General features: G+C 41.0%; 2 protein-coding genes across 2 annotated transcripts; both read left to right on the top strand.

Moving 5' to 3' along the window:
- Nucleotides 1-46,162: 46,162 nt before the first annotated feature.
- LOC117498605 lies at nucleotides 46,163-59,754 on the top strand. The gene is made up of 6 exons (XM_034150799.1): nucleotides 46,163-46,553; nucleotides 49,258-49,422; nucleotides 58,514-58,606; nucleotides 58,806-59,195; nucleotides 59,419-59,520; nucleotides 59,693-59,754. The coding sequence occupies exons 1-6, from the start codon at nucleotides 46,163-46,165 to the stop codon at nucleotides 59,752-59,754; spliced, it is 1,203 nt and encodes a 400-aa protein (XP_034006690.1).
- A 25,882-nt stretch (nucleotides 59,755-85,636) lies between these two features.
- Nucleotides 85,637-135,874, top strand: ptchd4 (patched domain containing 4). Its single transcript, XM_034150418.1, has 3 exons — nucleotides 85,637-86,352; nucleotides 100,451-100,946; nucleotides 134,199-135,874. The coding sequence occupies exons 1-3, from the start codon at nucleotides 85,927-85,929 to the stop codon at nucleotides 135,872-135,874; spliced, it is 2,598 nt and encodes an 865-aa protein (XP_034006309.1). The 5' UTR covers nucleotides 85,637-85,926.
- Nucleotides 135,875-144,179: the final 8,305 nt, after the last annotated feature.

Here is a 144,179-nt window from a genome sequence, read left to right as displayed (position 1 = left end):
ATCTGTGACGTTTCGCTCTCTCAAAAGTTGGGCCATTTTATCATCATGCGCGAATGAGCAACTCTCATAGGAATTAATGAGGCCCCGCCTCCCACGCTGTATCCAGTTCTTATTATACATCCATGGTCAATACCCATGATGCTATGATTTGATATATTTACCAAATAAAAGGAATCAAAAACGTGATAAACTACTACAAATTAACATAATTTTTGTTTAAAAACTGTATTAATAATATCGGAGAACAAGTTACTATCATAAAATAAAAAGAATTAAAAAAAATAAAAATGTAAACCGCGACTCTACAAGATTGGTCTCGACATGGGTATCCTGACGTTTCTAACCGAGAATCACCGCGGCTTGACTGAGCTTCACCTTAGGGTAAGTTCTCTCTGCTTAAAAACGATGCCAGTAATCAACAGTGTATTATTGGTATTGTTCTTTTAACGTGTTGTTCTGTGGCGCCAAATTCCCGGTTCCCTCAGTCGTACCTCGGTTTACCATGGCTGGTGAGGTGAGCTTCGGTTTTTTCGATGGAGTGGTGCTCTGGCACGGCTGGTATTGATTAGACCTGGTTCCCTCAGCAAGTTGGGACGATGTTTGCACTGGTGCGGTTTACCCCTCGGTCGGACCTCGGTTTACCATGGCTGGTGAGGTGAGCTTCGGTTTTTTCGATGGGGCGGTGCTCTGGCACGGCTGGTATTGATTAGACCTGGTTCCCCCAGCATGTTGGGACGATGTCTGTACTGGTGCGGTTTATCCCTGGTTCTCCCAGTGAGGCAGTGCGAGTCACTGCTGGCACTGGGAAGCCTATTCTTGGAGAAGATCACCCTTCTTCTTCAGATCTAACTGACTTAAAACTGGGGGAAGCCAGAAATGGTGCAAACGATTGGTTTTAAGTGGGTTGGATGGTAACTATGCGGCCCCCTTGTGTTCCACTCGGAACAACGCACGCAAGGTGGGTGGTCCAGGCAATCAGGACATTAAACGTAGCCAAGTCTTCTATGGGTTTAGACCAGTGGTTCTCAAACTTTTTCTGTCATTCCCCACTTTGAACAGGTGGGCCTTTTCAAGCCCCACCTGTTCCTCATCGCTCCAATAAAATGGTAGGCCAAGCTTAAAATTGTCAAATGTATCGTTCTATAACAGGGGTCTCCAACCTTTTTTAGGATGAGAGCTACTAAAAAATAAAACAAATCGTGGGCTACTTTTTTTGCAGTTTATATATTTAGCACATTTTAACATTATTATATGCTTACCTTTAACCTTTGTGTGCTGTTTGGGTCTGTGGGACCCGTTTTCAGTGTTTACTAAAATAAAATGTAATCAATTTAATTATTTTAACCTGCTTTATTTGGGGGTGGACCTCACATCCTCTAGGGGGGTCCGGGGGCATGCACCCCTGGGAAGATTTTCTTTTAAATGTTGAAGTGAAATGCATCAATCTGGTGCACTTTGAGCACAAAATGAATTGATGGATACAGCTCTCAACACTCATATGAAAGGGAGCTGTATACTTTTCAATAATCCAAACATCTTTAGAATATGATCACAACCAATAACAAATCATTTAAACTTGTTTATTCTTATCTTATGTTACCTAGTTAGCATTCTTTCTTTTTATTTATGCATACTTTACTAATCACTCCCCTTTTAAACTGGTTTTCTTTTTTTTTACTGTCCTATAGTACACATTGGAATGATTTCTTACTTTATTTTTTACAACTAGGCTATATTAAATAGATAAAGGTGTGCTCTCTCTCGCTCGCTGACAGAGGCTGTGTGCTCCTCCGTGGCGATGACGGCTTGCGTTAAAAAATAAACATGAAGTGGTGAGATGCCGCTGCACATTGCTTTTCTTCCCGACTGCAACGCTGTTGTGTGTGTGTGTGAGAGCGTTTCACATGTGTGTATGAATGATTTTTACATATGTCTGTAAATTATTTTGGTTTCAGTTGTGTGTGTGTGTCAGCAGGCTCGGATTGGCCATCGGGAGATTCTGGACTTTTCCCGGTGGGCCGCTGCCGTTGGTGGGCTGCTGCCTTCGGTGGGCCGCTGGCTCTGGCATAGGTGGGCCGTGGACTTTCACAGCGCCGTACCGCACCCGCCGCCGGAAACACCCGCCGTTGCGAGGCTCCGGCGCAGCAGCGCTGTGAAAGTCCACCGCCGTTGCGAGTCTCCGGCTGTAACAGTCCACTACCGCCCGGGAGGACCCAGGTTCGATTCCGGCCTGAGGCCCAAAAAATGTATTGAAAAAAAAATAAAAAATAAAAATAAATCTCCCGTTCATCGCGTCCATTTGCGACCCACCTATCACATCTCTGCGCCCCACCAGTGGGGCGTGCCCCACACTTTGAGAAACGCTGGTTTAGACCCCCATTGCAACAGCCCACTTTACACCACATACGTTTAGTTTTATTCCTTTTTTCCTAAATAACCAAAATGTCCCTTTTTAGATCCAATTTTATGTAGAACATCGTCCACTGGTCCATTTTAGGGACTAGCCGTGGATGCATCGGGACCTCGCACATTTGATTTTGCTAATGACACATCCTCTGGTCCAGGGGTTCCCAACCTTTTTTCCCAAGAGCCCCCCCAAATGACTTCTGCCCTTCTTCCTTAATTCTATTGATACTTAAACAAATAATAATTACATCAATTCATAGTAATAACACATTTTACAAAGGTAATACAATTAATAATAATAATAATTAATATAAAACCAACAATTAAAATAAGTTTATTAAATTCCTAAAAATGTTCAACAAAAAATCAAGAATTTGATTAATTAATACAACTCATAGTATTCATAAAAACAATAATTATTAAAATAATGATACCATTCTATATACTTTCTCTTAGTTAATTCCTATACTTCTAAAAGTCAGAACAACTAATGGATACAACAACCAAGCTTTTCTTCCACTGGATCCACTTGGGTCATGGTCATTCGATTCTGGTCTGTTGACCCAGTCTTTTCCCTACCTTCAAGTTCACTGACTACTTGACTAACCTACCAGTCCTTTTTACTCCCCTAGTTGGGATCAATTGGAAAGATAATAACACACTACCGGGGACTTGATCAACCTCGGCGGGGCCACCCTGGGGTGAGGGTGTCTGGTGATAATGGCCGAAACACCCGATAATCTCTGGGTCCACTACTGATGATGTGTTCCAAACAAAAATCATAAAGGACTTTTGTTCCCCAAATACCTCTATTTGGAGCACAAACAAGGCCTGACTACCTTTCACTATGGGAATTTGACCTTTTGCTCCACATATCATACCTCTTCTGCTTTTATGCAGACTGCCAATTCTCACCACTATGGAAACTAGATCTTTCATGTAATCCCAATTCTCTGATCATTTATATCAAAAAAACTGATCACTTAATCTAAACCACTCTGGCTCTCTTACCTTATCCTAAAATATCAGATTCATCAATACGTCTACCACTTGGCCTTTGTTCTCACCACTAAACCTAACCATTTTAGTTCTTTCACTTAACCTTAGATCTTATATTTAAAACTAAGGTTATTACTACTTCTCATTCTTCTAAATCTATTCTCTCTCTACTTCTCATACTCTCTACTTCTGTAATCTATTTATTCTATAAAGTCTAAAAAGTGTTTTATCTTTGTGCTGACGCCTTTCAAGCACAGTTCAGGCAGATCCACACCAGATTCTCCTTCTCAGGGTGTTTCTGTTTCAGAGGATGAGTCCTGCAGCTGAAGTTACGGGCTGCATGAGACCTCTTGTTCCACAGAGAAGCTCCTCTTCATCTTACTGGTTGTTGCGTATCACAGGAATGAAATGACCAGCCAGCCAAACTACACATATTTGAAGCTTGGGCTTTGCAGCCAGGTGTTTTTATTTACTTGAAGGAGTGTATGTATGGCTGTGTATGTCTGTTTGCTAAAGAGACATTATCAAAGAACTTTGAAGTTCCAAACAATTCAAAACATCAAGGTCAAGCTAGGTCAAGATCATACATCTGTTTACCTCAAAGACACATGAAACAGCACAAATGCAAAACAAAACGCCATGAGAGCACACTTAGTCCTGTCTCATTCTCACACACAATCACTCACACACATACAAGGTATAAGGAGGTTTAATATGTACGAGTGTGTATGAGTTTGGGAATGAGGGAGTGAGAGAAAAAGAGAGAGAGAGAGATATGAGGCGAAAACTGCGACTTGCTGTAAACCAAATCTACTGTATATTGTTGTCTCTGTACACACACACTGTACATCCAGACACACACACACATTTCTCAATTGATACCACTCTTCCACATCCATACCAACACACCTACATCATATTCGTTGCATACATGTATTCCAATGGCTGTCAGGGCCCCATTATACAACAGGCCCAGAAACCAAGAAATGACAAGCATGTAATTTAATGGTAAAATGTCACATCTGGTGATATACAGTAAAAAGGACGAATTGAACTATTTTCCTCCAATATAAAACCCTGACATTACAAAATGCATGATTATATACCGGTATGGCGGAGAGATCAAAAGATGTGGTTATAATGGGAGTGGATGGGACATTTTTGTCCGCGAGTGGCTAATGTGTGAGTTTTTTTTTTAAATCTGATTCTGTGCAAAAACTAATAATCCACCAAAATAAATGTTGTTGCTAATCTTTGACATTTCCAAGACTGTGATAAGAAGAAAAAAGCCGACCCTCCCCAACATTTATTATATAGAAAATAACTGCCTTTTTGTGCATGTTTTTCATAGAAAACGCAAATTCATGTTTTCAAACTGGCAGTTAAAGGGTTAAAAATCCTGAACATAATTTAACATTTGGTATTTTTGATCAGGACTGAAGTTGATTGAAAGATTTAACCCCAAAAAGTTTTAAAAAATATTAATCTGTTGTCATTTTAGAGCAGTTTTTGGAAGTGGACATTTTTGTCCCGAATGACTAATGTGTTTTGAGTTTTTTGTTTAATCTGATTTCAATTTTGTTGCTTATCTTTGACATATCAAGACTGTTATAAAAAAAAAGAGCCAGTCCCCAGATATGTATTTTATGGAAAATAACTAATTTTCTCTGTTTTCATCATGAAAAAAACCAACGGTTTCATGTATTCAAAATGGCATTTAAAGGGTTAAAATCCTGAAAATGATTACATTCTTGGTATTTTCTATTAGGTCGGAAGTTGCTTTAAAGAATGAACCCAAACAAGTTGTGAAAAAAACCTTTTAATATAATGTTTTTATCAAAGTGTTTTGCAGTGGACATTTTTGTCTCGAATGGTCAATAAGCGTAGTCGATTTGTTACACAGTGAATTAAAGACCGATTTGAAAAATTGAAATTGGAATTCCAAAATAGATCGAGAAAATAGCCTTGTTACAAAAAAATCAGGCCATTTGCACCAACATAACCAAAGTTATTGCAAAATGAAAAGTGAATAATGACCCATATGGACAAAAATGTCCACAGTGATACCGGAGGGTTAACACAGCAAGTAATAGTGTCTTGGAATAGGGATTGTGTTTTGAACAGGGTATTTCCTCAAGGCTCCTTCCCTTCTGCTCACCGTCTCCCTGTGTGCCTGACTGAAAGAGAAATGTCGTCCTCATCTTATTTGTTTGCATATATGATATATAATACTTGGAGTTCTCTTTAGTTGTTTGCACATAGAACGTTCCACAAGATTTTGGGCATATTCATCATTTATTGCAGGAGTACAATATACAGGGTGCGTACGGGTGCTGGAAATCCTTGAAAATGCTTGAAATTGTACGAGGTGTTTTCAAGGTTTGAAAAGTGCTTGAATTTAGGGAATGGTGCTTGAATTTGGGATAAAGTGCTTGAAATTGTAAATGCTTTACCTCGCTTTTTAGATTAAAAGAAAATAAAGAAGTCGGAGCGCGCTTAATTGCTTCGCTTTTACATAAAACAGCTCCGCTCCGGCCTTCCCGCGCAATGCGCGTGACCGGCAAGTGTTTTTGTTACGTGTGTGACCTGGGCATTCTGATGAGAGTGATAGATGACAGTATGCCAGGAGGTTGCCGTTTCAACGAGCGTTGGCTAGCAGAAGACAAATAAAAGCCATGGCTAAGACGAGGGTCAAGCGAAGCCCAAGAGTAGCCTCCTGCAAAGTGTGCAACAATAACGATGCGAGAGTCTGCGCTGACGAGCCACACACCACACGAAAGGTACGCCGTAGAGCATTTTAGATTAGGCTATCGTTGCATGTAAAATACATGACACTTTTCTCTGTGCGCGGCAAAACAAGCTCGCCAAAATGGCTTCACTAGTCTGGCAGTATTTTAAGTGTCCGAAAATGACAATAAAATAGCGGTATGCAACGTGTGTGAAGCAGAAATCCTGCAGCTCCACCCGCTGTGATGGACCGGTGAGCGGAGCAGAACACACATTAAGAGTTAGACCTAACACACTTAGCTATTTGATCTACCTCTGGAACAAGCTAAACTAGTTATAAATATATGTATTCTTCACTGTCGGGTCGCTCATTACTGGATCAGTGAGCTGCAGGAGATACTGACGGGCTGTCAGGAGAGAGAGGAAAAGAGAGCGATATCGGTATCGGCCGATACTGATTCCGGCGATCGGCTCCAAAATTGGCGATCGGAGCATCCCTAATAATTGTATATGATATGTTTTATAATGATTGATCATGAAAGTGTTATCAAAGCTGGTAAAGTTGCAGCTAGTTTGAATGACTTTGTATACTACAGAGTAGCTTGTGAATTTACTCCAGGTGGAACTAAAGTCTAATTTAACACTTGATTATATTTCACATCATTCATCCACATCTGTAAAGTAACTAAAGGTATTAAATACATGTAGTGGAGTCAAAGTACACCATTTACCTCTGACTTGTGTTTACTGCCAACCTAAAAGTACCTCAAAAATAGTAATCAATAATATATTGAAAAGTTATTTGGCTGATTGTTTTATATTGGCTCAGCCAGGTTATATGGGATGCCCAGTCTACGTACAGATAGGTCACACATTTTGAAATATTAAACTTAGTTTTCTTTTCTAACATTTTTAATTTTTCATCCTCATGTAGAATGCTATTATGAAACACACATTTGGTTGTTTATAGCATAAAAAACATCTGATTTAATGTGAGGTAGGGAAATAATCATTTGAGTATAAGTATGTGTATATAAATATGTAATTTACAACAGCTGTAAGATGCTTGAAAAGCTTGAAAATGCACCTTGAAAATGCTTGAAAAGTGCTTGAATTTGACTTTGGAAAAGGTGTAAGAACCCTGAATATAATTGACCTTCCATTGCTCCTATCCATATGACCAAGTCAATTCTCCTAAAATCTTTAAAGGTTTTATCTGATAAAACCCATTTTGTATGATGTTTACGGTTAGCACCAGCCATTAGCACTCTATTACTTCCCTGTCACCATATTACTTTTCATATGAAAAAATATATGCAGGTACTAGAGATAATGTAGATCACAAAACAGAGGGACTTCTGTGTAATCGTGCTGCAAATATCTTCCAAGTATTCTTAATTAAACAACTCCTTTTAGTTCACAGTTTGTTCACTGAAAAAGACAACTGTGGTGGCAAAGTGGAGTGATACATTTCTACTTACCTGAATTCATAAATTATAAGACCTATACCTACTTATAATTACTACTGCATGCTTTCATCTGCGTTTATCAAAGCAATGACATCATGTTTTCTAGTTCAAATTGGGATTCTGAAAGTTGTTTAACTGTTTTGGATAGTCATTGTTAGCTAGGCTGCTAGCGATAGCCAGCTGTGTTGCTAACGTTATATGAACAACCCAAGCCCCCATGAAGTCAACGGACACTGAGGCAAATATTCATAGTTGCCAAATGGCAGTATACTACAACTTCCATGTCAGTCTGTGACATTACTGGGCCCAAAAATACTTTTCCCATTGACTAACATTGGGAAGGAGATGGTATTTTTAAATCAGCGGATAATTTTTTTAACTAAATAAACTACCCAGTATTAACACTTGTATAGCCCTTATTTGAATCATTAGGTTTTAAAAGTTGTAAAATGCGCTAAAAGCCAAATCCAGAATTATTTTCTCTCTCCATTCATTCTACTGAGCCTGGAACCCACTAAAAACTTCTGCTCTCGACAGCCAGGCATGGTGGGTAATTTGTGACGTTTTGCGTTTTGTGAGCGTCAGGCCATTTTGTCTTCATGCGCCAATAAGCAGCTTTCATATGAATGAACGAGGCCCCGTCTGTATCAAGTTCTCTTTATACATCGATGGAACAACCAAACTTGTTCATATGAAAATCCATGGACAGAAAATATTATTTATTAACAAAACCGGCCATTTCCTTACTGTGAAGTTGCAGGCAAACAGTGGAGAATCCAGAAAGCTAAGCTAACGAGCGGCCGTTAATAGCCACACGTTAACTGGATACATATTATAATGGGGTGGATCTAGCTCAAAGCAATAAATGAAATAAGAGGATTTTCCTTGAATGTCAAACTACTAATTGAAAAAAAATTGACAACAAGCTGAATAATCAATATAGCTTCTTGTATGATGCATTACTTACAGTTTTTTTTATTTCCCTATGATAATTGTTCTGCCTTTATCTTCACCTCGTATCTATATAATTAAGATATATAACAACAACTTGCTGTTTTTGTATTATTTCATTATATTTTTAGCACACCCTGCAATGTTTCAGCAGCCCTTAGGTAGTAGTATCCTCCCCTCTGTATCTTTAAAAAGTATGTTTTATACTCAAATTCCGATGTTGTATGTTTGGTGATTACAACTGGACTTCAGTTGTAATGTATCATAAAGAGTCTGTTTCCTGCCGCGATTTTGCCAGGGGCCATTTGTTACGCACCACCTGTTCTGGCATAAATAAAACATTCTGCCATTTCAGCCTCTGCCTCTTATAGTTTATTCTGAAAAACAGATGCGGTCAATTCACAACACGTTGTATGAAGGAGATTGACAAATTGAAAGTGTTCTATTGGTAATCTGTCATCCTCTCAGCCTGGGTGGAAAAAGACAAGACAAGAGTTCTTTGATTCAGAGGAAAAGCAGAATATTCATCTTGTTCAATGTGAAGACAAAGGCAATGGTTTGCATTATAATGTTCTATTTTACCATTCCGAACACTGTAGATGGAGGTATTTCCTCCAATTATACCCCTTTTCCACTTTAATGAATTATGTTGTAGATCCGTACTGATGCTTTCCATCGCCCAGTGCCAAAATGATAACATGTTATCACGGTACATTGTTGACTTTCTCAACATACGTGAATATCGCTCACAACAACAACAATGGTGGAGTGTGTTGGAGATGTGCTCATTTAGATATCAAACTTGCAAAGCCAGATTGAATTGAAGAACAATTTCTCCAACTATATAGTCTTCATTCTTAGTCTTCTTTAATTGTTTGCCATTATTCAGCAGCATCTGCCGACCGCTAGAGCGAAAAATACATATTATGTCACACGTATGCCCGGTTAATCTTGTGCGACGTTTATATACTGTATGTATGTGGTCACGTTCAAGTATTTAGGATCTTTGCAATCTCAGTGCAACTGTTTCTGTAACAACTTTCTACTCTTCACCGTACTCGCCACAAACTGTTATAGTTCAGGTAAATATAGCAAATGTTAGCCTCTTGCCGTATGTGGTTCTTAATTCCAACTGGCAAAGGGTCCCAGAGCAAGCACCACTGCAGTGAAAAAAATAAAATTGGTTCGCTCTAAACTGGCCTTGGAGCTGCTTCGGCGGAAAATGGGAATTATGAGCCCTTGGTATGTTTTCTAAACTCCAGCTGCAGGGACTGTGTTTGGGCTACATGGCATCTGGTGTGGTCCGGTTTTGGCAGCCATTTATCATATCATAGTACTGCCTGATATTATTTCCATTATCATTTCATCACACTCTGAGACCCAACACTGGAGTTGTGAGTCCTCATTAGCGATAATAATATCCAGCTGGCCCCTCTCGATGCGTACCAATGAGCCGGAGGCGTATCAGCAAGTATAAAAAAGGTGCTGCTGCTTTTGACTTGGTGCCAGACAGAGGAGGCGGGTGGGGGGTGTACATACCAATCGGATTTAATAAATATTATAAATGTGGATGTGGTATACTCAAAATATTTCCAATCACCAGTGATCTGTGATCTAGCATGGACAATGGACGTTTCTCACATAATTGTGTATTTATATGTATTGTGTTACAAACTTTTAAAGAGGAAGGAAGTCAAATCTAAAACAGTCCACAAATCCAATACACTATATCTATAACATTTTCCATAATGGCTTTTTCCACAGTCAGTGCATCACCTATGGCACCACACAGCACCAGCGTCGACTCTTCCCTGATGAATATTCATGTTTCATGGTTGTCTGTGCAATTTTGCTGATGAAAGCATTTCCATTTGGGTCTCTTGTGATGTCAAGGTTGTTGGCATTGTGCTGCCAGATGTTCAGACACATACACTGAATATTAGTCAGAGTTACCAGGTCTTTGGCAGGAGAGCAGGAGATAATGGACATGACAAGAAAGATTCCTGAGCATACTGAAAACCTTTATGCACTACTAGCACTGATGGCTTTTTTTAGGGAATTCTTAATGGAATTGCAATAATGATACATTTTTCGGATGTATATAATTATACAATATGCTGTTCTTTCCATTTATCTTTTATAATTGCAATATTTCTCCAAACTTTTTGAGTTACAGTTAATATATAATCATTAGTATTTCTTTCTATTAAATGTAAAAAAATAAGACAATTAATTTTTGAACAGCTGCTACATTCTCAAATCAAATCTGATGAAGTAACAGATTTTTTAAAATATTTATATATAAAAACACATGTAAGATTCTGTATATATCTGTCATTAACTAGTTCCCCTGACCTTTTCAAGTAACATTATGTGGCGGCACGTGGGAGTGTTTGTTTGAAATCCTATTTAACCAAAAGCCAGACAACGCCACCTTGGTGGGAGGGACTAGTCGCAGGGAAACGACGCAAGTGAGGGACGCAAGGAATCCATTTAACCTAAGTGAAACACACTCTCAGTCAGGCAGGCAAGACACTCGTAGAGGTAAAGCATTCGTGGATGTAACACAGACGTTGAGGCAAAACAGCAGTCTTTCTTTATCCGGCTTCCAGCGCAGAGCCCAGCAGACATTTAAGGTGACGATACGATAATAATACTAAATTAAGATTATTCAGGAAGGATGAGACAAGCAAAAGTTGTACCCACTGATCAGGCCAAGTTCAGACACACACACAGCAGGAAAGCTTCATTCACAGCGGCAGCAGACATCGGCTGCAGGATCCCTCCAAGGGTCTACAACGAGCCATACATTTAGTATTTATGCTACTTGTCATGCTAAGTGTACAACAAACGCCACTGCAAACTCACCGGTGCCAGCGGAGAAAGCACGTAAGCGGAACCCGGAAGTGGCCTTTGGGCCAAAGAGCAAGAGGGAGCAAGAGCGACACTGACCCCTCTTTATAAAGGTTGCCCCGTGTGGTGATAGGGCTGAACAGTTTATCCTGCTACAATTACATTCTGCTTTATGCTTATGGGGACACTGTATAAAGGTTTCTTATCACTATGAAGAAAGACATTTCAACATTTTTGAAACATGATTTAAAACCTGGAAGGAAATATGCACCTTGTTTATAAATATTTGAATTATCATTGGAGATATCACTGGGGTAATGGATTTGGATTATGCTCAAGACCTACGTAATAACTTGTATTAATTAAATGATAAAAACATGGTATCCTGGCAGGTTTTTACATATGATAGGCATAGAGACGCAGATGGCAGATAAAGAGAGAGTTCAATGGGATGTTAATTAAAAGTATGATGAGCTCATGTCTCCATCTAACTGTTGCTGTTAAACATGAATTGGGAGCATTTCAGTTGAGATAAAGCCAACAAATCGCTTCCTGAAATCATGACTTCCTGGCTGCATTTATGAAGAAAAAATTAAAAGAACCTTTCATGACTTGACTTTTGTTTGCCAGGATGTTGTTTACTACTAAAGAAAGCTGCTAATACTTCATAACCTTATTTTCCAGTCACTGATTCACTCACGACTTCAAAGGTGAAAAAGTAAATGAAAAGAAGAAAAATTCTGGCAAGGAAATGTTTCTTCCATTAATGTGAATGCATGTTAACTCAAAGATGTAATGACACAACAAGCTAATGACTGACATTCATGGACCAGAACTCTCTTTGTGTCAGTTTACCATTTGAACTACCATCTGGTTAGTTTGTATTTTTAATTCTAATCTTCTGAAAAATATATTTGACTGAAATGTCAAAGTACCTGGAGGAGGCCATGCTACTCACCACTCTTCTGCTATGAGTTTCTTTAGCATAAGCAACCTGTTCATACACTTTCCTTCAAATGAAAAGCCTACCAGGGATATTTTTGTGAAAAGTCTGAAGGCAAGTTGCATTCATGGTTGCTTCGTTCATTTTGGTCAGAAGAAGACTTTGACATTTTAGCCTTTGCAGACCATTTACAAGCACAAAAACATATTTCACACACTACAGGAAAGGGAAACCCCTAAAAATCATAATAGGGCCTCTTTAAGTAAATGTACAACATAAGACAGTACTGTTAAAACATAGCTAATCTTTCATGGTTTTTATTGTATAACCAGGGTTGGGAGGGTTACTTTGTAAATGTAATCAGTTACTGATTACTGAATACATGGCTCTGAAAGTAATCCGAATACAGTAATCAGATTACTTTTAGATTACTTTTGGATTACTTTCTTTTTCCATCACAGATGGGTATGTTTTGGTGTACAAGAGACACAAAAAGCAAAAGGAAACTGAACGTGTTTTTACTGTTTTAATAGCTTATCAAGAGCACAACTGAAACATAACATCTGAAACGATGTAACAACATAATAAACCTTTTGGGGATGCAGCTTGGGATGTGAGGAGTGAGGGACAGGGCTTTTAGAACGGGCGTGTCGCCTTCTGTCCTGCCAGTGAAATCTCTGCAGCACCAGGAGGCAGCGGGAGGGTTAACTCAGCCTCTGAGAAGAGGAGCGCGCAGTGCCATTCACGCACCGCCATTCATGCACCGCCTTCACTGTGTTTACCTTCAGAATCATTAGAAAGGCTAAAGAGCGACCACAGGCTGATGTGTTTTAACCACACACACCTCTACACACACACACACACACACACACACACACACACACACACACACACACACACACACACACACACACACACACACACACACACACACACACACACACACACACACACACACACACACACACACACACACACACACACACACGATTTAAACGCAGACTTTTGTTCCTCCATGTTTCGTTGTTATTGTTTCACTGAGCGGACCCGCAAATTCTTTTCAAACGCTCCCTTTTTTGGTCCATCTGCGGCGGTAATAGCTTTTGTGCGCTGTGATGATTCGGCTGTACCTTTAGTAATGAATATTAAATGTTGTGAGGAAATCTTTCCACCAATAATTCCAATAAGTAATCCAAAATGTATTCACTTCAGGTTTACTAAAGTAACTGTAATCAGATTACTCGTTTTTCAAATGTAACGCGAGCTGAATACAGTTACTTGATTTTTGTATTCTGATTACGTAACGCCGTTACATGTATTCTGTTGGTAACACTTTACAATAAGGTACACAAAATGTGCTTAGTTACTGCTTAGTTACTGAGGAACTACTAGATAGTTAATGGTTAGTTAATGAGTAGTTCCTCAGTGACTGCGATTGAGGAACTGATGGTTAGTTACTGGTAAACAGACTGGGGGTTACTGCATTAACGAATCATTAGTTAATGGTTACTTAATGAGTAGTTCCTCAGTGACTGCGATGGATGGTTAGTTACTGGTAAACAGACTGGGGGTACTGTATTAATGAATAATTCGTTAATGGTTACTTAATGAGGAGTTCCTGAGTTAACTAATGGTTAGTTACTGGTAAACAGACTGGGGGTTACTGTATTAATGAATCATTCGTTAATGGTTACTTAATGAGGAGTTCCTGAGTTAACTAATGGTTAGTTACTGGTAAACAGACTGGGAGGTACTGTATTAATGAATCATTCGTTAATGGTTACTTAATGAGGAGTTCCTGGGAGACTTTGAAGCAATGGTCCGCTGCAGCAGGGCACTTTTAAACCTGCCATCTTCGGCTGGCTTGGGTCCCACACTGGATCAACTGGTGGAGGTGGATCCGACTCACGTTTTACTGCTTAAGTCATCATTATTTACCTTACCATTACTGAGGCCGTTTGGGTACGGTAAACTCAAGGAACGCAAACAAAAACAGTAGTTACCCATTACCTAATGATTACCTTACCGTTACTAAAACAGTAGTTACCCATTACCTAATGCTTACTTTACCATTCCTTAAGCAGTATGTGTCCCCTCAAGTAAAGTAATGCATCAAAAACAGTAGTTACCCATTACCTAATGCTTACTTTACCATTCATTAAGCAGTGTGTGTCCCCTCAAGTAAAGTAATGCATCAAAAACAGTAGTTACCCATTACCTAATGCTTACTTTACCATTACTAAAACAGTAGTTACCCATTAACTAATGATTACTTTACCATTACTAAAACAGTAGTTACCCATTAACTAATGATTACCTCACCATTATTTAAGCAGTTTTCAAACAAACAAACCCTGTGCACTCAAGTTTACATTTTTATTTAAACAACAATCCAAAGGACACTAATAACAAAAACGAGGTTGCTTTCAGAACTTGTGAAAGTGGCGTATGTCATGCAGCAATCTGCCTAAGGGACCATCTTTGTGTTCATTTGCCAGCCAATGTGTCCACTCGATCAAAGCAAGATGACTCTTCAGAGTCTTCACTGTGCGGTTTCCTCGCAGTCTCCAGACCTGTGACTTGTAAGTTGACCAAGCCCGCTCAATGTTTTGGGTGTGGGCTCCTGTGTCTGGGTTCACAAATGAACGGCTGTGGTTCACAGAGAAATGGACAAAGCCACTTTCTGCGATTGCAGTGATGTATGACCTCCACATGTCCGTTATCACCGTGGTCCCTTGGCGAACGTATTTTGTGACCAGAGGAATTAAGTGGCGCCTTGATCTTTGTTTCACCAGCCTCAGCATAGGTCTTCTCCTTGTTCCTCTGATGCCCAGCATACCAAAGACCCATTTTCTCCTCCTCCACGTAGGACCGAATCTTCCCCTACCATACTGTAATAAAGCAGTGAAAAAGGACAACACAATTATATAAAAATAATCATCAGGAATTTCAATTGATAAACAAAGTGAAATGTGTTTGTTGTTCTTTTACAATTTATAAATATTCACTTCCTTTCTCAAAAAAGAAGAGAAAAATATTAAAATGTAGTGGTACAAACAGAAAAGGCTGTTTAATTTTATTAAGTTAAAGTTTGCTTATTTTGCTGCAAGAAACATGAAAAGGTAAGATAGATATTGGAATTAGATGATATATAAATAGATTATGCACTTTTAAAATGTTAGTAATAAAAAGTAAGAATATGGATTTATTTCCTTATTGATTAATGATCTGATTGGATGAGATACTTCTTAGCTTCTAAATTCTTTTTTTCTGTTATTTGACTGTGTATACACTGTGGAGCTGGCTCTCTCTAATGTATACTCTGTCTTGGAAGCCTAAGCACGCCAGTCATAAGGGTGTGAATGACACAATTATAAAATTACATTACTTTGCTCAGTCATTTGTTAATCTCTGACCTTAAAAGATATGTTATTATTTCACCTTGAAAAACAACGTTTTTAGTTTTAGTGAGGCCAAAGGCTAAGGCTCTGTAGTTTATACACACCTTCCTTTTGTGGTAGAAGTTGCTTTCGTCCAGCATGACAAATTCGTTTGGTCCTCCAAGTCTCTGCTTTCCCCTCCTTTCTCTCCTCTTGATTGCACGCTTGCAGACCTTCCTCAACTTCTGGCTAATTTTTGACAGCGTGCGACTGCTTCCTGCCACGCCATCCTGCAGCATGTCAATTTGCCTTAGCTGCATTCCCTGGGAAAATCTGTTAAAGATCAATATAAAATTACTAAATATGAACAAAAACATATGAAGACAAACGCATTCAGCACCAGTGGCTAATGTATTAATTATATAATTCACATTAGACATTTGTTATTACTCAAAATGAAACAGAATATTTTAATGTTGCTAATTAATTTTATCTATCAAGTTTCCCTATATCAGAGCATCTACGCATGTATTTTTAAGCTATTCGAATAATCACACATTGAAACATTCTGAACCCATTTTTTTTTGTTGAGGAACATTTTGAATGCAGGAATTTTACTGTAACAGAGTATTCGTACACTCTGGTACTTCTACTTTTACTCTAGTACAAGATCTGAGTACTTCTACTTTTAATCAAGTACAATATCTATACTTATACCACCTCTGTTTATAGCCTATGAAAAAAACTATTAGAAAATGAAGGCTAAAGCTAATGTTAGCAGATAGTGACAATGTATGCTAGTTAGCTAGCTCAACGATTCCTTAAATAATATTGCGACAGACATTTTTTTTTGTTCACATCACGCTCTGCCGCTCCAACAGGGAGCTCTGCTCTGAACACCCGAACGGTAAGGCGATATGGGTCCGTTCTTATTGTGCATCCATGGGTAAAGGTAAAACCTTTATATATACAGTCTATGGGTAAAACGCATGTAGTACTGAACACGTAACATGAACGTGCCGGGCGGCGCGGTCCCGTGGGTTAGATGCGCGTTCATAATGCCGAGGGAAATAGCTCTCGAATATTGTCATCAGAGTCCGGCACAGTTTGTTTGTAGCCTTTATTTAACCAGGTGAAAAATCCCATTGAGATCAACTATCTCTTTTTCAAGGGATACCTGCAGTTCCTCGGGGCTTGGTGTGAAAGCGACGCCAATGTGCCCCGCCACACCTCCAAGCAGCCTGCGTTGTGAATTGCCAAATAACTAGCATTTAGTCCGCTAGCTCAATGCTAACATATAATGGATAACGGAATTGACGCGCTAACTGAAATTAGCATTTAGATATTGGCAATGTTAAACAGTCAACATGCTTAAAATAAACGTAATACTTACAGGCATGCATTTGCTGTGCTCTGAGGAAATGACTGATATTATTGATGAATTAATATTACCTGTAAATGTATTTCATCCAGCTGAACAAGGATAATTTGCTCCTCTCAAACAGGGACAAACACCTCACTGACTTCTTCGTCGTTTTCCCTCGGTGTTTTTTACGTCGGCACTTCCTACAAAAGACAAATCGTAAATTCCTAGTCCTTTTTTCCTGATAAAGAACTTATCTTTGTAACATTACATATCAGTAAACAGAGGAAGTCATCGTTAAAAGCCGTGCTAAAAATGTAAGACTTACCACTGCAGTCCGTCGACGTTTGAGTGTTTCTCCAGTTTCATCCTCTTTTTGCAGAGTTTGCATTTCATTTTTCCTTGAAGCAATTCCTTTTTCATTAGCCATTCAATTAATTTTTTCTTTTTTTTAAAAGTCTGTCTTCTGTCAATAAGACTGAGTACTTTGGTGTGCAGTGTCATGATAACCTAAAACCATAGACTACTGCGGCGTTACCACTGCGTTACTGCGGCCCGTCCACAAACCCTAACACCCAGTGTAGTTCAAGATGTGCTGCCGCTGGGCCAGACCGGAAGTTGAAGCACAGCGAACTCCGCCGCGGAGCGCACTAGCGCCCTAGCACCCTGATCCTCATTTCTTGTTCACACGATTCAAACCAATAGTTTTTATGTTTTGAATCAGGTATTTCATCTTCCTTGTTAAATTGACAAAGCACAGCTTCTGTATCTTCACTGATATACAATTAAAATATTAAAACCGTAATAAAGTGTTAATGCGCTGCAAATCGGGATCCGGCTGGAGCACTACGCAAGACACGCCCCTTCATAGCATTAAAGTGCTACGATTGGCCATGAGCCTGTCACGTGCATCTCGGCTAGTGACAAGACGTGAGTTCAACCCCCCATAGACTGTATATATAAAACCCAACCTCTACACCTTATATATACAGTCTATGCTCTATACGTATAACTGAAAATGGACTCGAGGAGAAGCAAGCGAAGGAAGATGGGGCCCCGCAAGCGTTTAGTGTCTGAATGTAAGTATGAATTTAAATGTATTTTTTATTTGAAAAATTAGTAACACTGCTTCGCGAAATCATCTCAATTGACACATGTATTACACTTTTTGTTCTGTGCTATCTGATTTGAGGTTGCTAGCTAAACCACGAGGACCCACCGTGACACACCGTGTTACATAATAATAATAATAATAGAAATGGGTCTGGGTTCTTATGGGTTAAATTAGTTAAATTGTCAAATTAACTCTGAAATATCTCAATTACGAAGGTTTAACCTTTTATCTTAACTCTTAAATAAGTAAATGACATTAGGGCACTAGAAACGAGAGTATTTTATTTTAACACAGCATTGGGCGATATGTAATGAAAATATAGTTAAACAGTACATTCATGAAAATTGAAATGATGGTTTACAACCATTAAATCTACATCTGTGGATAAATTGTTTGGAAATTGTTGTTGCAATTTATCATTAAGTCTCATTTAATCATAAGTATTACTGTAACTTAATAATCTGTTTATTTCCCACTGATTTAATTCACATCTAGCCTCTAATTGCATCTTCCTTAGAACAAACCAAAGTCTGTCTCTACAACCATTGCTTTGTAATTAACATGTATGTAAAGTTTCAACCGTCTGGTCAACACTTCTTGTAATGTAAATTGGCCGTTATTTCGGACAAAGGGAGAATTATGCTGGGAATCTATGGATGTAGGTTTCTACAAAATGTTCTCAGACAGAAGGGTGTCGCCCTGACCATTGTCAGTCAATTATCATATGGATGTTAGGGTTGTAATTAACAAACTGTGCCCCTTCTGTCTGCCCCCCACCCTTCTTGGGACTGTAATGTGGATTGCCTTCCTTCCTATGTCTCATCTGTATAAATGACATTGCTTTTCGGTGGAACGGGGTCAGATCCTGGTGCTCTCTACGAGTGCAGGACCTGTCCTTTCCAGCTGGAAATATGATTGATTCTGTTAAATGCTATAACTCTTTATTAAATAACACAACTTTGGTTTAAGCTTGTATATTTGTTTTTTTCTTATCAGAAGGTGATTAAGTGTGGAATTTCCACAACAACTCAGATAGTTATACATAATTTCCATTTTTTTGTCCTGAATAAGAGTTCAAAATGTAATTATTATATTCTAACATGCATGCAAGAGTGGCTTTTCAGATATCCAATTTTGAAATAGTTCCCATGAAGTTATAATATAGCTGCAAAAAAAACAAAACATACTTCCATATAGTAATGCTCTCTACATCAACAACTCTTTCTGTGCTCCATAATGTTACAGCGGCTAAAGATTTGGCTGGTCAGCCTGAGGAAGAGCCATGCAGCTCCCACACTGTGGCAAAGGAAACGGTTAAGTGTTTGCTTTCAAATGTTAAGCATACTTTAAGGATCCACTCAGTCTCAGATGGTGTACCATTTACAAAGAAGTAGTTGCTTAGCAGATAGCAGTAAAAAAAACAATATGTAAACGTATAGTGGATTAAAGATGTCGCATGCAAGTGAAGCCCCTTGTTATCTCCTGTGTTGAGGAGATTCTTCCACTGTGCTTTCTTGCCATACCTTTGTTGGTGGTAGAGGTCAGGGTGGGCAGATAGTGGTTTTGACGACAGGCATGTTTTTTTGGTCTAATTTGGCATTTTGGACCTTTACACAATTTCAAATATTCCCTATCGATATATGTACCATTTTGTCAACACTATTTCTAATTTATGAACTTTCTGTCTCCCCTCTTAAAGCTGTAGTGTACTGCAGTGATGGGTCTGACTCGGATTCATTCACAGGACAGCAGTCTACTGTGAAAGCATCAAGTAAAGGTTAGGTTGTGTTGTGAAATTGCATTACATTTACATTTTATCTACGGTTACTGTTTTTTGATTGTGTTATTTTTATATATATATAATATTGCACAATACACTAGAACAAGAAAATATTACATAACGAAAATGTAAACGCTTGTGCAAATGTACTAGAGCCGATTTTACTTCTGTGTGGTTGAGTGCATATTAAAAGTTGAAGTTATTTTTTGCGATTACTTGTGAAGCCCCTGTCAGAAACAATTATCTTACAGTTGCCTTGAAGTGAATATAGTACTATTTTGTAATGCATTATCATAGGTTTTGCAGTGTTTAAATGCAGTTGCAAGTCCCAATATAGAATTCAACAGTCTCTATTAAATGTGATCAATGACATGTCTGCAACTTCACGACAATACAGGCGGTCGTAGATCTCTAATTTTGACATTTTATTGTACATTTTTTGAAAACACTAAACAAAGGCATGGAACCACAATCTGCTTATACATACTATTTGTGTAATAACTACAGAAAAGATAATGTTATTTTTTTGCCGTTTTTGTCATTACAGATTTTTCTGCAGCTCCCACAGCCATAGTAGCTCTGAAGCGCAGAAACCTTGATAACAATGCCTTAAAAATAAGGCTAGATGCTTCAAAGGACAAATTATTAACTGTTGAAAGCGAAAGGGACTATCTGAGGATACAGCTGGCTGAGGGTAAGCAAATCAATAATGATTAAATAATTATTTATTGGCATCTGATAGCTTTTGAGAAAGAAAAAAAAAAACAGGCACATACACCAAGCCCTACAACATTTGTCATCACAGTCCATGAGGCCATACATGCTTGCAGATGACTAGTTGCATCAGCAATTCAGTCATTTCACTGCAAACATATCATGACAAGCATATAGGACGGACACCACCAAATGGTGGGGTGGAGCTTGACAGATCAGGCTCCAGCTCACTTCTCTCACTTATCAACCGACAGTAGAGGGTTGGATTGAGAGGGGAAAGAACAGCCACTTGTTAAAATATGTTGAGTCCGTTTGTTCGGGGGAAACTTGGAACAGGCATATCACATGCCCCGTTTGAACTAGAGTCATGAAAATGATCTCACATATTCCATAAATCCTAAAGAACAAATTGTTTCAGTTACCTAACATTTCAGGTCACGATATTTTTCACTATTTCAAATTTAGTGAAAAACACTATATGAATTTTCACCGATCTGCGTGAAACTCTGAACACAATATAAGGTTTAAAGATTATTGTAAATGTTCTGACCCTTAGTGGTAACTATAGTTATGTTCTAATCCTCTTGTTTGTTTCAGCTTTGGCCCTTCTAAAAATGGCATCAGTTAAGGCGCCAGTTACTTCTGAAGGTGACCAAATAGGGGCAGGCAACTCCTCTTCATCCTCCACCTCCTTGTCCTCCTCCAATTCCTCCAGTTCCTCCTGCTCCTCATCCTCTTAGTCAGACAGAGGGAAGAAGAGGAAGAGGAAGAGTAAGAAGAAGAAGAACAAGAAAAACAAAGACGGCAAGAAAAAAAGAGGAAAAAAAGCGAAGAAGACAAAAGGAAAGACTGCAAAGAGAGGTACGTTGGCCACCTACACAGTGTCTGACTTGGGAAGTAAGGAGGTAGGACTAAAGTTAATTATGTGACAGACTGACCATTGCTCAGTGTAGAAGGAACAGCTAGTGAACAGGGCTAACCTGCATTAGCAGGTGCTGTCAGATTGTTTGTGTTCATACTGAAAACACTAAACTGAAACGGATTTGCACATGCACTTAAAGTACATTAAACTTAATTAGTGGGGGAGTGTCGCTACATGCCTTAGCGTGTTATCATCAAGGGGATCATTAAGGGAACAAATGCAGTCTGGTGTTGAAGTACAGTCGTACAATGTATTTTACAGCTCAATAAATACTTTTAGTATGCATTAAGTCTTTAATTTCAACAAATATTCAAGTTACAATTGGGCGATGTGTACCCAACTGGACATTGACGATATCCTCTGCGGCAGTGCTTGATCAGCTCCAGGTCCACGACTCAAACTAAACTCTGCGCTTCATTTACCAATGCTTTTTTGTTTATTTCTGCTTTAATACGTGTTACAATAAAGGAGTCAGCTGTTTAACTATTATACATCGACCTGAGCTTATCCTCCCACTTTATGGCTGTTTAAAGTAATGTGAGTACCGCAGTTAACTGTTCCGAAACGGAAACTCTACCCGATCTTGTGGGGCAGGGAGGGGAGGGCGCCTTATTAACTCATGATGTGATGATGGTCAGGTATCCAACGGCGATGGCTGTCATACATGGCTGATGCACGATGTCATTGTCCATCAGCCCAACCATAACTAGAGTAAAGTTTAGCCAGCCCTGCATCATCTTCTGGTTGTTTTTGTGTTTTTAAGTGGTTGGATTCAATAAAAGAGCTGAGCGCCCAAAAAATATGGTGGACACAAGAAAGACATGTTGCTGGATTCTTAAGGTAACCACTTATCTTGGTTGGTTATGAAGAAGGAGCATATTAATATATAAATATACACAGATATTTGTTTTGAAATTCAGTTCTGTTGTTAACCTGGTTCTTGTAAAATATGTCCATAGCTACCGCAAGAATTGCTGCAGAACATTCTTTTGGAGGTAGTTCTTGACGCTGGAGACATGGCATATTTGATGCTTTCTCTGGTTTGTTGTAAAAAATACCGTAAGCCAGGACACTTTCCGGAAAAAGGCGCACACTTTTTGTGGATATTGAGTAAGAAATATTGTATTTTACAAATTCAATTTAAATAAGCTTGCTAAATTAAACCTTAGGCTTATTGTTTTATACTTTCTTATTACAGGTGTGGACACAAATTGGTTTGAGCATTCCGAGTCCTATCGCGAGGAAATGTCCACCATGTTTTGCATTTCGTCTTGTCAGTTTTGCAGAACGCAATTCAAAGATTGTTCAGGTTGGCATACAATGACATAGATAAATAAGTTCTGTATTTCTGCTTCAGATGCTTTCAGTGCTTACATAGATTGTTAGATAGATTATATTTCCTCAAAAATGTATCAGTGCACGTCACTCACAGTTAGCTTTAGACAATTAAGTGCTGTCACCATTTGTTTTTTCAAAGTAACCTAAACTATAGATGGCTGCCACCTGTAATTGGTTCGATCTAGAGAAAGTCCAGATTTTACTGAAGAAAAAGGAAATATGTATTATAATTTTGTATTCTCAAATTTAGCTGAAAAATAATAATTGCAGCTTCTTGCAATTTGGATATTGCACTTTCAACTAAAAATACCAGGATGTCCCACTACATCATGTAAGCAGGAATATATGTGTAAAATTGACTTTTGACTCACATTAATGTATTAAAGCAGCTTCCAAACAGACAATTATATAGTGCTCAATGTGAGTATCAGTAGTCTCACACAGTTAAAGAGAAACTCTAAATTAATATATTTATAATTGTAATGTAATTGTGTGGTGGTTGCCGCCATTTAATGCAACAGTTGCACTCCATGGCCAGCTGCTGTTGTCACAGTAGTCTGCCGTTTATCCGAAGCTAAATATGTTGCCCTGTTGACACTTTTTTGGTCTGTCTGCTAAGTTTGGCTGAGCTGAAGTCCCAGTTATTGTCACAGTATGCCACTGATCAAGTTAGCAACCACCTTTTTTAAATGAGATGTAAAAGTTATATAATTAAACATTTTGTTATTCACTGACATTTAATCATTATAGAACAAAATGTAAAAATTATCTCTTTTTTAAACTAAAACTTTAAGGACTTTAAGAAGAAGGACTAAGATGTGTGAAAAAAATCAACAGATTTAGGGATTTTAGGAGTCATGCCTATTGAGGTTTGTAGGCTATTGTAATATCTGCAGGGCTGGTGGAATAAAATCCAGGTAACTGTAAAGCTGATAAGGGAAGTGGCTTGCCAGGCTTTTCACAATTCCAAAATATGGTGACAGCCTGTATATAGATTTTTTTAAGTTTAATTTAAATATCACTTAACCCTAGTATTGAAGATAGCAGATCATTCATAACATTATACATACAAATGATCAAAATCAAATGTATTATTACATTTACAGCCTTCTATAGATCAGATCTTTCACTTTTGTCTTGTGCAGGATATGTAGGAAAAGGGAAAAGAGGTGTCATTCGGGCTATGTACTCTGAGCGTCCTCACCCTGGGTTCTGCAGCCATTTTTGATCAACGGACGCTGGGATTTTTGAGTAGGAGGTACCTGGTGTTAAGGCCCCGATATTCAAAACACAGCATTGTTTTTTGCGTTCAAAATTAAAAACAGGCTAACCTTTTAACGCTGATTTGGGTGACTTGTGTAATTCGTGGAGAACCGAAGAGTTTTAGTTTTGGTATACAGGTATAAAATACTTTGACAGTAACAAAAACGTTTTTTAAAATAACAAGAATACAGTTTAAAAGGAGAGTGATTTGTAAAATATCCATAAAGAAAAAGAGAAATCTGCTTACAGGTCTTGTTTCATATGGGTGTTGGGAGATGTGTCCATAGATCTCTTCATTTTGCTCTCAAAGTGCACCAGATTGATGCATTTAACTTCAACATTTAAAAACAAATTTGCACACATCTTGTGTCCATATCTTTCTGTTTTGGTGGTCATGCCACAACCATGTATTAGGGCTGTGCATCTTCACTGGTCTCACGATTCGATTACGATTATTCTTTCAACGATTCGATTAAATTCGATATCACGATGCATCACGATGTATCACGATGCATCACGATTCATACCAATGCGTTGCATCCTCAATTTTCTATATTACTGCACATGGCTTATTTTTCATCAATGCATACATGCAGTAAATACATATGAACTCTCTTTTTATTATTTAGAAAGTGCTTCAGAAATCAATAACATAAATGTCTTGACATTCATTTATAAACCAAAATAAATAAATTGTATAGGTCTAGCCTCCCTATGTGTGAAGTTGTTCCATCCTCAAAAACAAAAAACTAATGCTTCTGCAGTCTAGCTGCAGCTTCTAGCAACGGTCTTCTGTTAAAAAAGGACACTGAATGTCCTGAATGTGGCATCACACACAGGACTTGAGTCTGAACACAGCAGACAACAGGAGTATCTACAACAGCATATAAAAACAAAAATACTGCATGTGGGTGCACACTTACATTCTCTGTCTTACTGTTACATAAATCCCATGAATGTATGAGATTAAGTTAGCTTCATCATATCTCAATCAGTGATTAAGTGAATAATAAAGTTTCTATCGGGTCACGATCAGCCTGTCACTCATTATTTTCAGGGAGGGGGCGGGGTTTGGAGGAACGGAGAGGAGACGGTGATCGCGGAAGCTTTTTTCCTCCTGCCTTCACAAACTTTACACACGTATATATCGTCTGAAAATTGCTAGAGGACATTCATACTCTGCAATCCAAGACTTAACTAAATCCACCAAAAACCTGACATGATTGTAACGTGATTCTTTTTGAAAAACATAAATCCTTGTGTCTCTGCGCCGCAGCGACACGGAGTGATTCAAAGCGGGTCCTTTGCTGTTGGTTCTGGACTGGTGTTCTTGTGTTGGTGAATAAAGTAGACTGCTCCGTGTTTGGTGTTGCTGTGCCGCTGTGCCGCTGTCACGTCTGTTCCCTGATCTCTGCGTCACCGACCGATTTGATATTAAAGTGACAGAAAAAAAAACGTTATAGTAAAGCCGCGGCCGGAAAATCAGGAAGCAACGTTACTACGCTATAATCGATTATCTTCCGTCACTGCAACGATACCGAATCGTCCACGTCCGCATCGCAATGCATCGTAGAAACGATTATTTTCAACACCCCTACCGTGTATGCGTGCATGCGCGAGTCATGGTCAAATATATGGATTAAGAGGTTGCTTTTTCTTTGCACAGCATGAAAGAAAGGCGAAATGAATGGGCTGTGATATTAGTTTTTTTAAGCAGAAATTGAGTTCAATAATTTGTACGGCCCTTGGAGAAAATTGAAATGGCCCTTGAGAGAAAAAGGTTCCCCACCCCTGATCTAAATAATAATAAAAACCCTTGATTTGTAACTTAACATCTCTGTCTCCTATTGATCAGAGTATATTATAAAGAATAGCCAGTTAATTGAAGCATTATAGCACAGGCCTTTGTCAGATGGTATATTACGCTGTTTTTTCTGTTTCGAATAGTTCTCTCTTTTTTCACCATACGTGTGTTTGCTCCCTGAATATAAGTAGGCCTATAATGTTAAACAGAACATGCTGTGATGTCGCTCTGTTCAGAGTGACACCAGTGTTTCCAAACAACTCCATCTCTGTTGGTCTCTGCACGCTTACATTAACCTGCAGTGTCAGATTTTTCAAAAAAAACAGGGAGAGCAGCTTCTCCGAACTGTTCCATTTAAAGGCTGCTGAGACATGAGGATGCCAGGCTAAAACTTGGCAATATTGATGCGTTATAAATTAGAAACGGAGCAATCTCGATATAGCGTTAAATCCACATTGTGGATCGTCTTATCAGTTATCTCTATTAAACATGATTGGATAAAAGTAGAGCTGATTGCACAAACCTAACTTCTGTATATAAAGGTACACACCCCAAACACAATAACTAACATTTAAACATTACTTTGAGCAAAGCTACACGACTAGTAATACCTTTACACTACACCAATTCATTACACAATTTTGTATGTAAGGATTACACTACCACTATATAACACTAGTACAAGAATATTATCAATACTAATAAACCCATATCCAAACTGATTTCTGCACTACAGACATCATTAGGATAGGCAACAACAAAGTACTGTTGTTAAATAGTTAAATATTTGTCTTTTTTTCTGTTTCAGTCCTGACCCCAGAAGACACCATAACCCGCTACAAGCGTGTTCTTGAGGCGGTGAACAAGGGCAACAATAAAACGGCGGCTTACAGAGCGGTAGGAGTGGACCGCAAAACCATTGCCGACACTGCAGGAATTGCAGAACTGCATGCTGTGAACCCGGGCATCTTCCAAGATATCCGGGGAACACTGAAGAAGGAGGAAACCCTTCTCTGTTTCTCGGAGATGTGCAAGTCTGCCATAAAGGACCAACATTTAGAGGGGAAGGTCCAGGACTTAACCTGTTAAGCACCAAGCCTGTTTTTCATGTTTCAGGCTCGAAAATGACATGCCCAAAACAAATGACTACAACTTAACTTCTAAAAGGGTTATATGAATAATTTCTTTTATCAAAGCAAGGTTACATCTGTGAGTTTGATGTAGAAGTGTCAGAATCAATATAAATGTTTTTTATTTTAAAGAAAATTCAGATTTTACATAAATCTGACTAAATTGGAGCGGGCCATAATCAGCAGCAATTGCCTTGGATCACTGAGGGAAAAAGCCTTACCCTGCCACTGGATAAGTAGGTGATGATGGCTTTTCTATTGCCATTTGATCTACCTATGATTGAGTGGAGAGCGCCATTAATTCATTCCCCAACTGCCAGTGTCCTTGAAAACATCTGTCAGCGCTGCCAGGGATGGATTGAGTCCCAGAAAAAAACACGCTGCTGAGTGATGAGGTCCACAGTGAATTCGGGGGAAATTACAGTCACTAAAAAGTAAAGAGGAGTTGTGACATGTAGTTGGGCATTTGCCACCTGAATTCTATTTGTTGGAAAGGTGAATCAAGGCTTTTCTTTTCTGTTGTGTGACTTTAAATGTGCCCTGGAGCATGGCAATTAGCCTCCAACTGCTCCAATGGACTCACTAACCCCTAGATTCCGCCGCGTTACGGCCGCGCCGCCTCGTTCGCAAAGATCGCCGCCACTCTAGTCAATGGGTGCTATTCCACCAGACGCGCCGCGTTACGGCTCAGAAGCGTCCCAGAAGCGTCTCGGCGCTGGGCTCCGCTCAAAATAGGTTGCAAGTCTATTTTCGACGCGACGCGAGGCGTTGCAGAGGCGCCGGGGAGGAAGTGGACCGGTCAGAGCATCCGGCCCATCCCCAAAATAAACTAATTTTGCAGACCATATCCCTCCGTAGTCTTTCAAGTAGGAGGAGAAATGCCAGCGTTCTCCTCCGGTTTACAGGCACTGTGTAAATTATATATATAATAATTATGATGATGAATGCATTTTTTTACCACTAAAATACAGCAACACATCTTTGTTTATAACTGGAATATTACAATTATTATTAACTTTGTATGTACAAAGTAGCCTGTCCAGGAAATATGCCCAAATCAACAAAAACTGCGAGCCGGCAGGCAAGACGCTCCACTTCTAAAATGCTTCTGAAACGCGCCCAGTAGGGTATGACGCCGGAGGAGGCCGGACCAAAACCGCGGCGCAGCCGTGACGCGACACAGACGGACCCGTTGGAATCGAGGGGTAAGGCAAGGATGGTGTCAGCTTGACCAAAGGCTTTAAAAAAAGGGAGTTTGGTTTGGTAAATAAATATATTTATTTGAAAAGTATATTTAGAATTGTACCTAATATATTTGTTGGAGATCAAGTTCAAATATTGTAGTAGACTTTTATGTCTTGTCCAGTTTATGAATGCTAATGTGTATATTCCCGAAAAAAGGTCAATGTTTAAGTCTTTACGATTTTCCTTCAAACTAATCTAGGTCTAGGAAGGATTTAAAAGATTGTTTTCATTTTGTAGATCTTAAGTCTATACAGTTGTCACATCGTATAAAAGGCAGTAGGACCTAAAAGCAAAACAGAATGGAGGCAGGTGTAAGTAAAGAAAAGCAAGCTTAAATAAACAAACAGTAAAACTAAAGGAAGAACCACTGGATGGCCCAGATACACGAACAGGAGAACCACAACAGGTGAAACAACTAAGGGTACAATGATCGCAAACTGGAGAGAACACTGCGAAATATAGGCATATATACTAACAGAACTAATCAACAAGAACAAGACACAGCTGGAGAGATGTGGGAAGATTACACACAGGTGGAGAGATTCAGAGCGGGGCACATAATCACAAATGAGAAAAAAACATAACGAAAACAGAGCGAAGACTTTTAAAAATAAAACAGGAAACACAGAAATGCCAACACCAAGCTCATGACAACAGAATACATTTTGCAGCTTCTAGTTCGCTCCAGAATTCCATTGGATCTGTTATGGATATCAGCATAATTGGGGTCAAAATGTAACTTTTTAGCAAACCCTGGTGAGAAAGGAGCTTCCCCAGAAAATACAGATGTGTTGTACATCATGTACAACATTGCGCCAATAGCAATGACTCTAATTGTTGTTGACGTACTTAGTTTCAAACAAATGAAGGCCAACATGCCTGGAGTTGCTTTGGTGGATCCCAAAAGTCATTACTATTCTTTGTGAACCATGAGTGTCTGCATCAAATTCAGAAGAAATCTTGTAAACAAACTTAGAAATGACTCTTTAGTATTTACTCAAGAGCCTTTTCAATGTCAGTGTTTAAGTTGCTTTTGTAAAAAGAAAGAAGGTTATTCACCAATTAAAGAGTACCATAATACGATTTTTGTTCTACATTTCAAGTATCTTCAACATTCAATTGTTAAAATTACATGAATTAGTATTAATTAACAGATTCAATTTGGTCCAAACATGGTACATATACATTTGGTACCAAGTGCTATGCCAACTAGTAAATCTGTCAATATTTCACTGAGTTGTGGAAACAATTGACCCACTGGTAGTAGTGCTAGATTCAAGTCAGGGGATCACTTAAGTCATTCATTCATCGTCCAGGGAACATGAGCTTTGTTAAAGCTAAATTACCTAATATTGAATTTTCCGGAACTTTCTGAACAGATCGGTAAACTGACCAAAATTGCCTTTCCATAGCTAAAATAGCTATGATTAGAAAGTACAGTGTCATATAATGTCTATGTAACTACACTGGCCACTGTCTATCCATGTTCATATATTCCAGCAGCATCATACATATATTCAATCAAGGTTGGTATGCCTCAGCATTTCTACACATGACACTCCAAAATGTTTTATTTAGTTTACTTTTGGCAGGCTTTAATAAAGTAATAAATCATAATTTCTGTCAAGGCAGTGAATCTGACAGTGCCATCTATCAACATACATAGTCCAGCCATTAAACAAGGTGTGCGTATGTGTGTGTAAGGCAGTTATCTCTCATCTATGGATTGCAGACCATATTGTGAGGCAGCTGTACTGTGAGTACACTGATAGATTGGAATGTGTGTTAATTTGGTTCTTCAACAGGAGAACCTGTAAAAAAGCTGAAAAAAACTACATATCAGAGCAAACACTCATGATAATATATATAAAGACTCTTTCATTTTTAGTGCAGCTTTAATAATCCTCCTTGTTATCACTGATGTTTTCTCTGAGCTCCAGATCCTTTTACATTCCTTTTGTGCCTCTTTCCCTTTATTTATTTTCTCTCCAGTATGCCAATTATGAAAATATAAATCAAAAGCTCGCTCTGACTCTCCTCCTACACAATTCTTCTTCTCCAGGCAGTAAAACTCACATTACAGGTGCTCGACGACCACCCTGTAGCTTTCCAAGCCAGCTATAGGCATCAACTAATTCCATATTTTCATTCAACATAATAACCTGTTCCCTGAAGAGTTCTCTGTAAATCTGTGTAGATGGAATGAATTGTCTTTGTCAACAGCAGCTTAGAGAATAGTGTTATGGACATTGCAGTCCACAGCCACATAGTCACAGACAGAGACTGAACACATAGCTACAATGATGTGATTGTTAGCATGTACAAATAAAAGATGATCACAATTTAGACTCACAGAAGGACTCACCCTATCATAATTGTAATGGCCCAGCCCATAGATTTGGATATATAAAATATATTAGCTCCATCTCAACCAGTAAAATGCTGCTTACACATTGAGTGGTGCAGTGATGACGTATTTTTCTAGGGCAGCTCTGAAGTTAGCATTACAAGGGCTACCTCGGCCAAAAGTCAGAGGGATGTAAAAAGAAGAACTTTGTCAAACACGTTGATGATACTTACACGGTTTGTTCAGAAGGATATTCTCCAGATATTAACCCAACTTTATGCTTCTAAAGTGTAAATGCAATCTCCAAAAGTACAAAGCTAACGTAAGGGTATAAACAAACTAAATCACAGTCGTGTGACTTCCCCACTGCTAAGCTTTAGCTGACTAATGTTGGCATGATGACATTTAGTAGTCTAATTTAGTCACTTGTTAGCAACCAACATTTTTAAGACACATGCTTTGGACCTAGATTGAGGTATTTAGCATCATATTTTATGTTGTAGAAAAGGACCCAAAATCTCTTCAGCTTGTAAGGAAGCACATTCAAAAGGTCAAAAGGGTCTGGCTATCTGTGTTGTCCAAAATCATGATGACATTTTCACATTAACATTACTTTACATGAACACTCAAAAAAGCAGAAAGCCCCATGTCGAAGCAGCACCATATTCTCAACCCAGTCTCACGGCATTTCGTGTTATAGTCACGACATTTAATCTATTGATTCGTGTTCACCAACACGATTTCCCCCTTTTTTTCGAGTCACACAACGATTTTAAAAGCAATGTATTTCTATTGGAGTTTCGTGTCTGCACCACGTCTTTTTGTCCGGTCGGGTCTTGGAAGACTGTGGGGTTCAGTGTTTCCCCTAGGATGGAGTCATAGCAGCGGTGCTAAGGCACGTGGGCCCAGCATAATGTGAGCGCGGAGCGCGTGGAATCTTTTAGTGTGTGCGCGGGCGAAGTGCGCCCCGCCAATTTGTTTCTATATGTCTGCCAGCACAAGAAAGGCTCTTGAGGCCTAGTACCAGGGCCGGTTCTAGCCAATTTGCTGCCCTAGGCAAGATTTTAGGCAAGATTTTAAATATAAAGAATAAATGAAAAATCTCTACAAAAGACAAATACACTACAAAAACAGAAACTTATTGACATAGGTAATAGACGTCAAAATGGCTTCAAATGTATTCAGTATTGTATGAACATGTTTTAATTGGGGGGTGGACATCACCTCCTCTAGAGCCACATTCACACCAACGCAACTCCGGTTCAAGCTCCGTGCTAGAGCTTTTCAGGTTCAGAACCGGTACTTCGGTTTAGCTCCGGCTCTTTTCACACCGCTCAGAGCCCGACTGGTGCTGCCGCTGCTGCGTCATGACGTCACAGTTTACGTCGCTGATTTTCCCCAACGGAGCTCACCTCACAACAACAACGGGCCGGGGACTGCGTTGCTTTTAATCATACGAAGCCAGATTAAATTAAATAACGACTTCTCCAACCTTATACTTTTCTCCAGAGTGCCGTGGTTCATTGTTTATTAATGTGTTTCAGCGGCATTTACCGACCGCTGCAGTGCTGCTGCTCTTCCACGAGTGTATTCTCCCGTTAGCTCCGGGTTAGCTCACACGGCTCTAAAGTATTCACTGTCTGACTGTCACACAAGCAGCTGATACATATCCCCAGTTCCCTTTAAGTGAATGTGTGTCAGTCTGAATTGACGCTGTTTGGCATCACAACGCTGTTATGAAAGTTTCTCTGGTATAACATGGGTGATGTTAGCATAGCAACCGAAGCTAAACTGACTACTTGCTAAGCCGTTTTCTCCAGGCACTTTTTACCGACGTATTTTTCATTATGATTCTACTTGTGATAGTCGGACATGACAACCTGTGCAGCCCATGTATTGATTCCATCCGATAGCTGCTATAATAACAAACAAAACGTCTGCCTGCTCTCCACAATGATCAATAACAGCGAACGGATGGTCAAAGTAAGGTACAAATAAACAGAATCACACGAAGCCTGGTTAGTGTTGCCTGACTTTATAAAGTGTGTTTTTTTTATAACAAGTGTGTGGTTGCGTTCTAGTCACTTTGCTCAGCACTACTGCTTGTTACAACTTTTATTTGCCGTACTCGCCTTAACTGTTAGCTCAGGTTAATCTCGCCCCCCTCCGACGTAAGCGTGACGTATGCGGTTCTTGCTTCTACACGGACAACTTTTTGGTGCTCGAAACGAACCGGATTCCGGAGCTTAGAGGCTGCTCCGCTGCGGTGTGAACAGGAAAACCCGGTGCTTTTCAAGCACCAGCACCGAACCGGCCCCGAAACACCGTTGGTGTGAATGGGGTATAGGGGGGTCCGGGGGTATGTCCCCCCGGGAAGATTTCTTTGAACATTTTAAAGTAAAATGCATCAATCTGGTGCACTTTGAGCACACAATTACTAGAGTCCTGATCTAGGGGGTACAACTCTAAACACCCATCTGAAAAAGATCGGTTTACATTTTAATAATCAATAAGTATGTGAACATAACAAATAAATGTAACTTATTTTATTTTTGTTGTTCATTTATATCTTATTTTACCTAGTTAACATTTATTTATTTATGCATTTTTGTATCTCTCCAACTTTAAACAATATTTTTGGTTTACTGTCCTATAGTATACATTGGAATGATTTCAAATCTGTTTTTATTTATCCTAATAATTATAGAGTGGCTTTGAAATATGTGTTTACATAATTTGTAAACACATATTTGTTTGAGACCCACTGAGATAACTTAAACTAAAATTAACTATCTAAACAGTTCTTTACCTCACTGAGCCTCTCAGTCTGACAGGAGAGCTCTCCTCCACCCTGGTTGTAGAAAAAGATCTACTTCTTATATCCGTTAGCGCAGCTAGCACCAGATTCTAATAACAACAGCGCCGGTACCGGTGCGCCCTCTCTCTCGCTCCCTCGCTCGCTCTCTCTCTCTCTCGCTCCCACGCTCGCAACTTTGGCTGTGAGCTGCGGGCGCCTGATAAGCCAACATCCCCCACTTTCATCACTTACAGCGCCCATCGTACAGGGCAAATGAAAAGTCTAACCGGGGTGAAAAGGGTGTTACATTTACTTAATTATGAATGTTGTTACATCAAGGCCCCCCAGATCTGGCGCCCCTATGCCAAAAATCGGCCCTGAGAGTACGTACAGTGGCAATGTCTCAAGATTTAGCAAAAATACACCTTTATTGAACATACAGTAACACAAATACTACAAATCCACATAACAAACAATAAAAAATGAAAAAGGGTCGCCACTTATTATTATTTTAATAAAAAAAAAAAAGAACATTTAATTTTCTTTGGGTACCTGGCTGGCGCCCCCTAGCAGCGGCGCACATATTTCAGCAGCGGCGCTGCGCCACCACTATTTGTATAGGGGAAACACTGGGGTTCATAAAAACATGTTCTTACTCAATATCAAGCCATGATTATTGTTTTTATATTAAATCGTATAATGTCGGACTTTTTTTGCCGTCCGTGAGGAAAATAAATGGGGCTCAGAGCCTCAGAATACTGAAATCTGTATTTTTAAAATCTTTTTTTCCTTCTAATTTGTTATTCTTTTCTAAATAACACACTGTTATTTACTCAACAATAACACACAATTATCCTTGTTTTTATTTATTTGTTTAATTCTATAATCTCAGGCTTTTTTGCCATCCGTCAGGAAGTGAATTTCAAAATAAATACCTGTATGGGACATTTCGAGCATCATTGCAATACACACCCACTGAACTGATTACCCAAGATCCTCAGCTATGGTTTAAGCTCTGATTGGATGTTTTAGCCGCAATGCACGTTGGGATATGGTGTTAATGCGATATGAAATCCGAAAAACATTTTGGAGTTCAGGATGGCCGAAGACACTACACTACCCATAATCCTCAGCTATCGTTTGGGACTACAGTCCCTTTGCTTGACAAACCCAGTGATTCATCTTCAAGCTCTGGGATTGGATGTTGGAGTGGCAGTGCGCCAAGGTTACGCCGAGCGTCAAACAGCACTTTGAAATGGAACGAAACCACGGCAGACTATCCAAAACTGGACTCGAACGGGACCAGCCCCCAGCCCTCCCAGAACTACACATGCTGGCTATTGTGTTTCGCAAAATGTTCTATGGGACGTCTCTACTGGGAACGTTTTTGTTTTTCCCACAATTAGAAGTTGCCAGTATTGTTTGTTTCATTAGGTCTGTGTGCATTTAGGTTCTGCTTATTCTGTTAGTCTTTGTGAGATCCTTGTTTGTTGTTGACTGTGTGTAAGTCACAAAGACTAACAGAAAAAGCAGAACCTAAATGCACACAGGACTAATGAAACAAACAAGACACAGGTGAGGAGGGAGGAGAAAACACAGGGGCACAAGGTGAACACAATCAGGTGAACAGGTAGGAGGGAACACACAGACAGGAAGCAACAGGCAAGACGGGGGGTGAACACTTTTCAAAAATAAAACAGGAAACCAAAGACAGATCTAGACAAGACAAAACACAACACAGACAGATCGTGACACCCACATGACAGCTCATTGTTACTTTGTAATTCTACTCCACTACAATTCAGAGGTTAACCTGGTATTTTTACTCCAGTATACATTTATTTTAGTTACTTTGCAGATTCTGATTAATGATGTGAAATATAAACAACCCTTAAATCAGTCTTTAGTTACACCTGAGTAAAATTCAGGGAAGGTGATTGTCAAGTGCCAACAATCAGGCGAGATATTTGATAGTTGGTGCTTGAGAAGACTAAACATTTAGCTGCAGATCCCTATAAAGTATATTCATTACTCGTTATTCTGTACTAATAATTAATTAAAGACTGTATATAATGGCTATTTTGCACATCCCTTTCAAGATGTTCAAAGGTTTATTGACATATCATATACACAACTACGTTGAAGTTATGCAATGAATGAAAAACTTGGGTCGCAGGTTCCTCAACAGTGCATTACAAGACATCTATCAATATGTGTGTATACCTCCACCATTAAACTGTCATTCTGTACATTTATTATACTATCTACATACATAAATTCATATGTATAATATCAGTTAAAATAAGTGCTTCAACATAGTTAACATTGCAGGAAAGCAATATATTAGACGTTAAGTACTTTGTCAGGCTTAATATTTATCTGTAGATACCCCCAAAGCTTTTTTCTTATTTAAAAGAAGACCTTAACCTAAAGTATTCTTTAATGTTTAAATAAATGTTAATTCGTTTTTCTGTTTTGCACATCCTCCTATTAATCTGTTAAGCCCTGAGCCTGTTTTTCAGGTCTCAGGCTCGAAAATGACATTCCCAGAACAAATGACCATATCTTCCCTTCTAAAAGGGTTAAATTAATAATCTTTTTTCTCAAAGTAATGATAAACCTGTGAGTTGGATGTAGAAAAGTCAGAATCAATATAGATGTTTTTTATTTTAAAGAAAATTCAGATTTTACAGTAAAAAACTGTAAATTATAGTGTCCGTCCAAAGATTCTTTTTTACTTATAGTGAAAACCACCCTTGGATGATGGGTTAGTAGACTAAAAGCTTTAGGAATCCAAAGTACAACATATAATAAGTACCCTGTATCAAGATTGTATGTCCTCAGTTGTTAAATATATATATATATATATATATATTCTGTATATTCTGTACTCAAGCTCACAAAGGGATGTCAAAGGGATGTCATGTTATTATTGTACTACTGTGAGGCAATAGGTGTTGTTATTCTAAGTTAGCTCGGCTGAGCGAAAGGATGCACCTGCAGTGCAGAGTAAAATAAACCATGCCTAAGGGCTTAACAGTTCATCGTCTCTGTCTCAACTATTTCTCTCCGAGTGCAACGTATGAAGAAGCTGCCATCCTTAACCTCTTTGTGGGGGTCTAACATTGATTGTTAACATTGATTGATATGACTGCGATTAAATCAGCATATACTTCTGCCACCCCTCAAAATCTCCTGCCACCCTCTTGCCACCCCATGAATATTTTTCTAGATCCGCCCCTGTACTGTATATCAGACAGAACTAGGAGATTAAAGTTTCTAATAGTGGTAAATAGATGTTTGTTTGAGTAGAGTTGTAGTCCATCATCCCTCACTTAGGAAGTTTAGGCAATTGACATTACTTTACTTATATTTTTGGTGTGGCTGATGTCTGCAACATTCAGTTTTTTTAAAAGTGAAAAATAGATGAGAAATAACCCCCTGGAAAATGCAATTAAAATCACTGGCCTAATTTCTGTATTACTAGAGAATGTAATTTCTGCCCTACCCGGTTTTCCTTCCCCTTCCTTCTTCCTTTAGTATTATACATTCCCAGGCTATATGCCCTACTTACATTTGCTGGTGAAGAGCCTCATTAGCTAAATTAGACATGATGTGTTCCCCAACCAGGCTTTTCATCAAAGCAGCATTCCCTCAATTTGGTCAAATTTCCCCTCTTCTCCACATACGGTTTTGGACATTTTCCACATCTGTGCTCTGAGCACTAGTATGCAATCATGAGTGCCTCCTCTGCACTGACAGAACAGGAAGAGGCGGAAAACAGAAACAAAAACCCAAACAGAGAAACTTGGACGAAACAGGAAAACAGACGCTGATTTCTGCAGCATTTGAAAAGCTCTGATGAAAGGTTGCTGACATGCGAGTCTCTGGGAATGTCATTGATTTCACATCTGGTCTCAGAACCCAGGAAAATAGAACAGCTTCTTGAAGCAATAAGGTAGTCATGAAAAGTTGCACAACAAACTGCTGAGGCAAACACGAACAAGAGTATCAGGGAAATATTGCTTAAAGGACACCTATCATGCTATATTTAAATGATATAGGTATGGCCCTACAATATATCAAGGTATATTTATACGTTTCTGTTTTCAAAATACCAAACAGATCATGCATTTTAGCCATGCCTCATTTCGCTCTATTTGCTGTTCTCCAGCCCTGTTTTTGCAGGGGGCTGATTCTGTGAGCTGCAGCTGACCACGCCCCTCTGCAGGAGAGGGGAGCGTGCTCTGATCAAGTCAGAAGAGGGGGAGAAAAATAGATCTCCGTCCTCCGTGTTTTATTATATTATTATATAGAGTCGTTATTCATTTGTTTTAAAGCTCAATAAATAACAAAGAAGACCTTTGACCGGCACTTTTCTAATTTTGTCCGGAAGATTGAAACTTTAACGGACATCTTGACCGGCGAAAGAAAACCTAACTGAAACTCTGCCGCACGGTCCCCTCGTTCCTTGGAAGAGGCGGAGAGGTGGGTGTTTGTCATCTGCTGGTCGACTAACCGGAGAGAATTACAGTGCTTGCCTCGACGGGGAGGGATTGCATTGAATTACAGCAGCGGGAGCAAACGCTTGCCTCGGGGAGGGAGAAAAAAAGCCACAGCGGAGAATAAACAGAAGGGGAACCATGGCAACCAAGTCTTCTTCGCTGCTTTTGTGACAGACTACAGCGCCACTTACAGGCCTGGCATATGTACTTCAGCGTCTCCAGCGCTTTCGAGCGGCCGTGGCCCAACCGCACATTCCCCTGATAGGTGGAGAGTTGGCCGTAGCGCCACCGTCCTGACGTCAGGACAGTGTTCAAATCTGGATCAGTTTTTATCAAATCCGTTGCAGCCCCTTTTTTTAGAGATTTGGGTATGGAGGAAAATAGAGAGGGTTGTGTTTTCTGACACTTGGTGAGTTCCCTGGAACACCGGGGACACATATTCATGTATAAAAGACGTACAAAAGTGCATTTTGCATGATAGGTCCCCTTTAAAATACAAATTAAACCTAGAACAAAACTCAATCTCAAATCCTCTAACAGAGGCCTGGGAGTCTGAAGTATCTTAGCTGGCTGCGCTCATCTGGACAGAGATCTGGGATGTTGTTCCTGGGATTTACTGGAGCCACTTTCCAGTTTGAGGCTTACTGCCCTGAGTGCTCCGATCACCACTGGAACCACTGTTGCCTTCACCTTCTACATTTGCTCTAGCTCTTCTCTGAGCCCTTGGTATTTCCCAAGCTTCTCGTGTTGCTTCTTCCTCGTGTTGCTATCGATGGGATTGTCTATCACAACTGACTTCTTCTTCTGTTTGTCGACCACCACAATGTGGGGTTGGTTAGCCATCTGCAGTCTATTGGTCTGTATATGGACGTCCCATAGGACCTGAGCTTTGTCATTCTCAGCCACCTTTGGAGGTGCCCCTGATTTTGACCTTGGGACTTCCAGCTCTCTGTTCTGCATAGGTCTGAACCTCCTCAGCCATGATCATAAATTAAAGTGGAGTGACCATTAACCTCCCCTACATGGATTACATCAAGCTGTATGGCAGGAATGCACGTGACATTGACTCACTGATTCACATCACAAGGGTCTACAGAAACATGAATCTGGTTCAGGTTCAGGTTCTTTATTTGTACCCGTAGGTAAGGCAAGGCAAGGCAAGTTTATTTATATAGCACCTTTCAACACAAGGTAATTCAAAGTGCTTTACAAAAATGGAAGACATTTTAAAAAAGGCATTTAAAATCAGTCATTAAAAAGGAAAGATAATAAAATAAACATTAAAAGAAAAAATACATGGATAAAAGTTAAAAGTTACAGTGCAGTTTAAGATGTGAATAGTTCAATTAAAAGCAGCGGCAAAAAGAAAAGTCTTCAGCCTGGATTTAAAAGTAGTAAGAGTTGCAGCGGACCTGCAGGTTTCTGGGAGTTTGTTCCAGATATTCGGAGCATAATAACTGAATGCTGCTTTACCATGTTTAGTTCTGACTCTGGGGACAGAAAGTTGACCAGTCCCTGAAGACCTGAGGGTTCTGGATGGTTCATAATTTAGCAGTAGGTCAGACATGTATTTTGGGCCTAAACCATTCAAAGCTTTATAAACCAGCAACAATATTTTGAAATCTATTCTTTGACACACAGGAAGCCAGTGTAAAGACTTCAGAACAGGAGTGATGTGATCCACTTTCTTAGTGTTAGTGAGGACTCGAGCAGCGGCGTTCTGAATTAGCTGCAGCTTTCTAATAGATTTTTTAGTGAGGCCTGTAAAGACACCATTGCAGTAGTCGAGTCTACTGAAGATAAAAGCATGGACAAGTTTTTCCAAATCCTGCTGTGACATTAGTCCTTTAATCCTAGATATGTTCTTTAGGTGATAGTAGGCTGATTTAGTAACTGTTTTAATGTGACTGTTGAAACTCAGGTCAGAGTCCATGACTACACCTAGATTTCTGGCTTTATCTGTTGTTTTGAACATTGCAGACTGAAGCTCAGCGCTAACTTTTATACGTTCTGCCTTGGCTCCAAAAACCATTACCTCAGTTTTATCTTTGTTTAATTGGAGAAAGTTCTGACACATCCAGTCATTGATTTGTTCAATGCACTTACTCAGTGTTTGAATTGGAGCATAATCTCCTGGTGAAATTGTTACGTAAATTTGTGTGTCATCCGCATAGCTATGGTAACTTATTTTGTTGTTTTTCATTATCTGAGCCAGTGGTAGCATGTAGATGTTAAAGAGAAGAGGCCCCAAGATGGAGCCTTGAGGTACCCCACATGTCATATTTGTCAACTCAGATGTGTATTTACCTATAGAAATAAAGTTTTTTCTGCAGAGAAAAAAGACAGGGGATCCATCCTGACACACTTTAAAAACAAACACAAACAACAGAAACATCTCTAATAAAAGGACTAATAAAAAGTACAAGTACACCCTGATCCGTCAAATCTCAAAATATTTCAAAAACATTTAAGAAGAAAAACACTGGTACAAACACTAGTACAAACATGGACATTCAAAATTCATAATTAAATAAATAAATAGGCAATAACATTGGTGTTATTAGATAAGTGTGGCAAGTACCTACCATATTTTCCGGACTATAAGTGTCACAAACGAGCTGAGAACCAAAATGCAACACACGGGAAACCAGGGATAGTCGGCAACCAGCTTTATTATAGGCAAAGGGCTGGTCGGGGAAAAACCGGCAGACAGTAGGCAAAGGGCTGGTCGGGGACAGGCGAGGGTTCCAGGAGTGAGCAAGACGGGAGATGCAGTTACAGGCAGGGTCAGGGAGCAGACAAGGCAGAATAATCCAGGGACAGGCAGGGTCAGGAAACAGGCGAGGCAGGCTGGTCAGGGGCAGACAAGGTCGAAACCGGGAGAGCAATCTGGAAGGTAATGTGGGAAAGACTGGCATGCTGCAAAGTACAATCTGGCACTGAGGTGAGCGTGAAGTGGGCCTATATACTAATGGAGCTGATGGGTGTAACAGAGTGAGCAAGAGGGTGGCAGGAGATTTTGAGGGGTGGCATCCCCTGGTAGAAGTATATGCTGATTTAATCGCAGTCTTTTCAATAAATGTTAACTTGGAAAGCCATACTATTAATATTTTAACTCAATAACATCAGGATACATTATTGTGGCACATCAGTAAAGCCTTACATATAAATATATAAGGTGGCAGACATAATTAAATGAATTTTAACTGAACAATAACTGAATGAGTTTGTTTCACTCTTAGACCAGCAGGGGTACCAAATGTATGCAGACTGCTGCAATAAGTACATTAATTAACTGTCTCATCGATGTTTGTCTGTATGAATATGATACTATTAACAATCATATTATTCCTATCAGCTGTCAATCACTGTTATGATTCACATATTCATTTATTATTGAATAAACTATATTTGGAGGAGTTAATGATGAATGCTTGCTCAAGATGCTTGCTCACCCTCCTTCAAATTTGAAAGACAATTAATTATACCATGTATCAAAATTCTAAAGATTCAAAAGAACAGTTCAGCGCCCCACAACTTTACTGCAAACGGTTACAACCTTGACTTTACATCAGAAAGAACAAACATTAAAGAAGTGACTAACTGCATCAGTTAGGGTTAAAAAACGTGTATTCAGCAAAAATATATACATCGCTGCAGTTATTATCCAGTGGAAAGTCCTTACCTACTGGCCTAGTTAAAGGTGACCTATCATGCAAAATGCACTTTTGTACGTCTTTTATACATGAATATGTATCCCCGGTGTTCCAGGGAACTCACCAAGTGTCAGAAAACACAACCCTCTCTATTTTCCTCCATACCCAAATCTCTAAAAAAGGGGCTGCAACGGATCTGATAAAAACGGATCCAGATTTGAACACTTTACTGACGTCAGGAAAGTGGCGCTACGGCTATTGGGCCAACTCTCCACCTATCAGGGGAATGTGGGGTTGGGCCACGGCCGGCCATTGCCGCTCGAAAGCGCTGGAGACGCTGAAGTACATATGCCAGGCCTGTAAATGGCGCTGTAGTCTGCCACAAAAGCAGCGAAGAAGACTTGGTTACCATGGTTACCCTTCTGTTTATTCTCCACTGTGGCTTTCTTTCTCCCTCCCCGAGGCAAGCGTTTGCTCCTTCTGCTGCTTTAATTCAATGCAATCCCTCCCCGTCGAGGCAAGCACTGTAATTCTCTCCGGTTAGTCCACCAGCAGATGACAAACACCCACCTCTCCGCCTCTTCCAAGGAACGAGGGGACCGTGCGGCAGAGTTTCAGTTTCAGTTTCTTTCGCCGGTCAAGATGTCCGTTAAAGTTTAAATCTTCCGGACAAAATTAGAAAAGTGCCGGTCAAAGGTCTTCTTTGTTATTTATTGAGCTTTAAAACAAATGAATAACGACTCTATATAGGCTATAATAAAACACGGAGGACGGAGATCTCTTTTTCTCCCCCTCTTCTGACAGCCCAGCAGCTGATCAGAACGGCTCCCCTCTCCTGCAGGGGGGCGTGGTCAGCTGCAGCTCACAAAATCAGACCCGTAGACAGCAAACAGCACATAGAGCGAAATGAGGCATGGCTAAAATGCATGATCTGTTTGGTATTTCGAAAACAGAAACGTATACATATACCTTATATAGGTATGGCCCTACAATATATCATTTAAATATAGCATGATAGGTTTCCTTTAAATCAAAGTGTACTTTTTTTTGGCTGGGCAGTTTTACACATCGTCTTATTTGACTTTCTCAGGACTTAAAACTGTTTTTTGGGGGCAGACCCCCACAAAGAAAAAAAAGATATACACACATACAAGGTCATCATCTTAACAGTTGTTTATGCTCATCCGTGAGCAGAGCATCAAGTTGGCATGCCTATAACAGCTGAATGCGGCGATTACCATCTTGTTCAGCAAGACGCCTCACAAACTTATTAAGATCCAAAGCTGTGCGTTTTGATTCAATGCTGAGTACAGCCAAACTTGACAGTCTCTTCTCTGTCATTGTAGACCGCAAATACCTCATTCCTTCCGTCTACTTGGGTTCGAATGCTTCTCGTTTTGCGCCGTCCCGTTCAAATGAAATCGCCGCCAATCATATTTCCAAGCTCGCGCCAGGGCCGGGGGAGGGGTTACAAGGCTCGCGTCTTGTGCTGCATTCACTTGCACTCGGACATTAGAGATTTTCTCTCATAAATGTCCGATGAGCCACAACTTTTCTTTCAAAACAAAGATGCCAACTGGGGTGGCAAGGCCTATTTTTAGGGTGGCAGTTGCCACCCCATGCAGTTGCCACCCCATGCCACCCCGGTAGATCCGCCCCTGCTCCCTCCCTCCCTCCACATCTCCTGCACAGCGGTGCGGACATCGGCAGTCACTTCAGATAAACAGGTAGCAGCACCTCCCACTTTACTGTCCCATGTTATGCCGGCTTTACTTGGCTTATTTTGAAGGTGACTGGTGATGAGCAAATTACTAAACTGCCAGTGCCTCGAGATTACAGCTAATTAGCTAAAAGACAATAACAAATATAATTAACTAAGGTAGGCTACTAGCTAATGGATAAGTTAGCTCAAGGTTTAGCTAAGGCAATGTATCATGGGCATACAGGCTAATGTACTGTACTTAAGGAGAGACACTTAAAGTGAATACAGTCAAATGTGTATCTAATAACATCATCACAATCGCCACATTGATATGCAAATTAGGCGTTAACTAGGCCTAATTAAAATGCGCTAATTTGCATGCAGTTACCAAGGCAAAAAACACATCACCTCACAACTTCCCCAGATAGTTACTTAACTTACGTCAATTCATGTGTATTATTGGTACACAAACATTATATTGCAGTTTTAGTGTCGCCAACTCCGTTTCTAATATGCAAAAAGACTGCAAAATGCGTAATTTTTTGTATTTTCGATCTCTCTCCCCCGCCTGCTTGCGAGGGGGCGGGGCAGTTTACACACACGCTCTGCTACATGCAGCAACACACACACAGAGGAGATGGCGGAGAGGTGTGGTTAAACTTTACCCGTCTCGAGGTGGACAATGTTCGTTGCAATTTGTCTGAACATTTAGCAAAAGTGCACCACATCCAGACGGAGAAAATGCACCGTTTTCGACTGTCTTTCTAGTAGCTCTGTAGCCGCCTCCACGAGTAACGTTTCCACGTCAGGTGTTATGTATGCTAGCAGTAACACACAGAGTTAACTCAATTATACAAACATGGGTTAATGATTAGAGGTAACTGAGTTATTTAGTTTGTTAAAGATTCAGCTATTCTGTTTACAGTTCTGTCATCAGATTATTTAATACGATGTGTTAAAACGTTGTTGTTGTTATTATGTATTTAATTTAAATCAAAAGCAATGTTAGTTTTGTTCACAATTTGTTTATTTTCATTTAATCGTTTATTTGAATAGGGACAATGCACATTAATGAACACTTTAGACAAATAATGCTTCAAGTGTAAATATGCCGGATTTTATCTTTGAGCTAATTTCCATTCGTAGCAGTGTTAATTTTGGCAGCTGTTTTTGATTTAGTCTTAGTCTTTAGGCGAAAATGGTTATTAGTTTTAGTCACATTTTAGTCATTCCTATCCTTCGTAGTTTTAGTCTAGTTTTAGTCGACGAAAACTCAAAACGTTTTAGTCAACTTTTAGTCGATGAAAAATTACATTTTAGTCAACTTTTAGTCAAAATGGAAGTCTTTTACTTTAGTTACTTCACAGATTTGGATTAATGATGTGAAATATAAACAAGTCTTAAATCAGACTTTATTTCCACCTGGAGTAAATTCACAAGCTACCCTGCAGTATACAAAGTCATTCAAACTAGCTGCACCTTTACTAGCTTTGAGAACACTTTGATGATCAATAATTATAAAATATATCATATATATTATTCTGGAATGGACCAATCTGCACAATGACTACTTTTACTGTCGCTACTTTTATACTTTTACTTGAGGAACATTTTGAATGCAGGACTTTTACTGTAACAGAGTATTCATACACTATGGTATTTTTACTTAACTACAAGATCTGAGTACTTCTCCCACCTCTGCGCACCTGATGTGATAACGTTACTCGTAATTGGCGCAACAGAGCTACGAGTTAAGGAAGTCGGAAATTGTGCATTTCTCCTACTGAATATGACGCCTTTTGGCCGGCTGTTTGGACAGACTACTCTACTCGTGTCAACGCGCTTACGCCATAACACTAATGGCAAACGAGCTTTTTCCACATCGAGCCTTGTAGAGTGTCTCTATACTCTCTGAACGCTCCGTCCCCGGCAGATCTCTGTGTCCGCTGCAGCGTGTCTGTTAGGCCCCGCCTCCCGCACACACAGAGACACAGGGAGATCGCTCTTCTGGAGTGAAGAGAGCGGAAATAATGATATTGCAAGTTAGAAACGTAAAATGCATTTTGACAGACAAGACGGACAATTGGGGGAAAATATGCTGCATTTTGAATGTCCGATAGTCCACCATTAACACCTTAGTTCCGTCTCGTCAACGAAAACTAAATATACATTTCGTCATAGTTTTCGTTATCAAGAATCGATTTTTAGCTCGTTATCGTCTCGTCTTAGTCATGTAAAAAAGGTCGTTGACGAACATTTTTCGTCATAGTTTTCGTTGACGAAATTAACACTGATTCGTAGTCCCTGACATACAACATATAGTTAATTTACCTCGTTTTTTCTCTCCAAAAGAACCGATAAAAGTACCGTTAAAAGACCGGACCGATAAGCGGTATCGATAAAAGTAGTAGTCCCGTTAAAACCTTAACGATACCCATCCCTACTGTTCTGTACAGATGAAACTTTGTCATAGATTTATATATGTGTGCCTGTGATTATTTTACCATCCTGTACAGATGAGACTTTGTTATCAGATGTATGTAGATGTGTGTCTGTGATTTTATACTGAATGTAAAGTAACTGGAAATACCTGTGTGTGTGTGTGTGTGAGAGAGAGAGAAACTCCTGTCCAACCTCCCAAACTTTCTTTTTATGTGTGCATTGTTATTTGTGCTTGAGCAACATTTTACTTGAACTTTATTTCAATGAAATTAGTTGTAATTATTGTCCTACATTTTAATTTGTTTTACAGAGATGTTTCACAGTTGCCTGGGCCTAGTGGCCCACAGGCGGCGTTTATCCAGCAGCCAGAACATCCATCCCCCAGGTCAAGATCTACCGTGGCTCAAGGGCCTTCACCAGAGCCATCACCACAAAGGACCAGAGGACCAGCATCACTACAGTTGCCTCCACCTCCATCTGTGGCTGCCACTAGGTCAAGATACACGTCAGCACAAAGGCTCCACCACAGCCATCACCATCAACCCAGCCAGCAAGGAGGTCTCGTGGAGGTCTCGTATAGCACTTGTACCCCCCACCTACACAGTAGCCCATGCACCATCACCCCCACCTACACAGCAGCCAGACCCACTGTCTTGGAAGACGGACAAAGACCTTGACACTGTCTTGACATTTATAATGAATAGTTGGTTGAAAGTTCTGATGTTCAATATTGTAAATAGTGAGATTTTCCAGTTTCTTATATTTATATTGAAAAAAAAACATATTTATAATAAATTGTTGGTTGAAAAAAAAAGTTTGAATGCTCAATTTGTATTTGTACACATCACATGAACCTTGGTATGTAATATGAAGTCATTATTCAGTCCTAACGTATCTCAGTCCCTGCTGTGGTGAAATAAATAAACACCTATTTGACTCAAAATTCGAATTTAATTTGTTTAATTTTAGACATGAATTACACATTTATATACAGTGTAATTCAAATATTTCACTACTTTTGTGATCCTAAGACTTTGGTAACCAAATCTAAAACACCCAAAAAATTGGATGAAATTAGTAAATTTGTGTTTTCACAAGAGTTTTGAAGATTTTCCGAAAATCGGATGTCAAATGTTAAGCTTTAGAGCTACTTATCTCATCACACAGTGATCTAAGGTGAGTCATTTGCATTTATAGCAAGACCAGAGATTGTCCTAAACATTTTGATATGTAACACATGGGGTGCCATGTATAACACATACATTTAAAAGGTGATTTAAGGAAACATCTAAAAATCGAGAAAATACCCTTAGACTCCAGAGGGTTAAGGGTCAGCCGAATAGAAAGAAAAAGATCAGAGCCATCAACACTGCAATGCCGGTTATCAGATACTCTACCTGCTGGTAATATTTATAATAACCAATCGCTCAACATCGCTGGCCACTTCTCGCACTCAACGATTGCAATCTTAAGGATAACGTTATCGTCACATCAATGAGGGCTCTGCAGGTATGTGCAATTTACCAACACACGGTCAAAATTCACACACTGTAAGTGATCACAGTGTATTACATGCAGTGTTCTAAGGGAAGTGTCTGAGTAGAGCGTGTTCTTCTAGGTGTGTAGCAAAAGCCTTGTTGCGCAAGTTTGGATGTTTTGCTAATATATTCAGTTGAATTGTGCTTAATTAACAGTTTTTGAAACATTCAAATTTGAGTTATGCATGGAAGTATTCACCCACTCAGTCTGGTAGTCATCGGAGAGAAACCGAGTGCCATCGAGTGTGTGACAAACAATTTCCATTTATAAATGCAAATCACATCCCGACTCCTATTTTCTCTCTTATCTTGGTATTTTCCTTCCCCGAGAGCAGGGATGGGCAACTTTGATGGTGGTGGGTGCCACATAATTGATGTACTGGCCACCAGGGGGCCGCAGATTCACTTGGAACACACACACACACAAATTCCATGTGTTGTATGTAAATATTAACAAATATACTAAGTCTGACATCTTCATTGACATTTTACAATCTTTCAGGGAACATCCTCTCATAAGCTCACTAAACAAATATGAGTTCACAGAAATTGTATTTCATTTTTACAAGTGGCATGTTTGTATTGAACAGGTTATTTAACCATGGAATAAAACTATTTTAAACTATTGGAAAGCACGGAAAATGTGTGTGCATTGAGATGACATAAACATGAAGTCATGAACAATACCCAGACATTAGTTGTCTAACTTGAACCTAAGACACTTGTAGCCTGTCTCTGCATTTCCCTTATTCCACAATAAGGGGAATGTCAACACAGACACCTGTCAACCCGCACTCTGCTGTTCCTCAGCGTTGCTCCCCCTCCCTCCCGCTGAAATGATGAATGAAAAGCGTATAGTAATCATAGATAACACAGCAGGGTCCGTGACAGTTTGTTTTCATCTGATTTCAAATAAACAAAGTCTTGGTTTTTAGAATATTAAACTTGTTTCGCCAAATTCAGATGACCGCCATTTGCCCATCCCTGCCCTAGAGTGTGGGTGTGTGCATGTTCACATTAGTGAATTCAATTTTATGAATGTAGGACACAAATACATTCTATAAGCAGACCATGACTGTATTGTATTTCAAAATGCAAAGTGCATATAGAGCCCCAACACACACACACACACACACACACAAAAACGCACAGTGTCAACCCCCACATTGCTCCCCTTAGGAGTAGTGACTCTTCATACAAGGATGGCTTAAACGAAGATTAAACATCTTATTATGAGGCTTTGCTTAGGATGTGTTTGTAAATCGTAACTGAGCGACTGAACCCAATGTAGCATGAACTGGACCGTTCGTAAATCCAGCGCTGTTGGAATGTGGTTTTCGGATATTCAGAGCAGCTCAATCTCTGCACCAAGTGCAAAAGGTGTGACAATTTATTTATTTAATAATGTGAACAAAACATTTAGCTAACTAACTAACATGTTCTTGAACTCTTCACACTAGCTTTAGCCTACAGACTATCATGCTGCCTCATAATCATACATTATTGGTTTTGGCTTTTAGCATTGTCAATGTAGCATTTGCGTACTTTCAAATTCTAGCGCACTCAAGCTGGTTTCTCCATTCTTACCTACCCTACCTTTAATACTTGATAAAGATGATTCAAAATCCTCCATTTCCAAGCTGAAAGCATCCTGAAATTAGTAGATAGATTTGGATTAGCTTCTTTTGTTCAGTTGCATTAATAGGATTCTGGAGAATACCTCTGAACTTGAAGCCACGATAAATCTAGATTGTGTAAGAAGTGTTACAGCATGCTAGCTCATATATTTTCCAATTAATCTCTTCCTCAGGAAACCCCTCCAGAAGAGGGACAATATATCCTTCATTAAGTGTCTCCCCCCTTACTAAGCTATGGATTTATGCTGCTGTGAGCCGGTGAAGGTTATCAACTCTGCAATCGCTCAGTCCTCCTTCTCCTTCCATAGCCCCTTCAGTGGACAACCCCCCCTCCGAGAAAATCCAATGACCTTCACCCAGACAGATTTTTTCAGCGACATGATCAACACTAGCCACGGTGAGTCACCCTCATCAGAGTGACGAAGGAAGGGAAAGGGGCGGGGCCTTGTTTAATGACACGGGGAGGAAGGGACTGCAAAAACAGAGGGGAAAGGCAAGTGTGAGGGATAGGATTATAGGAAGACGGGTATATGGGAGGGAAGGAACAGTAAACATGCTATGCTGCTGCATAATTCACATCATGAGTCAGAGGGAAAATCCCAGTCAATTAATTAGCAACTTCCCACAAGTGGAAGATGGAGGTGTAAGGAAGGAGGTAAGGTGTAATTGAAAGGTTGGTTAGGCTGCTGGGAGCATGAAGGGAAGCTAGTGTAAAAATAAAGGGAGGATAAGGGAAAGAAGAGGAAAACTAAAAGAATGGAAAAAGATGATGAGGCATAATCTCGAGGGAAATGTTCATGTTTGCACCTTCTTTTGGCTATAGTTTTTTTTTCTTTTGGCCCTTTAGTGTTTACTTCCTGTATTTCTTCTACTTTTCATCTACTGCCATTTTTTGTCAGGCTCGAACAACCAATCGCTACTGTACATTAAGTCCTTGGGCGGGGTTTAGGGAACTTCGGTATGCAGACACAGGAAGTGATATAGGGTAAAGGATCCTGGGAAATTGAGACCCTTGGCTCATTCACCATAATGTGGCCCAACCCCACATTCCCCTGATAGGTGGAGAGTTGGCCCAATAGCCATAGCGCCACTTCTGTGACGTCATAGAAGTGTTCAAATCTGGATCAGTCTGTATCAGATCCGTTGCAGCCCCTTTTTTAGAGATTTGGGTATGGAGGAAAATAGAGAGGGTTGTGTTTTCTGACACTTGGTGAGTTCCCTGGAACACCGGGGACACATATTCATGTATAAAAGACATACAAAAGTGCATTTTGCATGATAGGTCCCCTTTAAGGGATGGAGAAAGGAAGCTTAATCTGCAACTAAAAGTACTGGGTAGAGTTTAAAAAATAACAATCAGCAAATGGGGGGGAAACTGATGGAAGACATGGATGGAAGATGGAGGAGGGTTGCACAGAGAAACCCCCTTTAGCATGGAGGACTATATATTTCCAGAAAAGCCATGTCAGCATGTCGGCGTATCGGCTGCAACAAGTGCCAGTGATTAATGAGATTGGGAATGAGTGCTCGGCCGTCCTTTAACGAGTGGCTATATTTTTGGAGTAAGACCGCTTTGCAGTGTGTTCCAGAGGCGGTTAGGCATAGGACCGTGCATCTCCGACTTACACAATCACCCCTACCATCAGTGTTATTTATGTACTTCATGGAGGAGAAATATTTCATGACAATCTGTGTCGTAGATCAAGGGTTCTGTATACAGGCGTGCAGTGTCAGATAGAAGGCTCAAATCCTCTGGGCTTGGTGTTCTTTCTCTACATATTCAATTATTTTTTATTAGGTGCATCTGAATATATTCTCAATGCCAAAACATTTTGTCTCCAATGGCCACTCAATGTATTTGCATTCTGTGCCTGGATCTCTTTGGTCAATTTTATTGTTTGTGGTGAAGTCAGTCATTCGGACTCACGTTCAAACGGCTTCCTAATGCACAAGGGATTAACACACAATGAAGGTTTCTCATTTCTCTAATTTCCCCTCCTCGACTCCTCGGTAGTGACCCGGAAATGGATTTCAGCGCGCCATGTTGAAGGACATCTAATTTCTCTAAATGCACATCGAGGATCGAGCATCAAGGAGGCTCTCTGGAGGAGCTATAACCGAGGTGTGTGTGTGTGTGTGTGTGTGTGTGTGTGTGTGTGTGTGTGTGTGTGTGTGTGTGTGTGTGTGTGTGTGTGTGTGTGTGTGTGTGTGTGTGTGTGTGTGTGTGTGTGTGTGTGTGTGTGTGTGTGTGTGTGTGTGTGTGTGTGTGTGTGTGTGTGTGTGTGTGTGTGTGTGTGTGGCGGACAGACAGGTCTCAGTTGGTTTGGTGTCCTATGCTTACTTTTAAAACTTGTAACCAAGTATCAGAGACAGTAGTGTTATGTTATTATGAGAGTGCTCTCATACTTGTGTGTATATGTCTGCATCTGTAGCCTGTTGTCTCATTATACCGCACTGTCAATTAATTAAATTAAATATATAAGTCATCATGAACACATCTGTCCATCAGACAGAATGCTGCTGTGCCTCCTGTCATCATTAACGGAGGTCTCTTTAAAATGACCGCTCAGAGGAGAGGAGTTCTCATTTCTCTAACCGCCTGCTGCTTCCACTCCTCTCTTCTCGGTTCCCCTCCTCGACTCCTCCGCTCGCATCTCCTGTGGGCGGGACTAAGACATGAGGATAGGAGTCGAGGATAGGAGTCGAGGAGGGGAATTAGAGAAATGAGAAACCGTCAATGTGTTTCAGTGGGGAGTAATGAAGCAAGAAGGAGCAGTGAGATTTAGACAACTCATGGAATAATGGGTAGAAGGATGCATTGAAAGCAAACACACCAGCTGCTCTTCTGTTTTATTTCTGTCGATGTTGATTAACATCAAATGAAAAATATTATTTGAGTGGATAAAGTATTTTTATTTCAGCCAATTTCGGGTCCAATTTAAGTATTATCAGCATCTTCCATAAAGATGACCAATGCTCTTTCAGAACGAACCCGACAGTGTTTTCATTGATTGAGTCTTTGTAATTACTGTCAAACTCTGCATTTGCCACTTCGCTTGATTAACATTTCCTGGTAGAAAAGGAAAAAGGTTTCAAGGCTTTTATTGAGCTATGTGTGCATAGCTACAGTGTAGTTATGACAATGAAAATCGATGAAAACCGTCCTGGTAATGTGCTGTGCAGTTTTCACCACCCTCTGTAAAGTCTTACGATTGAGAGCGGTGCAGCTGCTGTACCAGGCTGTGATGCAGCCAGTCAGGATTCTCTCTATGGTGCACCTTTAGAAGGTCAGGATGCTCTCTATGGTGCACCTGTAGAAGGTCAGGATACTCTCTATGGTGCACCTTTAGAAGGTCAGGATGCTCTCTATGGTGCACCTGTAGAAGGTCAGGATCCTCTCTATGGTGCACCTGTAGAAGGTCAGGATCCTCTCTATGGTGCACCTGTAGAAGGTCAGGATGCTCTCTATGGTGCACCTTTAGAAGGTCAGGATCCTCTCTATGGTGCACCTGTAGAAGGTCAGGATCCTCTCTATGGTGCACCTGTAGAAGGTCAGGATGCTCTCTATGGTGCACCTGTAGAAGGTCAGGATCCTCTCTATGGTGCACCTGTAGAAGGTCAGGATCCTCTCTATGGTGCACCTGTAGAAGGTCAGGATGCTCTCTATGGTGCACCTGTAGAAGGTCAGGATCCTCTCTATGGTGCACCTGTAGAAGGTCAGGATCCTCTCTATGGTGCACCTGTAGAAGGTCAGGATCCTCTCTATGGTGCACCTGTAGAAGGTCAGAATCCTCTCTATGGTGCACCTGTAGAAGGTCAGGATCCTCTCTATGGTGCACCTGTAGAAGGTCAGGATCCTCTCTATGGTGCACCTGTAAGGTCAGGATCCTCTATATGGTGCACCTGTAGAAGTTGCAGAGTATCCTGGAGTCCATGTTGAACCTCAGCTTGCGGAGGAAGAAGAGCCGCTGTCGAGCTTTTTTGGTGATGGTGTTAGTGTGATGAGTCCATGTCAGGTCCTCAGTGATGTGGACACCGAGGAACCTGAAGCTGCTGACTCTCTCCACCGTAGTCCCATTGATGGCGATGGGGGCGTGTCCCTCTCTGCTGCTTCCGGTAATCCACAATCAGCTCCTTGGTTTTGCTGACGTTGAGATGGAGGTTGTTATCCTGGCACCAGGGTTTCGACCTCCTCTCTGTACGCCGTACTTCTTCTTATGTAAATATTTGTATTCTATTTGATTTCTTTTCTAAAAAGGAGCAGCTGATGTAAAACCCAATTTCCCCAAGGATAAATAAAGTATTCTGATTCTGATTGACATTGATATGATGATGATTAATAAGGGCCTCAAACATGAAAGTAAACTAAGACATTTTGAGGGGACAGATTTGGAGATGTCGCATATGTAAAGGTTCAGGCTTGTGAAAGCAATCAGCACCATGTTGAGCGGCAAGCCTCGAATGACTTCAGCCCCAAAGACAGGAGCAGTTTTAGGTTTGACTGCAGAGTTGGAAAATAGAAGAAGAGCAAAGAATTTATAAGAAATTCATTTTCTTAGAAAAACGGCTGATGCGGGAAAGTGGTGAGTTGTGCAGAAACTAATAACAAAGCTACTGGGCAGGTTCCAGTCACGAATGACTCAGAGGGAACACCAAGTAGCCCATTGCCGTGTCTATGTCAGGGATAATTTGCAGTGAGCCAGTCATTATAGCGAAAGGAACCCCAACAGGGTGATCAGGACTGTGAAGCGAAGCATAGAGGTTTTGAACGATAGTACTAGTAAAAACTAAACTAGATAGTTTAGTTTAGTGTTTCTTCATCCATGTTTTCTTCTGCTTCCCTTCAGCATTTACTTGTTTGTCTTCATCTGCTGTTCCCTTTATGGTTCACTTCTTGTATGTTTTATTATGCTTTTCCCTTTAGTGTTTACTACCTGTATGTCTTCTTCTGCTTTTCCCTTTAGTGTTTACTTCCTGTCTGTCTTCTTCTGCTGTTCCCTTAAAGGTGGAGTATGTAATTTTGGAGAAACCAGCTCGAGTGCGCTAGAATTTGAAAGTACACAACCTGAACAAATCTGCCTCTTCCTTCAGACTTTCTTACAGAGCCCCTCCTCCATCACACACAAACGTGCACATGACCAATGAGGGCACGAGATAAGTTTGTGCACAGATGGAAGGCTGACAGGCAGGTAGGCCATACAGTTATTTTAGCCGGGCCGGCTAAAATGATTGGTCGTGCTTTTTACAGCGCCACGGCTTCCACAGATGACATTTTTTAATGTATTTATTGTCAAAGCATTTAATATATTCATTGCTATCGGGATGTTACGGTATGTCTTCTTCTGCTGTTCCCTTTAGTGTTTACTTCCTGTATTTCTTCTGCTGTTTTCTTCTGCTGTTTACTTTCTGTCTGTATTCTTCTGTTGATTTATTTTTCGTCCATCCCTCTGTCTTTCCCTTCACTTGTTGTTTTTTTTTCTTTTTTTTCTTGCTCTCCACGAAAAAAAAAAAGAATAGTAAATAAATATTCCCAATGTGTTTTCTGATGGAGGTAAACTAATAATAATAATAATAATACATTTAATTTATATAGCGCTTCTCATCTGCCAAGACAAATCTCGAAGCGCTTAATGTGTGGTTTTAGCCACTGCTTATGTTAAATTGGCTGGACCTTTTTCTGCAGATTGATTATACAGTACAGTAGCTTAATCAGATCATCCTTAACAAATGTCTGCTATCGGAAAAAGAGCAGAAAGCTGAATGAAAGCAGATTAACAATGCAAGATAACACATTAAGATAAACAATTGATATTGTGTAAATCGACCCACCCTTCTCTGCATTGAACAGCTATCAAGCAAGCCCACTTTCAATTAAAAACGACAGACTGACAGATTGAAGTGTGGTGTAAAAAGGATGGACGGCTGCTCTGGAGGTGATTCACCATGCATGTGCGCGTGTGTGTTCGTGTGTGATCACAAGTTCAAGGAGGAGAGGTGACAAGCCTTCCATTCAGGGACTGCCAGAACAACTCACCGAGCCTACAAAGAGAAGACAGAGAGGACAATCCACGCTCGCGGAGAATCACACAGAGGTGTGTTTTACCCAAGCGGCAAACTCTGGGGCAGAGCCGGGAGGCCAATAAGGAAGTGCCACAAACTGCAGAAAGGATACATTTCCATAGACCCCATGTTAAAATGCCCAACTTTACAGCAGAAATAAACATGTTTCTGCCCCTGGATGCAATACAAATTATTCGGGATATAGTTTGATTCCACCTTCATGATTATGAATTGGTGAGTGAATTGTTTTATAACGCGACCCTTTTATTTATATTAGGTCTTAAAGTATTTGCATAAATTAGGGCGTGGTCACTTTGATGGACAGGTATGTGCCTCACTGTCAGCTAACAGCAACTTGTCCACTCTGCTAGGCTACAACGTTAGCTAGTTGTAGTTACTGTACTTGATATATATATATTAGGGGTGTAACGGTATCCGTATTCGTCCCGTACCGTCACGGTTCGGTGCATGCAGTCACACAACGAATACGCCTTTTTTTACGAGTGGGAAAAAACTGACTGAATGTCATTCAGGGCAGTATCCATTACACTATATATAATCCAGAGGGCGGTATTGCGCCTAAAAACTGTTTGCCAGCCGCCCTTAAACAACAAATGAAGAAGAAGAAGAAAACACAACACAACGAACAAAATACAAGAAGAAGAAAAGTTAGTATGGCGAGTTCAGATAACACACAAGAGCTAGAAGACCCTCCTGCTTCTTTTAAATCAGCTGTGTGGGAACATTTCGGGTTCCCTGTGGACTACAATAACGATGGAGTGTGAGTGGTGGATCGGACGAGGACGGCGTGTCGGCGTTGTTCGATTATTATTATTATTATATTAGTATGCTAATGGTAACACACGCCAAACCAACACACTCTCACTCCCTAAGCGTCCAGGAGCGACGCTTGGTAAGGGTCCCGTGGCGTGCAGTGGGGACGCGCCAAGGCTCCTTCAGCTTCATAAACGGACACAAAGAGCTTTCAACTGATTGCAATGTATTCCCATCGGCGGCGGTATTTGACGCTTAGGGAAGCACCGCATGTTTGTCAATCTTAAATAATAATTTCCAAAAGTCACAGTTTGTCGTAAAACTGTTGAAATATAAGACTATGAAATGTGTGTGTATGTACAGCTCTCAACATGCCCAGACTTGTAGTGATTTTCACCTCTTTTAATACCACATTACGTCACACGTTTGATGAGCGCCCGTGATTGAACATCTCTTTATTTAAAAAATACGGGGAATACGGATCTCGGGGTCTCCCCTGGGTCTCCCTCCATGCTCCCTGTGCGACGCGTCATATGACGTCACATGTTTGGCGTGCCTGGATTGAAAATGCTTTATTTAAAACAAAACAAGGACAATAAACAAAGCAGTCTTCACAACGGCCGGACAAAATACTTTGAGCCGCCCTATAGCCAAAGACACTGTTTAAAGCATAATAAAGACAATATATAGAGAGCATAATGTTTTTAATGCAATGCAGCAACGTATGCTTCAGCAGAGAATGGCCCGCGGTGGGAAGCATTCGCTCGCGATCTCAAGAAGCCTATGGACATCCCGGAAAGTTGAAAATGTACGCTAAGGGCCGCCCCCCTTGCGTTGGAAAAAGACCACAGGGGACCTTGACATAACGTCAACATAAGCCGACCTGGGAGTGAGGATGTGTTGAACATACAGATTCTAAATTGTACAAGTTGAAGCGTTTGTTTGAACAGTTTGCAGGAGGCAGGTACTTGCTTTCAAGCAGAACACGCGGAAAAACAAACTTAGAGGAGTGTTTACGTGTTCGGTGTAATGACGTACAACGTCCTCCACAACTTCTGTAGTCCTATTCAGCCACATGTTAACAACCATCGTTTTTCAGACACGTAAACTCTTCAAAAATCACCAGCGGGGTCACTGCTGATGTATTTAATGTTGTAGAACAAAAGGTGATCTGTCTCTTCAATTTGTGTCAAACACAGACCTTATTTGGAGCTATTTTCCAAAATCCTATGGAGAAATTGCATTGCTTTTTGTCGAAGGAACCGGACGTGGTAAAAATGCTAACTTACTTCTGGGTTTTAGGACGCGTCACTGCGGTTCTCTATTGCTTTCACAATTTAAAGTTCAAGTATATATATATTTGTATTACTTATATTAACAAATACTGGTGGTTATACATTATTAATAATTATTAATAATACTTTGTATCCATGTGTTTTTATTATTAATAGTAATAATACTTTTATAATTTGTGTACAAATTACTTATTTAAAGGGGACCTATCATGCAAAATGCACTTTTGTACGTCTTTTATACATGAATATGTGTCCCCGGTGTTCCAGGGAACTCACCAAGTGTCAGAAAACACAACCCTCTCTATTTTCCTCCATACCCAAATCTCTAAAAAAGGGGCTGCTATATAATAAAACACGGAGGACGGAGATCTCTTTTTCTCCCCCTCTTCTGACAGCCCAGCAGCTGATCAGAGCACGTCTCCCCTCTCCTGCAGGGGGGCGTGGTCAGCAGAATCAGACCCGTAGGCAGCAAACAGCACATAGAGCGAAATGAGGCATGGCTAAAATGCATGATCTGTTTGGTATTTTGAAAACAGAAACGTATAAATATACCTTATATAGGTATGGCCCTACAATATATCATTTAAATATAGCATGATAGGTCCACTTTAAATGACTGGTGGCAGTGATTTTGCTGTGCGATGGTGTGAAAATACCTTTAATGACAACAGTAGTAAGCATTAATTGGTTATTAGCCAAGTAGAAAAGTTGTAAACAACAACAATTACACTGGCATTGTTTGTTTATTTTTGAGTTTCTAAATTATGTTGTTTTCTCTCAACAGATCCTGCAATTTGTTCTCCAAAAAACAACCCTTGGTTTTTCCAAACTCCAAACAACCCAAAGGCACATTTAAGAGTCAAGTCTGTCTTGTTAAACTGTCCTTGCTGTGTTGTACTTGATAGTCTCTTCCTATCTCTCTATTTATTTCTCTGTCTAACTCTGTTGTCAGTCTTTCTTCTGTGTCTCTGTCTGTGTCTCTTCACTATAATGAGTGATTCTGATCTTGAGGATCTCCTGAGAAGCGCAGATGAGCTGGTTGAGCAGAAAGAGTTAAGGGATGACCTACGGAGTGCTGATGATTTGCTTTGTAAGTTTCAGAAAGTGGAAGCAGCAACAGCAGCAGCAGCAACAGCAGCAGCAGTGCCAATGATGTGCTGGAAGAAGAGAGACAGTGAGGGAAACTTGATCTTTGCAAGACCACGTTCAACCCGGAAGTCAGTAGAGGGTTGGGGGAGGGTCAGTATAAGATATATATTTCTAGGCACTTGAGTATATGAAATGAATGAAAACATAACTCTTGGTAAGGGAAAAGTAGTACAATTTAATGGTATAAAATAAATGTTTTTTCTGATACAGCTGGCTGCAGTCGTAACACTGATCCCCCCGTTGATGCTCCTGACCCTGACTGTGATCTGGTCTTTGCTCCAGCTATCGCTCCAGAGACTGTTGGTATGTACTTCATTTGGTCTGGTTAGCCCGAAACACATATTCATACTTGTATCTTTATGTGATACGTACTTAATTTCTAAACGTCATAATTTGCTAGAATTAAGAACACAGTAGTTACAGCTTTCAAAACCACTCCATCCAGTATGTTTTAAAGAAAACTAATCATTGTGCTTTGGACTTTATTGTACCATTTTAACAGAGGGGTTTCTACGAGATCTCCAGCAGTCTCTGGGCGATACTACAGGAGATGAGGTGGTAGCACAAACCCCAAGTGCTTCTCTGCTGGCCTCGACCAACTGGAGCACTCGAACAAGTTTTTTTTCAGAGAGCTGGAGGGCAGCGAGACCACATCTGGTTAACACCGTAGTGGCCCAAGCAAATGTGGGAACACACATTTGCCAACAGTGTTGGAGCAAAACGTCTGTTGTCTGGTGCCGGGATTGCCGACCACATCCCTTCTTCTGTGCTGACTGTGATGTCAGCATGCACACCAGACACCCCCTCCACAACAGAGATGCTACTACTGCAGGTTACTTCCAGCCATTGGCCCCAACAACACATGTACTAAATATGGCCCTTTGCTCCTGTGGTAAGTTCTGGTTTGTGAATGTACATTTTCTTGCTGGACTTGTTGAGAACTTCATTTTGAAAATGTGAGCTTCCTCAACATCTCTGTGATAATTCCCAGCAGTGTGCTTGAGTCTCTTTTTAATGTTCTGATGTAAAGTTAAATCCTAAATCTGTCACATAACAAAGTTGTATTTCTCAAAAGAGACAAATTATTTTTAATTCCCATTTGAATTTTTTTCCAGTGCGGTTTGTACCTGTGGAGATCCCGGACAAAATCTGTGGTTGTGCATCAGAGTCATTGAGCCTCAAGCCAGGAAAGACTGTGACTGTGATCACAATGAATGGGAAGAATGTTTGTCTTGTTTCTTAAGATAGATATTATTGAAGTTTCTTCTTGATAATATCCAACCCTTCTCAAAGACCTGTACATGTGGGATAGCTTGTTTATTAAACCTTAACATGGGTATTGAGTAAAGAATACCAAATGTATTAAAAACACCTTGTCTGTTTTTCAAGGACGACATGAGCTAAGCATGCCAGAGTTGGCTTGTGAAGCATGCGCTGCGACATGGACGTAGTAGAAGGTCAATGATAGAAATATAGAATAGAAAATATCAAGAAGATAGGCTACTGTAAGTGATCTCTACAATAAAAGTTTAGTGCCGGATGTACACAGATATTAATAGGAGGATGTGCAAATCAGACAAACTAATCAGGCTTTATTAAAACATTAAATAATACTTTAAGTTAAGGTCTTCTTTTAAATACATATAAGCAAAAAGCTTTGGTAAATCTACAGATAAATATTAAGCCTGACAAAGTACTTAAAGTCTAATATATTGCATACTTTGTTTTGGGTCTTGACAATCAACTTTCCTGTAATGTTAACTACGTTTAAGCACTTATTTTAACTGATATTACATATTAATTATACTCTTATAAGATGTATGTAGATAGTATAAGAAATGTGCAGAATATGACTGTTTAATGGTGGAGGTACACACATATTGATAGATCTCTTGTAATGCACTGTTGACGAACCTGCAAAGTTTTTCATTCATTGCATAACTACACCGTAGTTGTGTATATGATATGTCAATAAACCTGAGAACATCTTGAAAGGGATGTGCCAAATAGCCATTTCATACAGTCCCTGAATTTTACTCAGGTGTAACTAAAGTCTGATTTAAGGGTTGTTTATATTTCACATCATTAATCAGAATCTGCAAAGTAACTAAAATAAATGTGGTGGACTAAAAATACCAGGTTAACCTCTGAATTGTGGTGGAGTAGAATTACAAAGTAACAATAAATTGCATGATTTACATGTTGCTGTGTATTATAGCTGAGGATTATGGGTAGTGTAGTGTCTTCTGCCATCCTAAACTCAGAAAAAACACAAAATCATTGTACACAATTTAAACCAATCAATGTTGTGTAATCTTGTGTTTTTGAGTTGAGTAATGCAAATATCACTGTAAAATCAATCGTCATTAGAGAGAATAGTTATTCACTTTTTTTCCTATCTTCTAAATATGACAGAAATGTACTTGCTGACAGTTAATGTATCAACGTCCCCATTACAAGTTTCAAAAACTAAACCTTTCTTATTTACACTATTGTCTTTGATTTATTTCCCAAATTATGTTTGTGAATTTAATGATTGTCAAATACAGTTCAACTGGGGAGTAAAACTGTTATAGCAAACCAGATAAGTCACATGTTGACCTGACAAATCTACATTTTCAAATAGTGCTTTTAACAGGAGCCAAATTGTGCTACATTTCAGGTGAATACTTTGATAGTAGGTTTAGAATAAGTTTCTAGGTTTTAACATAATGTTTCTCATATGGTCCGTTGCTGCAGGACTGTCACATATCGTCTTTTAGAGATGCTCCTGATGTTCCGGTCCCTGGCATTTAGAAGATCTGGTCTGCATTTCCACGTTTTGGGGCAAATTCAAATTGTACCAGTATTATTCATGACATATACAGAAGACCATAACAAAAATTGATATCTATCTTGTGTTTTAAGACTGAGGCAGCCCACAAATAATGATTGTCACATTTGCATTAACATACCAAAAACTAAAACATTTTAAATGGCTTTACCCTATTGAGAAATAATTGTACAAAAAAGACACAACAGAAACAACAATTTATTGAAACAATTTATTGAAACAACTTAGTGTGTGAGTGTGTGTGTGTGTGTGTGTGTGTGTGTGTGTGTGTGTGTGTGTGTGTGTGTGGTGTGTGTGTGTGTGTGTGTGTGTGTGTGTGTGTGTGTGTGTGTGTGTGTGTGTGTGTGTATGTGTATGTATGTTATCATTTTGAGCTGCTATACAGTTTGGCAGGCTCCCATGTGTCCTCCCAGTCCTTGCCACTGCAAAACACACATAAAGAACAGTTGAATAATTAATAATATGTCATGCTATATATATTTCTGATGCTTAATCAGGCAAGTAAGTCAATTTAAAATAGGATTTGAAACACTAGGTTCAGCTCAATGTCCCTCCTCGACTCCTCTCTCCCCCTCCTCCGGGACTTGACCCGGAAATCAATCAAGACACGCCATGTTGAAGGACGTCACAATCGCTTCAATGCAAACGGAGGAGTCGAGGAGGGGTGAGGGAGGAGGCTTCCAGAGGAGACGAAAGGTAGGATACACGAGAGCACACTACTCGCGCATCAGACCTCCGCCCCCAGCTGCACAGCCTCTGCTCACTGCAGCTGATCTTACCGTTAAAGGAGGATCAGAGTCATTAAATGTTTAAAGTGCTTCATTAAGAGTAAAATATATTAAATCTCTTAAACAAATGAGGAGATCGAACTCTATAAAAACATTAAAGTGCGTGAAATATACTTACAAATTCAATAATAATGTTTTGTGGTTTGTGATGCATGTGTGGTAGACCCACAGCACGTCAAACATTTAGGATATATACAAATACGGGTAGCATAACTAATACATATGTTAGTGACTTGTGTCTCTCTTCTGTAGGACAAATTACATAACAACATCCAACACAAAAGTTGATCTGAAACAAGCTCAAATACCATAATGAAATTAATCCATCAATTATTATTATTGTTATGATTATATTTATAACTGAAATGAAATGTTATAGCTGGAAAAACAAATACAGGACCGAAAGTAATGCATAGAAAACTATAATAAAAGAAATTAATCATTTCAATGTGAAACTAAATCCCAGGTTTGAAGGGATTGATGTGGAGGGAAGTCCAATGACAAGTGATAAAACTGTGCGCACCAGAAGTAAAGGGCATTGTTTATGGTGACGCTGGAGTGAACGAGGACATCCCAACTCATACCTGAGGACTCCTCTCTCCTCGCGTCTCTTCCTCGCGTCTTACGGAGGCGGAGCTAAGACGCAAGGAAGGGACGCGAGTGAGGGAAAGAAGGAGGTGAAATATTCAGTTGAGATGAGCCTACTGTATCAGTGTATAAACCCTTTGCTTCCAGTACAACACATACATGTATGGTCATTAAGGAAAAACTTACCACTCGGAGCATGGTGTCCAGCGAATTTTTACTTCTTCTCTTTGCTGAAAGGCATGACATGAAATGGACTGAAATATTAATGAGAGATACTTTCCAAAGTTAGGTGATACAACTTTACAGAACATTATTTGTACCATTTATAGACCATCAATAAGGTTAGATTTCTACACATAAACAATACTAACAGACAACAGCATCTGAAACCAGAGAGACAGAAGAATCCACTATCGTACCAGTATGGAGCAGCTTCTTTAAGACTGGGAGTTTCCTACAACACAAGGTTATAAGGTGATGCAAAACGTAGTCCTGTAATGCTTACAATGACAAAATATAATGTTTTTAAGCTACCACAGCTGACTGTAGACATATTGCTATGTTTCTCATATCAGTGTTTAACACAACAACTTATCGTATTTAGTTAAGACCATGATCATACTGAAAATGTAGTTGCAGTCTGGAGCAGCTTCTCTCATTAAACTAGAAATCATTTAAAACTTGCAGATAAATACATTAAATCTGTAATGAAACATGGTGTTAAGACTTTTGACAGGTTGTTGCCGGATATATTTTTGCAAAGAACCACGTGCGTCTCACAGAAGAAAACAGGCATGACTTGTGCTGCTCATTTTGAAACTGTGGCTGCTCTGACATGTTTCTACGGATGCCCAGATAAAAAGCATAAGCCATAATGATAAGCACACGTGCAGCGTACGGCACCATGTGTGTCCTGGGGCCTCATTTATAACGCCTTGCGTAGGATTGACGTAGGAAGGTTGCTTACGTAGTACAAAGCACAAAAATAGGTACATACATTTTCCGACATTTTCCGATTCACAAAACATTGCGTACCGGCGAGGGAAGTGCGTACGGCACTCCCTACGCCTGTTTCCCTTTATAAATCACAATCGACTCGTAACGCCCATATTTGCCTATACATAGTCAAAGAAACGCCCATTCATTCATTCATTTTGACTGACTGCATGAAGAAGATCGCAGGAAATGACGATAGAACAGCTAAAAAAGACATCTCACACCGTGTCAGATTTAGGTTCTTTTGGGGAGGTCGAGATAAATCATATTGTTTGGTGGATGCAGTTTGAACCAGAGTAGCAGCATGGAGGTCGGATCGTCACCAAAATAAATAAATAAGTGGTCCGAAAAAAGTTAATGACAAAAAAAATACACATAACCTTCCTCAGGCAGTGTGTTTGTCCCGGGGACAGGAGACACCTCCTTGATGAGAAACTGTAAGAAATGATCGGGGAATCCCTCCGGAGTGGAGTCATGACGACTGGATCTGAATTATTTTTTTGTATTTGGTGGTTTGCGTTCCAGCTGTCGATCAGCAACTATATATCCATAATCCACCAGTTAAAGGAAATACAACTAACAGCTGTACAATTTACCACATATGGTGTTCTTAGTTTCCATACCTCCTGTGTTTTACGAGCGACTTATCAAGTCTTGGCAAACGGCATAAAACACGATTAAACGTGATAGTATATAAAACCATGCTTGTATCTACAACCTATAGAAATGCAAAACGGCGTCAGTTTAGACGTTATTCTGTCCTCCTGCTTACCGCATCATTTATGAGAAAACATTTCATAACATTAACACAACATATTCGAGGTGGTTTTAAATAACATATCCGTATTTATTTATTTCTCCAAGTTATGTTTTTGTGTGCACTGAGGAGTCTCAAACAGGCGTTTATTTAATCATTTTAAGATTGGCTTTAATCAATGTTTGAAAATGAATTCTTCATATTTGATAAATGAGGTAACATTTTATTTATGGTATTATTTCCACATATTTCTCTCCATTCTTCCTTCTGCAAACGGTGTCGCAGTTTCTCGTCTCTCCCGTTTGTGTGCTTAGTGCGTACGCATGGGTTAGAGTTTGCGTGGAGGACAGCACATTTTCCCGTCAAGTTAGTATTTTATACAAACATTGCGTAGAAACTGGCGTACGCCATTTTTTGAGCGTATATCCCTTTATAAATGAGGCCCCTGGACATTAGGGTGCGAGGTAGGAGTGTCATGATGTCTAATTTCATTGAATGTCTGTTGCCTCAACTCGTCTCTCGAGGTGTCTCCTCCTCTTCTCCCATCTCATGTGAGAGGGATTAAGACATGAAGAGAGGAGGCAAGAGTTACAAACTGGGAAATCAGAGCAGCCTCATATCTTTATGATGCCTGCAGAGATGTGTTTGTATTACAGACACATGCATAACGTGCATGCTTGCTAACTACGGGTGAGTAATGTCGACATTTGCATTCAATTCAACCCTTTAAATATTTGTGTATAGCACATTTCAAAATAACGTATGTTGTCCAAAGTGCTGTACAGGCTTAAAACACAATACAAAATAAAGAAATATGCATACAAATAATTAATTATAAATAAAAACTAAAAAGTAGGTAACTGCAATACCATTAGTGTGGTACCCTCATATTAGTATCTTAGTGTTCACATTGATAATATGCTGGCCCTGACAAGCCCATGTTGACAGCCTTTGTTCTATAATACAGCATAGGTTGTATTATATAAAAAAGGCTCAGGGGGGATGCCATTTTAATGATATAACGGGATAGATGTAACAGAAGTGTGAATTTGATGAATGCATTGACACAAAGCCCATGGACGACTACACAATGAGATAATAAAGTACAAGGATGATCTTACTTTTCAGGAGGTACTCATAGAGTTTCCTCATTTTGAGTAGGATCTCCCTAACGACCCCATCAGTGTTACCAAAATGGTGGACCAGATCCCCACGGATCTCCCCACTGCGGCCCTTATTGCAGAGGAAAAGGACCGGGCAGGAGCCAAGGGTGTGTAGTTTAAGAACCTGCAAGAATTGGAGCGAAAAAGATTGCATACAGTTTAGTGAAGCAAGGCTGATTAGGACCAGTTCAAAAGCTTCAACTTCACTGTAGTGATGTGTCGGTCGCGAACGAGCCGGCTCAAAGAGCCGGCTCTTTTAAGTGAACGACGGGAGCCGGCTCGCGCCCGCGAACGAGCCGTTTTTTTTTGTTATTTTGTTGTTGTTAAGTAATACAAGACAGAATGATATGATGATCTCCGCGCTACAGCTGCTCCGTGCATGCATGCAGTGACATGTAATATCCAAGGATTAGAGACTGTTGGATGCTGCTGTTTTGAGCATTGCAATACATTTATTTTTATTATGTTTTTTTATGATTAGAGACGGTTGGATGCTGCTGTACTGAGCATTGCAATATATTTATTTTCACTATGTTATTTATTTATGATTATCCTTGGGCTCGGCAAAGATTTGATGTCAGCTGTTGCTGTCTTTTTTTCTATAGTTAATACTGAAATAGAGCCCTGCTGTTTAGTCAGGGCCTTTTCTTTAAATATAATTTTAAAATGTCGATAGAGTAGCCCATTTTTTAAAATGTCTATGCTTAAGTTTTTATCTCAATCTCAATCTTTATTTATTTATATAGCACATTTAAAACAACCTTCAGTTGACCAAAGTGCTGTACAGGCAATACATATTAAATAACACAATGGGAGTACAATAATAAAACAATAATTAAAAACATGATAAAAAGCACAATAACTAGAAAAATATTTTTTAAAAAACACATACAAATGTAAAAATGTAATGTTCAACTAGTATTAAAAGCCAGTGCAAAGAGGTGAGTTTTTAGCTGAGATTTAAAAAGTTCAATAGACTCAGCAGTCCGGATATGTACTGGGAGGCTGTTCCACAGTCTAGGAGCTGCAACACTGAAAGCCCTGTCACCTCGGGTTTTGTTATAGGTGTTGCTATCTGCTTTGTGTAGCGTGGTTCGACAAGCAAGTCTGTGCATTCATTGGGTGGTATCAGAGAGATACAAGGGTCTGTAAATGCAATGAAAACAATTGGCCACAGCAAATAATTGATATTAAACATGTCATTTTTACTTTTGAATACTTCCGTACAAAGGATGTATTGAATAATTTAAGTGATATGTGTACACATATAAATCATTAGTCAAAACAAGGCTACATTTGATTGAATTATAAAAGGTATAATATGTGGTAAACTGAAGAGCCGTTTGGGAGCCGAAAGAGCCGGCTCTTCTTGGTGAGCCGAGCCAAATGATCCGGCTCACCAAGAAGAGCCGGAATTCCCATCACTACTTCACTGGCTTTGCAAGTATTTTTTTGCTCAGCTCTTTGCAGCTATGGTGCTATGTGTATTCTTCACAATATTTGTATTATATTTTATGCATTACCTATTACGTAAGTGTAAGTGAGAAGTGTGAGTGTGTGTAACAGGCACATTGATCAATGATACAAATCTTTTGGTTTGTTAAAGCCCGAAAAATTGTTTCACATTCACTGAGGGCAAGGCTGTTTGACAAATAAGATATGTAATCGTCTGAGAGGCCAAACATCTTAAATAATAAGTAATTTAAACTCACAGATAGCTCGGCCGACTTAATGGTCCTGCTGATGTTCCTGTTGCTCTTCACAGAAGCCCCCCAGCTAGAGTCCTTCAATTGCGCTTCTTTTTAAAAAAAATGTAAATTTATTTCAAGGGGGCAGACACACGCCATGCATGTTTTACACCCAAGGGAATTTGGGGCCTGGCAGGAGGGGCACAGTTTGCTTTTGGGCTTTGTCATTCTGCAAATGAAAGTTAAACATAGAGGGATTATCTCAAAAATGTTTGCTGTCAGTTGATCAATTTTTTCTCAAATACACAAATATGTTATTAAGTTCATGCTCAATATTAAATGCAATTGGAGAGATAGAAGATACAGTCTAATATGCTGTGAATACTTGAGATAGTGTGCAAACTTCCAATGGTTTGAATCAAATTAATATATTCATATGTATGTGAATATTCAATATATTCAAACACAAATGACAAGTGGGGTTTTTGTATAATAGAATGTAACATTTAAACGCCAATGCTAAGTGAATCAATTTTGAACTAAATTGAACAACATTTTGTTAATAATTAGGCTAATGTGTACTGACTTCTAATGTACTGTGTAATTTGTTCACATATAAACATCATGACATTAAATGATGGCATTCCTTCTTGATGACAGCTTATGGTAAAAAAAAAAAATGACCGGTTCCTTCGACAAAAAGCAATGCAATTTCTCCATAGGATTTTGGAAAATAGCTCCAAATAAGGTCTGTGTTTGACACAAATTGAAGAGACAGATCACGTTTTGTTCCACGACATTAAATACATCAGCAGTGACCCCGCTGGTGATTTTTGAAGAGTTTACGTGTCTGAAAAACGATGGTTGTTAACATGTGGCTGAATAGGACTACAGAAGTTGTCCAGGCCGTTTTACGTCATTACACCGAACACGTAAAACATTCCCGCTAAGTAATAAATAATAAATAAATAATAATAATTACAAATACTTTCGCTCCAGAGAGTCCTCTTTGTTTTGATGAGCGATACAACTAACAGTGCTAGCTCCTTTGATGACTACGACATTGTACTAATGGAGCTAGCCCCCTGCGGCTCCGTTAGCTCCGGCCAGCGTCCCGGCGGCGGAGTCCGGTGTTATAACTGAAGATCAAGGAATGCAGCGAAACGCAGACTTGGTTCACCTGCAGCCCGCTGTAGTATTAGCTAAAGAAATAATGTTGAACAAGGCTTATTAAGCTGAACATCGCCACAATTGTTCTGCTATGTATCGGTAGCCTACTTATTTTATTTTATTAACGTGTGAATGACAAGCATTAAGAATAACAACAAATAGCAAATTATATTGCAGATTGTCTCGTTTGATTCTGAATGTAACGTTTATATAGTGGAACTACACTGTTTTATCAAAACCAAAGTAACTTGGTATGCATGTATTTCAGCAGGAAATGTGCAACGTAGATGACATTTACCAACACAGACTATATAGAAATATTTGTAAAAGTTGTTCATGCGTTATTAAGTGAATATGGCATTAAAACACCTATGCTTTTTGACTGTCACATTTTTACATTTCAGCATTGCATCACTAATTTAAGTTCTATGTTTTGCTTGTTAAGCAGTCTGTAACCCTACACACCTAACATATAACTTTTCATGTATTCTTGTATAAAGGTTTCCTTTAGCTTAGCTTCTTAGCCTGAGCTAGCTCTGGAACTTCCAGCTCGGTGGCAGCAGGCTCCGCCTCTTTGCCCTTATTTGGATCAAGCTGGAGCAGGCGGGAGTTAGACTCTGACGTCACTGTCGAGACGTTAGTGGCCGACTCCGCCTACTAAGGGCTTCTCGGCAACTCTGCAGAATCCTATGGGTGACGTCACGGACACTACGTCCATTTATATATACAGTCTATGGTTTTACCAAGTTGAAAACACATATCTCCAATACCTGCAATCCCACTCTCATAAAGGCATTGATATTCTCCCTGCTGGTAGAGTGATGCAATGTTTGAGCGTCAGTGAAGCTTGGAGGCCAGAAAGTTGCTAACTCTGCACTCTCTGTCTCTGTGGAATAGAAGCTCTTCTCATGTGGGTAAGTGGTGGAAGAAACCCATAAGGTATCTCCAGCTCTCCCTCTCTCTGCTGCACAACTTTAAATCCTTCAGGGGGTTGTTATGTAGTGCATCTGCAGATTGATATAGCATGTTATGCATCGTCCTGAAGTGTAAGCACTGCTGCATATTCCACATGCTCCCTACATCAATTATTAACACTGTGCATTTGTGCAGTTGTTTCTGAAAAAACAGAAGGAACAGTCAAGTAGAAAAGAAAACGTACTGCACATTGTAATCATATGGTGCATCCTAAAACAACAGCATATAACCAAATCAAGAGAACCTATTCTGCTCATTTTAAGGTTCATATTTGTATTTTGTGCCTCTACCGTGACATGTTTAGATGCTTTAATGTTCAAACATTTATTTTTTTCTCATATTGTCTGTTGTTCAGAAGTAAATAATTTGAAACTGAAATATACAACTTGGCATGATCACTGTTATGTCAAAACCTTTAAGATAGCAGTCTTTTCCTTTTGTTACAATTCTCTCAGCACAGGTTAAACAATCAGGATACGATTTTTTTTGTCAGCTTCATAGCTTTTGACCATTTAATTTATATGACAACCAAGTTAGTTGCCCCTAGTATTTATGTTTGTCTAGGCTAAACATCCACATTCAAGCCTCGTACACAAAGTCGTGAAATCGAAAGGGGTTTTGCATCTCAGTTTCGGAGGAAAAGGAAATAAGTGTATTTGTGAACAATGAATCACAAAAAGATCAACAAGCATCTAATTTCCAACACGATTTTCCCCTTTTTTTCGTGTCACACATAACGCTTTTAAAAGCAATGTATTTCTATTGGTAGTATGTTTCGTGCCTGCAACACGTCTTTTTGTCCGGTCGGGTCTTGGAAGACCGGAAGCTGTGTGGTTCATAAAAACATGTTCTTACTCAATATCAAGCCACGATTATTGTTTTTATTTTAAATCGTATAATGTCGGACTTTTTTTGCCGTCCGCAATGTACGTTGGGATATGGTGTTTATGCAATATGAAATCCGAAAAACATTTTGAAAAAAAGAAAATACTTTAATCCGAGTGTTTTTGCTTTTCTCTTTGAAAGTCATCACATAACGGCATTGTAATACACGGTTCGGCTGCATTAAATATTACACATCTGCCGTAGTTCTTTATTTATAGAGCCCTGATTAGAAGACTTCTAGACAAACTGGAAGAACCCCCGAAACTGAATATGTGACGTGATCCACGTCACATATTCAGTTTCACATATTTAATTGCTGATAAATATATCAGCAATTAAACAACATCTTCAATTTATTTTATTTTTATCACATCTTGTAATCATGTCTATAATTTTGAGCACCAAATTATTGAAAAGTATCGATAAGAGTATCGAAAAAAAACGGTATCGATAAGCAGTATCGGTATTGATAAAATCCTAACGATACCCATCCCTAGTTATAAGTTAGCAAAATCAATCAAATGTAGGTAAATTATGCTTGTGGGTGTTGGCAGCTCATCCCTTAAAATAGATTCAGATTGATATAATAAGGAGAAATAGGAAGGGTATATTTCAAGCTTGTTATGTAAATAAGTAATTGGGGTTTTTACTTTTCAACTATATGTTAGAAAATGTTTCCAACTTTAATTGACTGAATTTATTTGAAAAGTGGTCTTATTAACACATGAATACTACAGTGTAATATATTTTTACATTTATATTTAAGAAGTACAATATAAGACAAGCGCAAGTTTCATTTGTGGGCCATATTCCATTATACTTTTAGAATTTTCTGAGGGCCGATTCAAAATGCGTCCGTAGTTTGGACACCCCTGCTCTAGACTAATGGTCATTAGAGGCCGAGTTGAAGTGAATAAGAGCATGAATCTAGGGACAAAGGTCTGTGTTTGTGTTCTTGACATAATTATAGAGTCTGTGTGCATTCTAAAGATTATTAACAATGTCAATCAACCATTAAAGCCAACACCTGCTACACACTTCATGCAGCGCTCCATGGGATGGATTCAGCAGGTTTAGATGTGCTGTTGTGCAGGAAATAGGGGGCATTCATGTACTGTCACTGTTCCAAAAAGGTATTCATAGGGAAGACAGAAATAGAATCATAAACCCCATTGAGCGCAGATATTTTTGGTATACGAATGACACTGCTGATGTTCCTTGTGCTGACTGTGAGCTATTTTTAAATATTGATTGAAGTATCAGAAAGAGTTGCTTTTGTAAAGATGAGAGAAATTGACTCTTTTAGGTGCAATGTGCAAGCTTTGTCAAAATGTAAAACATAAAAAAATAAATGAACTATCATTGTAAACCGGGAGTTGAGCAAGTATGATTTTTGTTGCAGAGATAATAAAAATTAGCATGCTAACTAACTAGCACCAGTCTGTCCTGTCTTCTCTTATCATTGCCTTCAGATCGCGAGGTTTCCTACAACAAAAAGCAGTGGATTTCTCCATTGGACTTTTTGGAACATTTTAGAAAATAGGATTCCGTGGCAGGCACATTTTTTTTTATTAATGCAATCGTCAGAAGTAATAAGCTATCCTTACAATCTATATCACAGTCACATGGCTGCGCATCACCACAGCTAAGCCGAAGGCAGCTAATGTTCAGTGTGATGACGTTTAGGAGTGTCATTTAGTTTCAAAATAAGCAACCGCTTGAAGCTTCAGACAGGCACCAATTGGGTATTTACTGACATATTTAATTTTCAAAGGACAAAACATGAAAATGTCGTCAGCTTAACCACAAACATTATTTCATGCATCTACAAACACATTCAAAAAGGTTTACTTGAAGACTCGGAACCTGAAGTGGTAAAGTGCTTACAAATGTCTGGGATGTAAGACTCATTCCTGCACCAGAGTGTATACATTTTGATCATTTGTTTTAATTAAATAAAAAAGTTGCGGAAACGTGAAAATGCCTCAAACGGCTTTGCTTCGTTCTCAACAATGGGCAAAAACGTGTGAGATTAGTTTGCCATACTTCCAAAATCTTGCCATCAGTTCCTAACAGTATAAGTAGGGTTATTGGTTGTTCCTACTAAGAAAATGTTTTTATGAACCACACAGCTTCCGGTCTTCCAAGACCCGACCGGACAAAAAGACGTGGTGCAGGCACGAAACATACTACCAATAGAAATACGTTGCTTTTAAAATCGTTCTGTATGACACGAAAAAAAGGGGAACATCGTGTTGGTGAACACAATAGATTACATTTATTTCGTGACTATAACACGAAATGCCGTGAGACTGGGTTGGATTTTGTCAATATACATTTGTAGGAATGTTTTTACTTGTGCTTACATGTTGATCTTTTAGTATGTTTCTATGCATACAATTGCATTTGAGCATCCCAGTGTAACTATTCACTTGCTACAGCATACTGTATGTGTGTGAGAGTTTTTGTGGAGATGCTGATGAATGGCTTTCATTAGCAGTGAGGATGACAATGGAGCCCAAAGAGCACCCTGCAGGATTACAGGACATCTCCAGCATTCGGGAGACAACCACTGAGGCAGAAAATCACTTTCATTACATGACACAAACCCTACACACACTCAAAAGATGCACAATCTAAAACACATAGCATACAGAAGCATACTTCATTAGAATGGCTGAAATCAGACTTGTCTGATCCTGGATCACAAAAAATGGGATTTCAAAATCTGATCGGATCTGATTGACATTAAAAGTTTTGAACTCCTGGGCCCTGATTATTACCTACTGGGAGTCGACAGGTTAAGAGGGACACACTGCACACTCTATAAACAGATACATTGATACATTTTTTTCATTTTGTTTTTTTATATTATTATTCCAAATATACCAATCATAGCTGCTTTAATGCTTCATGTGGATGTGTACCGTTTGTTGGCTCTGATTGGCTTGTTGGATTTAACCAAGATCTTGCTACAAGCCTCAGCCAATGACTTAACCAGAGTTATGAAATATGTATGTATAATATCCAAGTGACAACCGCCACCATCAATTACAGAAAAGATACTTGGTTACTGCAGAACACTGTCATAATACTATCAGGTTACCAGTAGCGACCCTCTTCCCTCTGACCGGAGACTATGGTTTCTGAGGAAGGCACTTGGCATCCAATCAGAGGCTAAATGGAATGTGGTCACTGTTCGACCTTTAATTAAGCCCTTCACAGTGGGGAGGATTTATGGTCTTGGAAGGAGAAAAGGATGAGTATATAGTATTTTCTTACTCACTTAGGGCAGTAATCCATATAGCATTTAAGTTTCCGCAAACTGTCAGTACAGATGAGGACTGAATTAAATAGTACATTTGGAATGCCATGTAAAATTCAAGAGCAAGAAAAATAAAAAGGTGGGTAATGCATTGAAAAGTGATATAATCACGAGCTGCTGAAGACTGGGAAGATAAGCGGACCAAGAACTCTTTGATATCAATGTTTTTTTTCTAAAGACCATTTGTAAAGGCTTCTTCAGCATAGCTAATAGTGTGTCACAATGAAAGGTTGTTTATTTCAAGTCCACAGCAATTGAGGGCCGGTATGAAGAATGAGCTTTTGGAACACTAAGAGCTTGTAATTCACAGTGCACGTACTTGAATTCGGCAGTGTTCGTGCAGGTCTATTGAGCAGAACTGGAGCTTTTTCATTTACATCGGCAAATGCATCAAGAAAGCCTGTGACATTCAAAGAAAACAAAAGAGAACAGAAAACACTACTGCATCTTTTGCTCAGGAGGCTTGTTTGGCAGGCTGGTGAATGAGGTTTTACTCCTGCCAAGAAATTATTCAGTAGCAGAGCTAGCGACTGTACATGCCCTACTTTTTATGCTACTTCTCCACTGCCGTTGCTCCAACAATAAGAGGTGCCGCTTGGAAAATCTGACTCTGCTAAAACAGGATTAAGGTCTGGTTTAACAACATCTGTCTCCATCACTTATGCAATGAGATCTTGGTTCTGGTGGTTTCTTCAGTGGCTTCCTTTTGTGTTCAGACCGTAAAGTGGCTTTGATGATGATTACCACTGTAAACCTAAGAGTACACAACTGGTATTTACAGTGTAACAAGCATGAGTTAATCCTAATCCTGAGCTCTAATTGATTTTTCAGTGATGAGATGTTCACTGGAAGACATTAGACTAGAGCTAGGTTTAATCCATGTCTTTCAAACTGGTCAAAATGAAGGCAGCTTTAGTGAGTCAGCGAGATACTGTAGTGTTTAATGTTATTAGCACAATTATTCAATTGTTTCCTCTTAGTATGTCGTTTGTAAAATGTTTTTTTATATACTTTACCCAATGGGTGGCTTCTATAATCTGTCATGGCTCCGTCTAGTTAACAATTTATCTGTGATTTTACGCATCCATAGGGCCCATAGAGCACTAGAGTTAATTAATCCCGCCTCTCAGTCGTTTGGCCTTGGCTCATTTACATGAAATGCAGCACAAAACTCTCTGGATTGGCTATTAGTGAATTTTGCCATTTTCAATAGACCCATCGTATAATTTAAATAAAACTTCAACAATATTGTCTTCTGATTTACAGACGTCTTTTTCCAAACGTCAATGGGAAAAAGTATTTTTGGGCCCGATGGTGTTTTGCCTTGCTTGTTGTAAAGTAACAAAGCATGATTCATTCCAACCGAGTGTGGTGTCTCACATTAGAGTTAATGCTAACCCTTTAACCCTCCTATTGTCTTCGTTTTCCCCCCCTTACTTTGGTATTCACGGTCAAATTTGACCGGTCCTGTTTTAACTGCTATTACATTAACACAAAAAACATTAATCATCACCAAATTTCATTTAATACCCTTTCAAACTGTACATATTGTATCAGACTACTGGTATACATGAACAACTGCAGTAAATATACAAAGAATAGACACTGAACATGTATTGCGTGTGCCAGGTGTGATCCATGTGGGGGGATGGGCACATACGAGCGGGAAATGTATCATTGTTCTGTGTGTTTGTGTGTGTGTGTGCCAGGTGTGATTCACATGGGGGGATTGGGCACATAAGGGGGGGAACACATCTAGAGTATGTGTGTGTGGGTGTTTGTGTGTGTGTTTTATCTGATCCGGATGGTTACTAGTTCCTTTTCTTTATGGCGGTCATTTTTTACCGGGAACACCATGGGTGTTACAAAGTTGGCTAAATCATCCAAAATTCAATGAAAGTGGTGATCAGCAATTTGATATGTTCAAATGTCTACTGTGAAGGATATCATAAAGCCTTAATGCAATCGAATGTAAAACAAACACAGTGCTTTTTTCGGCTCTGAGCGGAACATCAGTTTTACAATGGCGTCGGTACAGCCGTATATGTTTGAACCGGAGTCCGATCCTGAAAGTGAGACAGACCAACGTGATAGACCTGATCCACTGTCCCAAACTAGACTAGAGCAGACGGTTTCACAGTGGAAAGTTTTTATTTAGTATCGCTCTTACATTTCAGATGTAAGTTACAACATTATGTAGCCAGCTAGTTGAAAACACCAACAGTAGCACACAACATACATGCCAAGATATACACCATACATATTTGTCAAGTCAATAGATTATATAAATGATATGCCCTTTTATTTCTTCCTTAGTAATTGAATGTTTATTTTGTAAACCTTGCCATAGTTGGTTTAATTGCTAAACGTGTTATGTTACAAATATCTTACCTTCCTTTAGGTTGTAACAAGAATGAACCAAGTCCCAGCACCTATTATGTGCATGGTACACCACCCAGGACTAGAGCCAAACTGTCTCAACACATACACCCTGCAGAACCTCCATAACATTTACAGATTCGATTATGGACCTTTGAGGCGTACAACGGAAGAAGAATAATAATAATAATAATAATAAATTCAATTTATAAAGCACCTTTCATTGCTAACAGCAATCCCAAGGTGCTACAGGAGGCATAATAAAAACAAATCAAAAGCTTTTTTTAAAAGAAAGGTTTTTAGGCCTTTTTTGAAGGCGTCAGTGGTCTGTGGAGTCCTCAGGTGGTCTGGGAGGGAATTCAGCTGCACAGAAAGCCCGATCCCCCATTGTGCGGAGTTTGGTCCTCGGGGGGCGAAGCCGATGGTTGGTTGTGGAGAAGAGTAAGTTATTCTTACCTGTAATAAACTACTACTGTGTTTGATGAAAAATCAAATCATGGTTTGCTATATATGAATGATATGTTACAGGAGCAAATAAGTATTTCCATCAAAACTTTATTTTTAGAAATGTACAAAATGAACATGTGTAAATATACACATATACACTGTATATCATCCATTCCTCCCCTTATAGGCGTTTTCGGCATCTTGCCTATCGCAGCTTTGTAAGCTGGTGCTGGGGCTTTTTAGGACGAGGCATCAGAGTGGTCATCCCGTCATGTGTTGTCCGCCGGATACGCCAGGAGTTCCCGACTAAATCAAATGCAAATCACAAAATATAAGAGAAACTTAGTTGTTTTAGGTTCGTTAGCTTGCCAGCTAGATTAATATGCTAACCTACGTTTGCTAGTTGTTCAGTGTAATATGCCAACCTACTATGAACAACAGTGGTTCATATTAGGCTAGCAAGAACATGTTTACAATTGCAATCTTATATGGGTAGTCTGCTACGTTCGGTCATTCATTGTAGCTGGCATAAAACCAATGTTTTCCCTATCAAACTCATGTCTAGCTCTTGGTAGCCTTCTTTTTTAGCTCGGTAGCATACACGCTAGGAACGCCAACTATAATGTAATTAAGTTTTGCGACTGACTGTACGGTAAATCACCCGGAGTATACTGTCGGAGTATTTCGTGTGTGAATGCAGACATTCTCCTGCTATGAGATACATGTAAGGCCATCTGCTGACATTGGAGTTGATATATGGAAACGCTATCAACTTAGTTAGCCCAGTTAGCACTGTGTCAATGGCAATTAGTAGCCCGAAAAACGTTTACCCCATTTAAACAATCGTCGTAGATTCCTTGTTTGTATTAAACATCATAAATACACAAACAACAATGAATACTTACAGGTTGTGTACCCGAATCTCCCGCCGGTCCAAACAAAGTAGGAACAGCATCGTCCTTCAGTGTCCTACGCTGTGCATATCCGGCCTGAATCGCTGAAAGTTTTGTGAAGCTTTGGTCCGTGAAATGCCGCGCACACAGTAAAATACCGGCTCGAACATCTGAAGGAACAGTGTTAAAAATAAATTTCAACCAATGACTTCGTCGTGGTTCTGCCCTCGATAAGGCATGCATTGAAGATTTCCCCTCACAATACAGGAAACAGACCCTCGTTGGCATGACTGGATACAGTTTTGAACTGAACCTGAACTTCCAACAGTATATATGTTCTGCTGGCAGAGGGTGTGGCCTCTGGGTATGGACACGTCAGAGAACCCAGGAAGAAAACAATGGAAAATGAGAAATCTCCAACGAGGCGTTTTGGGGCAGCATAGACAGGTCTTTTCTGTGTTAGAGTTTTACTCGCTACAGGGTGTACTTTGAGGGTTTTTGACTCTGCAGACCGTTTACATGCATAAAAACCTTCATAACACACAAGGGGACGAACCAATAACCGGAAAAGCAGTGTGTTTTTTACTTAACAAGGAATGTTAACAGTAAAGTGCGCTGTACTATTTCAACCAAAATATAGATATAATGAGTTCAACTACCCACCACAGTTAGCTTTGCTAGCTTAGTTACAGATGGCGTCAAATTTATGTTCAAGCACCTGAAGGCGTTTATAATGCATTTTGATGGTGAGGTGACCGGTGTTATAAGTAAACCGAGCCAGACATATAACGCTATAACTTTACACACAGCATTGAGGTACGAGGATTTCAAGATGGCGCCTGTGTCGGCATGCCGCTCCCTCAGCTCTCTGCCTTTAGCTATCCTGTTTTTGTTTTATGTTTGTCAGAATGTCTCTGCTCTGCTCGTCTACGATCGCCAAGCTCTCCTCCACCTCAGACCCTCACTGGAGTTTATACTGCTGCCCAAACCTACATCTGGCAACCGTAAATCGACTCCCCCCCTCTACTGTCGGATATTCCCACCTACCTGGTTTGTGCCTTTTCCTAAAACGGGTATATTAATCATCAAGTGAATTTTGGGGAATTAAGAGAGAGAGAAAAAATATATACTTTGCCGCCACACCCCGTTGCCAAGCAACGCTTACGGCCCGTCCACACAGCAGCGTTAAAAAAATCTTCCAACGCTTCTGCCCATTCACTTTGAATGGGGTGACGTCACTTTGCCTCACTTTTCGCCGAACTGCATTGTGGGAAGCAGAGCGGAGATTTCCAGGCATTTCAGGATTCAAAAGTTGAGCAATGTTCAACTTTTGAAGCTGAGGTGGAAGCGTCAGCCAATCAAATCCCGTTTATGCAAATCTGACAGTTGAAGCGCTAGCCAATCAAACCGCGTGTAAGCTGGGAGAGACATACCGCAGGTCATTTCCTCATATTCCAAAAAATGGAGGAGAAATTAATTATAGCGGTAGGGAATCACCCGGTGCTTTATGACTAGTCCCTATTTACCTACCGGGATACAAACCGGAGGAGCCAGGCATGGAGGGAGGTGGCAGAGACAGTGGTAGGTTTTCGCCTGTTTGGGGAGTTTATATCCAATTTACTTCGGGCTTTTTTGCTTTGTATGTCGGGGGCGGGAGATTCATGTGATTGGTTGTTGGTCGCGTTGCTCGCAAAAAATCCCCAAGCTTCAGATACGCCCACCTCCAAGATTTTTTTAACGCTGCTGTGTGGACGCTCCGTTATTGTTTAGGTCACGCAGCTCCGTGATCACCTGAAGCTCAGCCACTTTAACGGACCGGTGAGCGGAGCAAAACACACGTTTAAAGTTAGACCAAACACACTTAGCTATTTTATCTACCTCTGGAACTAGCTAAACTAGTTATACATATGTTTATTCTTCACTGTCGGGTCACTCATTACTGGAGTAGCGAGCTGCATGAGATACTGACAGGAGAGAGAGAGAGGAAAAGAGAGCTCTCCGTTTATTATACCTGTGTTATTATCTAAAGTGAATGTTAATTTTGAATGAAGTAGTTAAAGGTGGGGTAGGTAATTTTGGAGAAACCAGCTCGAGTGCGCTAGAATTTGAAAATACACAGCCGGAAAAATCTCCCACTTCCTTACAGAGCCCCTCCTCCAACACACACGAACGCGCACATGACCAATGAGGGCACTAGATAAGTTTGTGCACAGATGGAAGGCTGACAGGCAGGTAGGCCATCCAGTTATTTTAGCCGGGCCGGCTAAAATGATTGATCGTGCTTTTTACAGTACCACGGCTTCCACAGATGACATTTTTGTATGGATTTTTTGTCAAAGCACTTAAGATATTCATTGCTATCGGGATGTTAAGAGCATTCCATGGAATATAACAAAAAGTGTATCTCGAGCCGGTTTCTCAAACTTACCTACCCTACCTTTAATATACTATTAGTGGTTTGTTTAAATGTATTAATTGTTTTGTTTTTTGTTTGTAGAAGAACACCATTTATTGATTTATTGTCAAATGAATCCGAACGTTTTGATCTGTTACGATGATAAACTGAAGCAATTTACAAATTAACCCCATTAACTGAGTTTGCACCTGCCGGCCACCGTACCCCTCCAAAATTGTAATACCAGTTTTTTTTTCAATTCAAGACATCCAAACTATCCCATTAACACTAGAACCACTACATTTTACCCGCAGCTGTTTCTTGATTGTATGTCACTTTTTTTCAATAAAATATTCATGTCTCCCAGTCTGTGACTTTTCCTGAAAGTGTGTTATGTAGCACCCTCTGTTGTTCAAAATTGTCAATATGAAGTCAGATTGAAGAAATTCCCATTTATACCCATCAGCGCCAGCGGGTAATATTTACCTTATAGAAAATGCAGAGATATTCGCGCTATTGATCTCGCGCGAAAACATAAACATGACGTGTTGCTATAGCAACGCCTGTTGTTTACTTCGGTTCCTTGTAGATAGATAGAGAGAGAGATAGATAGATAGATTGTTATAGATAGATTGATAGAGAGAGAGATAGAGAGACACTTTGCACATAACTCACGGTAGCAATCTTTTATATTTCATTCAATATGCACAAACTAGATATCATATGAAAGCTGAGAGTCCACAGATTCTATTGGTATACATTTCATCACTGTGCAAAACTCACTCTTAACCCTGTGTTCTAGTATGATAAATAAAAGAACATTGTACCTTGAAAATCAATGCATTCTAGCGGGTACATTTGACCCATTGGCGGTTTCAGGTATACAGCGACCCCTGGTGGATCTAGTGTTAAAGGTCCCATGTCATGCTTTTCCGGTTATTACCCGTCCCGTTGTGTGTTATGAAGGTTTTTATGCATGTGAACGGTCTGCAGAGTCAAAAACCCTCAAAGTACACCCTGTAGCGAGTAAAACTCTAACACAGAAAATACCTCCCCAAAACGCCTCGTTGGAGATTTCTCATTTTCCAATGTTTTCTTCCTGGGTATCGCTACGTAGGGATACCCAGTAGCCACGCCCAGAGCTTCCCAAACCTTTCAGCGATTCATGCCGGATATGTACAGCGTAGGGCACTGAAGAACGATGCTGTTCCTACTTTGTTTGGACCAGCGGGAGATTCGGGTACACAACCTGTAAGTATTCATTGTTGTTTGTGTATTTATGATGTTTAAAACAAACAAGGTATCTACCACGACTGTTTAAATGGGTAAACGTTTTTCGGGCTACTACGTTGGGATTGCGGAGAAATGCTCTCCGCAGACCCATGCTCACAGCGTTATAAACCTTTTTCTTACTCAATATCAAGCCACACTTATTGTTTTTACTTCGACTGTGAGTGTTTGTGTGTGCTCAGGATGAGTTTAGCTTGTTCTCCTGTATCGCCGAGACGCCGGCACGGAAGCCTGTCTGCTCCTGCAGCAGCTCACACAGCTGCGAGGAGCTGCGAGCAGCAACGAGCCTCTCAGCTTTGCGACCAATCAGAGCACACTGGGCTCACAGGGAGGGGGGGCAGGAGCTCCAACAAGCCGTTTAGGACAGAGAGTGAATACCGGTGAATACACATACTTTACAGAGATGCTGTATGAGAAACCAATATGAGTTTGGAAAATTGCACAGTATACATCTATTTTAGTATACCTCAACAATGGAATTATGATCAGTAGAAATGGCCATGACATGGGATCTTTAAGATGGTGCAGACTTTGAACAAGACAGCTACCCAGGAATTTGCTGCACAGAAGAAACATGACATTGTGGTGACAATCAAATTACATTGTTTTGTTATTGTGTTTTTCAGATAAATTAAGAATTTCATCGGATCACCAGCAAAGACCTCCTGGGGACGTTCGGTGCAGCCTTTGACAAACATGTGCCTTGCCTGCTGAAACTACCGGGCTAGGAAGGGAGCTTTAGGACAGAAGATGGAAGACCTCTTGGAAAAACTTGATGAACAAGTGAGTGAAGTGCCTCAATCTAAGAGCATGCAAAAGTTGAGGGGAAAATGGCCTGTCACTTGCTACCTTCAGCAGCCTAAGGAGACGGGTCCACCAAAGCCCTTTTCCCCCATTTGAAAATATGAAATGCTCCTTCGCCTAACATTTGTAGGAGCAAAAACGCTTTGATGGAAAGGCTTCAGTAAAAATGGATGTTACAAATCATTGCTTGGTGTTCTTAGTTGGTGGAATTTGAGAACTATAACGGTATTTTTTGTTTTCTTTTGCCAGTCTTTTACTGAAGCATGCTACTGGGATCTGACCTGTTCTTTATCCTCCTCATTACTATACAGAACGTCGGATTTTGTATAAATTCACAACGGCACTAAACTAATTGATATGTTTGTGTGTTTCCACTGGGTACTCCTTAGACATCCGACATTGTGTCTCACCGAAAGACAGCAGCACTGAGAGGCCTGCCCATTTTTATCCGAGAGGACACAACCAAGTTTCTTCTGGAGTGTTTGGTAAGTAATACTAACTGTAGGAAATAAACTTACACAATACAAGTAATATTGCTTAATGTAGCTTAAACATTTTATGATCTCATAGCTTATGCTAATCATTTTATGCATAATACACTTTGTGTAAGATTTAATTTTGAGCCCAGAGATGTTTTCATCTCATGAACCCGAGCGCGATGAGTTCACCCAAAATTAAAAATAAATATGAGCACTGTTTGAGCAACAGCCAACCCGATACAGCTGGCCATTGTTGTCTGGTGTTCTTTGTCAGAAAATACTTCTTTATAGAACCCGGCACAACAAGGTTGGTGGGTGATAGCAGCCGTTCTGTTGAGTTGCAATTATAACTTCCACAAGCTGAATGGCAAGACTCAGTAGCTTGGTACTAAAGCTAAAGTTAGAATCAGTGGATATGTATTTTGTCGTTTAGTTTTCCATAGCACAGATTCATGCATATTTTACTTTTCCTCAGGACAATGACCATGAAGAACGATTGCTCAGAGGTGTGACTGTGGCCATCCTCACCGTCATTGAAGATGAAGATGCCGCCATATCACCAAATGTGCGAGACGTGGCTGTTGTGTTGGAAGGGACCATTGTACTGCATGACCTACCAGACCTCTCTACTGCCTTTGCATACCTCTTTGGCCTACTTTATGCCATGAACATTGATTATCCAAAGGAGATGAGGTATACCTTTGAAGCCATTCAGACTATCTTTTACGAGCTTGGCTCTCGATGCTCGCAGCGCATAAGGTCTCTGAAAACAAAGCTTTTGCTGTGAATGTTAATGGGGAAGCCAGACATGACTTTAACCTATGTTTCGCCTGTTCCAGTGCATTGTGGTTAGTGCTCATGTAAAACCTCACAGCATTCATTTCATTTTAAGCATATAAGTTGTCTTCTGAAATAGAGAATCAAAGAATGTGTAAGTTGCCAGTTCAAAAGAGGGGCATATCCAGTATTTCAACTGTTCAAGTTCATTGTTAGTGATCAGGTAAAACTTCAATGTATGTACATGCTTGCACATGCAGTCATGAAGTCCCATTTGCCTGTGAAATTGAAATGTGTGGAATTGTGAGTTGCCAGTTAACAAGAGGCACTGGATTGTAATTGTTATATTTGTTTATTCTTAAATTATTTGATTGTGATGTGCTGAAGAGGCTGAGGCCTGATTTATCACAATGATGTCAGGTGTGTGAATCCTATTTTGACTTGATGGATAAAAGCAGAAGCAGAAGCGATCCTCAGAATCTGTGTTCAAAGGCCATCATCATTTTCTGTTTAAAGCAGCTTTGCTAGATGTTTATTATGCCAAGAAATGTCCTTAACTTTTTTTCAAAATCCATATCTTCAGCATGTGAAGAATGCATGTTATCAACGTCCAGCAAAGCTGCTTTAAACAGAAAATGATGATGGCGTGGGGTCTGCGAGACAGCGAGACACAGAGGAACTCAGCCTGAGCACACACACACACTCACAGCCTGGCTGTGTGTGTGGAAATCCGCGGAGCCGCGGCTGAGAAAAGATAAGGCTGAGTGAGTGTGTGCGTGTGGCCCAATCCGCGGAGCCGTTACGTCACAATGCCCGTTACGTCACTTTAATCAGGAAGAAAAAAATGGAAAAAGAAATCTCCAACGAGGCATTCCGGGGCAGAATAGACAGGTATTTTCTTTTTTTGTTTGTTAATTTTAGTTCATTTTCAATGTCTGACATCAATGTTGATTGCATTCTTCAGCGTGACAATTATCTCAATGTTGATTCAATGACTTTTTGCTATGCGATAATAACAATGTATAATGCAACGCGTAATATAGTTGAATCAATGTTGATACAATTCTACATCCTTTCAATGTTGATCATATCGTAATTGAATCAAGGTTGATTCATTGTTGGGATTGATTGAAAATTCAATGTTCTTTCAATGCTGATCACAGCGAGCACTTTCAATGTTATTTTCAATGTCTGACATCAATGTTGATTGCAATCTTCAGCGTGACAATATCTCAATGTTGATTCAATTACTTTGCTATCTGGGAAACCTTTCCTCTTTAAATTATTGTATTTGTCACATTTGTACTGTCCTACAAAAAATATTTTTGTACAATCTAATTTATCTTGTCTATGTACTGTATGCACCATTCTCACCAAAGCCAATTCCTTGTATTGGCGAACCTACTTGGCAATATATCTGATTCTGATTAGCTTTCTGAAAATCAGGCCCGCTAAACAATAGAGCTAAATAGTCTTGGTCTATACTTCGACTTTTTTTCAAAATGTTCATCAAATCTGGAGCATATGGGCCCTGACTTAATTGAGGACATGATATTTTATGGGAGCTTTCTTATTCATGATGCTTAGACTGTAGCGTTGCTGGCAGTGGCTCAGTCAGTAGGAGCTTGGACTGGGAATTGTAGGGTTGTTGGTTCAAGCCCCCGAACAGACCTATGTATGGAGTGTGGAGTGCTACTTGGAGAGGTCCCAGTTCACCTCCTGGGCCCTGCCGTGGTGCCCTTGAGCAAGGCAACGGACACCCCAACCCCCTCACCCCCATTGCTCCCCTGGCGCTGTACAATAGCAGCCCACTGCTCCTAGTACTATAGTACTAGGAGCAGTGGGCTGCAGCTATTGTAGACTCCTGGTACTATGGGTTAAAAGCAGAGAACAAATTTCACTTTGTAAAATAAAGAGGGTTTCATCCTCCAATTCTATTCATAACTGCATTTAAAACACAAGAAGTAGCAACACCAATACATCCCGAACGGGCAATGCACTGATCCGAATCAGAAATGCTTTTTTAGTCCCACAGAGGGGAAATTTACATCGTCAAAGAGACAATAATGACACAGAATTTTTATTATGTGGAATCAAATAATAATTACACATTCCAATGTAAAAAGTAACAGCATTATAAAAAGTGAAAGAAGTAGAAAGTAATGAAGTAGCTGCAGGATGACTGTGTTAAACACCATAATTACTATAGGTAAAATATTGCAGTGTTATATTACAGGTGTTTGTAGTAGTATGTTTAACATAGTATTGCACAAAATATGTGTTATGTCTGTGTAGTGCAAATAATGACAAGCCACCTAAACAGGTTTTTTCAAATTGTATTTAAAAAATAAATAAGATTGCTCTGTATGGCCTGATCCTATCACACCACCTTGCCGGCCTGCACACTGAACTCAGCATGAACACAAGGCGGGATTTCCCGATTCATGAACACTGACTCATCCCTGTAAGTGCTTTTCGGCCACCAGCAGCGGCAAGAAACATATTTTACAACTCTCATGTTGCCTGTTGCCTCCGCTGTTCCTAAAAATAACCAGGCATCAACCCCCCTCCCCTGCTCCTCTTCCTCCCTCCCTCCTCTCCTTCGTCCCCTCCACATGGTTACAGTTAAGTACATAAATTAGGCGCCGGGGCTGGTGTGAAGCGGCGCACTGGCAGCAGACAGCGCGCACACATGCTCTTCACTCCGCCGCGGCTCGTCGCTGCCACTGCAGCCGCTGCAGCTCCGCACACCGGCGGCTCTTCTCCAGCACTCGGAGGCGGAATGGCGTGAGACCAGACACCGCGGACTCGTCTCTTACGGCCGATGCGCGATGGTGTTCTGACTGTCTGCCTGTCTGTGTGTGCGTCCGTGCGTCTTGCAGCGAGATTGCTGCAGTGCTGTTTTTCCAGGTGTTGTGGCTGGCGTGTGTGTGAGAGTGAGTGTGTGCATGGTGGTTCTCGAATTGGACTAAGCCGGGAGTCTGATGTCACATGTGCTTCATCGGAGGAGACGGGGCATCTGCAAGCGGGATTTTGTGGAGGATGCTGCGGCAAGTGATACACAGAGGGCTCAAGGCTTCGTTCTACTGGCTGGGCTTATTCGTTAGCAGGCACCCCGTTTTCTTCCTCACCGTCCCCGCCGTGCTCACCATCATCTTCGGATCTACCGTACTGAGCAGATTCAAGCCGGAGACGGACCTGGAGGTGCTGGTCGCCCCGACGCACAGCCTGGCCAAGATCGAGCGGAGTCTCGCCAACAGCCTGTTTCCCATCGACCAGTCGAAGCACAAGCTGTACTCGGATTTGCACACTCCGGGCAGATATGGCAGGCTGATCCTGCTGGCCAAGTCCGGGGGGAACATCCTGGAGCTGGCCGACCAGGTCCTGCAGGTCCACAAGCAGGTGTTGGATTTGCACGTGAATTACAAGGGATTCAATTACACGTTCGCGCACCTCTGCGTGCTGAGCCACCGGGACAAGCGCTGCCTCTTGGATGATATCATCACCATCTTCGAAGATATCAGGCAGGCGGTGCTCTCCAACAGCACTTTCCATAAGGTGCCCGTGAGCTATCCAAACACAACGCTAAAGGTGAGATTTCATTTGCATGACTGTCAAGCCAGGCCAGGCCTACACACTCCTACCCCCCTTTCCCAAAACACCTCCCCATCAGATTTGTGGTGACAGTGCAGCAGCAGCAGCATGTAGCAGGCTGGCCCTCTTTCTGAATGGGCTCCTGTTAGCTCAGGCTGTGATGGGGGGCTGCATATTGTCACATATCAGATGGTGAGTGAACCCTCTCCATTACACACAGCCGGCTTTGCAGTTTTCACCCTCCCTTGTTGGTGCAGGTGAATTGATTGGTTGCATGTACTGCCTGCTCTCTGTCCTTACACACACACACACACACACACACACACACACACACACACACACACACACACACACACACACACACACACACACACACACACACACACACACACACACACACACACACACACCACACACACACACACACACACACACACACACACACACAGGGATATCCTGCCTTTTTGTTTTGATGCAGTGTCTCCCTCTTGCCTTCTGCTGGCTGCACATGCAGCATGACATGTAGCTAATATATTCCACTGCATTCATTTCTAGAGTCTGCCTCTCATTTTCTCAGTGAGGTGACTGCAGCTGTTTCGATCACTTAAAGCCATACAACAAGCATAGGAAGAAGCTGTAGACCACAGGTGCACACTCAGTAGGCCCACACATGCATCAAGTGCAGATGTGCTCTGCAGATGGAGCCTGGTGCTAGGTGTACGGGGCTATACACTGAAAATATGTTGCACACATGCATGATTTTATATATTTGCCAATGTTTTCCTTTTAAACCAGATTCAAAATATATCTGTTGTTGTCACACCACGAGACACATGCAATTAGTGCTGCAAAAGTAATCTAAATTGGATCGGAATGGAAATATGGACTAGTGATGTATTCAGATTGCAGGAAGCTCACTCTTCGTTAAAGACCAATTATGTGTTAAAATACCATTTTGAATGAAGTACAGAGGAGCTGCAGAGATATTCCCTGCCTACACATCGTTTTTTTTAGTTATACAACATTTTTGTTTGGTACAGATCCTTTCACCATGACCATTTCAATATATTTTTCAATGATAATGAACAGATTGATGAAAAATGATAATCATATCGCAATGTAGAAATCCCTCAAAATTATCGCAATTAGTTATTTTATCAGAATCCTGCAGCCCTACGTGCAAAACATATGGGTTTAGTTTTACTTTGCTGCATGAAGTGCTTTTAGTGTCCTTTAGGTTGCAATGAGGCATATTTAAAGTAGGTCTACAGTATGGTACAGATTGAATATAAGATGGATATATGCACACACACTAACAGCTTACTTACTTACTAGCTTACTCTACACTAGGTGACACAAGTGTGATGTACATGCCGCTGTACATCAGCCACACACATACTGTAGGCCCAACCTGACAGCAGCACATCTTTAATGTATCACAGCCTGGTCTCCAGCATGGTGGGCTGTAACTTCCATTGAGAGCTGCCACAGCAGTGAGAGCTATCCGAGCAGCAGCAGCGTCTGATTGGAGTAGTGAAGCCATTCATCGTCCTGTTGCACACTGATATTCACTCTCTGCCGATCGATCGGTGCTCTCTATAAATGCCGATCGGGAGAGCCGATCACATGATGTAAAACACATGACACTTTTCTCTGTGCGCGGCAAAACAAGCTCGCCAAAATGGCTTTACCAGTCTGGCAGTATTTTAAGGTGTCCGAAAAAGACAATAAAATAGCGGTATGCAACGTGTGTGAAGCAGAAATCCTGCAGCTCCGCCCGCTGTGACGGACCGGTGAGCGGAGCAAAACACACACTAAGAGTTAGACCTTAGCTTTTTTATCTACCTCTGGGACTAGCTAAACTAGTTATAAATATGTTTATTCTTCACTGTCGGGTCACTCATTACTGGATCAGTGAGCTGCATGAGATACTGACAGGCTTTCAGGAGAGAGAGAGAGGGAGAGAGAGGAAAAGAGAGCGCTTCCACTCATTTCTCCCGTGTTATTATCCAAAGTTAATGTAAACTTGAATAATGTACTTCATTTGAATGTAATAATTATGTTGGTTGTTGTTTGTGGAAGCGCCAGTGAATGAGCCCCGTTGACTGAGTTTTAAACATCACTTTAACCTGTTAAGCCCTGAGCCTGTTTTTCAGGTTTCAGGCTCGAAAATGCCACTAACACAACAAAGACTATATCTTCACTTCTAAAAGGGGTAAATTAATAATCCTTTTTCTCAAAGCAAGGTTACATCTGTGAGTTGGATGTAGAAGTGTCAGAAATCAATATAGATGTTTTTATTTTAAAATAAATTCATATGGAACATAGTAAAAACATATAAATTCTATCTCCGCCTAAAAAAACCCCATTACTTATAGTGAAAACCACCCTTGAATGATGGGTTAGTAGAATAAAAGCTTTAGGAATCCAAACTATAACATATAATAAGTACCCTGTATCAAGATTGATGCAAAACAAGTGACATTTGACCTTTTTAGAGAGGTTTAGAAAAATAAAGTCCAGGCAGACTCACCTCTGGGTAATTTGGGAACCATCAGTTCCATTTGACCTTTTTCACTGTAAAAATCATTTTATTACTTTGAATTATCACTATAGGTATTCATTCCATCCAAATACAACTGTTGTAAAAAATAAATTAAAAAAAACATGCAAAATGAAGTTTGACTCCAACTGGAGCAGATTTATTTAAAACATTACAATGTTACAACTTAGCATGCCACTCCTTGTAACAATTTTTTTTGGAAGTGAAGCACAGAGGGACCTCACACTTCCTGCAGTACACAGCTGTCTTCACCTTCTTTTTGCCAGCATCATGCAGTTCCTGCAGTTCTTCCTGATACGGACATCTTTCCCATAAAACTTAAGCATCTCTTTCCTATCTATGGAACCCATTGGTCGATTTGAGTGATTTACACCTTTTTCTTAACCATTAGATCCAATAGAATCCGATGGGCAGTTCCAAAATCCACGTAAACATTACCATTGCGGACGTAATAGAGAAGCAAACGAAGCACATCTGAAAGTACAAGCCTTGACTGCAAAACTTTATACTAGAGATGTCCCGATCCGATCACGTGATCGGGGATCGGAGCCGATCACGTGATTTTCAAAAGATCGGAATCGGGAGAAAAAAATCGGGGATCAGAATTTTTTTTTTTTTTTTTTTTTTTTTTATAAAATATTTTTTTTTTATTTAATGTTACAAAACAAAAATGACCATGTTCACGTCTTAAAGTCATCCTGAGGCCTAAGTTTTGGTTTAAAATTACACAACGTCATGTATGTGTTGCTTCTTTTGGGCTTGTTTTCATAGACCTGGTTGCTTATTTCTCTCAAATCTGGCAACAGAGTGGGCAGGGCGCAGTGTCTAATAGTAGCAGTAAGCTAACGAGAGGCTACGTTCAGCTGGTGACTCCGGAGTCGGGACAGAGAAAATGTCAGGAGTTTGGAAGTATTATAAAATTGAAAGCGAAGGCAGTGTAACAGCCAGATGCAATGTTTGCAAGGCGGAGGTTCCGCGTGGTGGAAAGAACAGAGCTACGTTCAACAAGACCAATCTAATACACCACCTGAGAAACAAACACCAACAACAACACAACGAGTACACAGCGGCCACTCAGGTAACGGCAGTGAAACAACCAACACTTTCAGAGACTTTTAAAAGGAAAGAGAAACTGCCCCAGAACAGTGAAAAGGCCAAAAAAATAACAGCCAAGATAGCTGAATTCATCACGTTGGATGACCAGCCGTTATCTGTGGTGGAGAACGTGGGGTTTAAGGGACAACTTGAATGCTTTTCTCCTTTTTTTTCTCTTAATGCATTGCATAAAGATCGGATCGGGAAAAATCGGTATCGGCAGATTGTCAAAATCAAATGATCGGAATCGGATCGGGAGCAAAAAAAGGTGATCGGGACATCCCTACTTTATACCCAGTTTATTGCCATAAATATGATGATGGATTATCAGTAAAAAATTCTACGTGACACAGACACATTGGATTAACCTTGAGCGGCGTTTTTATTCCGTTGAACACAACTTTTGATCACAAATCAAAAAAGGTAAGATGTAATTATTGTAATATCTTTGAAACCGGATGTTGTTTACTTTCTCTTTTCTGGCTGAAAGCTCCGCAAATTCGGGGTCGTACAGTGATGACACTACATGTATGGAATATGTGGAGTCTCAGCTTTAATCGGATATCTTGTTTGTGCAGTTACGATAAGTAATAAGGGCATTTTGAGAGTGAGTGCTGTGCAAAACTCCGTTAGCATTAGTTAGCATTTTTTCGCAAAATGCTAATTCAAAGGCTTGGTATTACTCTTGTGTTTCTTTTAGCTAAAAATGGTTCATATCTTCAGTTAGCTGGGATTCTTACCGTTAATCTGGTGCTACACATTAATAGTTTCATACATTTAAGAAGCCCTGAGACATTGTCTAAAAAAAAGTGGGAGGGGTCCAATGGGGGGACCGTCGTGCTTAAGAGGTTAAATGGAAGATCCCCATAGCCCCCACCCACTCTATCGGATCGGCCCCAAAATTGGCGATCGGAGCATCCCTAATATTTAGTCCACTTTCATAAAGGAGCACAGAAACCAGGAATTGTTCACATCAGGACTCGGATAATTCTTTTTTTGACGTTAAACAGAGTAATGGACTATTAAGTAGGGATGGGTATCGTTTGAAATGTATCGATTCCGATTCCGATTCCGGTTCTGCTTATCGATTCCGGTTCTTATCAATTCCCCATTTCGATTCCAAAATTGTAAAAGAAAGAGGTCAAACGTTTAGATAACAAAAATATCTTTATTCTTTTAAGCTTTAACTTACATTTTTACAAATAAAAAATATACATGCAATACAAATGTATTGCACAATAACTGTGCTTTATTTTAACTGAGCTATGCCTGTGGCAAGCTATTAACAGGCATTACACTGTGCCTTGTCTTTTTCTTTTTTAGTGTAGTGGAGCGTTTACCGCGATCCATCTTTGGTGTTAAGAAGTGACTGAGCTCATGAACTGTCTACGGGAGGGTGGGGGGAGCCCCGCTGCGGGGCAACTGTGGATCTCTGTCGCCTGTCAGCGCAACTTACATGATGCCGTTTAAAAAAATGAAAGGCGGTGCCGGCCGTCAGCGTACCGAGCCAGCCGTCAACGGCCCGCTGACGACCGGCCATTCTGTGATTCTCCAGAACACACAGATGGCCAGTCCGCCCCCTGTATTCCACCGGGTCACCGCGGCGCAGACGGACCCGGTGGAATACAGGGTCTACCGCATTTAGGAACCGTTAAGCAGAACCAAAATTGTGTATTTTGTATGGGTACCCGGTACCCGGCATTTTCTTATCGGTTCTCATCTGGAACCGAGTTTCGGTTCCCAACCCTACTATTAAGTAAAAAAATAATTGAATGATCTTTGCCCCTCCACCCACACAATTACACAAACAACCAGCACAAACACTTACCTCGTAGGCTGCTAGTCACCTAGAGGGGCTGATAACTTTAGCTGCATCTTTCCCTTAGTTTCCTTCGTTTTTCTTTAGCATCCTGCGTTGCTCTGGAGTTGCAACTACCAAGTGCGTCGATAGAGAACCTTAGTGACGCGTCCTAAAACCCGGAAGTAAACTTCTTCCGGTTCCTTCGACAAAAATGCAATGCAATTTCTCGTGATCCATCTCTTAAATGTGTGTCAACCACAGACCTTATTTCGAGCTATTTTCCAAAATCCTATGGAGAAATTGCATTGCATTTTTGTCGAAGGAACCGGAAGAAGTTTACTTCCGGGTTTTAGGACACGTCACTGCGGTTCTCTATTAAACAAACAGGTGTAACACAAAACAACGCAGATTAGTTCCGCCTCTAATGTTGTTAGACATAAAAAGGTAGGAACCAAAAATACAATGTGGAAAGGCTCAAACATGTGGCATGTGATATTTGCATATTTGAATATTCATAGTTCTAGAATTTCCTAGAGAAGACGAAAGAGGGAAAACATGATCAATAAAAAAAGTATGTTTTTTTATTTCTGGTTTTGAAGGTAGATTTGACTTCCTTCCTCTCCAGCTGTCCTCACTCTATATCAGGCCCTCTACACTCTCACTGTTCCCTAATCCTTCTCCTCTCCGTCTGGCTGTTTGACGAGCTGCCTGGGCTAATTCATTTGACTGATTTCTTCTACCTCATCCTCCTCTTTGATGTCACAACAGGGGTTTATTTCTGTGCTTGTTATACAGACAGAGTCTTCGTAAAGTACTACTTTTTGCTGAGCTGAGCTTTATCTCTGTTCCCAGGAGAAAACAATTGAAACATGTACTCTTTGTTTTTCCCTGTCTGTTGTATTTTAATCTTTTTTATCTTTTGAAACTCAGATAATATGAAAATAAAATACAATAAACCGTATGATAAAGAAAGATCAGCATATGGGGCTTAAAGAGCAAGTTGGACAACAATCCAACACTCAACGTACAATCAGGCTCTATTGAGATGTGACAAATTGACTGTACTGTGGTATAATCATACTTTAAACAAAGAGAAATCACATCACCTTGCTGATGTCCGATGATAATTACTTAGAGCAGGGGTTTTCAAAGTGTGGGAAGGTGAGCCTCCCCTCAGAGAACATAAGAACAGCCGCGCCCCCCCTCCCAATTATTATTGCTATTATTATTATTGTTGTTGTTGCTATAATGCAGGGGTATTATTATCCAGTGGAATGCCCTTACCTACTGGCCTAGTTAAATTAAAGTGGTTACTTTTTTTTGGCTGGGCAGTGTAGTTTTACACACCGTCTTATTTGACTTTCTCAGGACTTAAAACAGTTTTTGGGGGGCAGACCCCCACAAAGAAAAATAATATTTACACACGTAAGGTCATCATCTTAACAGTTTGTTATGCTCATCGAGTCATCTGTGAGCAGAGCATCAAGTTGGTATGCCTATTACAGCTGAATGCGGCGATTACCATCTTGTTCAGCAAAACGCCTCTCAAACTTATTAAGATCTAAAGCTTTAGTGCACTTTGTGTGCTGCTAAGTGCAGCCAAACTTGACAGTCTCTTCTCTGTCATTGTAGACCGCAAATACCTCATTCCTTCCATCTACTTGGGTCCGAATGCTTCTCGTTTTGCGCCGTCCCATTCAAATGAAATCGCCGCCAATCACATTTCCACGCTCGCGCCAGGGCCGGGGGAGGGGTTACAAGGCTTGCGTCTTGTGCTGCATTCACTTGCACTCGTACATTAGGGATTTTCTCTCATAAATGTCCGATGAGCCACAACTTTTATTTCAAAACAAAGCTGCCAACTGGGGTGGCAGCTGGGGTGGCAGTTGCCATCCCATGCCACCCCGGTAGATCCGCCCCTGCTTGACCGGTACTTGCTTTTGTTCAAAGTCAATGCGGAAAACCCGCACTCACACAGGTAGGCGGAGGTGAAGGGAATGAGCACTTTTACAGCCTTTTTGGCGAGGTGGGGGAACTCGGTCTCCACAGACAGCCAAAAGTGTGCAAGTGACGTTTTCTGCCAGATGCTGTCTTCTCTCTCACTTTAGGTAACTTCGCTAAAAATCGATCCATGTTGCCGCTCGCATAAAGTTAGCTGAAGTTAACTAGCTGAAATTCTCGTTATTTCTTTCTCACTCTGCGCCTCCCCTGAAGCTCTCTGGCGCTCCCCGGCGCCTGACACTTTGAAAACCGCTGACTGAGAGTATGTCGATTGCCAGGTGAAGTGCCAAAGTTGTTGCATCAATGGATTGGCAACACAAGTATATCTTTTATACATGAAAAGAAGAACAACACATTTCTAATAAGGATCATTGAGTTCACGTACACGCCATACTAGCTGCATGGCTATACAGATGGCAATGGCAGTTGGCTTGTTGACTCTTTGGTCTGTGATCAGTCCGCAACTTTCGTCCCAACTGAAATATGCCATGACTAATTGATGGATTGTTGTGAAATGTTCCCATATCTGTCCTCTGTTGCCACCGGCAGGTTGAAATGTTTGGCTTGCATAAAACATGTCTTGTCAGTTAGGGTAGGGTTAGGGTTAGGTTTTTGTTTGTGTTAGGGGCTTGATTTCCATGACATTTGGTAGATACATTGATGATTTCTGATAAGCATATATAGGCCAGTTAGGCCTCAATGAGTATTGACTTCTGAGAAACAAATGTGAAACTGACATGAAATGGTGGGGCATCCAAAGTATTTGAATTTGTCACGAGACAACTTTAGAATTCAGTTTACCATAACCGTGATATTTCTTGTTGTCTTAAGGCGAGACACTCCAGGTGAATAGGGTAATTTTTTTAACTTAAAGATATCAGCTAGGAATTTCTCCAGTTAATTACTTAGATTAAGACAATTGTTTTTTGTATTACAAGTTTTCTGAAATAGCATGTTTAAATATGCAAATGAGCCAATCATCTCATTAAATATGCGCATATTTTAATACATTTCAGGAACACAAATCTGAACATTGGATAAAGCCAGGTTATATACTGTCAACAGCCCTAAAATATCAATTTTCGCCATGTTTTTAGGTATAAAATGTTATATAATTCAGGCTATGAATGATATATGAACAAACCCTTCTGTAAAAACCTTCAGAATATTGATAGGAATATAACTGGAAGGTTTGGTGTATGTAAGTGCTACTGAAGTGGACATTTCTCATTCAGAATAGGAGAAAAAACTCATTTTGAGAAAACGACCTTTAAAGATTGCTGTGTGGCGCAAGCTAAACTCTCCTGTTCTTTGGACGATAGCTTGCACCTCGACGCACTCCGTGACGGTATTTCATAGTCAGGGTCATTTGTTTTTTGTCTAACCTTGCTTCGTGCAAGTGACAATTGTTGTCATCATCTCTGTGAATGTTTTTTTCGCTGTTCTTTTGCCATTTTGAGATTTAAATTTCCAGCGAAAGCTAAACCAGGAAGTGTTTTAGCACACCAGGTGACGCATCTGAACGAATCACGTTGTCAGAAATTGACACCAGCCAATGAGATTTCGTTTTTTGGTTTAAGACCCCTTTGTACTTTCACGATTGGTTGCTGATACAAAGGAAATGACCATATTTGGATTCAATGAGATTGTGCAGGAGAGACGGAGCTTTCCAACAATACCTCTGATTACATGGTGCAAACAGCGGTCGCGGTACTATATGTTACATTAGAATGCTAACTTTTGGTGAATTTAGGAGAAATCTACAGACGCAAATAGACAAACTATAGTAAAATAAACAACTAAATGTGTATTTTGTACGTTTCCTTCCAAAAGCCTGAAAGAAAACATGTTATGGAATCAAAATAGCACAAAATCAAAAAATTTACCAGTGCATGAAAAACGATGTTTTTGCCTGCCGTGTCTCGCCTTAATGAATTACATTTGTTTCCTGAACCTTAGCATACTGCAATAGTGGAAGTAGCTCATCAGAAAACCTTCATATGTCATCCAGCTCAGCTTAATATAAATCAATAATGGATTGTTTTGGAAGGTGATTACAATAACCATCTTTTTGTGGTGCATTACATCCTATATCCACACAATGTTTCAATGTTTTAATTCTGACCCAATGATTCGATTGCAAAGAAAAGAGTGCGTTATCTTTTCTAACCCACCTAGCCAACATTTTCAAAGTTTCATTTGTTAAATAAAGATCAAATGGGGAGTTATTCCAATATAATACAATAACTGAGACGCACAATGCAGTTTTCCCCTGTGTCAGACCTAGAACTCAATGTGCCTAACCTCCTAAACAATCCTGGTCCCTTCTGATATGGTCTGTTCTGTCACGGTTTATGGCAAACAGTAGGACCAAAACGCAGAATCCTAACACACAGGTATATACAACTAAAGGCGAGCTTTGTTTAAAGTATAGCCAGTATAACAAAAGATAAAAAACATGAAGCTAAGGGAGCTAAGGTTATACTGGGATAGCACAATCAACTCAGGAGGCAAATCCACTAGGGAACACTAGGAATTACTCATGGAACAAACACGCACAGGAAACATGTCAAACCACACCAGGGATCATAAAAGAGGAACTGACAGAGGACACTGGGAAGGACAGCCATACAGTATATACAGACAGAACTGATAATGTTGACAAGACACAGCTGAAGACGGCAGGAAAAAACAGATGGGCAAAAGGTGATTACAGGTGGATAGAATCAGGGCGGGCAGATAATCACAAAGGCCGGAAACACAAATACAATAATTGAAAGCAGACAAGTCACAAGGAGAGTGTTCTACAAAATAACCAGGAAACATAAAAAACAAGGTCATGACATTTTCTGTCACGCTAACCTTTTCACTACATGGTTCAGTATGATTGTTTTGTTCATGTAAGCTGCTTGCCTAAGATTCTGTTTACCAATCAGTGGATGTGAAATTGCTGTTGCATTCACATTATTTCAGTCCACATATAAGTGTTTTAAATGCTATCCAAGAAAATACGCTGATCAAATTTTAATTACTTACAACAACTCATATAACTGGATAAATCTCATTCTTGTTTGTTACTTTTCCAGTGTCAATTTTCGTCACATCGTCTATGGTGTATATACGTACATCTTAGGAATGCACAGATGCATTGGGAACACATCTGTAATGGCCTATGTCTGCCAAATTTGCAGGATTTTTGCCCCCAGAAGCCAGTTTTTCAAGATAAGTTAAAACAATCCAATGTTCAGAGAGTCTGGCCGACTTCTAATCGCTTCCCTGGGAAAATGTCTCCGGTGTGGCACCATCACCGCCGGTTCAGCTGTCAGAACAAAAGAAGTGTTACTTGTCTTGATTGGATTTTGTGTTGCTACAGTAATTGTTTTAGCCAATTATCCTTGATACCGATTTGATGTCTAAAGATAATTAAATACTTAAGATGTCATTTTAGGATAATAAGGGACTTCATAAAAGCAGTTCTGGTGGCTCTTGGTTTCTGTTGACAAAAGCTCTGACCGTCAAAATAGATTTATATAAAAAAGTCAGAGGTGTGCTATTTCTGAAGTACATACACATTCCAACATTAGTGTGTTTGTCAAGATTAAGCTTCATGTTTTATTCAGGAGTTGTGAATGCTGGATTGATTTAAGTTATGGGGTAGTTTGGGTTGTATACTGCCAGGCAATGTCAAGCTAAGGTCAATGTCAGTTTTACACCCCCTATTCTCTATAATAAATCATAAAGTCCGAGGTGAAAGTGGCACTGACAAGCAGCAGGAACACAGCTGATATGCAGAAGGAGGTCTGACAGTGTAAATGCTGCAGGGGGGGGGGGGGGGGGGATCTGGAGAATGGCAGAACAGACAAGGCACAGGAATTGCAGATGGGTTAGCTATATGTGGTTCAAGAATTGGCTTGCCCTAGGGTGCGTTTGAGTACATGGCAATATAAAATGGTCAATACAATAATTAGATGTCTCCCAAAACTGCATAGAACTTGGAATTATCTTCAGCATTAGCCATTCAGCATATTATAACAATTCTGTCAATTGTTATTATTTTTTTCTGTCACTTTAATATCAAATCGGTCGGTGACGCAGAGATCAGAGGTCACAGACGTGACAGCGGCACAGCGACACCAAACACGGAGTCTGCTTTATCCACCAACACAAGAACACCAGTCCAGAACCAACAGCAGAAGGACCCGCTCTGAATCACTCCGTGTCGCTGCGGCGCAGACACACAGGGATTTATGTCAGGTTTTTGGTGGATTTAGTTAAGTCTTGGATTGCAGAGTATGAATGTCCTCTTGCTATTTTCAGACGATATATACATGTGTAAAGTTTGTGAAGGCAGGAGGAAAAAGCTTCCGCGATCACCGTCTCCTCTGTTCCTCCAAACCCCGCCCCCCCCTGAAAATAATGAGTGACAGGCTGATAGTAACCTGATATTCACTCAATCACTGATTGAGATATAATGAAGCTAACTTAATCTACAATCATGGGATTTATGTAACAGTAAGACAGAGAATAAGTGTGCACCCACATGCACTATTTCTGTTTGTATATGCTGTTGTAGATACTCCTGTTGTCTGCTGTGTTCAGACTCAAGTCATGTTTGTGATGCCACATTCAGGACATTCAGTGTCCTTTTTTTAACAGAAGACCGTTGCTAGAAGCTGCAGCTAGACTATTAGTATTAGTTTTTTGTTTTTGAGGATGGAACAATTTCACACACAGATACTTTATAGGGATGCTAGAGCTATACAATTGATTTATTTTGGTTTATAAATTAATGTCAAAACATGTATGTTATTGATTTCTGAAGCACTTTCTAAATAATAAAAAGAGAGTTCATATGTATTTACTGCATGTATTCATTGATGAAAAAGAAGCCATGTGCAGTAATATAGAAAATGAAGGATGCAACGCATTGGTATGAATCGTGATGCATCGTGATACATCGTGATGCATCGGGATATCAAATCGAATCTGTGACAGGATAATCGTAATTGAATCGGGAGACCAGTGAAGATGCACAGCCCTATGAGTTATGTTCTACATAATACCCAGCCCTATGTGTAGTAGCTAAATAAACACAGTTTATCATAATAGTGGCATCATATGCATATACTTAGCCACCTTTACAGCTTAAATTTGAGAAATGGTGTGCGACCATTTAACTCAAATCTGTATTTCTTACTGAGGGACTGACAGACTCACTTTATGGCCCCAGTTGCCTCACTGAGCTCTTCTCTGCTTTGCACAATTCAAATCAAATTATCTTCAAACTCTTGTCACTGTGATGTCCTGCATGTGCTATATGATTAAATGGAGCTATTAATAATAGCGTAGCAGCACACCAACTTTCCAACCTAGTTCTGTCCACAGCAGTAAGGTGAGTTCAAGTTAAATGGTAAATAAACACTGAAGCAAATATGTCAGAGGACTGCTGCTGCACTGCTCTGTGTGGGCTGGAACTTTCCAGTTTATAGTACAGCTGGCTGCTCCCCAAACACTGCTGTTTTTCTGTCTGCTGTACAACACAACTGGTTTCCACTGGTGGGGAGCCTTAAAGGGCCCATGTCATGGCCATTTCCACTGATCATAATTCCATTGTTGAGGTCTACTAGAACAGATTTATATTGTGCAATTTTCCAAACTCACATTGGTTTCTCATACAGCATCTCTGTAAACTACGTGTATTCACTGAATTTCACTCTCTGCCTTTAACGGCTCGTTGTAGCTCCAATAGCTCCAGCCCCCACCCTCCCTGTGAGCACAGTGTGCTCTGATTGGTCGGAACGTTGTGAATCGCGCTGAGCTCCGTGGAGGTGTTGTTTCCTTGTTAGCGATACACAGCCAAACACAGCCAAACTCATCCTGAGCACACACAAAGTAAAAACAATAAGTGTGGCTTGATATTGAGTAAGAAAAAGGTTGATAAACGCTGTGAGAATGGGTCTGCAGAGAGAATTTCGCCGCGATCCCAACTGTCTGTTATCAGCCTGCAGCCAGGGAGGAGAAATCAGCTGAGCTGCCTGCTCCCTGCACACAGATGTGTGTGTGAGGAAGTCCGTGGATTGGTCCATTTGGACCAATCAGCGGGGGCTTAACGTAACGGCTCCGCGGACGTAACGTAACAGCTCCACGGATTGGTCCATTTCGTTCCGGGTACCGCTTGACATCATGCCATACCCGGAACGAAATGGAAGAATCAAATGGGCAGTGACGTATCTCCAACGAGGCGTTTTGGGGAGGTATTTTCTGTGTTAGAGTTTTACTCGCTACAGGGTGTACTTTGAGGGTTTGTGACTCGCACACCGTTTACATGCATAAAAACCTTCATAACACACAAGGGGACGGGTAATAACCGGAAAAGCATGACATGGGCCCTTTAAAAACAGTTGAATAATGTATTTCTAATAACTTTCATCAAAGCTAACGCCAGGTATCTGTAATTACAGGATGGCCGTGTGTCCTTCATCGGCCACCAGTTGGGTGGTGTGTCCTTCTCGCAAAACAGCCGCGACCAGCAGGTCAAGTTTGCACGCGCCGTCCAGATCACCTACTACCTCCGCAACCATGGACCCGTGGTGCAGGATGTCATCGCGGAACGCTGGGAGAACGAGTTTTGCGCCCTTGTCAACCGGCTCTCCACGGCCGAGGCGCCCCACGCGTCCGACCAGCTCCACATCCAGTCCCTCACCTCCTTCAGCCTGTGGCGGGACTTCCACCAAACGGGTGTTCTGGCAAAGGGGGAGGTGCTGGTCAGCCTGGTGCTGGTGCTCCTGGCCGCCACCATCTCCAGCTCCATGCGGGACTGCCTGAGGGGGAAGCCGTTCCTGGGGCTGCTGGGAGTTCTGACCATCTGCATCGCCAACGTGACGGCCGCAGGGATCTTCTTTATATCGGACGGGAAGTTCAACTCCACACTGCTGGGGATCCCGTTCTTTGCCATGGGTGAGTGGAAGCACAGGACTGAGACTGGATGTGTGTTTTGCATGTGTGTGTGTGTGTGTGTAGTGGTTGGTTAAGGGGCTTATCAGGGTTTGCCACTCACATCGGGTTGATTAGGGAAGGGATTAGCACAATTGTGATGGGTTTTCCCTTGGAGGGGACACCAGCAGTCTATTTTTTGTTGCAGCAAAATTGGGGCTGTGGTGTGTGTGCATGTACTTATTGTATACCGTGCATCTGCATTTGTGCAGCACATTCTTTGTCAAGACAATTTAGCATGTTTCTTTCTCCAAAATTAGGGTAAGGTTTTTCTTATTTCACTGAGCTTTAAGTGATTTTTTCCTCTGTGTAGCCACTGTGTTACCACAGAAGTGCAACACAAGGCTAACACTTCTCAGATTCTGGACTACAGTATGGGGGAAATAAACTGGTGAAAATAATTTCAAATAGTTATCAAACAAATTGATGTTACTGATGTTACAACACACATGTATTCAATACCCTAAATTATTTAACAGACATTTACATGACATTTACAAATGCCATTACTTTGCCATTGGTGCAATATTCATCCAGAAATAACCTATAGTATTTGCTCAATGATGCCAGACATAGGCCATTTAAGGACTTTCTGCGCAGTGTGCACCATGTCGTACTTCTGATTCAAAATAACTTTTAATTAATGACATTTGTGCTTTAGCAAAACAACACACACCTATTTGGTCGCTACGGGCACCCGTACTGTAATGGCGGTTATTTTGTGAGATGAAAACATTCTGAAATATCCCATAGTGGATGTTAGCAGATCTGACGAACTTGTGTTATTGGTGACTGAAGGCATTAGATTGGCCTTTGCTCTATTAACGTTTGTGATGACTCATTGCAAAACCTGAAACTTTTTAAGATGTCATTTTTCACCTATAATCCATAGTTACAGTGTGCAGTCAGGGAGGTATGACTATCCAGCTACAATTATACTGTGGACGTTGTGGTTGCGTGGTAACTACCAAGACATCAGAGGCCTGTATTACGAAGCCGGATTTTCGCTTAGCGGGCTAACTTCAGGGAAAACTTGGGGTTTCCGGTCCTACGACGCTGGTTCTCTTTTTAGCGGGCTAGATCTCCATGGTAACTTATGCTGAGCGGCTAGCCTGGTCCGGAGCACGTTAGGTTGCAGGCTAAGAGATCAACTCAGTGAAAGCACCGCCTGCTGACCAATCAGAGCTCCGTGTGTGGAGTTTAAAGCGATCAAGTCATATTACAGGATAGAGGAAATACAGAAAAACTGCCGGCAAAAATCAACTGACTGTGTGAACGTGAAAATTAATAGAATATCACCTCCCATCTTCAGAGCAATCTGACTATTATAAAATTAGCGTTAAGAAAGCTTACTTAAATATCTGCCACAACATAAGTAACCGGATCAGAGTAACATTAAGTACAGTCCGCGGCACTGTGAGTGCAGACGTCGATGTGTCCCATTATCATTCATATCACATGATATCACATCATAATGTATCATATATTTCCTTATTTGAGTCAGCTTCTTGAGCCGTATCTGGCCGTGCAACACTCACAGTGTCACATACTGTATGCAGAAGTATTATTTTAAGCAATACATTAAGTTGACGAAACACTCGAGTCAAATGTAATTAAAGTCAGATCCACTCGTGTCTTGGACGGGGCAGTGATATCATAAACCTGTTAATGTACACATTCAAACGCTTTTTCTGTTACCAGCTGTATTCACCTTGCAGGTGCAGCTATGTGGCTTTTATCCTGGATAAAGTGTTTAAGTCATGGATGTTTAAAGTTTAACTTCTTCATATGTCTAATATTATAGTTCACTTTTCATTCAGGAAGTATGACGCGCTGCGCTGTCAGTACGCTTGGCCATGTTTGTGATTGGTCGAATGCTCCAAATACCACCCCTTTCATGTGAACGCGCACCTAACTAGATAGGACACGTCTGGCTTGAGCGATCCACTTGATAACCCGCGTCGTAGGACCGCTTAGCGAGAGCGCGTATGTTTTGGATTAGGCCAACCGGCTAACTCAAACATATCCAGGTTAGGTTGAACCGGCTTCGTAGTACAGGCCTCTGGTCATCAAAAGGATCACATGGTCATCCCATAACAAAGTCAATGACATCAAAACAGTGATGACTTTCCTGTAGGAGGCAGAAACACACAACTCAGACAGTCAATGTAGCTATAGATACATATACAACCGTTCTTTCTTTTAGTATGGGGATGTTGTGGATGATTTAAAGCAGATATTCATTTAGATTTTCGATTTCTTTTGGGAAACAGAGCACATGATCACTGGGCTGGCACAACATAATTATTTCCTACATTTTTGGAAAATTTGGGCTTGGATCTGTGGTTCTGATTCTGATATGATCTGATGTAGTCTTGAGAATAAAAACATATTGTATTGTATCTGAATGCCCCTTATGGAAACAAATATAATACATGCACTGCGTAATAAAGGCCAGTGATATTTGTAATTATTTGCCCTAGGCAAAATAAAACATCTACAATAAGCCATTAAAATGATGACCTTTACACCATTTTCACTGCATATCTTCTTGTTTATCCTCATCCTGACGTTTTCTGATACACTCTGTCCAATTACACCACAGTATATATATTGCATTTCCTCCTCTTGCACTTCTAAGGTGACTGGATCCCTGGGGCTTTGCCACAGCTCCTCTGCAGGCCGGCTGACATAACTGAAGTTTAAGTAAGACTCATGAACAGGAGGCTGAATCAGCTTCTGGTGACCTAGAGGCCGCAGGGGACGGGAGACGAGGGGGGGAGGCGTGTTGCGAGAGGCTAAAAAGGGAATGTCAAGGAGAAACGAGCTGGAGAAAAAACCTATGTGATGTATAGGGACGAAGAAAAGCAGGATGTAGAGGAAGAGGGAACATTCAGAGACAGAGGGAAGAGATAAAAGAGAGGGACAGTCACAGAGAAGAGGGGGGGGAGGGCAAAGGAGATGGAGAGGACTTGATTAAGTCTGTAATTCCATGTGACAGGACCTCAGAGGCAGCAGATGTCCACCCTCCTCTTAGGAGGTCCTGACGGAGGCACACCCCTATCACTACATCAACGCCACATCAGGGCAGACACTGAGAACCCAAATGGATACTGATACCCAATGGCAGGGTGGCGCCCCCTGCTGAGATGTTTTAATGGAAATTATCTGTTTAAAATCCAGATAATTAGCATAATAGGGACCCTTTAATCACTCTAACCTATTTGACTGGATGGACAATTATGTCTACTCACAACATCATATATTCTTTTTTTAATGGAAAATATGTCTCCTACTGCGAGAGTTGCATGTTGGGTAATGTAGTAGTCTTTAAGTTGTGTGTATCAAAGGTTCTTCATTTGCCATTATTAGTCATCAGTTTATCCTACAGAAGCTCGGGTAGAACACAATAATTGTGGTGAAAATGGTGGATATGAAATACATAAATCAAGCTGATCCATGTGCATTACTTTCTGTAGTAAGAATAAATATAAGGAAATTGTTTTGATACTACAGCGTTGTGATAAGCTATCTGTTGTTGTGTCTCATCAAATATGTTAGTTATGTTTATGTATTTTGTCTTTCATTTCAGGCCCTGTTTTCTTCCTCCCCCTGTGTGTTTTTACCGCCATCATCAGTGTCTGTCCCACCCCTGATTGTTTCCACCTGTTCCCAATCACCTCATGTTTAAATAGTCCTGTCTCTCCCCTGTCCTGTGTCAGTTCGTCTTGTTTGTTTCCCCGAATGGTCTTGCCAAGCCTCAGCTCTGAAAGGATCGCTTTTCACTCATGTCAGGTTTTGTAATGTTTGTTTATTTTGTTAGGCTTAAGTTTTGATTAAGTCCTCTTTTTGTTACGCTAGTTTTTTCCTCCTTGTGAGCGCTTTTTGTTAATTCCACTACCTACTCTGTTAAGAGGGATTACCTGAACTGTTTAAATAACCTGTTACGCACGGCCCCCCCGGTACCGGGCGGATAAACGCGTCATTTGCAGGAAACAACGTCTAAGGAATCTTAATATTTAATAAAACTATGAATGTTTTATATCCATGTAACGGGAAGAAACTCAGCTAACTGATCTTTTTAATGCTAGCACTCAGCCTCTGAATTAGCCACGAGCGAAAAAATGTAACCTAAAACGGCACTTAAACTCACAATAACTCCCTTATTACTTATCCTAGATGCACAGCCAACCACTCGTTTTTGGTGTCCTGGAGACACTGAATCTGTGTAAAAAACCTCAACACTCAGTGATAAACATTTGCGACGCTATAAACGAAAGCGTACATCATAACATGTGGAGCTAAGTAGCTAGAAACGCTAACATGGCTTACCTTGGTCAAAACTGGTCTTCAATGGCATTAAAACGATAAAAAAACGATGCTGCAGTTAATCCATAGGTTCATCCAATGTATCTGTGCCCTCTTTGAAATTATTTCTGATAATCCATAAGCAATAAAACTGCTTTTTAGTTTCCAAATGCCAAAGGGAGAGATCGGTCCACTCTGCCCTGCATTTTACATGCGCGCAGCCCCCACCTTTTCTCTTTACAATGAGTGTGTATGTGGGCCTCCCCCTTCGATTCTATTGGCTCTAACGGTCAGAAAGAGGTGTCAACCATCAAAATCGAGCAAGGGGGGCCAGAGATATGAAAAAAGAACAATTTTCACCCAAATCACCTCAGAGGTGCGGTGGTTTTGGCTAAACCTCTCTAAAAAGGTCAAATGTCACTTGTTTTGCATCAATCTTGATACAGGGTACTTATTATATGTTGTACTTTGGATTCCTAAAGCTTTTAGTCTACTAACCCATCATCCAAGGGTAGTTTTCACTATCTGTAAAAAATAATTTTTGGACGGACACTATAATTTACAGTTTTTTTACTATGTAAAATCTGAATTTTCTTTAAAATAAAAAACATTTATATTGATTCTGACACTTCTACATCCAACTCACAGATGTAACCTTGCTTTGATAAAAGAAATTATTCATATAACCCTTTTAGAAGTTAGGTTGTAGTCATTTGTTTTGGGCATGTCATTTTCGAGCCTGAAACATGAAAAACAGGCTTGGTGCTTAACAGGATAAATACACTTTTTTATTACATTCAAGACTTTGTCTCTGGGTCGTGCATTTGGGTTCATCAGTTTGTGTCAAGGTCCTGACATCTGTCCAGTTATCCACTAGTTATTTTCCCAAAATGTGTGAAAAAACTTTTATAAAGAGATTCAGATTTATTTATAACTTTGTTATCCTTGTACTAATGAGTTATCCTGCAGCGACTGATATCTGTAGGCCACAATGCTAACAAATGACTTTGCTGATGCAGAGGTACACACAGTCCTATGAAATATATGTGCTGGTGATATACACTATAGACCTAATTATTTTAGCTGAGTATCGTCCCCCTGGCTTTTCAGCTTGTTCTGGCTCCCTTCATGTCCTCCTTGGAGACTACAATGATACCTGGGATCATAGAGTACTATTCAAAACTCCTTATGTGGAAAATGATCATGTTATTGTAGTCTTTCACAATTGGTAAATCATAGAGGCTGAGTTTTTTACTGAAGGTTTTGATGTCAATAAGAATGTTTCGGATAGAGAATACTAAAATAGGCTGCATACTGTTTAAAACAAGGAACTATCTGATCAGAAAATAAGCAGATTTGTTTGTATTAAACTACAGACAATTAATCCGTCCATACATTTGATGCCACCCTATTTACTTGACCGAAAGTGTACATGTTACATATCGAATACTACAAGGCTCATGTTACACTCAAAGAAAAATCACAATAACACACCGTGTTCAAAGTTCCTCTAGTCTGAAACTAAACATTGCTTGTTAAATGTAAGGCTGTGTTTCCTTTTATCTTTTCCATCAAAGCCTACTTTAACACCATAGTAAAACTAATTCATTATTCTCTGTGAACAATCCAGCTAATGTCATCTCTGGCCTTTGAATCATGTTGAGGAAGACCCTCTACACGGGGCAGGTACCTTCACATGCGGGCGGGCGGACCCTTGTTTAATATGGAACGGCTTCTCTTCCCGTTTCTGTCCCCTGTGCCTATCTGCCGTGTCATCTTCGAGATGCCCAATTACTGCTGAGCTGAGCTTGTCACTTCTTCCTCTCTGTGGACATGTGAGGGTTGTTAGAAGTGTAAAAACAGGGAAGGAGAGCAGGGAAGGAAGCAGAACTCATGAAACATACATACCCTGATATAGGAAGTGACGGATCGGACTTTCTCTGGCAGGCAGTGACGGGTATATTGATTTTTTCCAAACTGTATTTTATTTACTTCCCAACATGCAGCCACTGTTCATCCCACCAGGACGTTACAGAGCTTTGAGGCTCCGAGCCGTAATCCAATCTCTTTTAACCCAGTCACAGTGAGAGCATAAATTGTTTCAAATGGCTGCCTTGACTGAACTGTGGGCAGGTGTATTTGTTTTCTTTTGGGTGGAGAGTCAACCAACAAAGTAGAGTAGAGCTTTCTTACTTTTATTCAAAAATCCCTATTCGTCCTCTCAGCAGTACTGATTTCATGGAGGTGCACTGGGAAGGGATATCACTACTGAAGTAAAGTGTTTCCATGTAAGAGGAACATTTTGTCACCACAATGAGATTGCCAGTCAACCATTTTAGTGTGCTATGACACAGTTGGGGATAAGATTTCCCATGCGGGATGATTTTGTAACCTTTTAGTAGAGACAGGATAGCCATTTTAAATGTGTTTAGTCTATGTGTCCGACTGACTTTTTGTAGCATTTTGCACATGCTATTGTACAAACTGCTTAGATTACGTTCAAACTTGAATTAAATTACATTAAATATATAAAGAATGCATTTCAGTCCTTAATGGCATCAATACAAGTGTCATAGCAATTGCAGCAGGGTGGACCCAAACAGGAGAAATACCTGCATTGTGACTTAAATACAGATCTCCTTAAAATCATGGTGTTTTTACGGCAATCTCTCCTTATGTAACGTAAAACAGTCCAAATTATGAAACAAAAAGTAATTAAAATCTTTAGGCATACTGAATGAGATCACACCTCAATACACCTCAATCTGACAATGATTCACAAAACACAGCAGAGATTTATTTGTACCACATGATCAGATGTCCCTCTTGGATGTAATAAATACTCAATGACATATCTTCGGAACATTGCCAGGGATGGATAACAAAGGAAATGTGATGTGATTAACGGCGTGTGTCCAAGTGCAGCAGACGGGTTGAACCTGATGTGTGCATGAAGTGATTTTGTTGCATTAGAGAATTTTTAGTTGTGAGTTTAACTATTGGAAGAGCTGTGGTGCAGTAATGACATCTTTTTAAACTTGATTTCAAATCATATTGCAGAAAAGATCTTTGGCAAACACACATTTATAATACTTAACGTGAAAATCTCTTAAACTTGAGTTAACCCCAAACCATATTTGAGGCATTTAACTAAAAACACGTTAAAGAAAACTGTTGACTTCAAGACGAGGGAACCAGAAGGGATAGAATTCTGACTCATTTCTGCCCCACTTTAAAAAAATTGTAATACCATTAATGATGGCTGTATTCCATTTACAGTTCAGTTCAACCGCTGCTATTGTACATGCACACCATAATTGACATTATGACCTGGCACACTAAACGGGGGGTTACGTATTGTAACCCTAGTTATATAAGCACAGGCGTAGCCCTCTACTGGACTCTGGGTACTACTCTCTATCATGCTGTGCGTGCTTTCACCTACTGAGTTACGTAAACGTAGCCGGCCAATCGGGGCGAGCCTACCTGAATGCGCGCGCAGGCCCACAGTATATAAGGCGGCTACGCCCTCCGACCGTCATCCTACACTCTCTTCAGCGAGCGGCATAGGACAGACAGGCCCCCCAGGTAGAGGGCTCCGCCTGTGCTTATATAACTAGGGTTACAATACGTAACCCGCCGTTATATCTCACACAGGCTCCGCCCTCTACTGGACTCTATGGGTACAGTGGGTGGAGCCCCGATGTATAAACGCCCTGTCGTCCAACAACATCGATCCATCACACTGTCCCTGACCGGCTTTTGGCTAACATCCACCGCATCCCCACTTCCTCACATTCGGTTGTAACCGTGGAAAAGTCGGGGCCGCAGCTTGGATAAGGCACACTCACACACGCTTACCTCGTGTAGAGTGTGCATGGAAAAAACAGTGCGGAGACTCTGTATGGAGCCTCCCGCGCATCATGTTCCCCAGGTCCCTCAGGAGCATGGGAAAACACAAGTGCCCCACGTCCCCCACACTCACACACGCTTACCCCGTGTTGAGTGGGCATGGACAATAGTGAGGAAGGCTTTCCCAGCCTGCCCATAGGCAGGCGGGGAGAGTCCTACAGCCCTGTATGGGGCTGATTGCGCACCATGTCTCCCGAGTCCCTAAGGAGCACGGGAAAAAACACAAGCGCATTATGTCCAGGGGGGGTCAGATACCTACTGACCCACAGCCGCCCCCCCCCCTCTCACCAGTCATGTGTTGCCCCGGCAAGCACAGATGACGAGAAGGAGCCAGACATGTCCAAGAGATAACATTTTATGAAGGGGCCTGGTGTAGACCAAGACACCGCTGTGCATATATCTTCTACACTCACGCCGCTGAATAAGGCTGTTGACACAGCCACAGCCCGTGTAGAGTGTGCACGGACCCCAGTGGGGAGGGCTTTCCCTGCCTGTCCATAGGCATGTGTAATGCACTCGCAGAGCCATCCTGTCAGGCGCTTCTTGGAGAGAGCTTTTCCAGCCACACCATCCCCAAAGCACACAAACAGCTGTTCAGTGTGCCTAATGGTCCACACTGGGCAGAGGAGGTGCAATTTAGCCTCCCTGGTCCCAATGTGGGGTGGAAGATTAAAGCCACCTAACTGAATAGCCCTTGACCTGAACAAACTCCTTAGGCTCTTGGGAGCAAAGGAGGGGTTCGGTCTGAGTGTCGCCCCACTACGGTCACCCCGGATCAAAAGCAAACTTGGGTGCACCGACAGAGCGGTCAGCTCGGACACTCTCTTGGCCGAAGTCAAGGCAAGTAGCAACGCTGTCTTCCATGACAGTGCTTTCAGGGAGGAGAGCTCCAGAGGCTCAAATGGTTCTGTGACCAGAGCCTCGAGCACCAATGGCAGGTCCCATTGCGGGGAGGAGGCATGCACCACTGGGCGCTGTCTCCTGACCCCCGGCAAAAACTGCAACATAAGCGGCTGACTGAAGGCTGACCTGCCTCCAAATCCCTCATGGCAGGACGAAATGGCTGCTGCATACACTTGAATTGTGGACTGAGCCAGCCCGCTGTCCACCAGTATCTGTAAGTAGGAAAGAATAGAGCCCAACGTACACGACAGAGGCTCTAGACTCCTTTCTTCATACCACATTCACGCTGGAATCCTTATGGGGGATAAGGTGCAGCGGCGGAAAGGCGTAAAGCAGCTTTCTTGACCATGGCTCGTGTGCAAATGCGTCCACCCCCAAGGGCGGATTGTCCCACAGGGCCAGGGAGAACCACAGGGCACAGTGGCTGTTGCGCCGATTGGCGAACAGGTCCACCTCTGCTCTCCCGAACTGCGTCCAGACCTGCTTCACCACCTCCAGGTGAAGCCTCCACTCGTCTGGCAGGGGCCCGCCTCTTGACATGAGGTCGCCCCCCCCGTTCTCCCGTCCCGGGATGTGCAGGGCCCTTAGAGACAACACATTCTGTGAAGCCCACAACCACAGGTTTTCTGCTGCGGTCAACAAGGCTACGGAGCGGACTCCGCCCTGCCTGTTGATGTACGCCACTGTGGTGCGTTTGTCGCTCCTCACTAGCATATGTTTGCCCTGTATTAAGGGTTTGAAGTGCTGTAGGACCAACATCACTGCTTGCAGCTCTAGGAGGTTGCTGTGCCGAGCCTCTGTCAGAAGCCAGCCACCACCTATAGCTCTCTCTAGGCATGTCCCCCCCCATCCTGTCACTGATGCGTCTGTGAAGACTGTGATATAGGAGGTTACTCGCCCCAGTGGAGCTCCCCTGTGCAGATTCTCTGGGGACCCCCAGAATCGGAGGTTGCTCTCTACTAAGGGGGGGATGGTCACCAGACGTTGTTTGTGCCTCTTGGGATCTAAACGAAGGCCGATAAACCACCTCTGCAGGCGACGTGTATGCAACAGTCCGAGTGGCACTACGGAGTGAGCAGCCGCCATGAGACCCAAAGTCTGCATGATGGTCAAAGCTGTCACCGTCGCCCCCTGACACAGTCTGCAAACTGCCCGAAGCAGGGATGCCTTTCTGCCAGGGTGGCACGTAGTCTGCCTGCATCGAGCATCACCCCCAGATATTCTACCTGCTGGTGAGGTATGGGGGAGCTCTTCTTTCCAATTGACCGCAAAACCCAACTTGGTTAGGTGTAGGATCAATCGGGCTGTGTGAAACATTGCCCATTCCCTGGACCTGGCCATGACTATGAGGTCGACTAGATAAAAGAACACCCTCATGCCATGGTCGTGCAGCGGCTGCAGCGCCGTGGCCACACATTTGCTGAACGTGCGTGGGGATAGGGAGTAGCCGAACGGCAGTCTGTTGTACTCGTAGGCTACCCCCTGGAAGGCAAAACGCAAATACTTTCTGTGCTTTGGAGCAATTTTGACATGAAAGTAAGCGTCCTTCAGGTCGATGGTTGTGAACCAATCGTCTGGCTGCACCAGTCCCAGTAACTGTTTTATAGTTAACATATGGAATTTTTTGCATACAATGTGGAGATTCAGGCTGCGAAGATCCAGAATGGGCCTGAATTCTCCAGTCTTCTTGGGAAGAAGATACACTTTATTAATCCCTTACAGGGAAATTTGAACCAGGAAGTACAGGGAATCGTGCCCTTTCTCTCTGTCTTGAGAGTGCACAACAGACACCGCCTGTTTTTGCAACAGGGCCTGAATCTCTGCCGAGAGGAAACCTATCTCCTCTTGGGATGATAGATTTGCCTCTCTTATGGCTCTGAACGGAGGAGGGATGCTGCAAAACTGGAGTGAATAACCCAGTCTCAGCGTCCTGTCCATCCACTCCGTTAATACACAGCTGAGCATCCATTCCCCATAACATTGTCTTAGAGGATGTGCCATCAGCTGTGGAGCCGCAGCTATGAAGCTGTGGTACTCTCTGGTGGCCCACTCCGCCGCCAAACCTTCCAAAAAAGGAAGTTTTGACTCATAGGGGGCTGACAGAAAAAAAAGATTTTCTACTGAGGTCCCTGAACGCATCGCACTCTCGTGGGAGCGTGCGCTCCGCCATAATGCCACCTCTAGGACGGCAAAATGCATTAATTGGAGTCTTTACACTAGGCGCGGTGTGTCTCCCAACATTCACACGCCGGCCATAATGCCCCTGTACCCGCATAGCGCGTCTGATAGCACTTCCTGCGATTTATCACTCTCACATGCGCATGCCCACTAGCTGCTTCCTTTACTGGAGTTACAACTGGGGCAGCGAGCGGGGAATCTGTACGGTTAACATTATGTGGAAGTGTGGAATTGTGGAGATAAATGAAACTCAGACTATATATTCAATCATTTTTATTTGGAATATTTCACCACATTTGCAACAAAGAGGGAGGAGGCGGGATTCGTTCTCGCGTCCTGGGTGGAGAGAACCACTCTCTCCACCGGGACGCTTCCTCCCCCCGCCAGACAGCTCCGGGAGGACGTTGCACCCCACCCAGAGGCCCTCTGCTGAGGTGGGGCCTGCCGGGGTCGGGCAGCCCGTCCCCGTGAATGAGGGAGCAACGGGAGCCGCGGGGTCTCTGCACCGGCGTCTCTCTCTCTCCTCCTCACCTTAGCGCCACGCTCTCTCCCCTGAGGAGGAGCGCGAGGAAGAGCCAGCGGCAGCATGCAGCTGAGCTGCACCCTTTCTTCCTCCAGTCGACTGAAGCGCTGTGTGACCGAGGTAATCGATCCAAAGAGCCCCTCCGTGGATACGGGGGCTCCAAGGAGATCCTCTCGATCCTTCCTGGACAGTGCGGTGAGTCCCAACCACACGTGACGCCACTGTGGCCAGGGACATCACACGTCCAGCTGCGGCGGCCACACCGTGGGTCAGATTGTTAATCTGACCAATGCAGCGGTCCGAATAATCGCTCCCGTCCTGAGGCGGGGGGGCGGGGGTGTCCTGCTGAGGGGTGATTAGCGAGACACCCAACACACCGAGATTGTTGGCCGCCGCCGCCATCTGCATTCCGAGCCGGAATATTTTGTCCAAATATTCCAGGATATCTCGGTCCCGAGGCAGCGGGGGCAGAGGTTTTCTCCCCTCCGCACATCCGGCCCCCTGTGGGAGCAGATGGGCCGCCAGGCTCTCATTAAGGGGGGGCACGCCGAGACACTCCGTGTCCGAGCAGCCCTGCACCCTCAGGATTCCTGACATACCTGCCACTGGAGCCTTCGTTTTCCAAACTCACATTGGTTTCTCATACAGCATCTCTGTATAGTATGTGTATTCACTCTCTGTCCTAAACGGCTTGTTGGAGCTCCTGCCCCCCCCTCCTTGTGAGCCCAGTGTGCTCCGATTGGTCAGCTCGGCCACTCTGTTCTGATTAGTCAACCACCAGAGAGGCTCCGCCCATGTCTAACAGGGCGGAGCGGCTCTGAGCGGAACATCAGTCTTACGATGGCGTCGGTACAGCCGTATATGTTATACGCTAACTAACCGACTAACAACTGTTGTTATTTAGGTGCATTGCGCCATGATGCCTACCGAAGTGGAAAACGTCTGTTGGAAAGAAATTAGAAAGGTAGCCTAGCTGACAGTTACAACATTATGTATTGTCTTCTGTTTTGCGATTGTAGTAATGTGTTATTTATTATTTGCATGTACAGCACTTTGGCTCGACCAAAAATCGTTTTAAAATGTGCTATATAAATAAAACCTGATTTGATTTGATTTGATGTAGCCAGCTAGCTGAAAACACCAACAGTAGCACACGACATTATATGCCAAGATATACACCATACATACCCCACACCCTGCAGAACCTCCATAACATGTACAGATTCGATTATAGACCTTTGAGGCGTAGAACGGAAGAAGAGTAAGTTATTTTTACCTGTAATAAACTACTACTGTGTTTGATGAAAAATCAAATCATGGTTTGCTATATATGAATCATATGTTATAGGAGCAAATAATTCAGGGAAGAAAGGCTACTAAGTATTTCCATCAAACTTTATTTTTAGAAATGTACAAAATGAACATGTGTAAATATACATATATACACTGTATATCATCCATTCCTCCCCTTATAGGCGTTTTCGGCATCTTGCCTATCGCAGCTTTGTAAGCTGGTGCCGGGGCTTTTTAGGACGAGGCATCAGAGTGGTCATCCCGTCATGTGTTGTCCGCCAGATACGCCAGGAGTTTCCTGATCTGGCTGGACGAAATCAAATGCAAATCACAAAATATTAGAGAAACTTAGTTGTTTTAGGTTTGTTAGCTTGCCAGCTAGATTAATATGCTAACCTACGTTTGCTAGTTGTTCAGTGTAATATGCCAACCTACTATGAACAACAGCTAGTCTAGGCTAGCAAGAACATGTTTACAATTGCAATCTTATACGGGTAGTCTGCCATGTTCGGTAATTCATTGTAGCTGGCATAAAAACAATGTTTCCCCTAGCATGTCTAGCTCTTGGTAGCCTTCTTGTTTAGCTCGGTAGCATACACGCTAGGAACAGTAGCTCGGTAGCATACACGCTAGGAACGCCAACTATAATGTACTGACCGTACGGTAAATCACCCGGAGTATACTGTCTATGAGTATTTTGTGTGTGAATGCAGACAAACTCCTGTTATGAGATTCATGTAAGGCCATCTGCTGACATTGGAGTTGATATATGGAAACGCTAGCAACTTAGTTAGCCCAGTTAGCACTGTGTCAATGGCTTAGCAGCCCGAAAAACGTTTACCCATTTAAACAGTCGTGGTAGATACCTTGTTTGTTTTAAACATCATAAATACACAAACAACAATGGATACTTACAGGTTGTGTACCCGAATCTCCCGCTGGTCCAAACAAAGTAGGAACAGCATCGTCCTTCAGTGTCCTACGCTGTACATATCCGGCATGAATCGCTGAAATGTTTGTGAAGCTTTGGTCCGTGAAATGCCGTGCACACAGTACAATACCGGCTCGAACATCTGAAGGAACAGTGTTAACAAGAAATGTCAACCACTGACTTCGTCGTGGTTCTGCCCTCGGTAAGGCATACATTGAAGATTTCCCCTCACAAGACACGAAACAGACCCTCGTTGGCATTCAACTCCTGAACAACAACAAAAAGCCCGCGTTTTATCCAGTTTGTACACAACAATGGAGAAACTTAACAAGCAGCAGTGGTCCACTGAAGAGACCAGCTACCTACTGGGAATCTGGTCTTCCGAAGAGGTACAGAGGAAGCTTGAGCACAATCGGCCATTGTTGTTGTTGTCGGTGTGAGCTGTGAGGGGTTTCCGCGCGGTTTGGCTTTATGAAGCAGGCACGTAAACGGTTACGTCATGACGCAAACGATGACGCAATGACGCAGCACCAGTCGGACTCTGGGCGGTGTGAAAAGAGCCGGAGCTAAACCGAAGAACCGGTTCTGAACCTGAAAAGCTCTAGCACGGAGCTTGAACCGGAGTTGCGTTGGTGTGAATGAGGTAAGAGTGTACTTTGAGGGTTTTTGACTCTGCAGACCGTTTACATGCATAAAAACCTTCATAACACACAAAGGGACGGGTAATAACCGGAAAAGCATGACATGGGACCTTTAAGGACACCATTTTTATCTTTTTTTCCCTGTAAGGTCAAGATAAATAGTGACCCTCAACATTCAGAGCCAGTCACGCGTGACCGTCTCTGCTGACGCTGAAAAGCCCTCTGGGAATTTGTGCCTTTTTCTATAAGTAGGGCTGGATGACTGATGATCGATCTGTGGATGTTATTGCCCTGAGTGGCTCTGGGATGATGGAAGTATGACAGCTTCAGGGTCGTTATTAAGGACCGCAGGGAGAAATCATTAACCAGGTCCATACATTAGGTTATATAGCTCTTTGATAACAGGGTCCCATAAGAAAAAATATGCAATACCATTTCTAAAAGAGAAAGCCATCTATACAATATACTTCCAATGTTTGAACAGTTATTTTATGGTGGTCGTGGGCAACAGGATGAATATATTTTATTCCTGTTCCCTTTCCCAGTATCGTGTTCTCACACTGATTCTATAAATATACTGTTCACTATTATAAAATCAGTGTTCAGTATTCGGTCTCACAGCATCATAAACTAAATACTGAAGCTGTATGTATAGCAAAAGGAACCTTCGTTTTTCTTCTATGGACAAATGGTTGCAGTGGTAGTAAGAAGGATTTACAGTTTAATCAAAGCAGATAACAAGAAAAACACAATTTGGACTGCAGCATCTGTCTATATTCCCATGATGATCTGGGGCCTCATTTATAAAGCCTTGCGTAGGATTCACATGGGAAGGTTGCTTACGTAGGACACAGCAAATAAATACGCACAGACATTTTCCGATTTATAAAACACTGCGTACCGGCGTAGGACGTGCGTGCGGCACGACCTACGCCGGTTTCCCTTTATAAATCACAATCAACTCGAAATGCGGCGCAGCTTTTGCAGGCTTCACGTAACGCCCATATTTGCCTATAAATAGTCAAAGAAACGCCCCGTATTAATATTCATTTTTGACTGACTGCATGAAGAAGATCGCAGGAAATGACGACGTTTTCTTTTTAAACAAACCTGTCTCTTCCCCAGAAAAACGGTCCAAACTGAACCTGAATACAATAGGTGTTCTTCTTTTTGTTTAATTTTAAGTGAGCCTGGACATTGCTGAACACATCGGCAAAATGCTATTGTATTTGGCAGCATTGTTTTAATGTTCTATACTTATTCTTATGCAAGAACCATTTTTTAGATTTGTTTTTACCCTCGAAAAAGCACTCAGGTACTGCTGTTTTCTCTCCCAAGAGTATTCTTTACCATTATATTCTCCATTCCTGTTCATGTGTCCTCACGCAATTATCACTGGCCCCGTGCATCTCCTAATCGTTATAACCGGCCTGCTCTCGTCTATCCCACATGCTCCACTGAAATCCAACATCTAGTTACAGGTGGCCTGTGGAACTGCCAGTCAGCTGTTCTGAAGGCTGACTTCATTTCTGGCTACGCTTCCCTGCAGTCTCTGGATTTCCTTGCTCTCACTGAGACCTGGATTACTCCATCCAACACATCCACCCCAGCAACTCTCTCCACAGCATATTCCTTCACCCATATACCCAGACCCACTGGCAGAGGAGGTGGCACTGATCTCCTGCTCTCTCCCAAATGGAGCTTTTCCCTCTACCAACTACCTAACTTCACTCCTTCCACCTTTGAATTCCATGCCGTTACTGTAACCCATCCTATACAATTAACCATTGTTGTTCTCTACCGTCCACCAGGCGCCTTGGGAGACTTCTTGGAGGAATTAGATAATCTCCTCTCACACATTTCTGAAACTGGCCCTCCCACTGTACTTCTCGGATACTTCAACCTCCAGACAGGGAAGATATCTGAATTAACATTTCTTTTAACAGCCTTTGCTTTCCAACTGTCTCCATCCCCACCAACTCATAAAGCTGGCAATGTCCTTGATCTCATATTTTCAAGGAACTGCACCACTTCTAACCTCTCTGTAAACCCGCTTCACACCTCGGATAACTTTTTCATATCATTCTCTCTACCCCTTTCCAAACATAACAAACAAATCTCTTCTCATCCTGCACCTGTCCGCCGTAACATTCGTTCCCTCTCCCCCTCTACTCTTACCTCATCGGTGCTCTCAGCCCTCTCTTCATCTGACTCCTTCTGCCTCCAAACTCTGCTGCAGAAACTCTCCTCTCAACTCTTTCATCCTCTCTGGACTCTCTCGGTCCTCTCACATCTCGGCAGGCTGGTCAGCCCCCTCCTGCTCCCTGGCTAAATGACGCACTGCGTGCTAATAGAACCATCCTTCGCGCAGCTGAGCGGAAATGGTGGAAATCCAAACACCCTGACAACCTCCTACTCTATCAATCTCTCCTCTCCTCTTTCTCATCTTCGATCTCTCATGCAAAAAGCACTTTCTTTCAAGATAAGATCCATGCTTCCTATTCCAATCCCAAAAAACTATCTTCTCCACCCTCCTCGACCCCCCCAGAGCCCCTTCCCCCTCCTCCCTTCTTCCAAGCGACTTTGTTAACTACTTTGAAAAAAAGGTTGATGATATTCGCTCTTCTTTTTCCGACTCACCATTACTCACCACTGGGTCACCAATCCCACCGTTCACCCACACACTAACCTCCTTTTCCCCTCTCTCTCCAAGTGAGGTTCTTACCCTCATTACCTCTGCCCGTCCTACCACCTGTCCTCTGGACCTCAAACCTCCTTCAGACTATCGCTCCTGATATTCTACCGTTTCTCACCCATCTCATCAACACTTCTCTAACTTCTGGTCACTTTCCAAACAGTCTCAAGGAGGCAAGAGTAAACCCTCTCCTAAAGAAACCCACTCTCAACCCGTCCGATGTTATAAACTACAGGCCTGTCTCTCTCCTCCCATTCCTGTCTAAAACACTTGAACGCGCTGTCTTCAAACAACTCTCCTGTTATCTCCATCAGAACAACCTTCTTGATCCACACCAGTCTGGTTTCAAGGCATATCACTCCACAGAAACTGCTCTCCTTGCTGTCTCAGAGAAACTGCACACTGCTAAAGCAGCCTCCCTCTCCTCTGTCATCATCCTGTTGGACCTGTCTGCTGCATTCGACACGGTGAACCATCAGATCCTCCTTCACACTCTCCAAGAACTTGGAGTTTCAGGCTCTGCACTTTCCCTCCTCACCTCAAGGACCGCACCTACAGGGTAACTTGGAGAGGGTCTGAGTTTCGACCCTTGTCAATTAACTACAGGGGTCCCTCAGGGCTCTGTCCTTGGTCCCCTCCTCTTCTCTCTGTACACAAACTCGCTCGGATCGGTCATTAGCCCGCATGGTTTTTCATACCATTGCTACGCTGACGACACCCAATTAATTCTGTCTTTTCCCCGTTCAGAAACCCAGGTCGTCGCACGCATCTCTGCTTGTCTAGCAGACATCTCTCAGTGGATGTCTGCTCACCACCTCAAGCTCAACCTTGACAAGACTGAACTGCTTTTTCTTCCGGGAAAAGAGTGTCCCACTCTTGACCTAACAATCAACATCGGCCCTTCTGTTGTTTCCCCGACTCAGACTGCAAGGAATCTGGGTGTGACCCTAGATAACAAACTGTCCTTCACTGCAAACATCGCTGCAACAACCCGCTGCTGCAGATACACTCTTTACAACATCAGGCAGATACGTCCCCTCCTGACCCAGAAAGCGACGCAACTTCTGGTCCAGGCTCTCGTCATCTCACGCCTAGACTACTGCAACTCCCTCCTGGCTGGTCTACCTGCATGTGCCATCCGACCTCTGCAGCTCATCCAGAATGCAGCGGCTCGTCTGGTCTTCAACCTTCCTATATTTTCGTACACCAAACCGCTCCTCCGCTCCCTTCACTGGCTTCCAGTAACTGCTAGAATCCACTTCAAGACACTGGTACTTGCGTACCATGCTGCGAATGGATCTGGCCCTTCCTACATCCAGGACATGGTTAAACCATACACCCCAGCACGTGCACTCCGCTCTGCATCAGACAAACGGCTCGCTGCACCCGCACTGCGAGGGGAACCCAAGTTCCCATCAGCAAAAACACGTCGGTTTGCTATCCTGGCTCCAAAATGGTGGAATGAGCTCCCCATTGACATCAGGACAGCAGATAGCTTACACATCTTCCGGCGCAGACTAAAAACTCGACTCCACTTCGAGCAATAAAATTACTAACGAAGCACTTATATACCAACAAAGGACTGGCTTATCTAAAGCCAGTTGAGTAGCACCTGAAATGTTTTGGCTCTATGAAACCTGATGTACTTATATGATTCTGTTTTCTTCAGGTTCATATCTTCTTGGTCGAATGCACTTATTGTAAGTCGCTTTGGATAAAAGCGTCAGCTAAATGCAATATAATGTAATGTAATATTCCTAACTTTTGCATCTTTAGAAAGCCTTAAAATGAACATGGATTCCCAGTGGATGCCATCAGACACAATTCCGCTGCTCAGGAAGAAGCTCACACAACCACAAAGAGACACACTGGGTGCTGATTGGCTGGATTGAATAAAAGCCCATGCGCATGTGTAACGGTGTAAGTAAGGGCCTGTGGCAGCTTTTTTTCCATTGTTCCCAATGCAGAGAAAGTGCATGTCGCCTGGGCCACCAAAAGCGTATTTTTTCTGAGAGCAATGCTGTTTGTGTGTGTCCACTCAAAGCACTTCTGAAATATATTTATTTTCCGAAACCGCGAGTGACGTCACTGTAGAAAATCTAATAGTTTGCTTAGGGAGGCTCTGTAAACTGTGAAGGAAAATAACCTGGGCTATATGTAGATTTATTACATGTGTCACATGGAGAGATGTACTCGAGAACTGCAGCCACTCCTCCTCATCAGGTCAGAAGGTATTGATTTCCACATTACTGTCAGAGTCCCCTTGTCAGGAGATAGCTGACCTGACTGGTCATGCTGGGAAAAAACCAATGAGAGCATTTCAGTTGGCCTATAAGACACACAGACGTCACATGTGTTGCGTGAGTTCATTTAGATGCAGTATGTCCTCACGTAGGCGAGATGCAGCTGTTGGAAGGGGCGGTAGAATGGTCTTCCACCAATCGGAGGATTATTGGTTTAGCCAACATGTCGAAATGTCCTTGGGCAAGATACTCAACCTTAAATTGCTCCCAATGGCATACCAATGGTGTGTGTGTGTGTGTGTGTGTGTGTGTGTGTGTGTGTGTGTGTGTGTGTGTGTGTGTGTGTGTGTGTGTGTGTGTGTGTGTGTGTGTGTGTGTGTGTGTGTGTGTGTGTGTGTGTTGTGTGTGTGTGTGTGTGTGTGTGTGTGTGTGTGTGTGTGTGTGTGTGTGTGTGTGTGTGTGTGTGTGTGTGTGTGTGTGTGTGTGTGTGTGATGTGTGTGTGTGTGTGTGTGTGTGTGTGTGTGTGTGTGTGTGTGTGTGTGTGTGTGTGTGTGTGTGTGTGTGTGTGTGTGTGTCCTGATGAGGTGGCTCCTTATATGAAAGCTTTTACCCCTACACAGTTTGTGAATGCTAGAATAATCCTATATAACTGCAGGGAATTTACCATGGTCTAAGCAAATGTTGCTAATGCTAATACACAGTTTATTCAAAGCATAGCATCATGCATTTACTTACTGCTACGCTATTTACAAGTATGACGTAACGTGGTAGAATTATAATCAACACTAAAGTAATACATACTAAACTCCCTCTTACAGATCCCTTCAAGTGTAACAAATTACATACCAGTAATCGGGAAGCTGTGTAATTTTTCATTGATGTGTGTGTCCGGCACTAATGGGGATTTGAGGCCACTGCTTTGGCCGACGGCTTTATCATGCTAGAACAGCACTCCCATGTTCAGCCCTGAAGATGAGAGATAATGTTATACAATGATTAAGGACTTCTTTTAATTTGGTGTACGGTGGCTGAACAATCAATGGTCTTTAGATTAAAGCCAATTGCAAAGAGTGCCATTTTTCAAGTTGCAGGAGAAACAATTTTTTCGTATCAAGCTTTAAGAGGAGAACGTTTTACTCTGCAATCAGGGTTGGATACAGTGAACAATCAATCTGGGAAAAAATATTATTGGGTAGAAAATAGCCAGAATTTGGTACCCACACCTGATGATACATTAATCTCTTACAAAGCGTAAATTAATTAAAAGAAAAAAGTCCAAACATTTGAAAATGTTTGTTTACACACAACACAATCCCTCTTCATGTTGTGAAATTCTTGAAAGGGATTATTAAATGAGTATAATGTCTAACTAAATTATGTAAATCTGTGATTTAAAAACCTGTTCAACTGTTTACAAATTAATAGATATAAAGAATTGTATGCCTATTAATGAATGAGCAAATTATAAGATGAAAAGGAAACATTTGAACCAATGCCGCGATAAACTAAAACATGTTTTTGTCATCAGTAATCAGTCTTGAGAGTCTTGATCTTTATCTCAATCACACACTTTTTAAGGGAGGAGACACCAGCTCATGATTCATCTTAATCACCCGTTTGGCAAAATTCTCACAAGCCACCCAAACCATTTTACCCTCCTCACAAGTAACCCAATTAAACAAACTGATATCCCATTTGTGTGAGTGTATGAATATTGACCAGGATGAGAGCCACTTTTAAATATAAGAGCCAATGAGAAGGTGTTGGGGGGGTAATCCATTTTTAATGAAACATTCAGCAGGAAGTGGGGTCTCAAAAGGACCCCTCTTAACAAGGCTAAATATAGCAACAACGAGTGGTGAGCTCTTGAATATTTAATGGATCAACAGAAGAAAAAAAGTCTTCCTCATGTTCACGGTGCATCATACTGTACTTCATTTGACTGTATTGTGGGCTTTTGTGGTATTTTGTGCACTAATTGCTTGTGAACTCAAATAAAGAATAATAGAACAACAGCAATGATTTTTCCCATCTTTTTTCAGACTCATGTTGGTAGATGTGGCTGTACCTGACAGATAGGTGAAACATTAATCAATTGCAAAACATTTAGAAACAAAGGCCTTTGGTTATATGGCTGAGTAACTATAGATTGGAGCAGGAATGAGTCCTAAAAATCCGGAATGAGTTAGCATTTTACCACTTCCGGCTTCCTCGTCTTGAAGTCATCGGTTTCTTGAACGTATTCGTGGTTAGATTACTGAAATAAGTAATGTGGTTAACACAATCTTAAGAGACGTCACGTTAAAGTATATGTAAATACTAGGGATGTCCCGATCACCTTTTTTTGCTCCCGATCCGATTCCGATCATTTGATTTTGACAATCTGCCGATACCGATTTTTCCCGATCCGATCTTTATGCAATGCATTAAGAGGAAAAAAAAGGTAACAGATAACGGCTGGTCATCCAACGCGATGAATTCAGCTATCTTGGCTGTTATTTTTTTGGCCTTTTCACTGTTCTGGGGTAGTTTCTCTTTCCTTTTAAAAGTCTCTGAAAGTGTCGGTTGTTTCAGTGCCGTTACCTGAGTGGCCGCTGTGTACTCGTCGTGTTGTTGTTGGTGGTGTTTGTATTAGATTGGTCATGTTGAACGTAGCTCTGTTCTTTCCACCACGCGGAACCTCCGCCTTGCAAACATTGCATCTGGCTGTTACACTGCCTTCGCTTTCAATTTTATAGTACTTCCAAACTCCTGACATTTTCTCTGTCCCGACTCCCGAGTCACCAGCTGAACGTAGCCTCTTGTTAGCTTACTGCTACTATTAGACACTGCGCCCACTCTGTTGCCAGATTTGAGAGAAATAAGCAACCAGGTCTATGAAAACAAGCCCAAAAGAAGCAACACATACATGATGTTGTGTAATTTTAACCCAAAACTAAGGCCTCAGGATGACTTTAAGACGTGAACATGGTCATTTTTGTTTTGTAACATTAAATAAAATGTATAAAAATATTTTATAAAAAAAAAAAAAAAAAAAAAAAAAAAAATCCGATCCCCGATTTTTTTCTCCCGATCCCCGATCACGTGAAAATCACGTGATCGGCTCCGATCCCCGATCACGTGATCGGATCGGGACATCCCTAGTAAATACCTTACATGTCAATTTCTGAAGCTTTTCTGCATCCAAGAAACAGCGGTTGCTAACATGTGTCTAAATGAGACCACTTAACGTCATCCCGCCCAACATTAGCCGCCTTTAGCTTAGCTGTGGTGGTTTGCAGGCCACGTGACTGTGATGTAGTTTGTTTCTAGACTAAAGCTTTTTACAAATTTCATTTACCCTTCAAAACCCATAAACGTGTTAGTCACAGGTCTATTTTGTGACTAACACGTTTAGTCACAAAAACGTGTTAGTAATGGTGTTTCCTGTTTCTCCTTAATAATGGTGAAATCTCCACCTTGTGAAAGCATTCTTTGAACTAGTCCACGATAATGAACTGGAAGATTAGCAATGGTTTACTTGAGACTTTCACTTGTTGTGAAACTCATACATAATGTTCTTTATTTAAAAATGTTTTGTACCATTGTAATCCTGCTAGTTATCAATGTTTTTCACAAATGTACCAGTAATCTGATGAAACGTTATTTAAATGTAAAGGATTACAGTGACCTTTTGTGTATCCTGATTATGTAATCCCTTTACATGTATTCCGTTATTCTCCAAGCCTGGTATTTATGTATGTTGTTAAATAGTTATATGCTATTTAAGTGTGGTGTTATACGAATGATAGAGGACACTTTTTAACTAATGTATTTAAAGTCTGACAAGCAGAAACAAGCCTATAAATACACAAATGAATGCAGCCTCTCAACACTTCACATATCTACAGAAAGCTACTTCATCTGACTCTAATGGCGCATTTCCACTGCAGGGCCTCGCACGGCTTAGTACGGTATAGTTAGGCCTTGGTAGGCCAGGCTCACTTTATGCTGCGTTTCCATTACAGTTTAGGAACTGTGGTAGTAACTATAGTAACGCAGTGTAGGCGGAGCCGTGACGTCATCTTCAATGCGAAACACAAAACCAACATCACCCGTTAGCTGTTAGCCCTCACAGCTCCTCATATCTGTTCAGAAACTAGACAAAAGTTAAACAAGTACAAACCACAGACCGTCTGTGTCATGGCGAATACAGTCGCTGGTTTATTTATGTCTGTATATGCCGTTGTTGTGAGTGTGGGCGGTCGGAGCATATACAACGTTAGCTTAGCCGATCTCCATTCAGAAAACACGCATTTTAAAAGGTTTTTCACCTGCCGTCTGTCTGCAGACTTGTCAAAGCATTAATTCATGGTTTTTACTAACCGGTATCAGTATGTTGTTACTTTGGCTTCATTTTGAAACGTCCATTACAATTAAATCACGGTAAAATATGTTCATTTTGTTGTAGTTGCCAGCGATTCTCTCACTAGTTTAGCATACTCAGCCCGGTTGTTGGCCCGGAAAGAACCTCGATTTTGGAGAGCCAGAAAACTGTGAAAAAGTACCCGCTACGCCTAGTGGAAACGCAACCAAAAACGGGCCGGGCACGGCACGCTTAAACCGTGCTGTAGTGGAAATGCGCCATAAGTGGTTACATCTGGTGTACTTTATTTGATTTGTTGCAGAGAAAACCACATCTAGATATGAACTCCATGTATTGCTGCAGAAAAGAAGTAGCACATATATTTTCTTCCAGAAGAGAGAAAACTTTCAAAATGCAAATGCCAAAATGTGCTGGGGGCAAACCCAACCACACTCCTACTCAAAACCCAGGATAGCGTTGCTGCTGACTGTGTGTGTGTGTCCTAGCATTACTATCCTTGTGGGGACCTACATCTGTTTACACAGTCACGTGTGGGGACTCGCCTCCCTTATCATACATTTTAGGGTGAAGACTTGGTTAGGGTTAGGCATGTGTTGGTTATGGTTAAGGTTAGGATAAGTCAATGTAATGTCCCCTGAAGTGATGGATACATGGTATGTGTGTGTGTGTGTCCCATATACAAGTAGAGCAATCTTTGTGATGCAGAACAGTTTGCAGATATTAAAAACTGAAAAGAACAGCATTTTTATTTTTTGTTCAAAATACATTTGAGGTGGTTTGCGTCAATCTGTATGCAATGAAGTGAATGATATTTAACTATCAATCATTGTATCATGATAGAGATATAAGATTTGACCTGTTTTAAGGTCATTTTATTATTGTCGAAAGGTAGCATACACCTTTTTAATTATCATTTGTATTTATTATTATTATCAATTTTTGTTCCATTCACATAAAAAAAATAGCGTTCTGATACAAGGCATACAATAAGCCATGTTTCTTTGTTTTGGTTTAGTTATATAAAGAAATGAGTCTGTACATGGACAAACCAAATCAATATATAAAAATAATAAATAAAGTAATGAAAAAGCTAGCTAATAGCTGAATGTTTGTCAATGTAGGTCCAATTTAGGAGGCTCATAGATAGAATCTGATTGGGAAAATGGGTTTTCAGGGGATTTAAGTGATTTTAAGCCAAAGAAAAATGAGTTTCCTTTAACTTGTTATTTTCTGTTAATTGCAGTGAATCCCACCCTCCAGTTTGGGAAATGACTTCAATAGTAATTACTCCAGCATGGTCGAACTCACCACCAGCTGAAAAAGTGTATGAGCTGCAATTAGCAAGGCCATCAAATGGAGGTAAATGGAGGTAACACTGTGGAAGTGTACATTACATTTTAAGATCAAGTTAGGAAAAGTTGTATTTTTGTCATTTTTGAAGACAGTTAGACCCAAATGCAGAAAAAAAGATTATAGCTGATATAAGTAAAGCTGGTACAAAATACAAGAAACAAAGGTAGCAGGATAAGGAAATAAAAAGAAAAGTAACAAAGCACAAAATCGTGCAACACAACATGATGATGACACGACAAAGCACCAGCAGCAAATCCACAGGGAGAAAGCTCAAGCGGAAAACAAAGAGAAAAAACCTTGTCGAGCAGGACCACAACACGGGAAACATGGACTGGAAACATTGACGACGGAATGACATAGAACACTGGAAAAGACAGACATATACAGGTAGAGACACTCATCACATTAACAAGACACAGCTGGAGAGTGCAGGCAAAACAATGGGGCAGCAGGTGATTACACATACCATAGGATATATACCACCCATATATTGATATGAATGTGAAAATGATTTTGTATTTTCTTCATCCATAATGGGTGGGTGCAACTGACACATTCTCTCCCTGTGATGGATGTGTTTTGAGGGTCTGCATGCCAGTTTTAGAGCAGTAATGTAGTTTAATTGCTTTGGCTTTTCGTTCGACCAGGGGAGGAGAGGAGAAAAATGCAGGTTGGGCCTCCATTATAGGAGCAAAGTAGTCAGGCTGTGAGACAATGAGTGATATTCTTTTCTCCCCTGCCTGTTTTTCTCGGCAAGAAATACAGACTTCAGGTCAGGCGGTGACAAACTGCCCTCTTACAATCCATTCAGGGGAGGACCTGCATCAGGGAGAGGCTCGAGATACAACTCCTCTTGCCTATTCATCCTTTCATTCTGAGCTACAGCATCCTATCTTTCTTTCTCACTTTATCCATCTTGTCTTTCTGATACACTGCTGTAGTGGCTAGCTGTCAGCACAGGCTGTCCCCCATTATAGTAGGAGGATTGATTTAGTCAAAGGGTGCACAGAAGCTTTGAAGTTGTGCTTTGCAGCTGCTGTCTGTGCAAAATCAATCCGGTAACAATTGGCTAAAGCCGGCTAAATCATTAATAGTGAACACATATTTACCAGAATTCAATGCTCAAAGCAGTCAGGGTCATAGCCAAGATTTTAGAAATTCTTCTGAGGTCATGCGTATAAGTGCACGCTGAGGCTAGGATACCGTGTAAGCCTTGACGAGATTCAATCATACATCTTTCTTTGGTCTGCGAGAGGAGAGTGGATATATGCTTCAAATAAAACCAAACTGCAGTCCTTTAGTGACCTTGGCATCACAATACAGCTCAGAAATGACATTCCTCTCATTTAGATGCACCTAGACTTGCCAATTAAACTAACAATGCAGGTCCTTGGACCAGGAGAGTTAAATGGATCATTGTACCTTTATATCAGAAATGTAAGAATAAATGAAGGACAAATCCATAGCAATAGGATGCTACATTGAGAAATACAAATGACCCATGGTACACTCCACTCTTCTTAATTTGCGCGTCATGTCTGAAGTCTGTCAAGCTTTCCAATTGAGCATTGCAAATATGCAGATCTCAAGATTGATAGTTAAAGGGGACCTATCATGCAAAATGCACTTTTGTACGTCTTTTATACATGAATATGTGTCCCCGGTGTTCCAGGGAACTCACCAAGTGTCAGAAAACACAACCCTCTCTATTTTCCTCCATACCCAAATCTCTAAAAAACGGGGCTGCAACGGATCTGATAAAAACGGATCCAGATTTGAACACTGTCCTGACGTCAGGACGGTGGCGCTACGGCTATTGGGCAACTCTCCACCTATCAGGGGAATGTGGGGTTGGGCCACGGCCGGCCATTGCCGCTCGAAAGCGCTGGAGACGCTGTAGTACATATGCCAGGCCTGTAAGTGGCGCTGTAGTCTGCCACAAAAGCAGTGAAGAAGACTTCCCGCGCATGGTTGCCATGGTTGCCCTTCTGTTTATTCTCCGCTGTGGCTTTTTTTCTCCCTCCCCGAGGCAAGCGTTTGCTCCTGCTGCTGTAATTCAATGCAATCCCTCCCCGTCGAGGCAAGCACTGTAATTCTCTCCGGTTAGTCCACCAGCAGATGACAAACACCCACCTCTCCGCCTCTTCCAAGGAACGAGGGGACCGTGCGGCAGAGTTTCAGTTAGGTTTTTTTTTCGCCGGTCAAGATGTCCGTTAAAGTTTAAATCTTCCGGACAAAATTAGAAAAGTGCCGGTCAAAGGTCTTCTTTGTTATTTATTGAGCTTTAAAACAAATGAATAACGACTCTATATAATAATATAATAAAACACGGAGGACGGAAATCTCTTTTTCTCCCCCTCTTCTGACAGCCCAGCAGCTGATCAGAGCACGTTCCCCTCTCCTGCAGGGGGGCGTGGTCAGCTGCAGCTCACAGAATCAGACCCCTGCAAAAACAGGGCTGGAAAGAGCAAATGGAGCGAAATGAGGCATGGCAAACATGCAGGATCTGTTTGGTATTTTGAAAAAAAAACTATATTTATATACTTTATATAGGTATGGCCCTACAATATATTGTTCAAATATAGCATGATAGGTCCACTTTAAGGCGAGACACAGCAGGCAAAAACATCGTTTTTCATACACTGGTCAATTTTTTGATTTTGTGCTATTTTGATTCCATAACATGTTTTCTTTCAGGCTTTTGGAAGGAAAACGTACAAAATACACATTTAGATGTTTATTTTTACTATAGTTTGTCTATTTACGTCTGGAGATTTCTCCTAAATTCACCAAAAGTTAGCATTCTAACTAGGGCTGTCAGTCGATTAATCGCATAGTTAATCGCAAATTAATCGCACATTTTGTATCTGTTCTAAATGTACCTTAGAGGAATATTTTTCAAGTGTTTAATACTCTTATCAACATATGAGTGGACAAATATGCTTTATGCAAATGTTTGTTTATTATCATTGGAACAATGACAAATATTCTCCTGAATATTTTCAATACAACAACCTGGAACCTCTCTTACACTCTCTCCCAACCCTGTCTACTTCTTTGCACTGAGCCAGTTGCTCAAACAGACAAGCCTGTTTACAGTTGTTGGCAAAATGCCGCTCCTCTGTCTTCATAAAAGTCAAAGCATGAGACTGAAGTTCCCACTGTGGGTCAAAATAATGCGCTGTGATGTGCAGTCGACACTTTGGATGCGATCCGAATTATCTAACGCAGCCCCTCGTCCTCCACAATAATAACCTGTAGCCACCCATTTAGCTATCGCTGTTGTGTCACATCCACATCTGGAGTACCATCTCTGGTGCCAACAGATCTTTTGAGAGGGGTTGATTAAAACATTGTCCAATTTCTCAATGAGTGACTAAAAGATAATTAAAATAAAGGGAAGCCTTTATTCAAATTCCGGCTTTAATTCAGAATGATGATTTTAATTTCAGTCCAAGAAAAAATACATTGTAGAAAATAGCAGATACACTTGGGAAAAAGCTAAACCACACCACTTGTAAAGCACATTTTTATTGTTTTTCGCAGGCTGATAACTGGCTTTTCACAGCTTTTTAGGACTGTTTGCCCTATGCCTTCACTGCAGCTCCCAGAAAATGTGTTTCACCAACAGTAGTTTCATATATAGAGAAAAAGGAGGAGGTAAAAGGAGGCAGACTAGTTCATTTACTTGTGGGTGTTTGTTCCACAGCGGCTGTGTGTGGGTGAAGATGGAGAGAGCAACAGATTATATGAGCGTGGTCTTCCCTGCAGAGCCATAGTTGTGGCTATAAAGTTCTAAGAGGGTAGTCCTATTGTGTGTGTGTGTGTAGTGTAGGTGTGTTCCATTGTTCAGGGGTGTTCACTGTGACACTGGTGAAGTTTTATCTCTGCAATAATGGGGAATGCAGTCTCTCCTTATGTCTCTTGTTACATCAACCTTCTCTCGTCATTCATTCCTAACGGTCCCAGAGGCCCAAGTAAAGAATTGGACATTAAGTTTAGCATCTATCAGCATTCAGAAAATTGTCGGTTCCCTCCAAATCTGATTAACATTGAGCAGCAGTCATGCTTCCAGCCATGTGCTCCTCTCCCTCCTGCTTCCTCCACTCTGTCATTGATTAAAGCTGCTGCACTGTCCATCCGTTTTTATTTGCACTACGGTTACGAGTGAAACATTACTAAACAGCTTCTTTATCAGGCCAGATGTGTCATTCCTCATCTAAATGGGACATTTATTACCATCAGTTACTCCTGAGGGTGTAAATATGAAATGGAAATAGAGGATTCAGATGCATTTCTATATGTGTACACAGCACAACACCATGTATTAGGAGCAGTTAGGGTTAGGTAACAACTCTAGGTAAGAACACATTTTTGTTTTTGGTATGTGCTTTTTAATTTTAATTAAAGGTGGGGTATGTAATTTATTTCAGAAACACTTTTTGTTATATTCCATGGAATGCTCTTAACATCCCGATAGCAATGAATATATGAAATGCTTTGACAATAAATACATAAAAACATTTCATCTGCGGAAGCCGTAGCGCTGTAAAAAGCACGACCAATCATTTTAGCCGGCCCGGCTAAAATAACTGGATGGCCTACCTGCCTGTCAGCCTTCCATCTGTGCACAAACTTATCTCGTGCCCTCATTGGTCATGTGCGCGTTCGTGTGTGTTGGAGGAGGGGCTCTGTAAGGAAGATTTTTTCCGGTTGTGTATTTTCAAATTCTAGCGCACTCGAGCTGGTTTCTCCAAAATTACCTACCCCACCTTTAAAGTGGACCTATCATGCTATATTTGAATAATATATTGTAGGGCCATACCTATATAAGGTATATTTATACGTTTTCTTTTTCAAAATACCAAACAGATCATGCATTTTAGCCATGCCTCATTTCGCTCTATTTTGCTCTCCTCCACCCTGTCTTTGCATGCGCTGCAGCTGACCACGCCCCCCTGCAAAGGAGGGGGCCGAGTTACGAGCGTCGTGTTACCATGCTGTTAGACTTTAATATTTTATTGAAAAAAATGACATACAATCAAAAAAACAGCTGCGGGTAAAATTGACCCGTTAGCGGTTCTAGTGTTAAATCACTGATTGTTCATGCTTTGGAAATAATATTTCACTTCATATGAAGTAGGGATGTATAATTATAATAAACAGAATTGCAATATGGAGTAGTGCGTTATAGGGCTGCACGATTTTGGGAAAAAATCTAATTGTGATTTTTCTGACAAATATTGCGATTGCGATTCGATTTGCGATATTTGTTTTTAAGCGACGAAGTTTATTGTAAAATGCGGCCATATCTCCGGCTAGGAAGGTCGCATCAACGTGCTCCCGTCTCTAGCACCCCCGCAGCCCAAGCTACGAGTGAAATAACTAAACTTACATGAAACTTCCGTTGGGTTGCTTTAAAGTCAAGCTTCAGTTTAAGATTCACCCTGTAATAGATCATATGTGATGGAGCATTACTAACCTGACTCAGATGCTTTGTTTCACCAAACCATCTAGGAAAGCTCCATTGGAAGCCATTTGGAAAGAGCAGGCACAAAATACTTGGCAGGTGATTGGATCAATCTGTCTATCACCTTCTATCATGGGCCACTTCTGATTGGTTAACAATGGCTGGTACATGTGGAGCACAGCACTTCTGATTGGTGTGGATGACTGACACACAAGAAGTAAAAAAAAGAAAATGTAAAAAAAAATTAATCGTTCAGCCCTAGTGCGTTATCCAAATTGCACTAAGTGCAGTATGTTCGTATTGTGGTGCTGAAGAAAAGTCACGGCCCACAAATCATAATCTGCCGATTTAATAAAAAGTATTTGTTTGGTACAGATCCTCTTGAAAACATCCACCATGATCATTTTAATATATATTTCATGGATAATGTAAATAATAATAAATACAAAAATCATTCCTAATATTGCATATTATATTCCAATTGCATTATCAGTCTAAATAACCGCGTTATTCAATTTTTTCCAAGTCGTGCAGCCCAAATCCTAAGTATTGTTGCATAAGTGAACGAATACCTCCTAAAATACCTACTTTAACACTTACTATTGCTATGGTAAAAATATTCTAGTAAGAATGCTTCAGTGGTGTAAGCGATGATACTAACCAGGGGCACTTAACCAGATGGTCTCATTATTTTTCTCCCCCACCTCCTGCCAGCAATCAATCACTGTAAATTAATCACAGAACCTTTCGAATCATGGTCAGAAAATGACACGGTACATAACGTCCTATTTGGTGACTGGCCCATGGTGTAATGTTGGAAAAACCCTGGGCATGAATTTTCTTTCTCTCCACACCCTCTAAACCAACTGACACTAACTAATTGACTTGCAGCACTGCTTAATAAAACTAAAAGCAGGAAATGCCATCCAGCCAACTCATTACAAAGGCCTAATCCTTTATAGCTAATTAACTTATGCTCCGTCACAGACAAGGGGACATTTACAATGCTGTCAAGGGTAGCAGTCCTCTCACGTCCCTGTCCAGCTGCTTGATTTGAAAGGAATTTTTAAAAGCTGATGTTGGCTGAGAAAGATATGCATGGGCCGAATGCGGTGTTCACTTGTACTGAAATATTTACATGGTGGAGGAACATTCAAATTGATTCTAGCATTCAGAAATGTATAGCACATTCCCTCGCAGCACTTTTCCCCCTCATCAGGAATGCAGCTCCGGCATTTTACAAATAAATGAACAGTGTGTGTGGGTGGGCGGGTGTTCCTGTGTGGGAGATTTTGCACTACTGAGCATATGCCTTTGAACGTTGGGTATTCATGTCTATATTTTTTAATGGTGAAAATCCTACAGATTTGACTCACATGAATGGGCCTGCTGCAGACAGATTTGGATGCTGCTCACTAGTGCATGGTAACGAGGAATGTGTACAGCTCCATCTCAGATATGAAAAGAAACACTAAGCCAGCGTCTCTATTAGTGGAGTAAAACCAAGGATGTTCAAGTTTTATTTTCAATCCGTTGTTTCATACAAAGACGCCTTAATGGTAATGCTGAAAACACCAAAAACTACAATACATTGGCTTTTGTATTGAAGAGTGTATTGTATTGTGGGTTATATAAATCGGCTGACATCAGCATATACCCTGACATATTTACTGGTTTTATGTAAGCTCAAGTAAATTGTGATAGCAGTTGGTAATAAGCCTCAATAATTCAGATAACAATCACATCAAATCAAATCCTTTTTTTATAGTCACTGCCAAGAAGTGGTTGTTAATACAAGACCAATGTTATATCTATTTGATACCATCTTACAAGGTTAAAGCTGTGGCAAATTAAAATCAGTTGGTGTCTAGGGAGTGATGAGTGAGGCAAAAAATGTACAGGTTACCTGCTCTCTGTATTTAATTGCTTAAAATATTAGAGTTTCCTGTTTTTCAACTATAGATTGGTGTCCTAAAACCTGTCAAACACTTAGCAGTCAATGTTTTTTTTAATGTGATTTTAGATAGAAGCCTGACATCTTAGGTTAACACAAGCTTATGAGATGTTCTTGTTTTGTTCTACGACATAAAATACGTCAGTTTTGTACAGCAGTATAAGGTCCACATATATCATAAAACGTGTGTTGGATTCTGGGTTGGTCTACAAAATTAATTAATCACTGCACTATTGGAGCTTTATCTAGTTTCTGTATGTCAAGCAATGCTTCTTACAAAGGACATTTTGGAGCATTACATGCAACAATAGGTCCCATGTTAAAAGGGTTAGGTATAGGGTATATCATTCAAATGGGCCAATTTTCCTGAACATGTGATTTTTACTGTACATACTGCTAATACATAAGTTTAAAATTCTTACTTGCTTTTCTCTCTTTCTCTTAGGCCATGGAACCAAAGGAGTGTTCGAGCTGCTGGCAGGCTGGAGGAGAACGAGGGAGAACCTTCCCTTCAAGGAGCGTGTGGCAGACGCTTTTGCCGATGTGATGGTGTGCTACACCATGACCAGCTCACTCTACATCATCACATTCGGCATGGGAGCTAGCCCTTTTACCAACATCGAGTCGGTGAAAATCTTCTGCCAGAGCATGTGCGTTGCCATCCTGGTGAACTACTTCTATGTTTTCTCCTTCTACGGCTCCTGCCTGGTGTTTGCCGGACAGCTGGAGCAGAACCGCTACCACAGTGTTTTCTGTTGTAAAATCCCCTCAGTGGAGTACCTGGACCGCCAGCCCACGTGGTTTAAAACCATGATGAGTGACGGCCATGACTTGTCCACGCACCACGACAGCGTCCCCTACCAGAATCACTTCATCCAGCACTTCCTGCGTGAGCACTACACAGAATGGATTACCAACACTTATGTCAAACCTTTTGTGGTCATTCTATATCTCATCTACGCATCTTTCTCATTCATGGGATGTTTACAAATCAGTGATGGATCAAATATTGTGAACCTGCTGGCGAGTAACTCTCCGAGTGTTTCGTATGCCCTGACCCAGCAGAAATACTTCAGTAACTACAGTCCCGTGATTGGGTTTTACATTTACGAACCCATCGAGTACTGGAACTCCACGGTGCAGGAGCACCTGAAGACTTTGAGTCATGGCTTCAACAAGATCTCTTGGATGGACAACTTTTTCCACTACCTGCGGGTGGTGAATGCGAGTGCTTCAACCAAGGGTGACTTCATCACAATCCTCAAGGGCTCCTTTCTGTGCAGCCCTGAGTACCAGCACTTCTCTGAGGACATCATATTCTCCAAGAACCGTGAGACCGATGAGTACGACATCATCGCCTCTCGGATGTATTTGGTTGCCCGGACGACGGAGAAGAAGCGAGAGGAGGTGGTGGAGCTTCTGGAGAAGCTTCGTCCGTTGATGCTGATCAACAGCATCAAGTTCATTGCCTTCAATCCTACGTTTGTGTTCATGGACCGCTACAGCTCCTCTGTCATCTCGCCTATCCTGACCTCAGGCTTCAGCGTACTCACAATCCTCATCCTCACTTTCTTCCTGGTCATCAACCCCTTGGGTAACTTCTGGCTCATCCTCACAGTAACGTCCGTCGAGCTGGGCGTCTTGGGTTTGATGACCCTCTGGAACGTTGGCATGGACAGCATCTCAATCCTGTGCCTTATTTTTACCCTCAACTTTGCCATGGATCACTGTGCACCACACTTGTACACTTTTGTGCTGGCCAATGAGCACACTAGGACGCAATGCATCAAGTTGGCACTGGAGGAGCACGGGGCGGCGATCCTGCAGAACACATCCTGCTTCGTGATCGGGATCATGCCCCTGGTGTTTGTGCCTTCCAATCTGACCTACACACTGTTCAAGTGCTCCCTTCTCATCGCGGGCTGCGTTGTGCTGCACTGCTTCGTCATCCTGCCCGTCTTCCTGACCTTCTTCCCGCCGTCCAAAACGAGACACAAGAAAAAGAAAAGGGCCAAGCGTAAAGAGCGGGAGAGGGAGCAGGAGAGGGAGAGGGAAAGAGAAAGGGAGGAGATAGAATGCATTGAAGTCAGGGAAAATCCTGATCATGTGACAAATGTCTGAGTAGTGTGTAGTTTTAGCAATGAGTATCAGTGGTTATCCGTCAGTTATTGATGGATTAGAGGTGTTCTCCAATGGTAAAGCGCCTCTTGAGGTGCAGGGGAGTTCGAGATGTCCCCTCAGGAGTGGGAACTCCCAAACAATAGCAGCTAAGCTGGCTGGAGTAGAGCGCAGACCCACTGGTTAGTCATTCAGTCCTTCAGTCTGGACAGTGTATCTCATTTGCACAAACTGCAACATGGTTCTAAATCTCTTTCCCAACCGTTTGGTATACAAAGAAGTTGTTCTAGGACTTACGCTAACCAATTGTGCAGGAGACGACTGTGCACGCACCTTACTCCTCACACCCAACAAAAAGAAACTATCCCAAATTCTGTGGAAAGAGAGGAACTGGGAAAAGCACACCAAATGCTTTTCTGTGACAGATACAATAGCTTAACAGCTGAACAGGGCAGATGGCATACACTGTGTCCATTATGAAGAGTTACCTTGCACATTGCATTGTGTGAATACAGCCACGGTTAATATAAGCAGGAGATATGTCTGCTCTATTCCAGAGGTTAAATAAGGTTGTATGCAATGTCTAAAGGAACTGCAGTGGGCTGCAGCGTACGAAGAGGAGGTGATAAGGGACTGTCGTGCAGCAGTATTTGAATAAACAACAAGCCTGAGTATGACTCAAGTTAATCCTAAACTGCTTTTGCACCAGACCAGTAAAACCAAAAGTGAAGAGTGTTTCTGAGGCATGACATATTGAACTTTATAGCAGGTTGAAAACAATGGGAAGTCTATGTGAGAGAATGAATGTCTCTGTGATCAACTTACACAAGCTTACTGGCATGGCACTGGTTATTGTTCTGAATGTTATCCAAACCTAGCAGTGGTGCCAAATAGTGTATAGATTTGTTTTTGTTTGACTGAGTTCTATAACAACAAACACGTCTCAGTTAGTTTAAACTTTCATATAAGTCAACATGGATCATGAATTATTTAAGCTAATTTCAATGATTGCTACTAAATGTCGTTCAGATGAAGATTGTGAAGCAGGCTTTTAATTAAGCAGTAAGGCACTTTTAGTTACGTACACCATATCTGAATGATGTGAAAAACTGATAGATAGCCGAAGTGAAACCATTACCTTCAGGTTTTGTTCCAGAACTACGAAAGCCTCATGCAAAAATGTGACATTTACATTAAAATAATTACTATAAATCTAGCCCTACCATATCGATAAGAGCAGCGCTACGTCACAGCCTGGCAACGGCACGCCCACTTTCTGGTTAAGAAAAACAATTGGCGGAAAGCGGAAAAAATAGTTGGATCATGCTTAAAGCTGCTGTGTCATGTATTGCATGTGAAACAACAACAACTAAAAACATTACTTCACAGCTACATTATGATGCTAATAACAATAACGTCAAATTGTCCATGTACACAGTTGTTATGTTAAAAGTCAAAGTAGTGACTGTAGTCGCTGCATTAAAATATAAAACATGACAAGCCAAGGAAATCCCAGTTTAAGTTTTAACCTGCTGCCTGCCAGTAGTCCACCGGCAGACTGAAATAGATCTCCAATGACGTTATGTAACTGTTTGCTGACTGACCATCCTTAATGCACAGTATTCCTAATTTTTTTATGTGATAGGTAAAATCCTTCCAGAATCTCTATATACCGCCAGTCAAATGACAGAATGTTTTCACCCAAAAAGGGGCGTGGCCTTGACGTAGAGGGAAGGTTCTGGATTGGTTGCTAACAACTATAGCTATGGTCTTCACTCCATTTTGTAAAGACATGGTTAGTATGTTTGAAAAAGCAAAATCATTGTCTATTTATTATTTGCCAGCCTTTAAAGCTACACTTATGGATAGATCAATGGATCAAAAGACAATGTCACAAATAATCATCACACATCTGTATAATGGTTCACCTCAGCTCTGCAGAGCGTTTTAGCGTCTATTAGCCTGTTGTTGTTCATGCACCCTCATGTCACAAAAAAGTGCTGCTTTATGAATTCCATTCACCCCAAGCCTAAGACTATTGAGGGTGAACATCAATCATGACAAATACGAGCTAAGGAATATTCTGTTAAAATAAGAAAAATGGCTAACGGTAATGCCACGCTAGGTAAATGCTATAGCTTCTATGTGTTTCCATGTTGTGTTCAGCAAATCAATCTTTAAACTTTGGTTCAATAATCAAGGGTGAAATAATAGCACGTACTATAAAAAACACTTATCCTAGACTGTGGATAGTTAACCTCGTAAACATTTAACTTCAAGTAATTCATTCTAGGTGCAAAATAGTGAAACAGAACTCTCCTGGAAGTGACGTTGAGACTTCGGCTGTCTATCTGGAAGACTAATAATGACATATTTAGGCCCTGAGCTGGTCTTGTCCATGTAATAAATAGGTAACATTTGACCTAATGCTTCAAATAACATCTCAATATGTCCACTCTACAAATACCCTTCCTCAATGTTCAGTCTTAAAATGGCTCCCACCTCCCCAGAGTGTACACAATATTATCTACATGTGCGAAGGCGCGATTAGAATCTATGTTGGAGTCCCGATACAAAGACACTCAAGGTCAGCAGCTCTGACGGATACAAATCTGAGGCTGACCTCCTGACCTCCTGCATGTGATAGAGACACCATGTATAAGAGCAGATGTGGCTGATTTCAGACCAGTCAATATGCTTTTAGGGGATTGGCTGGCTCTAAAGGGGCTATCACTAAGAGGACACTGCTGTCCTGTTTTCTTGTGGTGTGAAGAGGGATAGTTTGCCATTAACAAGAAGCAAAAGGGTTATTAAACCCACTTATAGCCACTCGCAGAATTAGATGCAGAGGTGAAAAAGAGTCATGAATTACCTGTCACCACATTTGCAGCTTTTGTGGAGTTAGAAAGTAATCTTAAATGCTGAATTGTCAATGATAAGAACCATAGGATTTTTATTTACCAAACCATGCTTGGAAAGTAGATGTTTTTGGCAGGCTACTTCATACAGCTGCTGCAGTAAATGTCACATTATGTAAAAGCCATGTCATGTATGTATAGCAAGAAGGCATGAAATGTTTGAAACACGGGAAAGAAATGCAAATCTTAAATAATTTAATACCCAAAATGAACTGTTTGCATGGCACTGTAATGTATGTATGCATGAATTTAATTTTCGTGTATGAAGTCTGCGTATTCTTTATTTTTGCTACGCTGTAGTGACTTATGTTTGTTGTTTCGATGCATATTCTGTAACACCATGTGCTGCAAAAGAACAACTTTAGTCATATCTGTGCCAAAACAGAAGCCAGAGGTTAATTTCATGTGTAAAATAACTGTAAATTACACTTTTCTATATTTTTTAAGAAAAGAATATACTATAGAAAGATTTTTAATGACAGAATTTTCTTAAAAAAAAGAATAAAAAAGGGAAGAAAAGTTGAATACAGTAGGCCAGTAATAAACAGTGGAATGTTACCAGTATACTAGATCTTATTTCTTGCGCAATGCAGTGTCAATGTTTGTTGATGATTCACGTTTTTATACTGGAAACTATGGCCATCTTTTTATTGTTTGTTTTTGTGTCTTAATAATCTATACTATTCACCCTCATATTTAAGATAACAGTTCTTTACTCAACAGCCCTTTTTAAACAACAGTGGTCTATCAGGCTTTGTAATAATCACTCTAAAACCTGGTTAGAAAATAATGGAATCGCCAATTTATGTCTGAAATACAGCTATTACATGAGGTCAAGCATAGCAGCAAATGTTTTTATTGTTTAGCTTTTAGGCTCTTCTGGATCATCATTCCAAAATATACTTGATAATGTCTTAGGCGACGTGTTATAGCTCAACCTACACATTCACGATGCTTCAGATTTGTTACAATTAGCATTATAGCCAATGCTGAGTAATGTCTGATTAGGCTCCTGTGTATCTAAATAGTAACATTAGAATCTAATAGAGTTTATTCTAAGGCCATACACTGGGTCTTACCGATGACATAACTAAACTATATTTATTGTGACATTAAAGCTAAAGTATTATTATGAAACATGTTCATCAGATTAGATGTTGTCAAGGTTCCCTCAAAATCTATTTGTTATTCCACTAATAAGTGCAATATATGATCATCAACAGCACAATATTTCCATTTAGCTTGTTGTATAACCTACATTGCAACCTTAGCCTCTGAGACAAATTGTTGTTTTATTGCAACTCATCTGTCTTGAATGCCAACTAACTAAGTTGCCCTCATTCATCAAACCTGTTATTTAATGGCTTCTACTTCAACATCTTTCACAAAGTCTTGACGTGTGTAGAAGGTAACTAGGTCAAAACAAAGTAAGGCTATTTCCGTCCCATTTGAGTCCAATTACTGTTGATGAAACATGCATTGTTTGCTTCATACACTGCAATATGGGAATCTATCTATCTATATATCCAGAATAACTTAATATTGTGAAGTACAGCAATACTTTAAGGTTTTGTAGCTGTCAAAAGCAAATGTTGTGCCACTGTTTCCCTATCCTGGCCAATACAACATTGTCTAAAAGGTGGTCTAAAACTCACCCGATTTTGAGTTTTGTGACTCAAACACGTTGAATAATAATACAATTCATGTCTATAGCTGTCAATGTATCTCTGGTACAAGGTGTTGTTTGCGTTTACAAGTATTTGGAGGATCCTGGTCAGTTTGATTTTGCCAAAGTATGAGCCTAATATACTGTGTCTTAGAAGGGAATACCACTCAGTAAAATAAGTTTAGTCAGTATGTGCATGGTCAGTACTTCCTCAAACCACAAAATACATGATCTTGAAATGCATTGAAGAATGTTAACATGGTGTTACCATGTTATGTTTCCATACACAGGACCTGAAAGTCAGGTGATATTGACTTTCATATCACACATGGGTAATATGAACTTTTCAGGTATTTTTCAAATCATAGTCTTTGGAAGGCTAACTTTTTAGGCTTACCTTTCAGGCTTGAAATTAGAAATGTAGGAAAAGTACATCACATTATACCAAATGAGAAATAAAAGACCGGTTTAAATGTGCAGATAAGTCTGACATGAACACATGAAACCAGCTACTGAATGTAATAGTAGATTGGTCCCTAGAATATTCTTTAAAGCGAGATATGTAACATTAGCTTAAGAGTGGCCATCAACTCTACAAGTGACAGTTATGGAATAAAGATAATGCTAAAAGCAGCACAGGTATAAAAGAGTCATCAAGTCACTAAACTGACTCAGTATTATGAATTAGATCAATTAATCAATAAACCGTCTAAAGTTTGCTAATATTTGCTTAAATTAACCACTATATATGTATTAGAAAGAAAGGTTGTATTGGCTGTATTGGCTTGTTATAGGAACTTAAAGGTAGGGTAGGTAAGTTTGAGAAACCGGCTCGAGATACACCTTTTGTTATATTCCATGGAATGCTCTTAACATCCCGATAGCAATGAATATCTTAAGTGCTTTGACAAAAAATCCATAAAAAAATGTCATCTGTGGAAGCCGTAGTACTGTAAAAAGCACGACCAATCGGCCCGGCTAAAATAACTGGATGGCCTACCTGCCTGTCAGCCTTTCATCTGTGCACAAACTTATCTCGTGCCCTCATTGGTCATGTGCACGTTTGTGTGTGTTGGAGGAGGGGCTCTGTAAGGAAGTGGCAGATTTTCTCCGGCTGCGTATTTTCAAATTCTAGCGCACTCGAGCTGGTTTCTCCAAAATTACCTACCCCACCTTTAATGTATATGATCCTGTCCACAATTGATAATTATTGAATACATTTCAATGCTACAATTTAGTGTAACAGCTAAAACAGCTGAAAATAATAACATCATTGGTAAACTAACCATGTAATGTGTGTTTATTAACACCTTTCTAACGCTTGCTAACACAAGCTAGCATGAAACACCAGAGGCTACTAGCCATGTTGTAGCAAGAGAGGTTGTACGACTAATCTAAAATATACTGAATTGTGTAAAAAGTATTTTGTTCCCTACTGATTCCAATTTCCTTAGTGAGATTAATAATATGTAGTTGATATTTATTTACCTAAACAGTATAATCCAGTTAAATAGCAACTTCATACCTTTGCTGTATCTAGAGTTTGCTAACATTAGCTAACATTAGCCATAACATAGTGATCTTGTGATAAAGACCTTTACTGCAGAAATGACCACCAAGAATGTATAGTCATACAATGGAACACTATGAGCCGTATTAACCTGGTGTAGGTAAATCGTATCCAACTGTAGTGTAGTCTACTCCGATTTGATCGCTCTCATTCACTTTACTTCTGGTTTTGAGGTTGTCATGATAATGATGACTAAAATGGTTTCGCAAAATGGGTGGTATTCCTCTTTTAAGTATTGTAAGCGCCTGGTAGCTTCATAAGTCTGTGCTCTTCATTTTACTGGTGGCATTGCCAATATGACAATGAAGATGTTGCGTGTTTAAGGTGAATTACATTTTTACCTCATGACTGAGTATGTCTTTTGAACCAGGCGCAGTAAATATACACTGTGATGAGATGACAATGGTGTCAATTGCTGTTGTCGGTTTGCGTTTTGTTTGAACAGGTGAGGGGACATAACTGTTCATTTTATAACAGTGACTGACGAAGAATGTTGGTTTAGTAGTCTCCTAAAGAATGAAGTTTGATTTACTTTCTCACCCCCTCTAGTCCATGTTAACATTCCCTATATGCTCACTCATCTGTTTGACCAGCATACAGCTCTGCATAGATTTATATTTTACACACAGTACATGTGCACACATTGCTGAGGTATAATCCTCGAAGATGAACAGGGAAATACCAGATCTGTCTTTCTTTTACTTGTTTTTCTGGACTCCTTCTTAGGTGTTGGCAGAGCTTGAACTCTGTTTTTCTAATCTTTGCCTGTTGCCGAGCAGCAGGGAGATCTATGTATATCCTAGAGAAATACAGGAGTGATTAATGTTTGCTTATGTTGCCAAACCACTAAGGGTCTCCACCATTGCAGTTTTGTTCTTCAATAATTAGATATGAATATAGATGTTAATATAATGCATATTGGTGATCAAATACGAATAAAGCCTCTTACACACCAAACTGACACCAAAGAACACGTCCTGACGGAACGTCGCCTCACGTCTCCTGCGTCTTGGCCATCTTTCGCACTGGAACACACCGCAAAGACTTCAGCCGACGGCCAAGTTGCACGTACGAACTGCGCATGCGTGAGTGGCAATAACTCTCCTTACCAGCAGGCGGCGCTAGTGTGTATTCGTCATTCAAAAGAGGCAACAACCGGAAGAGAGACTGCGTGATAACCGAGAGAAGAAGAACAGACTGCGTGATATAAACAAACAACAAATAGCGTGTGCGTTCCATTTTCACTTTACAGCGAGAAGCTCATCGAGAAGCTTTCCTGAACCTGTGTCGAGAGCTGGAGTTAAATAAAATCTCAGATTTGCCTTCTTAATAGTTTGTTTGGGTCCCTCACTTCCGTTTCGCTTCTCATGCACTGATTCGCTAAGCTGAACAGCCAATCAGAGTGATTTCTTAGGCCGACGGCATCCCGATTCAACATGTCGAATCGGCGGCGGAAGGTGTCGGCACGGCCGAAAAGACACGACGGTGCACGACGGTGCAGTATACACCAATCTGAGTAGGGCGACACGACGTTCATCGGCGGCCCGACATCTATCGACATCTATCGACATCTATCGACATCTATCGACGCTGATAATCGGCTCGGTGTGTAAGGGGCTTAAGAGTCCCTTTATCAGAGCATTCTTATCAATGGTCTTCTATCATAATTAGCACATCAAATTAAATGTAGTGTTTAATTAAGCCTTGCATTAAACTTTCGATTCTTAAGCAGTGTAGGCTGGGTCATCATGACTTGAAACTCAAATTATTTCATTGGCAAACAGGAATGTTGGTCCGAGAGTTTAAAGAAAAATTGAATCTCTATTACGTTAGTTTCCTCTTTAAAATTGTGGGGTTTGTCCAGGATGTCCATTTATGACTTAACAGTGACTTAACCTCAATTTTTAGTAGCGCTTAGCTTGCTTAAAAACATTTGGTTAGCTTTGTTGTTTCTTTGTTGTTCCAGTCAAGTCACACATCTTTTTTCTCATTGCGAGTAGTTCTCCATGACAAGTAGTAAATGGCTTTTACATTGTTTAGTTTTTCTCTGTAGGATGTCAGTCTTAAGCAGGGTTTGGATTCAGAGAAAAACTTCTTTATAACTGAGCAAATGTCCTAGACCAGTTTGTGCTACATTGATGGTATATTTACCCA

This window comes from Trematomus bernacchii, unplaced genomic scaffold, assembly GCF_902827165.1.
Source record: "Trematomus bernacchii unplaced genomic scaffold, fTreBer1.1, whole genome shotgun sequence".
Taxonomy (NCBI): domain Eukaryota; kingdom Metazoa; phylum Chordata; class Actinopteri; order Perciformes; family Nototheniidae; genus Trematomus; species Trematomus bernacchii.
Note: the sequence above shows the minus strand (reverse complement) of the source record. Positions and strands in the feature narration are given on the sequence as shown.

Coding starts and splice junctions, on each gene's coding strand:
- LOC117498605 (XM_034150799.1), top strand. CDS start 46,163: ATGTTTCACAGTTGCCTGGGCCTAGTGGCCCACAGGCGGCGTTTATCC. Junction 46,554..49,257: donor CTTGACATTTATAATGAATA/GTTGGTTGAAAG, acceptor CCCCTTACTAAG/CTATGGATTTATGCTGCTGT. Junction 58,607..58,805: donor TATCGCTCCAGAGACTGTTG/GTATGTACTTCA, acceptor CCATTTTAACAG/AGGGGTTTCTACGAGATCTC.
- ptchd4 (XM_034150418.1), top strand. CDS start 85,927: ATGTGCTTCATCGGAGGAGACGGGGCATCTGCAAGCGGGATTTTGTGG. Junction 86,353..100,450: donor AGCAGGTGTTGGATTTGCAC/GTGAATTACAAG, acceptor CTGTAATTACAG/GATGGCCGTGTGTCCTTCAT. Junction 100,947..134,198: donor GATCCCGTTCTTTGCCATGG/GTGAGTGGAAGC, acceptor TCTTTCTCTTAG/GCCATGGAACCAAAGGAGTG.